General features: G+C 41.6%; 1 protein-coding gene across 2 annotated transcripts; it reads left to right on the forward strand.

Annotated features, from left to right (window-relative positions):
* The first annotated feature begins 11489 nt into the window (after nucleotides 1–11489).
* CDH11 (cadherin 11) lies at nucleotides 11490–101662 on the forward strand. 2 transcript variants are annotated; one of them, XM_055412622.2, is made up of 12 exons: nucleotides 11490–11617; nucleotides 51122–51521; nucleotides 55824–56118; nucleotides 59143–59262; nucleotides 61261–61428; nucleotides 64896–65083; nucleotides 73025–73278; nucleotides 80005–80141; nucleotides 81162–81295; nucleotides 81525–81642; nucleotides 97602–97853; nucleotides 100332–101662. In XM_055412622.2, exons 2-12 carry the CDS (start codon nucleotides 51294–51296, stop codon nucleotides 100826–100828), a joined length of 2391 nt encoding a protein of 796 aa, XP_055268597.1. In that variant the 5' UTR covers nucleotides 11490–11617; nucleotides 51122–51293; the 3' UTR covers nucleotides 100829–101662. The 2 variants fall into 2 exon arrangements, with proteins under 2 accessions (XP_055268597.1, XP_055268598.1); XM_055412623.2 differs by lacking the exon at nucleotides 11490–11617 and adding an exon at nucleotides 33043–33104.
* The last annotated feature ends 42517 nt before the right edge of the window (nucleotides 101663–144179 follow it).

Raw genomic sequence — 144179 nt, forward strand, 5'->3', positions numbered from 1 at the left:
TCAAAATTGGCGCACACAGCGGAGAATATTATTCTACCAATAAAGTGCAGCAAAGTATAGCTGAAACCTTTTAATGGCCCTCTTCCCCTGCCTACCCTGAATGAATCCAGCATACTTAGTGAGGTGTGGTAAGGATGCAGAGTGCCCACTAGACTCACTTGCTGACTCGCATAGCTTCTCTGTGGCCAAATTCATATTTATTCCTGAAGAAAAACTGCAGGTCACCACCCACAGTGGGCCTTCTTTGCACCTGTGGACAAGTGGGACTTTGGTGTTAAGGACTCACTTCTTTATTTATTTTTGATCGTTTGTTCAGAAGTTATTTGGGAGCATTAGTTTGTGCCTCTGTCCACCTGGTTTACAACAAAGAAGAAACCATTCATGCTTCCTGACCTTGTGGAGCTTGTAGACACTGAATTTGTACAGCATGTATCTTCAGAGTAAGTGTCTAAGAAGAGATAAATAACAAAATGGCATTTTCTTTTTTTAACTTAATTTTACATTGCAGAAGGACAGTCCTATTTACTTTTGAGAAACCTTCTTTTGTTAAAGAAACAAATGATCTCAAGAGAGAACCCTCTCCTACTATATCATGTATCAGTCAACTATATGGCCAGTGCAGTTTGCTTTTCTTCCTATGAGAAGTCTGAGACTGTGACTGCTTCTAGCACATAGCAAAAACTCTCAGAGAGTGTGTGTGGGCGTGCGTGTGTGTGTGTGTGTGTAAAGACTATCTTTGTAAATATAGACATTTGCAAACGAGTGGCTTTCTTGGCTGCATGGAGGCTGCTCAGATTTGATGAAACTTGATGAAACTACTGTTTCAGGCCTTGGGTCATGGGCAGAGGTCTTTGCTGTTCATCATTTCATTTGGGGGGTGGTGCTTCATCAATGTCTGTCCCCACCCCCCGCCTCTCTCTGGATACTTCAGTAGTAAGGTGGTGTAGTAGTCCTTGATCATTTTTTTTTAATCACTGCATTATTTCCCTAAATTAGTGCCCTAATTTATGTCTGAAGAAAATAGTTGAATGTCCTGGTTGGATGGATTGCCATAGGTTCAAACTGCTTGTGTCCAAATCATGGCTTTGTTGTTTCGTGACTTTTTGAATAAGGGGCAACTTTATTCAGCCTTTCTGTGCCTCGATTCCTGGTTATGAAATAAAATAGCACCTGTTATATAGGATGGTTAAGGGATTAAATTCTGCATGATAGGGAAGTGCTTAGCCCAGGACCTGGCACATTGTGAACTCTCAGTAAATGTTAGAAATCATCTTAGCTGTTTGGATTAAGGTATGTCTGTGTGCCACCCAGCTGCAGGGGGTGTGGGAGAGCTGAAAGAGTTAGCATCATGTGTTCGTGACTGTAACCATACCCTCGAGTCCTCAGAGACGATTAAATGCTTCACTTGGCATCTGAAGTATTTGGGAAGTATTGATCACACTTTTTCAAACTCAGTACTTGTACAAACACATGGATTTACTGTCAATCACTAAGGAAGTACCTACTGGTTACCCAGTCTTGTTAATAGCCAATTGCTTCCATTTTACTGATCTTAACTATTTTAGAAAACAAACTGAACAGCTCCACATAGCTTTTATCAAGGCTGAGTAATTTGGGCCAAGGGAGTATCTTATTACAGTCCTTAAAAAATTATGAACTTTACCTGTCATTTGATATCAAGTAGATTAAAAAGCAATAGGTTTTCAGTGGTCTAAAACTTAAAAAATACATTTTTATGGTGGTTCTCTATTTTCAGTTCAGTTCAGTTCAGTCGCTCAGTCGTGTCCGACTCTCCGCGACCCCATGAATCACAGCACGCCAGGCCTCCCTGTCCATCACCAACTCCCGGAGTACACTCAAACTCATGTCCACAGAGTCGGTGATGCCATCCAGCCATCTCATTCTCCGTCGTCCCCTTCTCCTCCCGCCCCCAACCTTTCCCAGCATCAGAGTCTTTTCCAATGAGTCAACTCGTCGCATGAGGTGGCCAAAGTATTGGAGTTTCAGCTTTAGCATCAGTCCCTCCAATGAACATCCAGGATTGATCTCCTTTAGAATGGACTGGTTGGATCTCCTTGCAGTATAAGGGACTCTCAAGAGTCTTCTCCAACACCACAGTTCAAAAGCATCGATTCTTCGGCGATCAGCTTTCTTCACAGTCCAACTCTCACATCCATACATGACCACGGGAAAAACCATTGCCTTGACTAGACGGACCTTGGTCGGCAAAGTAATGTCTCTGCTTTTTAATATACTATCAAGGTTGGTCATAACTTTCCTTCCAAGGAGCAAGCGTCTTTTAATTTCATGGCTGCAATCAGCATCTGCAGTGATTTTGGAGCCCAAAAAAACAAAGTCTGACACTGTTTCCACTGTTTTTCCATCTATTTCCCATGAAGTGATGGGACCAGATGCCATGATCTTTGTTTTCTGAAGGTTGAGCTTCAAGCCAACCTTTTCACTCTCCTCTTTCACTTTCATCAAGAGGCTTTTGAGTTCCTCTTCACTTTCTGCCATAAGGGTAGTGTCATCTGCATATCTGAGGTTATTGATATTTCTCCCAGCAATCTTGATTCCAGCTTGTGCTTCTTCCAGCCCAGCGTTCCTCATGATGTACTCTGCATATAAGTTAAATAAGCAAGGTGACAATATACAACCTTGACGTACACCTTTTCCTATTTGGAACCAGTCTGTTGTTCCATGACCGGTTCTAACTGTTGCTTCCTGACCTGCATACAGGTTTCTCAAGAGGCAGGTCAGGTGGTCTGGGATTCCCATCTCTTTCAGAATGTTCCACAGTTTATTGTGATCCACACAGTCAAAGGCTTTGGCATAGTCAATGAAGCAGAAATAGATGTTTTTCTGAAACTCTCTTGCTTTCTCCATGATCCAGCGGATGTTGGCAATTTGATCTCTGGTGCCTCTGCCTTTTCTAAAACCTGCTTGAACATCTGGGAGTTCACGGTTTACATACTGCTGAAGCCTGGCTTGGAGAATTTTGAGCATGACTTTTACCTCTACCATTTCTGCATTTCTCCCGTAGGCCAAACCCTTTAGTGGGTTAGCAGGCTGACCCAGACCAGATAGAAAATGAGCATAAGACTTGATTTCTGTCTTCTAGGATTTCAAAACTTTCTTGGATGCAATGTTGGAAGGGGCAGACAGCCATAATAACAAAGAACTCTACCCGTGGGAGAAATCAAGAGGTAATAGGGTATACTGAGGGAATCTGGACGCCCAAGTCCATGACAGGGAGCAGGGAAAGTTCCACCACAGTTATACCAGCAATGAATGGGAGGGGAATTCAGCTGAGGGAACAGTATGTGTGGGAGGAATGGAGGTGCACAGCCTGCCGGGAACAGCAGGCCTTACCTGGGCAGGAGGTGAAGCTGGAATAGACCAGGGAGAATTGTGTTAGCTGTGTTGAGCAGTGTGGATGTTTCTTTACCTAGTAGGGAACCATTTACAGTTTAAATATTCCCAAAATCATTATGTAAAGATTGCTGTTCAGGCTTCCCTAGTGGTTCAGTGGGTAAGAATCCACCTGCCAATGCAGGGGACACGGGTTCAATCCCCGGTCCGGGAAGATCCCCATGCCTTAACACAAGTAAACTTGTGCACCACAACTATTAAGGCCATGCTTAGAGCCTGCGAACCACAGTTAATGAAGCACACCTGCCCTAGAGCCTGCACTGCACGACGAGAAGCCTATGAACCACAACTAGAGAAAGCCCTTCAAGCAGCAATGAAGAACCAGTGCAACCAAAAATAAAATATTAAGATTGCTGTCCAAGGAAGTTTCTGTTTTGTCATGTGCATTGCTGTCAAATGTTGAGATATTTGTTCATTCACGACAAGGAGACAAGCTAAATAAACTTCAGAAGAAGGATCAAATATTGTTCTGGAACAGGCGTGATCATGTGTGCCCTGCTTGCTTTGTTTACCCCAGCAATTCTTTCTACAACTTTTCCAGTTGATCTGATGGACATCCCCAAAATTCTCCTGAAGCTGGATTACATTTGTTTTTATTTGCTTTCTATCTCTTCTTTACCATGGCCCCCAAAACTTAAAAAGTAAAATTGCTGCTATTTTAGGGCAAAATATACATGTATATACTCTCTTGGAGAAAGGCTTTTCATTTTCTTTCTCAGTGCTACCAGGTTCCATAACAATAGACTCATGTATGTATGTGACTTTTGTAGTGGATGTGTTAAGCTTTTCCTCTGTCTCTGATGTTGTATTCCTTTTTTATTCAGTAGAGAAATCATCATGGCGAAGTGGGAAGGCAGATACTTGGGAGCATGGGAAATGTGGATTTGAATTCTTATTCTACTGCTAATTAGCTTTGTCATCTTGAGCAAGTTATTTAACTTCTCTGAGGTTTGATTCCTTTCTCTTTTAGGAGGTAGGGGCAGAATAAAACAAACCCTGCCCAGTACTGTCAGGAAGATTAATTAAAAGAAAAATGCATATAGAGGCACCAAGGCTATATATATTGGGGCTATGTAGTGGGTGCAAGTAAAACTGGAGCATCCTATATTGCAATTGTTAATATGGTGAAGGGTAGAAAGAGAAACTCCATCATTTGGGCAAGAAATAGGGATAAAATGTAGAGTAGCAGGAGGTTTGCTCATATGCTAGGAGACTGTTTGTTTATTCATTTCCCAAAGATATTACAAAGGCTGTGAATATTTATTTAGTTCTGCTCCCAATAGCCCTTCTAATAGGGAATTATTTGGGTACAACGAAAGACATTTGTAAATGCGGCTGATAAGACTGACGCTGGACAAGGAGTGTTTTGTTGGACACAAGAATTCTATTGTCCCTGGCTTCAGTTGTCAAGTGCCCGGGGAACCCAGAATTTATGGTGACAGCACAATGGGCCTTTCAGGGCCCAGCGAAAGAGCTGTGAGATCCTGCTCCCCGGCTTTTCAGGGCTTCTAATCTTTTTATCGGGCCCGGACAATGCCGGATTCAGCTGCTGCCTGCGCCTCCTGACTGTCCATTGGCCGTCAGGTATTGTGCGGTAATTACCATGGTGACAATGGGCCCTCTCTACGCCAGTCCATCGGTGCTTTGGAAAACGGCAAAGGTTGTCACTTTGTATTAGGTGCCTCTAAAGGCATGGCTTACTTAGAAAAACTACCAAAGAGAAATCAAGATAATCGTGTTAAGAGTTTGATTTAAAGGGCCACTGTGTCAAATCCATTCGGAGCCCAGGAACTCTTTATGGATGTTTCCTTGTAATTACAGCCAGACAGTGGGCATCATCCTGCACAAGCAGCAAGTAGCCGGCCATGGCGAGCTTGCCCGGAGCCCTGAGCAGTGGGCAGCTGGCAGCCCTTAACGTCTTATGGGATCAGAGGTCTAAGCTGAGCCTTTGAACTCTGATAACTCAGTTTCCTCATTTGAAAAGGAATGGGGTGGAAAATGCTTATGGATTAATATTAATTATATATTCCATTAGTATGTATTAATATATGCAAATATAGTCCCATACAGATGTGAGAGTTGGACCATAAAGAAGGCTGAGTGCCGGAGAAGTGATGTGTTTGAATTATGGTGCTGGACAAGACTCTTTAGAGTCCCTTGGACAGCAAGATCAAACCAGTCAATCCTAAAGGAAATCAACCCTGGATATTCATTGGAAGGACTGATGCTTAAATCAAAGCTCCAAGACATTGGCCACCTGATTTGAAGAACAGACACAGTGGGGGAAAAACCCTGATGCTGGCAAAGTTTGAAGGCAGGAGGAAAAGGGGGCAACAGAGAATGAGATGGTTTGATGGCATCACCGACTCAATGGACTTAAGTTTGGGCATACTCCAGGAGATAGTGAAGGATAGGGAAGCCTGGTGTGCTACAGTCCATGGGGTTGCAAAGAGTCATACATAATTTAGCAACTGGACAGCAGCAACAAATATATGAAAGTTATCCACCTACCATAGAGCTCTGTAAATAGCAAATAAACAATAAAAGGTAAAGCGATTTAATCATACACAATTGAAAAAGCATAACCCATGTGTTCGTGTAATTGCAGCTAGTAATTATCAAGTGTCTATTCTAAGTGAGGTATTTAGTCTCACTATTCTTTACAATAATCAATAATCCCACAAAAGTTACTGATATCCCCATTTTATAATGAAGAAACTGAGGCTCACAGAGTTCTTGCCAAAGTCAAATTAGCTTGGAAGAGGCAAAGCCTGGATTTTAAGTCCTGTCCCTTCACATTTAATAACTTACTTCTTCCCTCATTGTTTTTTTTTTAAATCATAATCTGCAAACCTGTCTATCTTACAAAATACACTTCATCATGTGGCTTTGGAACTTGGGTGATAACAGGAAAGAAAAACACCCAGTGCTGAGTATTGCTTTGGTTTATTCATCCCTTCCACAATGTCAGGAACATGTGACCCCCGTACAAGGAAGTAGCCCCCATCTACAGACCCCCAGTCTCAGCTTCCTCTGCCCCTTCTCCTGCGTGAAGAGCAAGAACACACAGCAGCATCAGCAGCACAGCTTGGTATTCCTAGACCAACAGGAAAGGATATGGCTTTTGCTTGAATTCTTTGCCCAATAAAAGTTTCAAAAAGCTGATATTTTATTTATTCAATAATAATATATTTAATCATAGTTCGTATTACTCAGTTCCCAAAATATCTCAGATTCCCTGTTGTGTTGTTATACCAAACAGTAGAAATGAGCGATCACCTTTCAGAGGAACAGGCATCATTTACCCTGGCAAGTAGGTCTTCTCATGGATTCTTAAAGCCGGCGGGAAAGGAGTGGACTTTTTTTAGTGATTTGATCTGCTGTTTCATTGCACTATATGTTTGGGTGTTTACCACTCAGCCTCAGTTTTTCCACCTGTAAAATGGAGCTGCCACTTTCTCCTTGGGCAACCCTCCCCAACTTAGTGGCAGTTCTTTCCCGTTTACACCCATACTGCTGGGGCATACTTATACACACAGTAAGTGACGTGAGGATCCTGAAGCAGGCGCTGATGGAGTCTGTGGGGTGGAGACTGCTTTAATCTAACTCGCGTGTACTTTCAGCGCTTACCCTCCCCCAGCACTATATATTGGTGTGGGTGTTGGTGGGGTGCTGTTGACAATGATCCAGGCATACACCTGGCCTGGCTGAGCCCACATTCTAGAAGAAGACCCACACATGGAGAGCTAGGAGCCGGGGCATTTGATCTGGAGCAGAAACCCAAAGAGAGGGATGGCAGTTTGACTCAGGGGTCCGAGGGGAGGATGTAGCCCTGTGTGTACCAAGCCTTCCATACGGTCAGAGTGCAGTGAAAGAAATCTGCCGCTGAGTTTCCTCCTCTATTTTGATACCCTTGCCAAGTATGTTCTCCATCCCACTTTACACCCTTGGCTTCGTGGATTTCTTTTTCCTGTTTCTCAGTCTCTCTGAACTAGTAGATGGCATGGAGAGTCTGATTCTAAGAGGCTCAGTAGCGTGGGTGGCCAAGCACAGCAGTGGGAGGGGCTGGTAGCAGGCAGGGCAGTAGGTGAAGAGGGCCCATGATGGTACACAGGGCTTGGGGAGACTAAAGGACGGTGCCCCGAGAGTAGGTAGGAGTGGGTGCTGTAGCGCTGGGTTGTATTTCCCTGTCACAAAAAGGAACACATGAGTCCAGGTCTTGGGGAGTCATTAGATGTTGGGGGCAGGCAGGGAAATGAACATTCCAACCCAGGACACCAACACTGCAGAAAGAGAACGTCTGTAGTACACTGCCCAGCTCTCTCAGACCCGGTGAACTCTTTTTTTTTTCCCTATCAACTCTGTGAAAAAGCACAAAAACAACTTAGATTTTTTTTCTGTTTGTCTGTCTGTTTTTTCATTCTAAGAAACACGTGTAATTATATACCAACATTGTCCATAGAACCTAAAGCCCCTCTTTCTCAAAAGTTTGCAGTAATCAGAATTCATAGACAACTTACACATTTATTTTTACTTTCCTTCCAAAGCTCTTAATAATCAGTGCAGGCTTTTGGTGAGAGGAGTTTTATAAGAGATACTTTACAGGAACGAGCCCCTGGAGAAGGAAATGGCAACCCACTCCAATATTCTTGCCTGCAGAATCTCATAGAGGAGCCTGGTGGGCTACAGTCCATGGGGTCACAAAGAGTCAGACATGACTGAGCGACTAACTAGAGAATGTAAGGCAAAGTGGGAGTTCAATTCGTTTTTATAGATTTGACAACTAAAGTTTTAAAAACACACTGGCCACAGATATGTGTCATGAACTGATTGGAGACAGCAGAAGTAAAACAGAGGAAACACTGGCTCTGAGTCAGCCCTGCTGGATTCTGATCCCACCGTGGGTGTTATGGGCTGGATGCCCCGGGCAAAAGTTTGATCTTTTTAGGGGCTGGGGTGAGATACCCCAATGGGTTCATGCTACCCAGAGTGGATATACGCATTTAAAGAGAATACATTGGTAAGGACTGTACCAAATGCCTGTTTCATCTCTGTTCATGGTGTTCTATTTATCCATTTCTGGATAACATACCCTCCCCAAATTTAGTGTCTTATAACAACTTACCTCTTGCAACTGAGTGAACTCATCTGGGCAGTTGTTACTTGGGGTCTCATGGTGTAAAGTCAGATGGCTGGAGTCACGTGAAGGTCCAGGTGGGTTTGATGTCTAAGACAGCTTCTTCACTCACCACCTGACTCTTCAGCTTAGATGCCCGCAGCAGCTGGGGATGGCTGGGCATCTCTCTCACTATCTGGGTAGCTTCTCCACATGGCTAGCTAGAGCTTCCTGTCAGCATGGGAATCTAGAGCATTCAGACTCCAGACATGGCAGCTGACTCCTCCCAGAGCAACCTTTCTAAGAACATAAGACAGGTTACCAGGTTTTTAGGACTCAACTTCTGAAATCATATATTAATAGTATCTCTTTTGCTGTGTTTCATTGGCTCAGTTCAGTTCAGTCATGTCTGACTCTTTGCGACCCCATGGACTGCAGCACACAAGGCCTCCCTGTCCATCACCAACTGCCAGAGCTTACTCAAACTCATGTCTGTTGAGTCAGTGATGCCCTCCAACCATCTCATCCTCTGTCCAAGCCCTTCTCCTGCCTTCAATCTTTCCCAGCATCAGGTCTTTTCAAATGAGTCAGTTCTTCCCATCAGGTGGCCAGAGTATTGGAGTTTCAGCATCATCCCTCCAGTGAATATTCAGGACTTACTTCCTTTAGGATGGACTGGTTGGATCTCCTTGCTGTCCAAAGGACTCTCAAGAATCTTCTCCAACACCACAGTTCAAATGCATCAATTCTTCGGTGTTCAGCTTTCTTTATAGTCCAACTCTCACATCCATACATGACTACTGGAAAAACCATAGCCTTGACTAGATAGACCTTTGTTGGCAAAGTAATGTCTCTGCTTTTTAATATGCTGTCTAGGTTGGTCATAACTTTCCTTCCAAGGAGCAAGTGTCTTTTAATTTCATGACTGCAGTCACCATCTGCAGTGATTTTGGAGACCAAAAAAAAAAAAAAGTCTGTCACTGTTTCCCCATCTATTTGCCATGAAGTGATGGGACCAGATGCCATGATCTTAGTTTTCTGAATGTTGAGTTTTAAGCCAACTTTTTCACTCTCCTCTTTCACTTTCATCAAGAGACTCTAGTTTTTCTTCGCTTTCTGCCATAAGTGTGGTGTCATCTGCATATCTGAGGTTATTGATATTTCATTGATTACCCCAGGGCAATTCAGAGTCACATGGAAGGGGACCACAGAAGGATATGGTTCTTTGGGCATGTGATTCATCCAGGGAGGGCTGTTGAAGAGTGGCTATGACATGGCTGCGAGTTGGTTCCTTCCTCTGGGGTTATGAACAGATCCTTCCCCTGTGGCTTTTTCTCCATGACTCCATGTACATCTGAGAATAACCCCAGCCCTGCTCCATCCTTGACATCCTGGAAACAGCACACATGGCAGGAGCCACAGGAGATGCGGGTTCTATCCCTGGGTTGGGAACATCCCCTGGAGGAGGGCATGGCAACCCACTCTGGTATTCTTGCCTGGATAAGTCCATGAACAGAACCTGGTGGGCTCCAGTCCATGGGGTTGCAGAGCCTGACGGACTGAGCACGCATGCACAGGACAGTTTTACTGTTTGTGCTACAGTCACCAAATTAAGGTGCCGTAAAATGAAGACTTCAGTAGATGTACAGTCCATCCTCAGCCCTGTGCAGATGGGTTTTCCCATGTTGCTGTTGTCCCTGTTGTTTTGGAGAAGGCATTGTATGTTAAGAGTTGATAGGTGGAGCCAAGGTGAAACAAGGAAAAGTGGGTCTGGGAAAATGAAGGATAATAAAGTCAAAGTGGGCATCCCTGATGGCTCAGATAGTAAAGAAACCACCTGCAATGCAGGAGACCCCAGATTCGATCCCTGGGTCGGGAAGATTCCCTGGAGAAGGACATGGCAACCCACTCCAGTATTCTTGCCTGGAGAATCCCCATGGAAAGAGGAGCCTGGCGGTCTGCAGTTTATGGGGTTGCAAAAAAGTCAGACACGACTGTGGGACGAACACAAAGTCAAAGTAAGAAGCTGTTTAAGCCCTTAGGGCAGCCTGAGTTGATCCTCGAAAGTAGAAGTTCTAGAGAGGAAAGACATTCAAGAACTCCTTTCTGCTGTCGTGTTCGGGAAGTTATGCCAGCGGCACCTTCCTTGGTTCAGTGCCTTGGTTTTTTGAAGACGGCAGCTGTTCAGACACTCCATATTCCTCTCTTCATTCATTCAGCAAATATACATTGAACAGCTGCTCTGGGCTAGGAAAAGTGGTAGACACTTCGGGAGATATGAAGATGAATCAGACCAGCATCGAGGCAGAACACAGCCCCCACACACAGAAACTCCAGAATGTGATGTGGAGCAGGAGGGGGAACACAGAGGAATGTAGTCCTGATAAAGAATTGCAGCTCTGTCAGCCCAGTGCTCTGCTCTGCCAGCATGGGGATGACATCTCCTATCACGACCGCCACCACTGTCACTCTTTGCCCTTGAGTCTGTCACTCCACCAGGATTTGACAGCACCAGGATGGTGCTTCTCTCTTTAGAAGGTAGGAAACTGTAGGCCAGTAAAATGTGGATTCTATCAGCAATTGACTGTACGATTTCCTATCTCTCCCACAGGTTTGTTGTTAGTGCTAGAGCAAATATGTGTAAAATATGTAGCACAGTCCAAGACACTGGATGTATGACTGCTGTTTTCTTTGTTATCAGAGAACCAAATGCATATCATTCATCGAACCATCCTGTGGTACCTCTAAATTCATGACACGTTTTTTCCCACCTTGCACACTTTGTGATCATTTGTTTACATCTCTCATTTTATACAAGGACCCTTACTGTCAAAGAGAAAAGTGTGTCCTGTGCAGCTGTGTACCCCCAGTGTTTAGGGGTGTATCATTCTGTTGATTCATGTCACCTCCAGGTTACTAAGGATCCTTTCACTCTTTGCAGAAATCACTGAATATTCGGCTCAGAGGTCTCCTGACGATCCTTCCGGTTGCCATCTGTTGAATGACCAATCAGATGGGTGGAGTTTTGTGTTACAGAAACTGGCAGCAAGTGTCCAATGGGTGAAGAAGGTAAGATGGCCCAGCGTTACTGAGTGTATCAAATGTTACTCTATTTGCGGGGACAGAAATGATGGTTTCCAGGCCCATCCCACAAATGTGCCTACCCTCACAGATCCCAAGTAGAATTTGACAGGGCAGTAATCCTGAGCTTTGAGGAATGTGATTCTTCCTGTTACTATTGGGTTATCTTTATGGAGCACCTATTATGTGCTTGTACAAAGATGATAATAGTTTTTTGTTTTGGGTGGTTTTTTTTTTTTTCTTTTTGGACCATAGAAGATAGAAGATATCTCTATCATAGGAGATAGAAGGAACTAAAGGGGTTATATAATTCCATAGCAAAAACGTGGCTGGAGAGACTCACACGATTACCATGTTGTTCTTTATCCCCCTTTCTTCTTTTGAAAAGAATCCTTTAAATGTGTACAAGGTGGCTCACATCCCACAAGGAAAAGAGATTGCTAGGAGGCTGAATCTTTTAGATCTCAAAAGACAGAGCACTAGAGCCTAAGGTGGGAGACAGACTTCAGCTCCAAACCTGCCTCTGTGGTTCACTGTCTCTGTGCCCCTAGGTTAACCAACTCTTCTCTGGGCCACAAAGGCGGTTGGGTCCAGAGTAACTAATGGTCCATAAGTTTTAGGATTCTATGAATACATTTACCTCCTTTATCAGCTCACTAGTAACAGAAGCTATTTTTATAGGATGTTGAAATATTCAGATAAAACTTTATTAATTCTGGCAGCGTGGCTTTCCACACGGTGCCGTCTGAGACTCACCCTTGCATGTGTCACTGGCTCATCTCGCCGTGAGCGTCCACCAAGGGACTTAGATGCAGAGGCCAAATGCAAGTCATGATCTTCCCCCCTAAACCTTTACCTTGTCCTGTGTGCCACATCGCAGTGCCAGCATCAAAATGCACTGAATCTGAAACATGAGTGCCTCCTGTATACCTCCCAGCCTCTTATCTCCAAGAGTAATTGATTCCAGTTGGTTTACTCTCTGATTATCTCTGAAACACTTTATTCTCTCTACCCACACTGCCACCATCAAATGCAAGCCAGAATCCCTTTCTCCAAGATTTTGCTGCAGTTGCCACCTAACAGATCTTTATGCCTCCAGGGTTACTTTTCCCTCTGTCAACTCCAGCATGATCCATCTTTCATACATATCCTGAAGAGTGTCCCTAAATCCAGATATTATGTTACTTTGCTACTAATCCTTTCACTTTGAGGCATCTGAATTCCTTCTCAAGCTTTCAGGACCCTCTAGTAATGCGCCCACTGTTCTGCTGTTTAGACCCCCACGTCTCTGCACACCTAGCCTTCACTGTACTCATCCACTCCAGGTCTACTATAAGGCACCACCTTTATTGCACAGAGCCCAGTGATCTCCCTTTCCTCACAAGCCACCTTTTACTCATTTTATACCTTCGCTTGGACCTCACTGCCTCTCAAGATTTCTTTCTGATTGCTGAAGACTGAGCTATGGGTGTCTCCTGGGCTTTAGTCATCAAGATTATACCATTTACTGTGATCCCCACATGGGTTATAATTGTCTGTTTAGATGTCTGTCTTCCTAGCTAGACCTGGAGGTTCTTGAGGATTGGCTTTATTTTGGGACCACCAGGTTCCTGGTTGTAAGCACTATTCTGGCCCCAAGTAGGTTCTCAGTAAATATTTACTAAACATATGAATAGACACTTTAAGATAAGAAAGGGGGCCTGATGTTACCACAGAGAGAAAAGTCACAACACTGGCAGCTAACAGGTATTGAGTGCTTATGCTATGTCAGGAACATAAGGTCTTTAAAGGTATCACTTCCCTTAATCTTTGCAAAAACCTATTGTGATAGGTAGTATTAATATCTAAGATTTTATAAATGAGAACACTGAATTTTCAAAAAGATAAGTAACTTGCCTATGGCCATATTGCCATATTTTTATCTTTGGAAATTTGACTTTAGCCAGAGCTTTTATCATTGAGCACTCCTCTCTTTTGTTTTCCCCGTGAGTGAATCTGGTCCATTATGGACAAAAGACACGTCCTCTGTGGCAGGCTGAAGACTTTTTCTGCAGCCCATGCAAACTATTTTTACTTAGATGGTCAGCCCCTGTGACTGGGACACATAAATCTTTGGTGATTTTCCAGAAGTTTTTCACTCATGTTTTAATGTGGGTTTGTTTGGGGACAAAATTTCAATTTGGGGAGCCCTCCCCCATCTCCTTCTCTCATGCTCTGGTCAACATTTGTCATGGGAGTAAACCACTGAATGAAAACACTCTTAGTGGAAGCAGGGCCATACTTCCCTGCAAATGTACCGATATGATTTGGAAATTATGTGGCTGGCTCCTCTCACATTAGCATATTTTGCTCTGAAGCCTGGCTCAGCAGAGGAAACGCATCCCTCCTGTGGAAATGCCTGTGAATGACGATCATCTCATTTCTGCCAAGCCAAATAGGTCTCTTCATTTCAGTGGCCCTTCGAATTTCTCAACAGGACGTGCGACTGACATTTCCTATTTTTCTCGATAATACTGACAATTAGCATGCGGTATCAGTGAAACAGGGTCAGAAGATAAATAGAAAGTACTTCAATTTAATTTCTCTTCTAGGAAATTGTTCAGGTTTTTTCTCTTCCACTTTGAAATTAAGAACAGCCTGTGTTGAAGAGTTCTGCATCACTTTTTTTCCAAGGAGAGGAAGGTAAACTATTCTGATGTTTGCAGCATCCTTAAAAAACACAGCATAGTACAGATGGAACAGTCCTTAACAGTCCTTTGATCTTTCAGAACAATCTTCTTGTTTTAGACAGAGGATTTTTTTTTTCTCCTAGAGAGAGGAAAGGATTTATTCATGATCATACTATAAGGTTTTAGAAGAACAAAATGAAACTAACCTACAACTTTGGCTCAAGACTCAGATTCTTGATCCTCAATCTGTTCATGATGCCAGCATTTCTTAAACAGGTGCCTATGATGTACTGGGACGCAGGCAGGGATAAAGTAGCTTTCACTTTCTTCAAGGAGCTTACAGTCAAGGAGCTCTGTATAAAGTACCCAGAATCCTAATAGGAAGGGAAAAGAGGGATATGGGGGTTGCATAGACAGGGAGAAACACGTTTTACCAATGGTGGTGAAGTGGTTTGGACATGCAGGATCAGCTCTCCAGCTGACTTCTAGGGAAATCCACTTGAACTTCTATTCTTGGTATATCTGACTGACTTAGGCATCTTCCCAGAGCAGGGGAGGGGTGACCTAAGCAGCTACAGGACAGAGCTTCCCAGCCGTGCTACCTCCTGAACTTTTAGTAGGGCAGTGCGGTACAGATTGAATGTCTTAAAGGGGAAAATATTTGCTCTTAGACTCATGAAAAGTGTACACACATTGAGACCCTCCTGACTGATTACTCAGCAGGGGCTGCTCTGTCACAGGTCACTGATTATCTTTAATTTGCATAAAAATCAATCCTGAAAAGCTGCTTGGGGTGGGGGCGGGCGGCACAACTCACCTGTGCTGGAGCATCCCCCAGGCTCTGTACTGTTCCTGACAGTTTGAAATGTTGGCAGCCTGCCTCCTAACCCCCTCTGCCTGCTGGGTCTGTCTGTGAAGGCATTTCCTATTTTGGGATGTAGGCCACTGTGGAGAAAGAGGCCAAGTTTCTGTCTGTAGCTGGTGCCATGAGAATCATAAACAGACAGTCAGTTCACTTGCTGACTCCTTTGCAGATCTTCAGCGTGTACCGTGTGACTGTCACTAATGTGATCAACCAAGAGTTAGGAAGCTCCCCTGTGCCAGGCAGTGGAAATGTCCTACCTGTGCCAGAATCAGTACTAAAAGGACAAACTTCAACCGAAGTTGTGGTTCTCTGATCTTGCTTTATTTTAGGACTGGTGAACACAATGCAGAGACGCTCCTGATCAGAACAGTGAGAGCTGATTTAATGAGATGCCCGTGTGCAGACACTGGGCTATGTGGTTTGCGCTCATTGTCTTGTATGACATCACCAATGCTTTGGCATGTGCCATCGTCCTGCTTCTTTCATGATGAGGATGCTGAGGTTCGGAGAGGTTAGTGAACTTGTCGAGGGCCATACAGTGAACGTGTAGAGTTGGGGCCTCCACGCCCCAGTGCAGTACGTAGTGCCCCCAGAGTGTCTCTTCTGATTCTTTGGTCTCGTGCTTTCTGATCTTGACCACGTTGGACGGTGGGGTTATATTACAGTTCTTTTGGTGGTCACGTCCTAAGTCTCCATGTGGGCCAAGCACTTCCGGCTAATACAGCAGTGTGCTGCCGAATGTGTGTGCTAGGTGAGAGATACCCATGGGGAGAGGTAAAAAGAATCCCGAATGTGTTCATTCACAAATCCTCTCTTGGAAAGCATTCCTGTTTTAGGCCGTGGACTAGGTACAGCTACAACAAATGAACCTGATGCATGTGTATCTACACAACAGTTGTATCGAAGCCATGTCTTTAAAGAGCACCCCTTCTTCTGATGGAGACAGGCCAGCAGTCAATAACCATGATGTAGAGTCTTTTGGAGGTAGCTCCATGGGTTTGTAGGAGCACAGAGGGACTGACTCTGATAGAGGAAATCAGGAAAGTCTTCAGGGAAGAGGTGACTTGTGGATTGAGATATGAAGCATAAGTCAGAATTCACCTGGAGACAGTCACGAAGGATTTTTTAAACAAAGAGAACAGTGCAGAGGTTCTTGAGCCAAAATTTTCATGACTAGGTGGTTTGCTTATATATACAGTGAAAGTGGAAGTCGCTCAGTCATGTCCAGCTCTTTGCAACCCCCTGAGCTATGCAGTCCATGGGATTCTCCAGGCCAAAATACTGGAGTGGATAGCCTATCCCTTCTCCAGCAGATGTCCCGACCCAGGAATCAAACCCAGGGGTCTCCTGCATTGCAGGTGGATTCTTTACCAACTGAGCTATCAGGGAAGCCCAAATGTGTGTATATACACATGCCTATATATATATATATACACTCAAAGATACATATATACAAAGATATATAAATATATATATATATATAATAGACAAGACAGTTACAAGGTCTACAGAATATTAAGTATCCTTCAATCCTATCTTCTAGTCCCTCCCTCCTTTTGTGGAGGCAACTACTAGTTTCAGTTTTCTATGTGACCTTTCAGAGAGTTTCCAAGTCGTCATGAAGCTACAACCACGCACACCCATGCGCTTGTTTCCTGCTCGTCTGTCTGCACCGGCAGCGCCCAGCTGTAAGCACTAGTATGTACACTGTTCTGCACTTTATATTTTAATTAAAAAAGAGAACTTTCAATAGTCCCCCTTGTTTTTGTTGCTTGTTCTCTGATTTTAAACTTTCTTTAAGTTTTAAAACATTTCAAACCTATAGAAAAGCTGCAAACATATTGATAGTACTATTATTTCCTATAAGCCTTTCATCTAGAGTCATTAATTTTTTAAAAAAATCATATTACTCACGTTCCACACAACAACTGTATGAATTTAATGCCTGACCGAGATACAGCTTGGATATCAGTTGCCCAGACGCTTCCTATCTCCCCCCAGCACTTATTTAGTAAGATAAACAAGATGTACTTGAAACCAAGAACACGTTCCTGTCTGGGTCATTTTCCCTGAGATTCCAGAAACAGCAAATGCACCCTCAGGATGGAGACAGCAGGAAGGGCCCTTCTTTTGGCCATGGACTGCCCATCTGATGCTCATCTTTGGGAAAGGTTCCGTTCCCATCTCACTGAGCACTGGAGTCTTGGCCAGGTGATTGCACTCTCTACACACTTGCCTTCAGGACCCAGGGATCCAGGGTGGGAGCAGACAGTCCCATTGAAATCTAATCACTTCATTTCCGACAACCAGTCATTTAGGTAGTGTGCCTTTTCTTTTCTGCTTGTTGGAGTCAACACGGCATCTCAAAGGCTCGTGTAGGATTCCCTCCTTTTAAAGATCAAAGCGCTTGAGCTGCTCAGGTTTATCTGTGCATTTCCTCTGTGCATTTCATGGCAAGAAATAGTTTGTACTCCATGTGAGAGGGACTTTCAATACTGTGACAGACGGTAAGTAATCCAAGAAGACAGAGTGATATATGGTTTTGTCAAGTGCTCTGGGCCCAGGGGGATTGTTTTCAGGTATTCATTCATTCACTCATCAAATAATTCTTGAAAGACACCGTGACATTCTTTCATGCTTTGTGCCAAGACCCAGGCATGCTCTGTGCAGGCTGGGTGCTCATTCTCTATGGGGTGATAGATGAATCTGGCCTGAAGAAAACAGGTGAATCTGAGAGGGGTGGGGTGAAATCTCCAGGGAATGACTTCCTGGCCACTGAGCAACAGATTCATTCATACATCAGACACGTTTACTGACTGCTTGTTGCTCAGTCGCTCAGTCATGTCCAACTCTTTTGTGACCCCACGGACTGTAGCCTGCCAGGCTCCTCTGTCCATGGGATTTTCCAGGCAAGAATACTAGAGTGGGTAGCCATTTCCTCCTTCAGGAGATCTTCCTGACCCAGGGATTGAACCTGCGTCTCCTGCATTGCCAGGTGGAATCTTTACCGCTGAGCCACCTGGGAAGCCCTGTGCTAGATCTATATATGCATCTGTGACTCACTGCACTTCCTGTTCTCATGGAACCATGTGCCAGTGATGGGCTCCCCTGACCCCCTTCTGTGTCTACCTGTTTCCTTCAGTTGGGTCCATTAGGAAGGTTCAGCTGCTCCTAGAACGTTTCAGGACAAAAATCAGGCCACTGCCCGACAGCCCTCCCAGCTCCACGTGCTTTCTAAGCCAGAGACTCATCGTTTCCTCTGGAGGCTACTAACCCAAATTACCCTGTGCCCTGTGGGGGACTCAGAGCTCAAGGCAGTTTGAGATAGCAGAGAAGGAAGGGTAACAGGATAAAATCTGCCACCAACTAATTGTGTCTGCTGAGGATCTAGAAGGCTGCAACTGGACACCTGGCAGACACCTCTGTGTGGAAGCTTCAGAAAAACCATGGAGGGGCCAGTGAGTTCATCTTCTCAGGAGACTCTGAATTTTAGACTCTAAGCACCATTGGAAATGATGTTAGGTTGCCATAGCAACCATTTTCGTTGAACGAAAACGGATGTTTAAAAGTTTGACCACACAGTTGCAAGGACTAGTGAGAAGGAACCTCTCTAAAGGAATGTCTAGCAAGTTTCCTTAAGGATCACATTTCTGTCCATAACAGATGCTATTTTGGACCTCTTGACACTCCCAAACGCTCTTCAGAATTTCCACTTGAGAAATGGACTCAGGAGAATTGTTATTCATTGCCCCTAAACCATTTACATCATGCTTTGGGCAAAGAAAAGGCCTTGCATGCTTGCATGGCCGCACTCCTGTCCAGGGCTTGTGCTGGACCCCACAGTGGCAGGGAGCAGCCTGTGCTTACACGGGAAGGGCCAGGGTAGCTGTGACTGGCTTCATGGGAGCACATCCAGCTCCCTGACCTCTTCCCCAGTCCTTCTCTGCCGAGCTTCAGAAGGATGGGTTTTTCTAAAGTCTGAATTGTATTGAGTTCCTTTCAGTGAAAAGCCCCAAGCTTCAGAAGTTTGTGGCCCTTAGCAGGATAAACTGCAGGGTCCTCTGCCTGGCTCCTAAGACTGACTTGATCCAGTCCCCCACCCCCTCCCATCTCGTTCCCTCCTCCCAGTTAACTCTCCATCCGTACCATGTTACTGGGAGTCCCGCATATCGTGATGCTTAACCCTCCAATACTCTTGGGCTGGTTCCCCTTCTCAGGCTCCATTTGTCTGAAGAGGTTGAGAAAGACCTTATCTTCCAGGTGGGGTTCTAGACCGGAGTCCCTGGTTCCTTAGGGGTCTTGATATGTCTTCACGGGCCCGGGGCATCTTTGCCTTTATGAGCTCTTTTTTTTTCTGTAAAAAAACAAAAAAAACTTAAATACTATGTTTATGACTGCCTCGGTATGAAGATGAATATAATCTTTACCCTCAAAGATCAATTTTCCTTCTGACTTGAAAAGAAACTGAAACATTGCTGTGAGCCCCTAGAAACATCGTGGGCTCCAGGCGCTCCGTCTAATGGAGGAGCCTGGGGGGCTTGGCCCTTTCTCTTCCCTCAGTCTCTCCACATGCCTGATTCTTCCTTCTTTAGGGTCTTTCCTGACATCACCACCTGTAAAGCCACACCCACTGCGTTGTTCGTTATTTCATCGTGCTGTCTTATCCCTCCCAGCAGTCATCATAATGTGTGAATATCATGTCTATTTCCCTTCAAGGTTTACTTGTTTATTGTCTGTTTCCCCCGTGAGAGTCTAAGCCCCCTGAGGTTCAGAGATGTGGTCTGCCTTGCCCACCCCTATATCCTCAACATCAAGAGCAGTGTGGTCCAGGCTAATTGCAGCTCAGTAAATAGTTCCTGACTGAATGACTTCAGCCGATACCTAATTCTTGAACGTTCCTCTTTATGGGTCGGCAGGAAGATGGTGGTGGGTTGCCGGCCTTAGAAAATCGTGTGGGGCCGAGGGCTGGAGTGTGGGTCTCTCCATATCGCTGGCTTGTGCAGAATCTTCAAGCCTCTCTCCTCTATTCCTCATAATCTCTCTCTCTCCCGCTCTGGGTTCCTCCTGGGCCGTCATTCAGGTTTGAGTGACACCGGTTCCCAGAGCACTCCACTCTGAGGATGCCTACAGCTGCATAATGGCTTTCCCGCATGTGCACCTGTGCATTAACACAGGCCTTTCGGGCCTGCGCTGGCTTGCCCGACCCTTCTCCCGCCAGGAAAGAATGTGCATCTGTAATACTCTGGAAAATTGGGGCTGACATGTAGCTTGGTACCCAAAGTGGTTTCACTCAAGCAAACATAGAATAATAGCCATGCACTTAAATGCTTGAGCGGATATCAATTGGAAGAACGTTCCAATAATCCATGTTTATGAAGCCTGTAGTATGAATTTTTGAAATAGCACTTAAACCCCACTTTATTCTTGACAAATGATGTTTGTAGCTGTTGAGATATTTTTATTTCAATTATGTGCTGGTGTTGTGGGGAGAAGGTTTCTGACAATAGCAAAGACATAAGCCATTTTTATTGTGCCTCTATCACTATTCCCATTGCTAAACTTGACTGGACAGTTCATTAAGATGAAAAATTAACAGCACATGCTTTGGGGAGAATAAGCATGGAACATGACAGCTTGTGGAGGCATTGGCATTCAGAGAAGCAGACAGATGACAAACGTGCTGGTCTTCTGAAGAAGCGGCGATTGGTCAGTCGGTTGGGAGCCAGGCATTTACCGAACACCTACGTGTGTGTTCATCCCTGAGCTGAGGTGCTGGGGGAAAGAGAGTGCAGGCAACACGGCCTTTGCACTCCAAGAACATACCATCAATTTGGGTAGGCTGGGCAGATTTCAGCTGTCAACCTGGAAGCACCAGAGGTGTGTACATCAAATGCCTAACACCTTGGTGCTGACTGTAAGTTGAGGAGTAATTCATTGTGGACGTTGGTGGAGATTTTTTACACCTTGAGGAGGAATAGGATGTTAAATAGAAAACTTTATTCTAAATATAATAGCTGCTAGTGGCGATAATTTTGTTTTTGGGAATTGATGAAATGTTCTAGAAATAGATATGTTTGGATTGATGTACAACTTGGAAGATTTACTAAAAAACACTGAACTATATATTCTTTAAAAGGGTAGACTTTATGTGAATTATATCTCAGGAAAGCTATTATTTTTTAAGTGTTAAATTTCAGTAAATCTTGTATACGTTCAGAGAGAGTTGGACATAGTTTCGAAAGAAAGAAGGGATGAGACAGACTAGCATGGATAGGAAGGAAGCACATACCCATTTTTCAGATGAGCAAATGAAGAGTCAAATCAGTTTGTCCTTTGCCCATGAAGCCACAGTAAATAGTCAGGCCACGACTTCACTTCTAACCCTTCTTGGCTCCAGTGTTTAGATGCTTCCCCCACCACACTGCTGGTGCCCAGAAAATAAGCAGCTCCTGGAATGTAACAATAACACAAATGACAACAGTAACAGTGGCTTCCCTCTGCAGAGCACCCTCGCCTGTCTTTTCTCTCATCTTATGGCATCCCTATGAGAGTGATTGGTATGGGTGTGCCTGCATCTGTGGAGGTGGGGTGTGTCTAAGGAGAAGGAGATCACATTTGCTTTCCAGTCTGCATAAAGAACACTGGATTCTCTTCTCTAGGCATTCAGGGTGCTTCCACCTTCACTTAGGGCTCTGTCTCTCTCTGGACATGTATATGCAACCCGTTTCTCCAGTGCAAGCAGAATTTCTAAGTGAAACCATAGAGATGTGGGATCCACAGATATTTAGAAACAAGGCCGGAATTGGGTGTCCTGTGAGTGTAATATAGAAGTCAGTGCTGTTCTTTGGAAAGAGCGGATACACGTTTCTATTGTAAAGCACGTCTAGATTAAAGTCACTTACATCATTATCTCCCCTGCAGTTCATAAGAGAGCTTTTGATGTCATTCTCAGCTTACTAGTGTAAATAATGGCTTGCGTTCTCATCCTGTTGGACAGGATGGAAACCTGACTCGGGATTTGTAAATACTGCTGCACTGCATTTACTTTCATGGGGACATTTTCTCCCCCAGCAGACACTGGAATAAACAGCATCCCGGGAAACAGCTGGTGGGGGAATCACAACGCATTAACCTAAGCAGTGAGATCAAAACAAAAGCTCTGTTTGCGATCTCCCGCCAGAGCCCACATCTCGGCAGTCCCCACTGTTCAGCTGCGTTCAGGATGCGTAAATAAAATAAGATCTTTGCAGAATAGAAAGGAGCTGAGCTTTAGGAAACGGGTGTCTTTGTCAAGCAGCAGAATCCTCTTTCCCAATTTTATTAGTTTTCTTAGCTTTAAAAGAAGTTAAAAGAATTTTAAAAAAATAAAAGATTAATACTTCCTGAAATATACCCCTGTCTGTTTCAGAGGGTTTGCTTTTTTCCCCTCATTGAAGGGTCTGGACTGGTAGCCTGACTCAGGGCTGGGAATGCCCGGGTTCTAATCTTGGTTCATGCTGGAAGGTGACTGCTCTGGGTGCCTCTTTACTGATTTGTCCACTGTGGTCAACAGTGGGGTGATTATTGTAATCGCCAGATGATCAGCATCTACTCTGTAGGGATTTTGTGACAGTGGGTGGAGGTATTACCTCTAAAGCACTACAACAATGCCTGTCACATGAAGAGGGCTTCCTCAACAGGACTCAGGGTGGAGGTGATGGTAGTATCTGTGTCTATACAGTTCCAAATATCCAGGTATTTCCAGATCCGGGTCCATGTAGACAGATATCTTCAGTGGTTGATGGAATCCAGATCATAGTCAGGTTTGTATAGCATTTGCAAGCAGGCTTACCCTGGAGGACTGGCGCCCTCTCAAACTGGCCTGTTAGCCTGTGAAGGTTGCAATATTTTTTCCCATGGATGGGGTGCTCCTCTTTGCAGAAGGGTGGGCTGCAGTCCACGGGGTGGCGAAGAGTTGGACACGACTGGGCGACTTCACTTTCACTTTTCACTTTCATGCTTTGGAGAAGGAAATGGCAACCCACTCCAGTGTTCTTGCCTGGAGAATCCCAGGGACAGGGTAGCCTGGCGGGCTGCCGTCTATGGGGTCGCACAGAGTCGCTCACGACTCTGAAGTGACTTAGCAGCAGCAGCAGCAGCAGTGCCAATTAAAGTGTCCCAGAAAATACAGGACAGCAGTGCCTGGGTCAGGGGTGGGAGGGGCTGTGGGGGTAGGGGTGGTGTCACTAAAGTGACCTGGGTTGGAATTTCGGGTATTCCTCTAACTGTGACTTTGAACAGAACAGTGACTCTCCCCTGTGCTCATGATTCTTTGTTTCTGTTTTTAATGGAAACGAAACAGACTGTCTTCCAGGGTTGAAGAAGGACTTGCATGATTAAATTGTGAGACTGTACGTTCTTCCTCCTTCCCCAGCAAGATGCAGCTCAGTAAGAGGAGCAGGAGTGACGGCCTCCCCCTTCCCCCATCCATGCATCATCTCAGCTCCCTTGTGAACTGACTACTGTGACTTCTGTCAAGAGTTTTAACCCCACAAAGCATCCACTTTCTCATCTGTTAAAGGTGTAGATTCCTGTTGCTGCTATAACAAACTGCCACAAACCTAGTGGCTTAAAACAACCCAACTTCATTGTCTTACAGTTTTGGAGACCAGCAGCCCAGCATGGGTCCTGCGGGCTGGAATCGAATTGTCGACAGGACTGCATTCCTTCTGGAGATCCGAGGGGAGAATGTCGTTTCTTGTCTTTATCAGATTTGGGGAGGCCTCTTGCATACCTCGGCTCCTGGCCTCTTCTTCTGTCTTCAGAGTTCATCACCTCGTCCTCTGCTCCTCTAATCCATTCTCTGTCTCTGTCCTTTCTGCCTCTCTTTTATTAGACTCTTGATTACATTGAGTGACTAATCCAGGAGGCCATGCCCATCTCAAGACCTTTACTTTAACCACTTCTGCAGAGTCCTCTTTTCTATACAACTCAATGCATTCATGGGTTCTGAGAATTAGCACGTGGACATTTTTGTGAAACCGGAGCATTGTTTGTACTCAGAGGGCTACTGCAAGGATTGAATGAGGTAATGCGTGTAAATGAGCACGATCCCCAGCTCATAGTAATAACTCACTAAATGTGTCTTCTCCTGCTCAGAATCACTGATAATGACATTTGCTTGCATACCTCCCAGAGACAGCCAGGGACTGCCACAGTTGTAACTGCCCTGCTCTGCATGCTGGCAGGGACAGGGGCCTTGGTTGGCAGTGACTGGAGGCTTGCACTCATCTCAGCCCTGGAAGGAAGCCAGTCTGCAGAGACAGTTCTATCTGAACAATGTTCCCTCCCACAGTGTTAGCCTGGCCAAGTTTCACCTCTTTCTAAGTGTCCCCTTTCTTATTTGCAAACTGAGATTAGGAGGAGGGGCTTGGCTCAGGAGCTCTGGGGTTCAGCGGTCTTCTGCTGAAAATCTATAGACTATAAGAAATGGTCACATGTGAACCCCCAAAGATGCAGGTTGATGTTAAGGGATGTTCGCTGGCTTTTCAGGGGAAACAGCGCATTGCAAAACAACAGGAATAAAAACAGCTCTTGTCTTCTCCTGCCTTTTATGAGCCTTCAGGAGGGTTCCTAACTGAGGGTGCTCCAGGCTTAGGTTGGGCCACATGATGGGGTAGACCGGAGCTGGCACTGGGCACTTTCTGTAATGAGTGGATCCCAGACAAGTGAGGATCTGAGCTCAGGCTTCCACGCTTAAGGTTGGGGTGGTGGTGGTGGGGTGAATTCTTCTGTTTAGAAGATACATCAGTCATGGATACAGTGTTGAGGAGGAAAAAAGCAGAAAGAAGAAGATGCCTACTGGGTGTCAGACACGTAAGGGTGCTCTCTCTTTGTGTCACTGAATTCCCGTCACTTGGCCCTGGGTAGGGGGAGCATTTTGTCTTCATTTTTCAAATAAGGAAACAGAGTCTGAGAAAGACTGACTAATTTGCCTGAGGCCTCACAGCTGGCAAATGACTCGAGAAGAAGGAAACTGAATTAATACTTCAAATTCCAAAAACAGGGCTTCTTAGCTGTAGCAGGGAGCCTGCCTCAGCCCGGGTGGTCCACTTTCCCGGATACACATCGCACGCTGTGAAGTGACTCGGCCAGCCCCTGGTAGTCTCCACTCTTTGGTCAGAAAGCCAAGGCCATGGTATATTTCACGTCATCATTTCCTTTTATCCAAACTCCTTGAGAAAAACATCTCCGTCTGCCCTGTTGTCTCCTTTTCAGCCTTCTGTCTTCCTACCTCAGATCCCTTTTTTCCAAGTTATTTTAGGTGAAGTTGAGTGATGGGAGTTTGCAAACAAGTTGAGACTCCACATCCGAGTGACCCATGTAGCCTTCAAAACTCACTTCCCCGCACACATTGGAAGCTGTCTTGGGAGAGTACTGGAAGTTTGTCAGAGTCATCCAGAGATAATAGGAGTGCAAGCAGTGAGGAGGTCCTTCCACTTAATGGGGGTTGTGGTGAGCTGTGACTTGTGACTTTGATGAGGTGGGTCTGCGTGTCTTCTGTGACTCAGAAGCCATCTCCTTAAGGACATTTGGATGCATGCATTCAGGTGTTTGGGCTTCCCTGATATAGCACAGTTGGTAAATAATCTGCCAGCAATGCGGGATACCCCAGTTTGATTCCTGGGTCAGGAAGATCCCCTGGAGAAAGAAAAGGCTACCCATTCCAGTATTCTTGGGCTTCACTGGTGGCTCAAGAATGGTAAAGAATCCACCTGCAATGTGGGAGACCTGGGTTTGATCCCTGGGTTGGGAAGATCCCCTGGAGACAGGAAAGGCTACCCACTCCAGTATTCCAGCCTGGAGAATTCCATGGACTGTACAGTCCATGGGGTCACACAGCGTTGGACATGACTGAGCAACTTTCACTTTCATTCAGGTGTTTACACAGAATTAACGTCTTTAATTGAAAACCACAGCCTGTACAGAGGAGGAATGCAGCAGGCACCTTCCAAGTGGGTGCAGTATCAGACCCAGTGCCTCCAAGAGTCCTGAGCAGAATGAAGCCAACACTTGAATCAAACACAAATCTAGCCTTGAATCCGACTTGGTACAAAGTGCAGTGAAAGTCAGAAGGCTCTGGGGGTGGGTAAAAAAGAAAACAGATCCTATGTTTTGCTTTTCTTTTTTTTCTTCTCTACAAGAAAGGCTATACTAATTGAGCAATCCTTAAAGATGAATTGTTAAAAGCCAGGCCTCTAAGACCAGATGGTCAGGGTGGTATTAGTTATGTGATTTTTGGTGAGTCATTTTACCTTTCAGAGTACCATGCTTTCACCTATAAAATGGGGTTGTTTTGCTAACTTGTGTCTGACTCTTTGTGACCCCCGGACTGCAGCATGCCAGTCTTCCCTGTCCTTCATTATCTCTCAAAGTTTGCTCAACCTCATGTCCACTGAGTCGATGATGCCATCCAACAATCTCATCCTTTGCCACTCCCTTCTCCTCCTGTCCTTAATCTTTCCCGGCATCAGAGTCTTTTCCAATGAATTGGCTCTTCACATTAGGTAGGCAGAGTATTGGAGCTTCAGTGTCAGCATCAGTCTTTCCAATGAATATCCAGGGTTGATTTCCTTTAGGATTGACTGATTTGATCTTCTGGGAGTCCAAGGACTCTCAAGGGTCTTCTCCAGGTTCCTCTGTCCATGGAATGCTCCAGACAAGAATACTGGAAAGGGTAGCCATTCCCTTCTCCAAGGGGTATTCCCAACCCAGGGATCAAACGTGGGTCTATTGCATTGCAGGTGAATTCTTTACTGTCTGAGCCACCTGGGAAGACCCATAAAATGGGGAACAGTAGCATAAACCCACAGGGCTGTGTGCATGCACGCAGAGCGCTGGGCTCGATATTCAGCATGGAATAAGCACCCCGGGATTGTGAGCCCCTTCATCACCGGCTGCTGTTAATCAGCTCTGTCCTGGATGAGAAGAAGGCCAAATGGGAGCTGATTTTGGAAACTCTGTTCACCCTCAGGGAAATTCATTCATTTCTTCGAGCAGGATTCTCCGCCTGAGTCCTACTCACAGATAGCAGCCTTCACCTTCACTGGTATCTCTGCACATTAAAGAGTCTGACTTATCCTTTCACTCTCCATCAATAAAATGAGGATAATAATAACCCTTACTTTTGTTGGATGATGTGTAACACGAGCTAATGTGTGTGAAAGCCCTTTGTAAGTTACAAAGTGCTCTAAAGTATGAATTATTATTGTGATTGCTCTACTCCAGGCATCTCATAAACAATGCAGAAAATTAAGGAGGAGAACCGCTGCTATTCAGAAGGCATTTATGCCTCTTTAAGTGTGTGGCTATAAACTATGGGCAGATGGATTTGACACTGCAGTCTTCAGTACCGCTGAACCGTCAGTAACTGCTCAGTGCCAGCGACGTTCTAGCAGGGGCGACACTTCAGATGCCAGCAAGCAGTGGAGCACAATGTTTAGCGGGGGCAGCTCTGTGATTCCACTGGGTCTGAACACCAGCCACTGCTGTGCTTTGTGACTTTGCCCAGAATCACCAAGGCACTCTTGAACCTCACTTCCCTCATATGTAAAATATGGATAGTATTCTTACCTCATGAGTGGCTGTGAAGCGTAAATAAGATAATGATCGTAAAGCTCTGGACATTACCTAGTGCAGTAATGTGGGACTTAGTCCCTCAGGATGTCCCTGGTAGCTTAGCGGCTTGCAGCACAAGCTGGGTGGCTTAAACAACAGAAATTTATTGCCTCACAGTTTGGGAGCCCCAAAGTCCAAAATCAACGTGCTGGCAGAGTGCACTTCTTGAGGCCTGGCAGGGGGACTCTGTGCCCACCTTTCTTCTAGCTTCTGGTGGCCTCAGGCAGTTTTGGGCTTATTGATGGTGTTTCCCAGAGTCCGAATGCCCTCTTCTAATAAGGAAGATGGTCCTTCTGAGAGACTATCCTGATGACTTTATCATTGTCTTAACTTGATCATCTGCAAAGACCCTGTTTGCAATACGATCACCTTTCCTTCACAGGTCCTGGGAGTCGGGAGTCGGGAGTCAAGCCTTTGTTAGGGAAACACAGTTTGGGCTATAATACCTCCAAGCTTATTTCTAGGATTACCACTTAAGACACAAATGTGTCCACTGTAAGTCTTTTTCTCACAGACTCAGTCAACAAGTGTTCATTGACTGCTGCTTCCCATGTGCCCAATATCAAGCTACCCACTGGAGACAGGATGATGAACAAAACACATATGACGCTCACTGTCATGGAGCATTGATGATGCACTCTTAGAGAATTTCAGTCCTAGACACTCACAGTAATACAGCTAATCCCTTTTATCAATAATTCCAAATGGCTCATCTTAGAGGATAAGTGAATGTTAGTGGCAAAAATCTGCCTGCAACGCATGAGATGCAGGTTCGATCACTGGGTTGGGAGGATCCCCTGGAAAAGGAAATGACAACCCACTCCAGTATTCTTGCCTGGGAGATCCCATGGACAAATGAACCTGGTGGGCTGCAGTCCAGGGCGTCGCAAAGAGTTGGCCATGACTTACTGACTAAACAAGAAGACACCTCCATCACTGCAGCCCCCATGCCCTGGGGATAAGCTTCATTATTCTGAGAAAATCTAAAGAGAGAATAACCAGAGAAAAATATTAATATTTGATTAACTTCATTTGCACATGGACATCTCCAATTCATCCATTGCTTTGCAACGTGGCAAGTGATTTCTTAAAAGTCTCTGTGTGTTTTTCCCCTAGGTTACTGGTGGGGTGTCATCACAGGCCTCCCAGACCAAGCACTGCAAATAGGATGATTTTAACCACAGTGTACCGCTTATTAGATGGAAGAGCGATTAGCCTGTGCTCTGTTTAATTAAGCCTCACTTAATGGGCAAACGTTTTCTTTAACGGATTTGCTGTCACCTCATCAGTTATTTAAGGCAGTTCATTTCACAGCAGGGGGAAAAAAGAGAGAGAGAGAGAGGGAAAAAAAATTCTCATTTTCTCCAAGTCCTTTGGTCTGAGGAAAAGCTTGGCTGTCTAGAAGATGCCTAATTGCCGTTGTGATCGTCTGCTTAGTCTCTATTTAGTCTTGGGCTTCTTATTGAAACGCTAATCAGGGTTAGGTCTCACCTCTTGATGAATGATTTCGTAAAAACTTGATATTCCTCCGCTTAGCTCGGAATGTCTGTGTGCAAGTATAATGCCACTCTGACTGAATGGAAAGATAACTAAGGCCCTTAATTTTGCAAAGAGGGCTCTGATTTGGTACATACAGTGCAGATCAGGGAAAATCAGAATGAACTGAATCTCCTTCTTTGCACAAGCACCACCTCTGTTATATCATGAGCCGCTTTTCTTTGGCTGATTTTGTTGGGGATTGGTAGAATTCTCGACACATGTATTTGAGCTTATTTCCTGTAGTTGGGGTGAAATGGAGGTTATGCTGTTTTATCTGGTGACAGAACTTGGGAAACTGAAGTTCTCTGATTCTTCGTTTCATCTGTCAAGTAGGAATAGTTAGCCCTACATCACAAGACTGTAAGGAATCCAAGCATCATTCATGCTTCCAGCTCGAAGTTTAATATCTTCGTGGGCAAGGGATACAATATTATTCACCTTTTCCTTTGGTCTCCTTCCCTTCCCCCACCCACCAATCCTTGAAGGGTGGAGCAGAGTTGGTTGCTTTTTTGGTTTTCTTTTCTCCCCATGGCCATAACACACTCACCTTAAATCTGAGTGTTAGGCACTCTGCAGCTTCTGAGTTCTCAGGTCTTAATGCATCCAGATGGAAAATGAATAATTGAAGCAGACACCCATTTACTTTGACAGAGAAGAACCACAGCGTTGAACATTTGGCTATTTTTGCATAATCAACTGACTCGCTGCCGACTTTCCCTCTTTGCACTGCTGCAGTATGGGTATGAAGCCAAGCGTGTCCCTCACCTGCACTGGTCAGAGAGTAAATGCTATTAGTATTATAGTACTTATTGGTCTTTTTTGCTTGTGGTCTGCCTTGTGCCCACCTCTCCTGCCTCGCCCACTTCCTCCTCTTGAGCAGACACTGTGCTTTCACTGTTCCTGCTGTTACCCAAAGGCAGCATCTAATTTCATGCCATAGATGTTTATTCCTGTGGGTCCAACCCTGAACATCTGATTCATTCATATATTTCAAGACTTAATTCTGCTTTATCAAGGAAGTCTTCCCTGCCCAACCCCATCCTCATGCCCTCATTTATGTGAGTCTCCTATGAACTCTCTCCTCTCTCTCATTTCCCCAGCAAAGCACCTTCCACATCCTATTTCCCAATTCTCTAGGCTGCTACCCAGTCTGCCACCACCACCATTAGACACTTGGTGACTTGAGAACCATGACAACATCCTCTTGTTATTCCCTCCGCTTGACTCAACACTGGGTTCCCAGTTCATGCTGAGGGCATTTTTGGCTAATTCATTTTTACTAATGTGTGTGTGTGTTTGTGAAAGAATAGAGATCCATGAATGCTGCCTTCTGAAAATGACCTTGGAAGTTGCCTGCTAATCTGGCATGGTCCATGCTCCTACTATAAATGATCCTGACTCTCAGACTTAGGTATTGCTTGTTTCCTCAGAGCCAGTTGTCAAGTCAGAGGATGAAAGAGAACATTATTCCTAATTCCTCAATCAATTAGCGCTATAGATAATCCTTTCATCCTTAGGCTTTCTACATTGTAGGTCACCTGTCAATATCTGACGGCCTATTCTATCTTCTCTGGGGAAATCTAAATTCCTGCTTTGGATTTCTCTGACCTCAGTTACGCTGTTGTTAAAAGTTCCCAAACTGTCAACATTTCCCCAAATGCAGTCTTTTCTGCCCGGTCACTGATGTTGCTTCTGTGGGCAGGAGCTAATGAGTTCACGGAAAAGGTATTTGAAGACAAGATGATTTGGGGATTTAGGATACAAATATCTGGTATATATACAAAAAACTGGTATATATAATTTGACCAGAACCATAAGAAAATTAGTATTGTGTGAATTCTGAAGCACTTTCAACATGTTGTAGGAATAATGTGGACTTTCTTGAGTTTTACACATTCATAAGTGAATGGTCTGTATCTCGTGCCTTTGTTGGCTTTCTGTGAGCTGTGGTTTCTGGGAAGTGAGCAGCTTTCATTCCTGTAACTCTTGTAATCCAGTCATTCGTGTACCTCCTTCATGAGGATCCAGTGCGGCTGTGGTGCTGTTATCCCTCTGATAGGAACTCTAACTCAGTGTAAAGCCCCAAAGTTCTGTTACTTATTTTTATTTTATATTGTACTATATTTTATTTACAGTGTTGTGTTTGTTTCAGGTGTATAGCAAAGTGATACAGTCATATATATACATATATGAATTAACAAAAGCAGTTCCCGTCTTTTGATGGGGTGCTCATGGTTTATAATGTAAATGGCATTATTTTGAGAGAGGGATAACCTAGGTACGGCATTGGGATTTTTTTCTTTTTGCAGATTGAGGCAGTTGTAAAATAACTTAATGAAGCTTTTTACAACTGTGTATTCTATAGTATTTTTTCATTTGGTGAAATTTTAACTGCTAATGTTTTTTGCATTGTGCTTTGTATTTTAATAAAATTGAGAAAAAAAAAGGATACAAATAATTTGAAGCTTTAAGATTGGTTTACCGAGTCTGGTTCTTTATTTATATAAATGTTTCAGCTTTGTCAGACAAAATACTGGACTTCCAGTTAAACTTGAATTCCAGATAAACAACAAAGATATGTTTTAGTATAATTATATCCCCCAACATTGTGTAACACAAACTTGTACTGAAAATAATTGTTGTTCCTTTAAAACTCAAATTTATTTGGATGTCCTGTATTTTCATTTGCTAAGTCTAGCTCCTTTGTGTGTGTGTGTGTGTTAAGTTGCTTCAGTTGTGTCTGACTCTTTGCCACCCATGTATGGTAGCCCACCAGGCTCTTCTGTCCATGGGATTCTCCAGGCAAGAATACTGGAGTGGATTGCCATGCCCTCCTCCAGGGGACCTTTCTGACCCAGGGATCCAACCTGAATCCCTTATATCTTCTGCATTGGCAAGTGTGTGTTTTTGTTTTTGTTTTTTTAACTAGTAGCACCACCTGGGAAGCCCCGAGCTCCTCTACTTTTCATTAAATTTAATTACCTGTCCATTATGATTTGATAGGCCTCACATCAGCATGACAAAGTTGGAAATATGCAGGTTTTCTGAGTCCTAAACCAGTATTCATTCCTAAATCATATGATTGCAACTGGAAATTTTTCTACTCTGACACACATTTCTTTTTGCAAGTTTGTGATGATTATAACTAGAAATCTGCCCCGTTTTAGCAAAGAGTTGCTTCAACACACAATCCAACTCAGTAGAAGTGAGCCATATTAAAACAGTTTCCTCTAGGGTAATTGCAACATAGTTTTGTCATTTCAGCACACAAGCCTGACTGCACATGCCAGGTGTGTGCCCATTGAGGCTAGGTTCTCTCTTTTAAAAAATGCTGTTTTCTGTTATGCAAGATGTTGAGAAAGGAACTGTACTGAGGATAACCAGAGTCATACAATAGCATATTGGGAAACAATTTCCTCTGAAGCCATCCATTTAGCCAGTATACATGATGTCTCGTTGTCTCTAAAATAAACTCCAATTCTCCATGCTTACTAAGGAACTGATTTAAAATTCTTTAGCCAGTCATAAGTGAAATAACTGTCACTCTTCTGCTGTAATCTGAATTTCTCCTCTTTGTCACGCTTTCTTGTTCCAAGATGGTTTCACTGGGGGAAAAAAGAGAAATCACATCTTTGTATTAAGGTGTTCCTTACTCTTTGCAGGGGGAGAAATGTATCTGCTCAAAGTGCAAACTCAGCGCCAAGTCTGTGACTTCTAACAATTTGAAGGAGACGGCTTCTTTTAAGTATGTTCAACAAAATGTCTGCCTGCTTTTTCTTATGACCCCGGAAATATTTTTTTCCTGGCTTTTGGTTTAGATATCACTGATATTCCACTCTGGGTTTTCTCATAGTGAAACCTCCATCCGCTCCTCACCCTCAAGAAACCTATACTACTCTGCTCACTTTATGGTAAGAGTCACTTTTCAATCTGGATACAATCTGAAAAGCAGATTCCCTCTTTCTGTGGAAACATAGTTAAACCAGGATGTATCCAGTGTAACACTTAAACTTTTCCTCTTCAGTGGGAAGGTATTACCCAAGCACTGAAGATTGGCCATCTGTTGAAGAGGATGTGCAAGCTGGTGAAATACTGACAGAAGACAAAGATTTAAATTTCGTAGCAGCTGAAGGTTCAGTTCACCCCCTGGAGGGCGAAACAGCAGCAAGGTGCAAAAACTCTGTCACAGGGCCTGGTGGGTCATCTTAGCAGCAGGGTGGGGAAGGGTGGGAAGGTGACACACAGGTGTGTGTGTGTGTGTGTGTGTGTGTGTGTGTTTGGTGGGAGCCATTAGCTAGAACAACTTTAATGGAATAGAAAGTAATAAGACCCCAGGATCCCAGGGTCCTTTGTTGGTCTAAAGGGTATATATCTGGGAAAGAAGCATAGTCATTGGCAGAGATACACAGCAGCTACAGGCAGGAGGCAGCATAATTTGTTGTCTCCTCTGCGCAAATAGAAGGGAGACCCTAAGAAGTAAAATGTCAGAGGCAGGGGACAGACCTCAGAGAGAAAAACCTAGCATCGCCTAGGTAGAACCTCAGAGCTCTAGGCAGTCCAGCTGGGCATATCAGCAGAGCAGCAGTCCTGGGGAGGACTAGGCAGTGGGTTTCCCATCAGCTCCTGATGTGGAGAGCATGTCTTTGGAGGAGGAATAAGAAATAGGCTACAGTATCATCCTTCCATTTCTGCCTTTCAAAATTCTACCCATTTGTTTCCAGATCTAGATCCTATCTCCTTTCTTGGTGAAGTGGCTGTGCCATCCTGAGTGTATTTTGACCTCTCTGAATGTTTGTCTCCACTGTTCCTATTAATGAGCTGACTTGATCTGGTGTTGTTGGTGTTTTCTGAAGAGGTGTATTTGTCAAATCAACTAGCTTTCAAATTCTGAATCTCCATTCCCCACCCCCACCACACACACACACGCACCTTGTAAGTTCTGGGTGAGCTTTATTAGGTTGCTGGAATTTAGCTCTTAAAATATCCATGTGTAGAAGAGATGGAAGATGGGAACTTAGACACTGGGGATGCAGAGGGCCCCAGTCTGGGATACCCGGTGTCATGGTTGGATTCACATTCATAGGAACACCCTGAATGAGGAGATGAAGCCATGTTTCTGTGGCCCTGTGGGCAGCCATCCTTGAGAGGCAAGAGTGGGCATCTCTATTATGGATGTCTTTCCGGGAAGGCTTGATGGTAGAGTTCATGACTTATACAATAACTACTTTGTGGTTCTGTCTTCATCTACTCCTTGTGAGATTGGGGCAGATCTGGTCCAAAGGTGGGTCCCCTTACTGGGTGACGCTGAAGCGCCCTTTCTACGTTATCACAGATTGCAAGTTTGCCCTTCCAATAACAACTTTTTGGAAAGAGGAACTTGCTTAAAGGATGTAAGAGTCTTGAGAGCAAGGGCAGTGCCCATCCCCTGCCGCACATGCTTCCCCTGGGGAGCCGTCATGCATGTCTGGGGAAATGTCACCGTGGTGCTCTATACACTGATGAAAGTATTTACACTTTTATTTGTCATGCTTCCCCTGGGGAGCCGTCATGCATGTCTGGGGAAATGTCACCGTGGTGCTCTATACACTGATGAAAGTATTTACACTTTTATTTGTTTATGTAATTTTATTTTTCATAAAAGTTATTGTTACCCACCCCCACCCCCACCCCACCACGTTTCCATTTGCTGTTAAAAACTGGATTAAAGCTCCTTTGCTGTGTGGGTACTGTGGTGGTTTTCCTGTCTGAGAGGAAGGCATACTTCTGGGTCTCACCTTGAATGTCCTTGGGTGAACCATTGATGTGTGGGACTTGCCTCCATCAAAGCATAATCCCTCCTTCCAAGAGCGACATACCTAATCTTTTCAATGACGTTAGCACGTGAGATCTCCCAGAGCTGTCTCGCATTGTTGGGCTGGTTCCTTTTGCTGGAAGGTATTGATTGTCTGGCTGTCTTCCTACAGTTCCCTGTGCCGCTTGCATCTTATTACTCATTAGCACCTTCTTCGAGGCTGAGACAGTGAAGGGTGTAGAGCAAAATTCTGTTCTAAAGTGGAAAAGGTTGTGTATGAGAGAAAGAGGGGAGTTTGGAAATCATGATTCCTTCCTTTGAGGACTATTCAGAAGAGCGGATCAGGCTGGAGAACACTGAGGGAAGGGCTGGGGCAGTTGCTCTAAGGAAATGTTAACAGACGGTACTGTTCAAAGTGGAGAATTAATTGCAAGACTCTTAGAGGGAATGCACACTCTAAAAAGATAATAACCTGAGTTCCTTGAGAGCAAAGAATATGTTTCACCTAAGTTTGTAGCATTTAACTACTGTGGAAATCCTACAAATATTTATCAAATGGTTGCCATGTGGAATGAGATCTCACTGAACTCTGAACATCCCTGGAAGGAAAAATTAAGACCTGTAGAGGAGAAGTATAGAGAAGTTCATCATCAAAGGCAGAAAGATAAGAGCTTCCAAATGGGCCATAAACAGCTTCAAATTCCACTTCAGTTTTCAGAATGCTCTGACAGTGAAGTGCCCCTAGCCCTTGCTTCCATATCTAGACAGAGAAGGCAGTAATACAAAACTCTCAAAGGTGCTGGGGAGAGAGAGGCTGTAAGGAATCTACGTGTAGCACCCAGCAAAGCACCTACCCCATAGCAGGTTCTCAGAAACACAGCAGCTAGTTTGTGGATGACAACTTTGTAACAATAATGCCATGTGCCTCTTCTCCAGGGATAGGGCTGTTTCAAATGGAGGCTAAATGGTGAATAAGGGATCTGCTAAGGCGGCCTTCCAGAACTCATCAAGTCAAGAGAATCAGGCCTCTCCTGTGATGAGCATTTGGCATCTTTGTCCACATTCCCCATGATCACTCAATACTCATCCCATATCAAGGATAACTGAAAGACCCTTAGATTCTGCAGAGGGACTTCTGGTCTGTATCCCTGTTGAGTTTGGGGGCCCTAATACAGTCACAACTTTCCTTGGAATCAACCATCCCACTTTCCCCAACACACACACCCTCCCCTAGACAAGGAGGACAGTATTCTCACAAGTCACCACTATAGAATCCCATCGGTTCCGGGGGCAAACAGAAAGGATGCCCATGTCCATTGCAGCATCTGAAAGATTTTATATCCCTATCAGAGAAAAGGAGTGAAGTCACATCCTCCTGGTGGTAACAAAACTAGGTCATTTACATTCATCTACAATCCACGCCACTAAAGGTTAAAAGCCAAAACTTTAAAAAATTACTCAGATAAATAGGTTTTGCCACTGCTGTCAGCATTTCATCAGGCTTGTCTTCACCTGTGTAGCCCACATTATGCTTTTACAAAGAGTTTCCCAAATCATTATCTTATTCGACCCTCAGATTAACTTGGGAGCCAGGGAGGTCATGCATCATTCGTCCTCCTTTTCATAAGAGAAAACAGATTCAGAGAGGTGAAGTGAGTTGTCAGTTGTCAGTGGTCCCACAGTTTCCTGAGCCCGGACCTCCTTCCTGAACCGGGAGATTATGGGCGCTGAAGCAGGAATTTACTAACCATCCCTGGACTGAGACAGCAAGTTCTGTGAAGTATCAAGATCTCAGAAGTGGTTTCTTTTTTTTTTTTCCCCCTTTGCTTATTTGTAATGCAGCTGAACTGCTTTTCAAGGAAACATTTTGGCCAGTTTAGCTGGATGTTCTGTTTCCTGTGGAGTATGGGGCCAGTTCAGGCGGCTCAACAGTATAAAATCTACCTGCAACACAGGAGTCTCAGGAGTCAGGTTTGATCCCAGGGTCGGGAAGATCCCCTGGAGGAGGGCATGGCAACCCATTCCAGTATTCTTGCCTGGGCAATCCCATGGACAGAGGAGCCTGGTGCCTATAGTCCATGGGGTCGAAGAGTCGGCCGTGGGTAAAGCATGTACATACACAAGCGGCCAGTTGGCTCAGTGGCCCCACCCATTGTAGCCTTGTCCCTTGACTCTTTTCAGGCATTCTGCTAATGTCACGTAGAGATTCACCACCTTACCCAGCCCTTTGTTTCACAGAGAAGAAAACTGAGGTCTAGATGATAGGAATTAGGCAGTGAGTTCATGGCAGGTCTAAATGCAGTGTTCTTTGTCCACCTTCATTCAGGGAACAGACATTTCTGCTTCAGATGAGGATGTTTTAGTGCCCAAGACCAACACTGATGAATAACAGAGCTTTTATTTTATTTTTGATGACTGAAATCACCATTGAACACTTGAAATGGGACCAGGGCATGGAGGAAGTAAATTTTAACATTTATATAATTTGTGTGCTAAGGCGCTTCAGTCCTGTCTGACTTTGTGACCCCATGGAATATAGCCCACCAGATTCCTCTGTCCAAGATATTCTTCAGGTGAGAATACTGGAGTGGGTTGCATGCCCTCCTCCAGGGGATCTTCCTGACCCAGGGATCGAGCCTGTGTCTCCTAGGAGTCCTGCATTGCAGGCAGATTCTTTACTGCTGAGCCCCTGGGGATGCCCTTCACTTAATTTACATGAATTTAAATTTAAAAAGCTATGTGTGTCTAGATTGCTACCATATTGAATAGTATAACTCTTGACCAGTGGTTCTCATCTTGAATGTACAGTGGAACCACCCAGGGAACTTCAAAAAATATTGATTGCTAGTTTCTTTGCTTTTAATTGATTTAGAGTAAGGCCTTGACAATGGGATTTTTAAGACACCCCCCCTCTCCAATCTCAAGCTTCCCTGGTGGCTCAAATGGTAACAAATCCACCTGTAATGCGGGAGACCTGGGTTCAATCTCTGGGTTGGGAAGATCCCCTAGAGAAGGGAAACGCTACCCACTCCAGTATTCTGGCCTGGAGAATTCCATGGACTGTATAGTCCATGGGGTCACAAAGAGTCGGACATGACTGAGCGACTTTCACTTTCATTTCCCCCCCATTCTTGGTTAATTTTAATATGCAGTCAAGTTCTAGAGACACTAGTCTAAATTTTAAGTTCCATGAGAGACAGAAGGCCTCCTGGGCCCTCATGTCATTATATACATCACTGTAGTCAGGGGCAAGGTATTCAGTGAGAAGTTAACTGTTGTGTTCCCAACTCTTAGGGAACTTAATCCTAGGGAAAAGGAATACATAATTAAATTGCTTTAAAGGACATTATAATCCAAAGGAATGGGAAAAGGTTTCTTCTACCTGGTGGAGGGAGAAAATGAAGTAGGTCTCTGCAAAAATGACTCTGCTAATGAATTATAAGTAAGGTATATATTTTTTTCAGAAATGCATTTGTAGTAGTAGATGTTTCTGCCAGGCAAGTGAACTCATGTCTGTAATTCACAATAGGATTAACCTGGGATTATAGAAAATCTAATTAAGTGAACCACATTATCTGAGACCCACAAAAGACACTTAACGTTGCCTTTGAAAGTTCTGCCTGTCTGAGTGTTGGGTATATGCTTCGGAAAATGCTCCGTGCACAAGCCACTTGACTAGTTTGCTGTATCCCATTACTTTTCTTTTATGCTTAAGTTTTTTTTTAAAAAAATCCCCTTCCTTTTGATAAATGACATTAATGCACTTGAAAAGAAAGAAGTGGGCTTCAGAGATTGGATTTGTTGAAACCACAATGCAATCATTATGAGGCTATTGTTGGTGTCTGCTTTCTGAGAACGAGGAGCGGGACCCTCTATGGGGTACGTAAAGATACCAAAAAAAAAAAAAAAGCCATTTAAAAACATGGCAGAGTTTAGTCTTCTCTTAGCATGATAGCATAGTTTGAGGAGGTCCATTGGAAAGAGACCTCCAGAACAGCCCACCCACACTGGGATTTAAAAAAAAAAAAATCGTGCCTCTGATAATTGGAAGCAGCTTGAGTCTGTGCTTTCCTCACTTCGGTTTGGTGGCTGATTAAGCTGGACGGATGCACACGGACCGAGGTGGATTGGGGTCACAGGCTGGCCTTCTCAGAATTCTAAAGGCTCTCGGAGGTGCTGATTGGAGGCACTCCCTCTCCTCGCCTTAGTAATTATTTCAGAAAAACCACATCAGGCTCTTGTCAGTTATTAAGGCCACCCTGGGATAATTCCTCCTCTTATTGTTTGTGCTTTAAGAAACAGACTTTGTGGACAGAGGCTCTCTGCAGGATGTCACAGTCTAGGGAGAATATGTAGATTGTTTTCCCTCTTCCAGTTCTCCACTGATCATCTTTAAAGAGCTCCCAGGTCCTTATTTCTGACTGTCTGTTCCCTTATGGAACCTGGACTGGCTGTTTCCATAGAAATCTTTTGAAAAGGAGGTCTGCTTTTAAGCCGGGTTTTGTGAGGAAAGGGCACGGCAGATGCTATAAAAATGTCCTTTCACTGTTGATACTGGTTCCTCCCCCTGTATTTTCCCTCTGTAGAGTGAGGGCTTTTAGGTTTTGTTCCTGTTGTCTCCTCTTTTACAGGTTACTTCTCATTTCTGTATCTCAGTTTTCCCATTTGTCTGTGGAATAAGGATGAATTGTGGAACGTCTACCTAGGGTTTTCCCCAGTTCTGAGATTCTAGGATGGAGTAAGGCAACAAGGTGTCCAAACGTGAAACAGAAATGCTGACACTGACAGGACCTACTTTTGGAAGAACTTGGAAGCCGAACTTAGACTTAGCTCGCCACTTGAGCATCAATCCACTGGCTTTACAAGCTTAATATGTTTAAAATCAAACTCATGCTTTTTTCCCCCAAACCAATCTCTTCTTCTGTTGAGGCCAGGAACAGCACCGCTGTCTTCTCTCTCTGCTCAGACTGCAATCTCATCCTTTATGCTCAACCTGTCCAGGTCCCAGAGCCCTTCACACCTGCATGGTTTCTAGAAAGTTCCCTTTGCCTCCATGTGAGCCTCATTTTCTAGTTCAGAGCCATATTACCTCTCACCTGAACTACTGCAATGACTCCAGAAGTCTCCCTGGACACACGGAGTAGCATCAGTGCACTCAGCAATCCAGTTGGAAGTATTATTGTGTTTACATCCTTTTAATGGACAGTCCCCGGAGCCCTTTGTAAGGCTTGCACCGTATGGCATGCTGTATGTATGTTACGTGTCACATTCTTGCATCCAGGGCTTACAGTACATATTTATGTATTCTTGTTCAAGGGACAAAACTCCTCATTTATCCTCTTTATCGCTTTCTGTGTGCCAGCCACTGTCAAGTACTACACGGAGCTCTCTCTGGGAACCATCTCCTTTCATTTTAGATCTCCCCTGTTAAGAACTGTCCTCGTGTTTTTCACATTTTCAGTAAGGCAGCGTGGAGACTCACAGAGGCTGAGTCACACACCTAGTGAGAAGAAACTCTTGAGCTGTAATCCTCTAACCCCATCAAACTCCTGAGCCCATGCTCTCAACCATTTTGTCAGAAATGCCATTTCTCACGCTGGTGTATCCTGCATACCTCTGACAACTCGGGCTCCGTCAATCTCCTGACCAGAGTTTTTAATGATGCCCACTGTCCATCAGGTGAAGTCTGGATCCCTGAGGCTGGGTTTCCAGGCCTGTCACATTATCAGGGCTCTGCTGTGCCAGCACCATTCACATTCTATCTGATGTAAGTGGGACCTCCTGGAGTTGTGTGTGGAGCAGTCCTGCCAGCACAGTGGGATCCAGACCTTCTAAACCTTCTAAAGAGATCTTCACATCTCTCCACCCCAGGAAGGTTGCTCTGTCACAGCCCAGCACAGACTCACAGGCTCCTGTAGATGTGGAAGACCCTTCATAGGCTATTACCAGTCTTCTAGTTTATAGCAGGGGATACTTAGTCCCAAATGAAGAAGTGTCTTTTCTAAGATTACACAACTGTTCAGTGGCAGAACCTTTCCTACAACAAAACTGTCTTGACTTTTATTCTAGAGCTCTCCCTATTGCTCAGAGGGTAAAGCGTCCAATGCGGGAGACCTGGGTTCAATCCCTAGGTTGGAAAGATCCCTGGAGAAGGAAATGGCAACCTACTCAAGTACTCTTGCCTAGAAAATCCAATGGACAGAGAAGCCTGGTGGGCTACAGTCCACGGGGTTGCAAAAGAGTCGGACATGACTGAGCGACTTCACTTTCTCCCTATTGCTCAATATTCCTTGGGAATTCAGAGGAAAAAAAAAAAAAGGCATTTTCTACATCTGAACAAATGATCTCCAAAGCTGTGTTACTTCACCCTCAACCAGAGGAAGAACCACCTAACTTTTCCTCTCGATTATTATAGTTACTAGGTTTGCTGTTTGATGATAAAATAAGGCACCCAAGTTGGCTCATGTACAAGGGGCTTAATGTTACCCGTGCATAGGGAGGCAGTGCAAACAACCTCACAGAAATTCAGAAATGGACTATCATTAAGGCTGGGCCCCATGGAGACAGCAGCCAGAGGGCAGTCCTTGATTGCCAAAATCTTCAGAGCCCAGGAAGGGCCATGCATTCTGCCATTTACATGGCTGAGGGACAGAGGCCATGCTTGTTTCTGTTTGGTTTCTCATACCTTGTTCATACCTTGATTTTACCAAAACATTGGCCATCAGATGTCACTTTGTTGCTATTCAATCCCCTATATGCCTCATGACCTTTCTGTCTCAGCTCCCTTCCTTCTTTAGACACTAGATCGTGTCTGACTCTTTGCAACCCCATGGACTGTAGCCTCCCAGGCTCTTCTGTCCATGGGATTTCAGCTCCCTTACTAACTGGCAAATGGTTCTGTTTCTTTTCATTCAAGTTCCCCAGTGGTTCTAACTCACCCAGGTTATCATTTTGACCAGGTTACACAGTTTGAAACAATCTTTGGTTGGTTTATGGTCTGGTTGTGTCCCTGGACTACCTGTGGTTCAATCAGCTGTGGCTCAGGGTGAGAGCGGAAGTTCCAGATGTGGGAGATTGTTAATATGCATATTTATTAACACTTGGAAGAGCCTGGAGTAGGCAAGTTCCAAAAGGCAGGAGGGATGTGTTACAGATTCATCTGCAGAGATGTGGCCACTGATGCTTCTGTGTTCTGGCACCCAGTCCTGTCTGCACGTATCATGTCATACAATCATCTATCTGCTCAGACAACTGTCTCACCATCATCTGAGTCTACAGATCAGAGATGCATTGCAGCTATGTTTCTCCAGAGACCAACTCAGGTGTGATGCTGAGAAAAGTTACTGCTGAACGAAGGAACCAGCAAATAAAGAAAACTTTATAGATTTTCACAGCTCTGAGACAAAGAGGGATTTACACATAGGCCTTTGATACCACCAATGACATTACATTATGTTGAGCATCTGTTTATCATTACCATTTTTGCCCTGATCTTCCCTCTGGTACTTTCACTCAAGTAAAAGAAAAATGGAAAATAAGAGCTCTCTCTTTCCACACATTTATATGGGGTGTTTATTCATAGCCCAAGATGACACTGGTGACAATGTTATTTCCTGTATGGGTTGATGTATTTCATTCATCTTAATGATTAACATTGAAAAATATTACAGTGAGAAAAAGACTATCTTAAGGATTGAGTAGAGCAAAAATAATAAGTTCTTCACAGCACATATTGAGTTTAGTCATTTTATCATTTGGAGATGATTTAATTACTTGAAAAGATAAATAAATAATCAGCAAGTGATTCTGTGTGTTTGAGGTCTGGAAACTTAAGCTGGATTTCTGTGATACTCTGTGGCTTAAGAATATAAAAGCTGATTGTACATACTTAAATTAAATTCACCTCTAACAAAAATTCTTTTCAAAGTCAATTACTAATATGGAGTTTAAACCATCCTTGAAAATGGATCCTGCCCCTCCATGTGTTGAAGATCTTAGTGTTTGGGGGCCAGGTAAAGCCAAAGCATGGGTTTTGCCATCATATAAATTTGAATTTGAAGTGCAGCCTTGCCAGTGTTTCAGGGTGTACCCTTGAGTAATTTACTTAATTGTCCAGAGCCTTGGTTTCCTGGTAGATAATATCACGGGGGATATTTACATATAGTTGTAGTGGAAATACAATTAAATGCTGTATACCAAGCCCTGAGTATACAGCCCAGCAGTATAGACAAATCAAGTACCTCATTGAGGATAATTCCAGCTCTCATTACCTAATTTTATATCGCCCACAAGTGATGAGTGATTTGGACCCGGGCCTTCCCAACACCAGGCAGGGAGTGATCTTTTCACTCTCAAAGCTAACACTCCTGTGGTTCTCTATCTCTAGAAGCAGAGAATCACATTTACATTGGAGCGCTTTTAAACATTCCGCTTGCCCTTACATCATGGTCATTGCTCAGGGGCCCCATTTGCTTCCTATTTTAACATTTGAATTTGGAGAGTAGAGTAACATACACAGTACCTGTTCTGCATCTCTGCTGTGTATTTTGCACCTGAGCAGAACTGATTACTACTACAAGTTTATGCTTTGCTCCAAGTGTAGAAACGGGGAAGAAATGTGATTCAATAGTTCCTGTACTACTTCCTGTCCCCATTCTCTGTGATTTCCACAGACATGGCATAATTCCTGTGATTTGATTTGAAACTAGAGACCAGCTCAGTGCTGAGTGATGAGATCTGAACTGGGAATAAAATATGCTTGAATTAATTTGCATAATGGAATCCGATTGGTTACAAAGCTGTGTTTGTTGCAGTGGGGACCGGAGCCCCTGAGCTCCTGACAGGAGGACAGAGCACTTGCAGAATAAGGTTTTGAGCTCTGATGGGCTCAGTAATATTCTTAATGTAATGATAACCTGCCTTTAACTGTAAATTAACTCCCTGGAAATGAACAGGTCAGCCCTCTGATCCTTCCAGCTCTGTGGGGGAGGAGAACGCCAAAAAACCAAAGCCGCTTGCTTTGTGCTAAGCGCTTTCGTCTTTCTTTCTCTACCCGATAACAATTTCCAGCAGGAGTCCAAATATACTTAAACACCCGTCTATGTCATTTTCTTTAACGGAGACAAAAGCAAGCACAGCGAGAGAGTTTTATGCTCAGGGCGCGGTAGCTCATGACGGGCTATCTGCTCTCAAGATAGAGGGGCGAGCCTTCTACTTAGAGCTGGTGGTTTTGCAAATCCATTTTCCTGTCGTGTTATTACTTCTGTGACTTTCAACAACATTTAATTTTCCTTCCAAGCAATATGCTTCCATCATAAAGTCCTCCTATATGTTTTAGTAGAACCTCAATGCTTAGACATTTCTGACATACTGCTGTTGCTGCTGCTGCTAAGTCGCTTCGGTCGTGTCCAACTCTGTGCGACCCCATAGAAGGCAGCCCACCAGGCTCCCCCATCCCTGGGATTCTCTAGGCAAGAACACTGGGGTGGCTTGCCATTTCCTTCTCCAATGCATGAAAGTGTTTTAATGGAAGGACTGTTCAAGGGCTGCCTTGGGGTGGGGGTGGGGGGTCTTTATTAAAACCAATTAGAACGTTGATATATTTCCCTCAGTTCAGTTCAGTTGCTCAGTCGTGTTTTGCGACCCCATGAATCACAGCACGCCAGGCCTCCCTGTCCATCACCAACTCCCGGAGTTCATAGTTGTTGCCAATGTCAAGGTCATCTTAGGAGGGCGGTCTCCTGTTTTTACGCATGATTCCTGCAAACTCTGGACCACTGCATATATCAACCAGACCTCTAGACTTTAGAAGAATTTCTAAATAATACTAATAATTATCTTTCTGAACACATCTTTTTAACCTATATATTTGAAAATTCTGAAACTGTGTTTAAAAAATAAGAAGTCAAAGATTTACTTTTGTGTAGTGCTGCTGTTTAAGGATCTGGCTATACTATTCAAGGACTTGTTATAACCTGTATACCGGTTAACTGGTTATACTGTTAACTGGCCAACTGTTTATATAACCTGGTTATATTGGTATATACTGCTACAACAGAATCAGATAACAGATATAATTACCTCCTATTCATCTTCACTTTGATCACTGCTATAAAATGTTCTATCTTCCACTTTCTGGTTTGGTTTTAACATTTTAGTTACCATATTACCCCTTACCACCAAAACTGAAATTATTTTCATCGTGAGACTGTTGTCTTGTGATGTGTGTCTAGATGAGGCCTCTTGTCTTCTCTTAGAGAGGCAATATCACGTGCATTGTGGGGGATAACAATGCAGGTCTTGGAACTAACCATCCAGTATTCATATCTCAGCTCCTCCACTTGCTGTCTCTGTAACTTTGAGCAACTTACTTCACGTTGGTATGCCTCAGACTACCTATCTGTAAAATGGGGATTACAATAATACTGTGGTATAGAGCTATTATTGGAGAAGGCAATGGCACCCCACTCCAGTACTCTTGCCTGGAAAATCCCATGGATGGAGGAGCCTGGTAGGCTGCAGTCCTTGGGATCGCGAAGAATTGGACATGACTAAGCACCTTCACTTTCACTTTTCAATTTCATGCATTGGAGAAGGAAATGGCAACCCACTCCACTGTTCTTGCCAGGAGAATCCCAGGGATGGGGGAACCTGGTGGGCTGTCGTCTATGGGGTTGCACAGAGTTGGAGACGACTGAAGCAACTTAGCAGTAGCAGAGCTATTATGAAAATTTATGACACAACTCATTGAAAGCACTTGGAAGAATGATAGCCAAACAATGAAAGAGGTGAGAGTGAACGTGCTGGTCACTCAGTCGTGTCTGACTCTTTGCGACCCCATGGACTGTAGTCCTCCAAGCTCCTCTGTCCATGGGATTCTCCAGGCAGGAATACTGGAGTGGGTTGCCATTTCCTCCTCCAGGGGATCTTCCCAACCCAGGGATCGAATCCAGGTCTCCTGCCTTGCAGGCAGATTCTTTACCATCTGTGCCACCAGGGAAGCCCAGGCAAACAATAAGACTGGGCACATGTTAACTGTTATTGCCACTTTCATCATAATCATATTATGAGCATAAACCTAGTTCCCCTATTGGTTCACTGCATCTAGGTTACCGTTTCTATCAGTGACCATATCATTCCCTTATGAACCTCAGAAGCCAACAAGTGGTGACAGCGGGTATTGCTCACTGGTTAAAGACAGACTCCAGAGCTAACTGTCTTGGGCTCAGACTCAGTGCTATGATTTATCAGAAGCATGCTGCTGCTGCTAAGTCACTTCAGTCGTGTCCGACTCTGTGCAACCCCATAGATGGTAGCCCACCAGGCTCCGCCGTCTCTGGGATTCTCCAGGCAAGAACACTGGAGTGGGCTGCCATTTCCTTCTCCAATGCATGAAAGTGAAAGGTGAAAGTGAAGTCCCTCAGTCATGTCCGACTCTTCGCGACCCCATGGACTACAGCCTACCAATCTCCTCCACCCATGGGATTTTCCAGGCAAGAGTACTGGAGTGGGTTGCCATTGCCTTGCTGAATCTATCCAGATCTTAGTTTTCATCCTTTAAAATAAGAATATTCACAGTTCCCATTCATAAGTTTGTTATAAAAATTAATAGATGAGTTACTATTTATAAAGATTTTAGAGTAATGGCTAGAAAAAGATTTTGCTTAGTAAATTTTCATTCCAAAATTGAATTAAAAAACAATGTCTTAAAAATTCATCTTAATATACCTGAGATTTACCATTAAAATAACTTTATATAATACACACAGTCACATAAGCACTTATAAATAATGATTTCAAGGAATTACTTTTAAAAAGCAAGTTGATCTTGCTATTCTTTCCAACAGAAGAAAATAGATAATTTCACCTTTTTAACAAAGGGTGAAATGTATCACCTTTCTAACAAAGGGCGAAATTTATTGTTTATTGGTCATGTGGAAACTTAAATTTGTTAGTATCAATCTAGAAATTTTTTACAAAGAAAAAAAAGTTGTCATCTAGTTTCAACACATTTAGTGTCAGAAATAATTGCATTTTACAGCAAAATGGCAGCCAGAAGAAAGAGGTGCAGAAATATCAACTTTAATTAAACCCTTTCTTTCAAATACTCTTCACAGTATATGCAAGAATAATTTATCACTGTGTGAATGAACACTTAATACTTGGTGTGGTGTGAAATGGGCAGAGATCTTGTTGCACCATATGCTTTTACTTTTCTATTTCTTCCTCTTGAGATTCTATGGAGGCATTATCAAGTTTGCACTTGAAGTATGGGGTTCAAATCATATATTTAGCTTTTACTGGTGTCCTGCTCAGGCACTGGCCACCCAGTTGTGAATAAGGTATCATCCCAACCATTAAGAAGCAACCAGTCTAGTAAGGAGATGGTGTTATGAATCAGAAATGCCTCCAAAATCTTTCACCCAAACGAGAATGTGAACCTGGAAACCACCTGTAGAAAATGTCACGCAGTGGCTTCCCTTTACAGAGAATGAGGTACAGCTGCCATTCTCGGAGCTGAGGCATGCCCAACCACGAGCTGAGTGGCAGATTCTTAATTGCATCTTTGGCTTTCTGACTTAAATGCAGGCATCTTCCTATGACTTCGTATTACCTCACTATAGGATTTAACTCCTCCTGGCCCCTTCCATGCAGTCGGTTTGCCTTGCAAGAAGCAGCATTTGATGTGGTATTGATATGCCCAGGTCTCAGGTGAAGCTGTTAAGTGACCACACTGCCTCCTGAATCTTTCTCTCTTTTCTACACAGCCTTTAACATATCCTGGAGTCTGTCTACAACAAATACTGAAGTCCTTATTCCTTGAAAAGGGACTTACATAATACATCACAAAATAGTTTTGAGGGCAGTGATGGATACTTGGAATGACAGTACATGTGTGACCTCCCCAGATACCATTTTGCCATATTACAAAGCATCAGAAAGTCTGGGGTTGGTGAAATCAAAGAGCCTCAGAAGAAAACGGGTTGTTCACCAGCAAAGTAGAATTCCACCAGTTCCCTTATTTCTGAGACTTCTGAGGACAAATGGCTCTGGTATTTCCATGTAATTCTTATTCCTCAATTCGTCTCTTAGAGAAAGCACTTCACCCCTGTCTTCAGGGCATCTCCACCTGCAGATCAGAGCACTTCTTTCTGCTGAGTGAGGCCCATAGCCTTGTACTGTGGAGCTCTGGAAAGAGAGAAGGAGACCCAGTGTGTGCCCAGTTCCCTCTCTGTCTTTAGCCCTGCGTATGTGCACCAGTTCTTGTCATCCCTGTTGTTCAGATTAGACCTCGGAGCCTCAGAGTGCCTGGCCGATGTGCCCAAGGCCATCCAGATTGAAATACACAATGGTGTTTCAGTTTGGGTCAACCCAACCTCCAAATCTAGATATATTCCATTCTGCCAAGATGCATACAATCTCCTTTCTGTTCACCTTTCTCCCCATCCAACCACTTTGTCCAAATCAGATAGCAAAGCATTAGATGATGGATTTTATTCATACAACGTTCAAGAATCTTACCAATTTCACTGGTACAGCTACTATGGAGAACAGTATGGAAGTTCCTTAAAAAACAAAAAATAAGACTACCTGCAATCGTATTCCTGGGCCTATATCTGGAGAAAACCATCATCGAAAAGATCCCTGCACCCCAGTGTTCATTGTAGCACTCTTTACAATACCCAAGACATGGAAGCAACCTAAATAAATGTCCAGAGACGGAGAAATAAAAAAGATGTGGCATATAAATGGAATACTACTTGGCCATTAAAAAGAGTAAAATAAAGCCCTTTGCCGCAACATGGTTGGGCCTAGAGATTATCATACCAAGTGAAGTAAACCAGACAGAGAAAGACACATATCATAATACTGCTTATATGTGGAATCTAAAATAAATGATACAAATGAACTTATGTACCAAACAGAAATACACCCACAGACGCAGAAAACAAATTTATAGTTTCTTCCCCTGATAGGGGAAATAGAGTTCCCTTAAGGGAGAAATGGAATGAGGGAGATAAATTAGGAGTTTGGGATTAACATAGGCACAGTACTATATATAAAATAAATAAGTAACAAGGGCCTACTGTATAGCACAGAGGACTATATTCAGTGTTTTATAATAGCTTATGAGGGAAAATAATATGAAAAAGAACATTAATATGTATACACACACAGGTACATATAACTGAATTGCTTTGCTATGCACCTGAAACTGACACAATTGTAAATCAACTATACCTCTCAATTAAAAAAAATAAAGAAGAAGCTCACCAATTTCATTTAGACCTACAGGTGTTGAAATGTAGTTTCAGCCTCCATGCCCCGCAACTTTCTGAGAGCCCCTCGTGTTACAGGTAAGGGTGGAAGTGAGGACCATCTGGTTCTGGGAACTAGGGCTCTAACTTGTGTCTGAGAGGTGTTCCAAGAGGAGATGATGATTGTTCAGAAGAAGGTGTGGGATCCTAAGACAGGAGAATGAGCACTGGAAGTTCCTTGGGGAAGAACAAATTTCCAGCACCAGAAAGACAGTCCCATAAAGAAGCCGAGAAACCTGAGGCAGGAGTTAAAGATCAGAGAGAAGAACCAGAGTGCTGGAGACAGGACTAGAGTGACTGCAGGTGGGAAACCACAGAGGCATGGAAATGTGTTAGTGGCTCATCCTTACTGTCGATGAGTAGCTGAGTCATGGCTGAGAGCCAGGAACATGACCTTTGAACCAGTTGGCGCGGAATGCTGTTTTATTTTGTTTTTCCTTGTTGAAGGGAGCCTATAGAGTATGCTTAGAAAGACTGTCAGGTTAAGGTAGGATTTTCATCTTTTTAGGTGGACATTTGACAGGACAAAAGCAAGTCGTGCTTATTGAATTGACACCCAGCAGTGCAAATTTGACCCATTATTTCAATGACAAATGTTTTAGTGGCCATGACTGACCATCTCAGGGTCTTCCCTGACCTTTCATATCTTAGGAGTCATTGCTGGCTTCCTCCTTCTGTAATACCATCCAGTAAGCTGAACAGTTTTGGGAAGTACTGTGCTTGTGAACAGCTCTGGGCTTTGGGGCACGCCATTCCTTCTATCTGGACACGCTATCCATCCCACTCTTATCACAGTAACTTATCTGAGAGTTGAGCCCTTCCATCCCATCCTTCTGGAAGTCTTCCTTAGTAGTCCCCACTCTCTGCCATCTCCATTCTCAATCCCCATCGACTGTGTGTTCCTCTACGGAGTGCCCACGATGCCCTAGGTTTCCCTGCTACAGACACACAGCCAAGAACGGGTATGATCATTAATATAATGAAAAGAAAGTGAAGTTGCTCAGTCATGTCTGAGACTCTTTGCGACCCCATGGACTGTAAGCCCACCAGGCTCCTCCGTCCATGGGATTTTCCCATGCAAGATTTTCCAGGCAAGAGTACTGGAGTGGGTTGCCATTTCCTTCTCCAGGAGATCTTCCCGACCCAGGGTTTGAACCCGGGTCTCCCACGTTGCAGGCAGATGCTTTACCTTCTGAGCCACCAGGGGAAGTCCCATGATCATTAATATAATAATAACAGATAAATACGAAGTGCTGACCACATACCAGGTCTTGGCTAAGAGACTTAGGGCTATGACTCAGATCTGTACCTTCCACTGAGTAGGATTCCCCGGCCCATTTCATAAATGAGCAGGCTGAGCTCAGTGTTGGCTTACCCTAAACCCAGAGCTAAGTAAATGGTAAAACTGACTCTCGGACTTGGGCAGCTGGACTCCACAGCACACACGTTTTATCCTCATATAGACTTCCTGTGCGTTTATCTTATCCCGCGTGGTGAACTGGCTGGAGCGTGGAGACGCTTTCCCACTGGCACCTGCCTCCTCAGTACCCAGAGCAAAGCCCTCACGGGGTCCAGCGAGGGTCAGTGTTTACAGAATAGAATGGGAGTGGGGATGGAACCTGTGACGAATCTGACCTTTCCCGCTCCCTGCAGAGGCCGGCCGGGGACGCGGGCAGCCCTGACGTGATGCGCTCGGCGAGGAGAGCCCTTCCAGCCCGAGCGAGGTCTGCGTGACGCGTCTGGGAGGCCGCCAGCCGCCAGGCAGCCGCGCGGTCGGCGGACGGGGTGACAGCCGCCTTCTCCTGTGCCTACCACGTAACCAAAAATGAAGGAGAACTACTGTTTACAAGCCGCCCTGGTGTGCCTGGGCATGCTGTGCCACAGCCAGGCCTTCGCCACGGACCGGAGGAGCCACCTGCGACCCTCGTTCCACGGGCACCACGAGAAGGGCAAGGAGGGCCAGGTGCTGCAGCGCTCCAAGAGGGGCTGGGTCTGGAACCAGTTCTTCGTGATAGAGGAGTACACGGGGCCCGACCCCGTGCTCGTGGGCAGGGTAAGACTGCTCCAACTGCATGCTCACTTCTCACTCCCCGCCATCCCTGGACTGGGGTCCTGGCAAAACAAAAATCTAGGAGGGAAGGTAGCAATGGTCTGATCATCACTAAAATCCACGACATCCTATTCATTCATCCTTCCAGTTTTTTTTTTTTTTTAATTCCTAGACATCCATGTTAAGAATACTTCTATTTCCACTTGATATTATACCCTAAAAACTCTGTTTTTAATGGCTACCCAGTAGTCTCTTGAATAGGAATGATGTTTATTTATTTAACAATTCTCCAACTGGGAGCATGTCCCCCACCACGTCCAAACGCCAGCTGGGATGCCTTCCTTTGTGTCCTTATAATGCTCTGTACTACTTTCATCATAGCTTTTTTCCTGCTGCACACATGTCTGTGAATCCCTCTGTCTCCTTCACTGGACCCTGAGCTACTTTCATCAGGAACAGGTTCAGTTTTGTATCTCCAGGTTCTGACACCAAAGCCCAGTTTTGGGGACACATCTGTGAACATTTGACAAGATGAATGGATGGGTCATGGGAATGGGTGGGATTCTATCCAGTTTGGCTCAGGGATGGCAAAACCCATTTCAGAAGGCTTGAGAGTCCTAGTACTACTGAGAAATCCTGCATTCTCTGAGCATCCCCTCCAAAAGTGCAAGGGTAGAAAGAGTCCAAAATATGTGTGAGGGTGTGTTCCCTGGTGATCTAGTGGTTAGGATTTGGCACCTTCACTGAGGAACCCCTGATGGGGGATTTGGTTCAATCCCCAATAGGGGATCTGAGATCCTGCAAGCCATGCAGCCAAATTTCAAAACCAAAAATAAAAACAAACAAAATAACAAAATATGTTTGAAAAACTGACTGCCAGCTATCACTTGTGATAAAACATACAGCCATCTTTCAGATGCAAGTGACATTAATGGCAAGGAGATAGATGATCATACACGTAAGAGCAGAAAGCCTGCCATGTGAAGGTACAGAGGGAGGCAAATGGTACTGCAGTAGAATAGTCGCTGGCGTCAAAGAGTTCAGGGGCTAGTGGAAAAGGAGACACTTACCTAAGCAATTAAAACAAAACTAAAATAAGGATTAGAAAAATAAAGAAATTCACTGAAAGTGATTATGAATTTACGCGGCAAAGTTTAGGAAGCATGAAGGAAAGCTTCACGGAGACGATGGTAATAACTTGTGACCTGAAAGATGAGCAGGAGTTATCTAGTGAAGGGGAGAAGGACAAGACTAGATTTGTGGGGTTCTCATTTCTGAGCCTCATAGATTCCAACAAAGTTATCTTAGTTGCTGCTTAACATGAGACTACCTTTCCATATTTATGGAATTGACATCTTTGGAGGAGGTTCATATTAGAGTCCTGATAATACTGTTAAGAGTTGGAAAAGGGTCTTTCTGAAGAGATGGACCAGAGCAGTTTCATCATTTATACCCAAAATGGAAAGATCACATCCAAAGTAGAAGTGTCCTTGAGAAATGGAGCACAGGGAAATAACTGGCACATAGAATTCCTTCCATCAAGGAGGCAGTCTCTGTGCCCAGAGAGAAAGAAGAGACTTGAGCCATGGCAGGAGCTGTGTGGCTTGAACCATGTGGAGAGTGTGTGTGAATTGTTCTGAGAAAATAGAACTTCTGCCACAGGGGCTTTCTCCATAGGGAGCAGGGTGTGTGTTAGGGTGGGGAGGGCAAAAGACACAGGACCTAGAGGGCATCTCTGTGGAGCAAGCAGGTGTGTCTACTAAAAGGGAGCAGCAGACACAAGAGGAGGGAAAAATCTAGGCATGTGGGAATGAGCCAGATGTCAGATTGGATGGGGAAAGAAAGAAAAAGAAAAGCGGTTAGATCCTATGGAACTTCCTTTTGAGATAATGCTGATATCTAGTTCTCCATGAATAGGAGGTTTAGACTAGATGATTTGTTCCCTAAAAACCTTAATTTGGTGTCATTCGAGATTGAGTGGTTTAGGATGTTCTGAAAATGTGGAATTTGGCAAACCACGGACTTTTAGATCTTCAGGGAGCAGAGTCTGCATCATGCTGTGCTCTGCTGAGGGGATGGGCTCAGTCTTGGGAGTTAGGAATTGTCTGTGTCTGCCTCAGCAACTGATCCCTTGATAGGACTGAATGGGTTTCCAAACTGCTTTTTGTGTCAAAACTAGTAAATGTCATTGTTATTTGTGTGGTTCGTCGTTGTTGGAGAGGGGGCAAAAGGGAATTTATATCCAACTTTGAACTCTGAAAACAAGATAAAAAATAATGAGCACTATATTTAATTGTTTTCAGTTACTTGGTTGATCATGAAATTTAATTCCCAAGAGTCTTGCCAAATTTGCATGTAATATATAAAGGTCCCTAGAAACATTCCTTGTCTAGACTCCCATTAAAGGAAGTGTTGCACTGACTTCCTTGTTCCACGTTCCACAGTCATGGCTGAGCCCCTGACTTTTGCCAAGTCTGAGGCAGAGAAAACAAACAAATATAAACAATTATTGGGGGTTAGGAGGACAGCCAGAAGAATGTCTGCCCCCACTATGGAAACTTGTATGAAGACTCGGGCAATTTGAGTCATCCTTTGGAGCTTCCATATATTCAGATAGCTTTGTATATTACAAACTGCGTTATTCATAAGAAATGCGTAGCCATAATTTCATGTCAACACGTAGCTTGTTATTAATAACAAGTTCTGAAGGAAAGTATGTTTTTTTTTTCCACTAAGAAGCACTATAGACTAAAATCAAAATGTAATTTGTACCTACAGGTATCCCTCTGAGCTGAAATAATTGGTGTTTCACTGAGGCACTGCAAATCCATTTGATATTTTGGGGAAAATTGAAACAATACAAAAAAAAATTAAAAAGCTATGTATTCTATCCTGCTTTGTGATTCTGGGCAAGCTTTCTAGGTCTTGGTTTCATGATAATAATAATAATTAAAATCACATTAATAATAATATTAAAATGGCACTATAATAAACATTAAGATAATTTTAAGTAAAGTGTTATTATCATTATTACTTCCCTGAGAATAAAGCTTTTTCATTTACACTGGGTTTTTTTAGGTAGTAGGTAGAACCAAGGGCCTTTTATCCACCTGCCTATTCTTGAAGCCTATGAGAACAGTGAAAGTAATGCTTATCTTTTCCCATAAAGGATAAAATGAGGGCAGAGGAACTCAGATTAAGATGATAGCTGCAGAAATTTAGGTTGGGCAGCAAAGCACAATGAAGACTTTATTGCTATGGGGAAATTGGATGTGATCTTTAGGGGAGTTCCATGTTACAAAACACAGCAGAGTAAGGCAGAAGGCACAAGGGGGTAGTCGGGTGACCTGGATGACTTCCTGGCCCTGCCAAGTGTGGATTTAGGCGAGTTCCATCATTTTGCTGGGCTTTGTCAAAGGAGGGGAAAATCTCAAGGAGATGGTCTTTCTTTAGTTTAAGAAGCTGCATGTCTATCCGCCCTCTCCACGCACTCCTTGCTTATGAGGAGAATGGGGGGGTCCTCCAGGCAGAGTCCATCCCCAGAGCCTCATACGTCCTGTGCCACACAGCAGGTCATCCAGAAATCCTGATCAGTGAATTGTTTGCAGTAACAAAAGCCTGGTGTCCTTTGAAACCTTAGTGTCCTTTGGAAGAAGACTGAAATCGTAACCTCTATACAATGGATGAGATCAATATATATATACCAGTTTGGAAGGGTCCTTTGAATTTACTGTGATAGGAAAACAGAGTTGAGAGTGGTGTGTACACTGTGCACTGTATTGTGTAAAAATAAACCAGAGCACATGTATCTGTGTACATAGTCTGGCATATGCATAGAATGTGTCTCAGAGGATTCTTGAGACACTGATAACAAGACCTGTCTTTGCACAGGGAAAATGAAGGCATGGCAATCAGAACTTACAAGATTTACTTCTTGTTCAAATGTGTGTCTTTTACTTTCTATAATGTGCATATATTTCTTTCAAAATAGCTCTACTGATGTGTATTATGTGTTTCATATGTGTGCATGTGTCATAGGGAAGGGGGAGGGAAAGCATGAATCTTAAAATTGAAATCTTTTGGACTCTGGCTTCACTGCTCCCCAGCTATGTGCTCTTAGCCAAGACAATTATCTTCTCTAAGGTTACATTTCTTCACTTGTAAATGGGATGAGAGTGTCTCCCTCTCAGTGTGTGTGTGTATGTATGCGTGTAAACAGTGTATTGTAGCAAACAGCATGTGAGTGTGTCTCTACCTCCCCAGAGCATCCGATGGAATTACAAGTCTCCGTTTCTCTTTTCCTAGCTTCATTCCGATATTGACTCTGGTGATGGGAACATTAAATACATTCTCTCAGGTGAAGGAGCCGGAACCATTTTTGTGATTGATGACAAATCAGGGAACATTCATGCCACCAAGACCCTGGACAGAGAGGAGAGAGCCCAGTACACGCTGATGGCTCAGGCGGTGGACAGGGACACCAACCGGCCCCTGGAGCCACCGTCGGAATTCATTGTCAAGGTCCAGGACATTAATGACAACCCTCCTGAGTTCTTACACGAGACCTATCACGCCAATGTGCCCGAGAGGTCCAACGTGGGTACGTAAGGGAGGGGGAGGGCGGACCTGCTCCACCTGCAGGCGTGGTGTCTCTGCAGGTGGGTGGGCTGGTGCCCATTCTCCCCAGTCGGGATGTAGAATTTATGCTGTAGCTTCTATGTTCAAAATAACAAACAAAAAAAATGTCATGTATATAGTTGAAGTTTCAAATATTTTAAATTGCCCTGAGGTTTTAAACTGTAACCTTACAAAATATGAGGAGGCATAGAAGAATAGGAAAAATGTGATCGAACCCAGGCCATCCTGGCCCTGGTGCTTGTTAACCCTGTGACTTGGAATCAGTTCTATCTGTTCTCTTAGCCTGAGTTTCTCCTCTGTAAAATGGGACTAAAAGTTTCTAGTCATGTAGGATTATAAATAATATACATCTGGTCACTAGTGCATGTTGGTGTTCAGTAAGTAATAGCGGCAGAGTTCGTAGCATGTAGGCACAGTGCTCGTTAGTGATTTACATGCCCTGTTGCATTTAATCTTTGCAGTGACTCATCTTTGCAATGAGGTAGGTCCTATTTGACATATTTTGCAAATGGGAAACCAAAGCTAGAAACAAGTTAATTATAATTTATTCAAGGTCATCTGAGTTGTTGAGTGGATCCAGGGTATACACCTCACCATGACACTATGTCGCCATCCGTTAGAATAATTCAGAAGCAGCTATGCCTTTTATCATGCATGCAGACACCTAACATTGTTAGTGGACAATTCTCCTGGCAATAATTCTTGTTTGACTTTATAGAATGAAGGTAGTTGTGCTTGCTTTTGAGAAGCATGCCTCATATTAAGAAGGGTTTACTTTTCAGACAGTGACCAGGGCTGTTCTGATCAGGGAGTAAATATGGTTATGAAATCAGAGATTTAAAGTTCTGATGAGCTTAAGGATCATCAGGGCCAAACTGCCCATTTTACAGATGAGAAAACCAAGCAAAGAGACTGAGAATCAATTTGCCCAAGAAAGTTAGGTACAGAAGTAACTCTAAAACCCTACTTCTTGGGACTTCCCTGGTGGTCCAGTGGTTAAGAATCCGCCTTGCAATGCAGGGGATGTGGGTTCAGTCCATGGTCAGGGGACTCATATCCCACATGCCTTAGAGCAACTAAACCTATGAGCCACAATCAGAGAGTCTACACACCACAATGATAGATCCTGTGTGAAGCACCTAAGACCAGGGGCAGCCAAATAAAGATTTAAAAAACTCTACTCCTTCCACTTTGCATATAGAGCTTGTGGTGCAAAAAAAAAAAAAAAAAAAAAAAATAGCCCTCTTCTTCTCCTCCAACTAACGTGAAACCCTTCTCATACTTATAAAAACCGAGCTGGGCCTATTCTGTCTTTTCTTTGCCTTGCCCAGTTCTTTAGTTTCTCAGTAGTCACCTGGGGACTTTTAATGAGAAACAGCAGACATCAAAGAAATCATTAAATAGAGGACAACAGTATCAGCAGCTGAGCCAGGGGGAAAAGGCCAGTCATCAAAAAGAATGCTCCAGGGGAATTTTTATTGACCCCATGTCTTGGGGCAGCTTAGTGCTTAAGGATTAATATCAGACTCTGCATCGTGGCCTATGAGAGTTGGCTGCTGTCAGACAGTACTGGATTGGGATCATGGCTGTGCCTCTGACCAGCCAGGTCAACCCAGACAACATCTTACATCTTTCTCAGTTTTCATTCTGTCATCTATAAAATGAGGATAATGTAAACTCTGATGAGGGTTAAATAAACATAGATATAAAATGCAAAGAGTTGTAATGAACTTAGTGGATTTCTTGAAGCAAATTAAGCATAAAAAGTAATACTTTCACAAGCTCTACCATGAAAGTAGAGAATAGAACTTATTAATGCCATTACAAATCTCCATGATTTAGAATAGTGCCTAGTTTCGTGGGAAGAATCCTCCCCCAAAAGTTGTTTGTACGAAAAAATGAATTACGAAAAAAAAGAGTAAAATTTGTTCATACACTGTATGAAAATCTCCAGCAAACTTGTAGATCAGAGGGCTGACAGGGGCTGTGTAAATAGGCTGCCTTGCCTCTCATGTAGAACCTGGCTCCTCTATTGAAACTGTCACGGAAAGAGCTTAGGCTTGGTTGTTTGCTGGGGAGAGGTTAGAATCCTGACTGACAGTGACCAACTTTGCAAAACAGACTGCAGAACTTCCTACCTGTCATACTCAGTAACTCCCAAGCACAGTGAACGTAAAAAGCACCTAGAAGAGGGGTGGGATACTTGGAACATGCCCCAAACAGTGCTTGGCACAGAGGAATTCGATAATTACCAGCTCTCTCCCTTGACCATCTCCCCTGCCCCATTCTGAACCATCAAGGAACAAAGATTTTTCCTACGAAAAACAGAATCCCCTCTTCTTTCAATTTCCTGCTTTCTTTCCACTGTGACTCGCAATTGCTGGCCTTAGATCTCACCAGATGTCTACTGGTGATTTCTGTTGTGTGACTACCAGACCCATTGGAGGTGGGAAGATGCAATTTTCATGCCAGTGGGGAACAACATTCTGTACAATATTTATGGCCATAAATTAATTACAGTGTAGTATTAGCAGCCATTTTATTACATGCAAAGCAACAATAAAATGATGTATTTATTGCTCTGCTACAGATGGAAGACCGCACTCTGTCCTTTCATGAAAAGCAATTCATCATTAATTATCCTTTATTATACTCTTTGGGAAGATTTCTATTTAATTATTTGATACACTGAACATTCCAGTTGCATGGACCTTAGAATGTTTTTGCAATAATGTTCACATTATTATTTTAACTACGAAGCATAGCAGGATGCACTATGAATATAGAAAGTTCATTTTTAAGCTATGGGGATGAAAAAGGGAGGGAGGAGGGAGGGAAATTATTTTTGCATCTCAGTCTGGAAAATCAAAGCATATTGAATAATTTGGGGGCTCTCGTTAGTTTTTAATCTTAAGACAAAATTTGCAAACTAGAATATAATTCGAGAAGTGGAGCGATTGTCTCTAATGAATGTTTCATTTTTAAGGAACGTCAGTGATCCAGGTGACAGCTTCAGACGCAGATGACCCCACCTATGGAAACAGTGCCAAGTTAGTGTACAGCATCCTGGAAGGACAACCCTACTTTTCAGTAGAAGCACAGACAGGTACCATGGAGTGGCATTGTGATCTGTAACACATTGTAAATAAGGAGTCCAGGCCTGCTAGCTGAAACCTTTTCAAGTTTCAGTTTTCTAAAATATAAAATGGGCCACCTAACAAGACTGTTGTGCAGTGTAGACACTGCACATTGCCTGGCCTGTAGTTAGCATTCAATGAACTATACTTATGTCTGCTTTTATTTGTATTGCACCATGTCACAATACTGTGCATTGCCTGGCCTGTAGTTAGCATGCAATGAATTATACTTGTGACTGCTTTTGTTTGTATTGCACCATGTCACAGCAATAAATATAACCCTAGACTGCAACTTTCCTCGTGATATCAGTTCTTAAAATTCAACTTCAACTTAAAAATGTATCTTCAGCTATGTTTTATCATAAAATTCAACTGTGGATCCAATAAGAGACTTAACATAGGACTTGAGAACTGTGAAAAACTGGCAGCTCTCAAAGCTTGAAGACCGCTGGGCAGGGTTGGGGGTGGTGGGGATGGGAATTGATGAGGCTCAGGTATGTCTGGGAGGTGGCACATTCCCGCCTCCTCCGCTGAGCTTCGAGGTTCCCAACAGGCATTAACATCCAAAAAAGAGGTTCTGCAAATCCTTACAGAAAACAAATAGCAAACAAAAAGAGTGAACGAATATACCAGCCAAAACCCACACCAAAATGTTTCACTCCATGTGTACCAAATTTGATTCTAAGATCCTTTTATTAGAATAAGCACTAAAATCCTGTGCAACTGTCAGTCCACAGTATATACCTAAAACTCCCTTCTTTTTTTCCACAATATACCCCCATATGTTTGCAAGATACTTACAAAAAAATCCACTTATATTAATACGGTTGAAATTTATCAAATACATGTATATATATGTGTGTGTGTGTGTATAATATTATATTGCATAGCCTGCCAATCAGATATTTTGCCCACTTACTGAATATAATTTCCACTTAACTATGTGATCATTTATTTGTAGACACTATGCTTTGGATCACAATTTAGGGGGCTACTTACTATGATTTCATCAAAGGCACTTACCAATTAATTTTGCCAAGGATAAATGTGGAATTGCATCTAAGTTTTTGAGATACTAAAATTGCTGGAGGGACTCTAGTTTCAATATTTGTTATCTCAGGGACTCATGTTGGGAAGGACCAATTTGAACCTACCAAATTATTTAACAGACAGGAAAAATGAGGCTCAGTGTGTTGAAGAATATTGCTGAGAAACACACAAACATCGGGGTCAGAAAAGGATAAGGGCTTAAAACTTCCACGGCACTCTCTTAGATTTCTAGTGTAAATGTTGCTACATCTACAGACAGGAAAAGCTTGCACATTTTCCCAAAAGGTTTTAAGTGAGCATGGTTTCCACACCGGTAATGCACTAATATCCAGAGATCATGTAGAATTCAGTTATTAATGTATCCTTGTCAGTGATAGGTAATAGTAAACAACTAGAGTTGACATAAGCATTGTGTATATTTCTAACCCATTTGTTATACACTTAAAAAGCTAATATTAACATTTTAATGTATTGACATCTACTTTTCACTTAAAATAGACCAGAGCAATGTTTCTAAGAATTGTATGCAGCCATTGATAGTCAAAGGATTCTGCTGACAGTCCAAAAGCATGGTTTATGTTATGGATGCTTATGTAGTAGGTCCTCAAATGTATCAATCTTTAGCATCTTTAATTAAGTGTTATACCTGAGAAGGATGAGGTTATTACTTGCATTTATAGTACAACATATAAAACATAAAATTTTAATGCTGCAATAATGATGGCCATTTGCTGGAAAATATGTCTATGTGATGCTCCAAGTATGGCTACTTTTGATGATAAATATGTTGAAGTGACTCTTCTGTGCAGACAAGTGCACTCTTCTGTGCAGACTCATCTCTGCTTCCCCGTGCCTAGATCTTTTTTGTTACAATTTAATTAATGAATATCTGTGGTGTTTCCTGCTCACCTGTCTAGGTATCATCAGAACGGCCCTTCCCAACATGGATAGGGAAGCCAAGGAGGAGTACCATGTGGTGATCCAGGCCAAGGACATGGGTGGACACATGGGCGGACTCTCAGGGACAACCAAAGTGACGATCACACTGACCGACGTCAATGACAACCCACCAAAGTTTCCGCAGAGTAAGTCGGTGGGCTTGGTTTTCACTTTCCAATGACGCCACAGCCAACTCTCTTCTCTGACCCATCCCTGCTATACTCAACTTTCCAGAAGGAATCTAGAGTAATGGAGGCTCTTTATAACATTCTTGAAAAAAAATAAACACAACACACACAAGACAACAGTAATGACAACAGAAATCTTAAGTGGAGGAGAGGTAGTGGGAGAAAGTGGAGACATAGAATGTTTCACAACCCTGGGAGGAGAAAAATCCATTTTGCCAGGCACTCATGATGTGATGTAGTAATTAATTAACCTTTCTGTCTCAGTGTTCTTATTTCTAACCTGAATATGTAATAGTAGCTGGATCAGTTATCTATTGCTACCTAACAAACTACTTCAAATCTTGTGCTTTAAAGCAATAATAATTGTTTATTTTTGTCATGAGTCTGAAATCTGGGCAAAACCTGAAAGAGACAGCTTGTTTCTGTTTCACAGCATCAGTTGGCAGACATTGATTGAGGCTGGAAGATCCACTTCCAAGCTGGTCCAGTCACGTGGCTGGCAAGTTAATGTCAGCTGTTCCTTCCCATCCATGTCAGCATCTCCAAGGAGTGGCATGGATGGGTTCTGAAAGTGAGAAGAGCCCCAGGGATACCAAGTAGAAGCCGTATTGCCTGTTGTAACCGAGCTTCAGAAATCACATAGCATCATTTCCACCGTAGTCATAAGACTGCCCAAATTTAAGTGGAATTGTTATAGACCCCAACTTTCAAGGGAAGGACTGTTAAAGTCTCTTTGAAAGAGAAGCATGTGGACTGGGAGATACTGTTTGGACTATTTTTGAAAAATAAAATCTTCCACAAGACTCAGTTAATAGGATATTGGGACTCCCCTGGTGGTCCAGTGATTAAGAATTCGTCTTGCAATGCAGGAGACACAGGTTCAATCCCTGGTCGGGGCACTAGAATCCTACTTGCTCTGGGGGAACTGTGCCCACGTGCTGCAATTACTGAGCCTGAACCACAGCTGGAGAGTCCATGTGCCGGGGTTCTGCGTGCTGCAGCTAAGACCCATCACAGCGAAATAGACAAATAAATATTTTTTAAAAAACATTTAAATTAGTAGGATATTGTTAAAACTAAATGAGCCACTGTAGAATCTTACAATGCTATCTGGCATAAGCTGTTAACAAAGGTCAGCCATTATTATGATCTAGGTGACTGTGGTCATACAAAATTAATAGGATTGCAGCAGGAAATAAAAGAAAAAATGATTTGAAAGGTCATTAATAATCATAATTACAACAACTACAACCTTTCAATGAATAGTTACTACTATTGCAAATCTCTGTGAGAGCCTCTATTTCGCAGATAAAACCGGGTTCCATGGAAGGTGCTGTAAGTTGCCTGAAGGATTACAGCAAAGCCAGATTTTGAACACAAATCTGGTTATGTGTATAGTGTAGGTATACAGACGTACAACATAACCACAATGATGCTGGTGCTGATAGATCATGGGGAGTTCACCCTGAAATCATCCTTATTAGATTAGCTGGTAGAGCCTATGAGTTTATTGCCAGAGAGATGGCATGTTTTACAAATGAGAAAACAGGGAAGGCCACCAAGTATGGTCCCAGAAAGGACCATGGTCACTCAAAGGAGTTCAAAGAGACCAATCTCTGGAAGGGAGACATTAAGGTGGAGGATTACAGGGTGACAGTCAGTTCTCATAAAATCCACAAAGAGATGAAGATTACTTTGCTTGGTCAGGCACAAGGTTCAGCATCGCCAATAAGCTTAAGCCTCATAGAGCACTCTAAGAAACTGCATGCTCCATTATCCACACTCTAAAACTGTCTGGTATGCTGGATGGAAAGGACCATGCAGGACTATTAGCAGGCGGTGATTAATGTCCCTGCTCACCTGCAAGCATAGAGTGAAGTGACATCACTGCTGTGAAGGTAACCAGTTTTATAGCTGTGGACTTGAATGAGACTTGGAGACGATTACCTGAGAGCAGGTTTTTCTAAACCTTCATGTAAAATGGTAATTATCTACAGAGACTCCATCTCCTACTTGTCCTCTTCATGGAGGACATGGTGTGTTTCAGTTGAATATGGGTCTGAACTGAAAGCAGTCCCAGCCAAACAATATACATAAATGTACACAGAGTATTAAAATGGATAAAATCCACATAAGGAGAAACTAAAGCTTAAATTGCTTAAGTAGTTTGTCCCAAACCACTAGGTTTGGCAGTGATGAAGGCCAGATTTTCCAACCCTTGCTTCTCTACATTGTTTCACAGAGAATATTTTTTTAGTTCTGATGATACAATTAAGATGATCTCAAGTGTGTTTCTTTAATGGAACCTTTCAGTGACTTCCTACAGGTTTTTAAAGAAAATCTGACATCTTTTCCATCTCCTGCAATGCCCTTTGTGCACAGGTAGGCCCCAGCCTGTTTACACTTATTTCCTACCAGAAGGTTGCAGTCACACCTGTGGTCTTACTGTTCTGTATATATTCACTGTTTTCACTTTAGGGTTTTCATGACTTGCTGTTTGCTTTGTTTGTACTTTTATCCCCAGATATTCACATGATTTGTCTGGCCCAGTCCTTTCGGGAGATATTCACACACACTCACATGAACACACTCACAACAACATACACTTATACACAGTCACACTTATACTCTTTTACTATCCTTTGTCCCTTACTGTATTTTTCTCCTTCTTAGCAATGATATCAGAGTATACATCTGATTTTTTCTTTCTCTGTAGAATGAGGGAAGAATCTTGACTCTTTCATTTACTACTGAGTTTCCAAAGGCTAGGCCAGTGCTCAGCATATAGTAGGTTCCCAATATGTATTGAACAAATCTATGTGGAAATGTCACACGGTGAGAAACCTTTCCACATAAGATATCCATTCATCAAATGGTGAAGGAAGTAAAGTAAGAAGAGAGTCAAATATAGAGCTGGAAGGGTCATGACCTTGAAGGACAAAATTTGCATTTGACTTTAAAATAAATATGGAGCTACAGAAGGCTTTTAAACAGAGAAGACATCTCTTTCTGGGCACCTGGGAGTGCCATATGTGAGCCTTAGAATTAACTCTGGGCCATTCCAAAGACGTGAAAAGAGGTTTTGATTTTTTTTTTTTTTTAATGTGTGAAGATATACATGGCCCTCCATCAGTTCCTGATGGGAAATGTAACAGGCCATTGTTTCCCTTTCTCACATGTGGCAGGTGCCCCCACCCTACCACCCTGGACCCTGATATTATTTCATCATTCTTTACAGAAAACATTTCTTTGACAAGCAAGCTGTGTGGGATCTTCCTCACATCCATTCACTTCTTTTCATGTTTTCAATCAATAGGAAGCTCAATGTCAAAACCTTTGAGAAATTTATTGGGATTCAATGAAATCTAAAGTCTTACAGCTGCCAAATAAAAGGGGAAATAAAAATAGATATCTTCTTCTTCTAGGCGTATACCAGATGTCTGTGTCAGAAGCAGCTGTCCCAGGGGAGGAAGTGGGAAGAGTGAAGGCTAAAGATCCAGACATTGGAGAAAATGGCTTAGTCACGTACAATATTGTTGATGGAGATGGGATGGAATTGTTTGAAATCACAACGGACTATGAAACACAGGAGGGCGTGGTGAAACTGAAAAAGGTGAGTTAGGGTGAGGAATCAGATGTGGCAGCAGTGTGGCCTGCTTTGCCGGGACAACACTGCAGGAAACAAAGAGTTGAAGGCTCAAAACTGAGAATATGGACAACTGAGGGCTGGACCTCAGACTTTGCAGTTGAGCTTTGAGCTTTTGGGAGATAACAGAACTATATTCCTGAGGGAGCTGGCAGAAGGGACTGATGATGCCTATCTGAGATTGTTAGTTTTTATACAACTTAGGGACTATAGTCAATAATAATGTAATATCTTGCTATTGTGACAGATGAAAATCAGACTTACCATTTTGAAATGTATAGAAATATCAAATTACTATTTTGTGTACCAGGAACTAGCATGGTTCAATTCAGTTCAGTTCAGTTCAGTCGCTCAGTCGTGTCCAACTCTTTGCGACCCCAACAAACCAAAAAACAGACTCATGGACAAAGAGATCAGATGTATGGTTATCAGAGGTGGAGGATGGGGAAAGGGGAAGTTGGATGAAGGCAGTCAAAAGGGAAAATCTTCTGTTTATAAGATGAATAAGTATTAGGGTTATAATTAATACTGCTGTATGTTATATATGAAAGTTGTTCAGTGAGTAAATCCTTATGAGTTTTCATCAAAAAGAAATTTTTGCTTTTTCTTTTGTATCTATATGAGATGATGAATGTTCACTAAACTTACTGTGGTAATGATTTTGTGATGTATGACAGTCAGATTTTATACTGTATATCTTAAGCTTATACAGTGCTGTATGTCAATTATATCTCAGTAAAACTGGAAGAAAGAGAGGAGGTGATAATACTTGCCCTGAGATTACTGATTAGATCTTGTATGACTTGGCACAGTTTCCTCAGGGAAAGAAAGATGTTTAGATAAATCTAGATTTTGGAGAAGCAGCCCTCAGCATGCGTCACGTTTCCTCGTTGGATCTGCCAAGTTGAGTGTATTAATATAGGTTCTCCAGAACCTATGGTCTGTTACATTATTGGGCCTTCTATGAAACGTGAACCAAATCCTCTGCTCAATATTCTCTCAGAACTGAGCCTGAGAAACAAAAATAATGGATCTTCCCTCATAGTCAGCTAAACTGTTGCTGAAAGTGTGTTCCTGGGATTAATTCACTACAAAGATGAGCTTATTGTTTATTCTTGTTTTGTTTTGTTCTAAATCTAACATTTACTCAATTCTAAATATTGGGCAAAGACAGTCTGTGACTCATACTAACCTTTGTTTGTTTTATATGATGAAAATCATATAAAGTAGATGGTAGTATCCCTGTGGGCCATGACACCTTAGTTTAATTAGGAGGAGGCTGGGGCTCAGACAGGTTAAATAATTTAATCCTGTTGTAATCACACAGCTAGCAATTTAAAGACATGGAATCCAAAATTAGTGTATTCTAGAACATCTTCCCACTTAAGGCATTTTGGAAATAGCTGGACCAAAAAGGTTTTATAAAAGAGAGCCAGATTTGATTCGCTTTCAGTGAATATTCTAATAAAACGATTACCGCCCCCCCCAGATTTACCACTTGAGAAATCAATACCTCTCCATCATTAAAGTATAAGGAGTATCAAATCTGAATTGAATGATGGAATTACCTTGGTTTTAATCAAACATTCATTTTCAACTTGGTTTTGTAGCCTGAATATTAAGCTCCTTGGTATGATGGGAAAGATTGGACTGGAACACTGATGAAAAAATTAATTTCAAGAATCAATAAAGAGTTCAGCTGCTGGAGAGGAGGCAAGGGTGGGATGGGAGGAAGATTCCCGGGAGCAATCTTTTAGTAAAGGGAGCAGGGAGAGATGTGTTCTCGGAAGCCCACTTCACAACTTACGAAAGCAATGTTGCTGGGTTTGGGAGAAATATGAGGGGACCCAAAGAAAAAGAAAGTAGGGATGACTATCATAAAAGAGTATGGAAGTTGGGGTAAACTTTGGATATATGGAAAAATCAACATTAGTGATGATGAATGGTATAATCACCGAAGCCTAATCACCAGCCATAAGGGGCTGCGATAATCACTCCCTCTGGTTTCTCCTCTGGAAAAGTAGCTGTTTGAATTGGCCTGTAGCATCGAGCTGTCAACTTGCTTTGTTAATTAATATGACTCTCCCTCCTGCCTGACACTGACATACGAGCAGTGACATCAACGATTCCTGCCCTGATCCTTGGCTGTTCAAGTAATCGGGTAGTTGGCTATGCTAAGGTTGTCACCTGTTTTCAGTGTATTCAGGGTATAAACACACACTGTGTCTCTAAAATCTGAAACATTTAAATCACCCCATGGGACTAACACATCGCAAATGAGCTCTCTGCATATGATTAATTTGCACATTTCCCCCCAATTCAGTGTGTTTATTTCAGTCAAAGGAATAATCTTCCATAAAGCACTGATGTTTTAGGTTGAAAACCGAGTAGGATGTTCTTTCATTTGTAAAAGAACATTTCCTTAAACTTATAGCATGAAGTTCTAACTGTCCAGGAGGAAAATATATATTGAGAGGTGAATTTAATAGAATAAAATGATGGATCCTTATAGGAAACATTATATATTATTTAATAATATAAAAAGATGTAGAGAGACCCATGAAACTATTTTTACCTTTTAAAAATATTCTCTAGTATAGTTTTGTTTTTCACTTGTTTTTCTACCAAGAGTGATTGAGTTTTTATTATTTGTCAGGCAGGCCCTTTGTGAGAGGCTGGACATCTAAAATTGAAGAAACAGAGTTCTGGTCACAGGGAGATCAGAATTTAACAGGATAGTTAAGAAACAAGACAATTAAAATAGAGGGGGTGTTTCTGACCCTTGAGATTGTTAACATTTCAGGGCAGAGACTTTGTTGTAGGGGGCAGTTCTGTGCATTGTATGGTGTTTAGCAACATTCCTGACCTCTCCTTACTTGATGTCAGAAAGCACACACCCAGCCCCACCAGCTGTGATGATAAAATATAGCTCCAGACAAAGCCTAATATTCCCTGGGGTGAGGTACAGCAAAATCACTTCCTGATTGAGAAGCAACTGTGATAATGCCTGATAGTATCTGTGAATATGGGTCATGGATGACCGCTTACAGGGAGCAGTTCTAGAGCTAAGTGTTCATAGGTGAGTAGGAATTTATCAAATGGATAAGGAGAGAAGGGTCAGAGAAAACAAGTGCATGAAGAACTGGTCTTGGTGAAAACAGGACACATTTAAGAAACTTGAGTGAGTTTAGTCTTGAGGGTTTTGAGATGGATCCAGTGGGACCAGTTGAAAAAATCTTGCTGGAATTCAAGAGAGAAATTACAAAGACTGGAAGAAGGCAGAAGAGATAAATGTAAAAAATTCAAGAGTTACTTAGGAGTTATTCATGTATTGAATGGGCTTCCCTGCTGGCTTAGATGGTAAAGAATCTGCCTGCAATTGCAGGAGACCCAGGTTCAATGCCTAGGTTGGGAAGGTCCACTAGAGAAGGGAAAGGCTACCCACTCCAGTATTCTTGCCTGGAGAATTTCATGGACAGAAAAGAAACCTGAAGGACTCCAGCCTATGGGGTCGCAAAGAGTTGGACATGACTGAGTGACTAACACTTTCACTTTCTTGTACTGAATAGCTTAGAAAGTAATAAATATTTCTCGCCTACCCTGTGTCAGACAGAGTAAGTGTCAGGCGTGTGAGAGGGGGAGAGATGGAGGAGCTGCCCTCAGGACATTGAGATGATCTCTGTGTGACTAACTGAAGAAGAACCAGTGCAAAGTAAAAATGAGGCCTGTAGGTGGCTTGGTGGACTTCGGAAAATCCGATGCTGCAACAGCTTTGACTGAGTGGGATTCCCAGTTATCACTGAGAAATCTCTTCATGGTCTCTGAGGTATTCACTTTCAAACAAATAAACTCCTTGTAAAGCAGGGAGAGAGCAGCATTGGAAGGCATTTTAAATATTTTTTAAGTAACAATTTTAATAAAGCCACTTTTATGCCTGATTATGGCTTCCCCAGTGGCTCAGTGGTTCAAAAAAACAGACTGCCTACAATGCAGGAGCCTCAGGAGACGTGGGTTCGATCCTGGGTTTGGAAGATCCCCTGGAGGAAGAATGGAAACCCCCTCCAGTATTCTTTCCTGGAGAATCCCCTGGACAGAGGAATCTGGTGGGTTCCAGTCCATGGGGTCACAGAGTCAGACACAACTTAAGTGACTCAGCACACATGCACACACCTGATTATTTCTTTATGTTCTGTCCACATGTATATATAGATGTGGATGTGTAACATTTAACACAGTTGCAGTCATAGAGCAATCAGATGTATTAACTTAATAGCACATCATAAACATTTCACATGCTGTTATATAATATACATAATCATTTTTAATGACTACATAACATCCCATCCTATTGATGGACCATTATTTCCTTAATAAAATCTCACAGTTTGATTTGGTGTTTTGTGTGCATGTTTCGCAGGATTAGATATAACCCCTCAATGGTGTCTAAACAACATCATGCATTTTTAAATACTGTTTGTTTTGGTTTTCTGTTGAATTAATCCCTCAGGCAGGATTTTTAGAGGTGGGATTAGTAAACTCGAGAGTTGAGATTTTTATGGCTTATGTAGTATGTTGCTTCATATAGCTTTATTTCAACTACTCATAACATGGATAGGGAAACTACCTTAAATCTTTTTTGGAAGGAGGCAGGGAATAAATTAGAGGCAGATGCTTAAATGTTGTCCATTCATCAGCTCTGTTTTCATTTCAGCCACAGTGATTGGTGCATGCCGTCACTTGGGCTGGGTGCTGGGAAGGCAGAGGTCAGCAAAGATCAACACAACTCTGTATTGTTCTTTGGGATGCTCCTCACCCAGCAGGGGTGGGGGACAAGGGACTGCAGATGGGCAATTAAGGGGCCAGACCAATCTGTCTGGGGGAGATGGGGAGGATTTCATAAGTCTGGGATGACCACCAGAAGACAATAAAGTCTCAGGGAATGCCAAAGAATGCTCAAACTACCGCACAAGTGCACTCATCTCACACGCTAGTAAAGTCATGCTCAAAATTCTCCAAGCCAGGCTTCAGCAATATGTGAACCATGAACTTCCAGATGTTCAAGCAGGTTTTAGAAAAGGCAGAGGAACCAGAGATCAAATTGCCAACATCCGCTGGATCATGGAGAAAGCAAGAGAATTCCAGAAAAACATCTATTTCTGCTTCATTGACTATGCCAAAGCCTTTGACTGTATGGATCACAATAAACTGTGGAAAATTCTGAAAGGGATGGGAATACCAGACCACCTGACCCGCCTCTTGAGAAACCTGTATGCAGGTTAGGAAGCAACAGTTAGAACTGGACATGGAACAACAGACTGGTTCCAAATAGGAAAAGGAGTACGTCAAGGTTGTATATTGTCACCTTGCTTATTTAACTTATATGCAGAGTACATCATGAGGAATGCTGGGCTGGAAGAAGCACAAGCTGGAATCAAGATTGCCGGGAGAAATATCAATAACCTCAGATATGCAGATGACACCACACTCAAAGGCCTCTTGATGAAAGTGAAAGAGGAGAGTGAAAAGGTTGGCTTGAAGCTCAACATTCAGGAAACAAAGATCATGGCATCTGGTCCCATCACTTCATGGGAAATAGATGGGGAAACAGTGGAAGCAGTGTCAGACTTTGTTTTTTGGGGCTCCAAAATCACTGCAGATGCTGATTGCAGCCAGGAAGTTAAAAGACCCTTACTCCTTGGAAGGAAAGTTATGACCAACCTAGATAGCATATTAAAAAGCAGAGACATTACTTTGCCAACCAAGGTCCATCTAGTTAAGGCTATGGTTTTTCCCGTGGTCATGTATGGATGTGAGAGTTGGACTGTGAAGAAAGCTGATCACCGAAGAATTGATGCTTTTGAACTGTGGTGCTGGAGAAGACTCTTGAGAGTCCCTTGGACTGCAAGGAGATCCAACCAGTCCATTCTAAAGGAGATCAATCCTGGGTGTTCATTGGAAGGACTGATGCTAAAGCTGAAACTGCAATACTTTGGCCACCTCATGCGACGAGTTGACTCACTGGAAAAGACTCTGATGCTGGGAGGGATTGGGGGTGGGAGGAGACAGGGACGACAGAGAATGAGATGGCTGGATGGCATCACCGACTCGATGGACATGAGTTTGAGTGAATTCCGGGAGTTGGTGATGGACAGGGAGGCCTGGCGTGCTGTGATTCATGGGGTCGCAAAGAGTCGGACACGACTGAGTGACTGAACTGAACTGAATCTAGAAGGGTGTTCCAGACAAGCATTTGCAAAGACCTGGGGAGCTTTGCTCTAGATTCAGCAAGTACCAGTCAAACTATACTATACCAACCTTAACGTTAACAAGGTTTTCCAGTGGAAACAGTGCTCTGGGTCCGTAGGCATGTACCTAAGTCAAGTTCAGAACATTCTTTTACCAGGTGAATCAACAAATTATCTGAGAGAAGAAAATTTCTTCTTGCCTGGTCTCAGAACTATCATATTCTTGTTTTTGATTTTATCTAATAATCAGAGACTTTTGAAGGATTGCAGCAGTCTCACACCTTCAGCCTATAAATACCATTCCTTTCTGCTGTTCAGTGACCCAGGGAAGGACAAAGAGACTGCTGGAGAACCTGGAACAGCTGGGGACAGATTTTGCTTCAAGAAAAGGGAGTGTTCTCTGAATCTGCCGAGAAAAGTGTCAAGGGTGTTGAATGCTTTTAACCTTCCTGAAACTGGAACCATGCTCAGTTATGCCCATTCAAAATAATACTAGGCAGATGACAGCAACATGGCAGGCAGATGCTAGCCTTAAAAGACCCAACTCTTTGCAAACATTTGGGAGTTCAGCATCATTCAGAGTGCTAATTAGAAAGTTCTGTTTCCAGGCAGGAAGGCTTGTTTCCCCTCTGTGATTTTACTTTTCACCCATTGCTGACTGACTCACAGAACCACCCCTCCTTCAAAATGTGGGAGTGCTTACCATCAGTTTCTTAATAATGACAGCCATTCAAATGTTACTGCATTTTTTTTCACATCTGTGTAAAATCTATATTATTTATAATTGTTTTTCTTTCAATGGACTTTTGTACAAATATACATTCTTTTAACTGGGAAGTACTCACACTGTCCTATATCACTTGCCATAAATAGGAAGTAACCTAAAAATGAATTCAGTCCAAACAAAGTGATGTCATTCCATTCTAGCTAGAGAGTTCTATCATAGTCTTTCAAAAGGGAGATTAGGAAGCATAACAGGTATGTTAAAAATTAGTACTGAGATGTCCTTGATGTGTTTGGGAATGGAAGAATTGGAAAAGGGATAATAGTATCAGTAATTAGGATAATGTCATTCAAAAAACCCACCCACTCAAATTACCCATAAACCATGTTAAGTCAGATTATGGACCACTGCTGGTAAGGTTTCTAGACTTTGAGAAAGGCTCTGTGGTCAGAAAGTTTAAAAATGAGACAGTTAATATGATTAAGCCAGAGTGTATATGGGTAGAGGGGAGAGTCATCTAACAAGACACTGCTTTTTACTCAGACTAAAATTCATTGAGTATTTTTATTACTGAGATTCTTAGTACTTTTCAGAATGGGCTACAATATTTATTTTTGTAATGTTTTAATTCCTTTCCTTAAGTGATTTTAGTGACTGAATAGGGAGCCTTAGTGTGTTCAGAGAATGTGGTTCATTTTAGATGATGGGGTCCTTCTGAGTCTGCCATGCTCCTAGAATTACCCACTGAACACATTCCAAGTTTTAACAATTGATTTGTCTGATTTTCTGACCAAATGGCTCAGGTAATTGGATGTTGAATAGACACTGATTTTCTCTCTTTGAACAACTATTCACGCTGCCCTATAAAAACAATCAGGTCTTTCTTTTCCATTATTCTTTCAAGGAATTGGTTGTCAATCTTCTCTTCTTTTTTGCCAGCCTGTAGATTTTGAAACCAAAAGAGCATACAGCTTGAAGGTAGAGGCAGCCAACGTGCACATTGACCCGAAGTTCATCAGCAATGGGCCTTTCAAGGACACCGTGACGGTCAAGATTGCAGTAGAAGATGCTGACGAGCCTCCTATGTTCTTGGCTCCAAGTTATATCCACGAAGTCCAAGAAAATGCAGCCCCTGGCACTGTGGTGGGGAGAGTGCATGCCAAAGACCCTGATGCTGCCAATAGCCCTATAAGGTACAGATAAACTTATTTTTAAAGTGTGGATGGGGAATTCTAGAGGCAAGAGGTTTTAGGAAAGCCCTACAGAAGCCACATCCTTCAGTCTCAAGACGTGTCCAAGATATCATTCAATGTAAACAAGATGAAAACTTAAGAGACATGAAAATTCTAGTCCAGTTATTTGGATAGACTCATTCAGGCCCCATAATTTCTGGAGCAGATTTCCTGGTTATACTAGGTAATATAATCCTTATCTTCACCCATCTGTCTCAGAGAATTGTGGTGAAGTATAAATAATGGTTGTAAAATAGTAATTGTAATTCTAATTTATTAAATACCTTTCTATGCTCCCGTTACTTCACTAAGGGGAATCAGATACATAAACTAATTTATCCTCTCAACACTATTTTATAGGAATTATTATCCCTTAAGCTGAGACAAAACCAGGGTTCTGCAAGACAAAGTGACTTAACCGAAGAACCCAGACAGTGAGCAGGGTGCTCAGAAAGCAAGCCCTGTCTATCTAACCGCTGAACACTTTGAAGAGAAAATAAAGTGACCCTCAAATTTAGAGTGCTTTTCTTATCATGAATACATTTTTGTGACTTAGAAAAGAAAACTAGAAAACAGAACCCTGCCTCCCCTGTCTCCCCAACCTGAGCTGATAACCAATGAGATTGATGATGAAGATGAGACGGTGATGAGAAAGAAGCTGACCAGAAGGAAGCTTGAGTCATCCAGTCAAGGCATGTCTATATAGGGCAGGAATGGAAAGTTGTCTGAAACCAGCCCTGGATTCTAGCAGGTGTTTATCCTTCCGTGGCCACTCCCCTAATTCTGTTCTTGCTTAGATTCCTTCCTCTGCCTCCTCATGGTCTCCCTACCCCCAGACTACCACCTGTCTTTCCATCATCCTGTAGCAAGATCCAAGCATCATATCGTGCTTCAGTTAAACAACATCAAAAGTCAATGATCAAATTGTTTCTCATTGTCTCATAGTCCAAAATAATCTCAAGTCTCTCACTCGGCTTAAGCTCTTCTTCAAGCCCCTCCCCACTCCCACCCCTCAGTTACTGCTAGTCTCTCTGCTTTCTTCCTCTCCCTTCTCATCAGACTCTCAATTGCAGCTGGACTAGGCTATTTCCTGTCCTTTTCTAGTTCCTGGCCTTTGTATGTTCTTCCTTCTGGTTGTAGCTCTCTCCCTCGTCCTTTCCAGCTTGCAACATGGTACTCATTTTTCCCACCTCCACTTAGGTGTCATGTCCTCCAGGAGTTCTCCCAGGTACCCTAAGATAGATCGGATGCAGCTTCTACGTCACAGCTCTTACCATGCTGCATCACAGTGACAGCTTACACTGTGTTGCCGTTGGCATACTCAAAGAGGGCCAGGGATATGTGTGTCTAGGTCATGGGTTGATAAGTTACAGACCACAAAACAAGCCGCCATATGCATTTTGAGGAACCTCTATACTGCTTTCCTTAACAGCTGTATCTTGAACAGATATCTGAACTCCCATGTTCATTGCAGTGTTATTCACGATAGACAAGCTGTGGAAGTAATCTAAATTTCCATTGACAGATGAATGGACAAAGCAATCATGATGTATCTATATAATAGAATATTATTTAGCCTGAAGAAAGAAAATTCTGCCAATGGTGATAACATATGTGTATTTGGAGGATACTATGCTAAATGATGAATACTATGCTAAATGACAAAGGTATATATAGTCAAAGCTATGGTTTTTCCAGTAGTCCTGTATGGATGTGAGAGCAGGACCATAAAGAAGGCTGAATGCTGAAGAATTGATGCTTTTGAATTGTGGTGCCGGAGAAGTCTTGAGAGTCCCTTGGACAGCAGGGAGATCAAACCAGTCGATCCTAAAGGAAATCTACCCTGAATATTCATTGGAAGGACTGATGCTGAAGCTGAAGCTCCAATACTTTGGCCATCTGATGTGAATAAATGACTCACTGGAAAAGACTCTGATGTTGGGAAAGATTGAAGGCAAAAGGAGGAGGCGGCAGAGGATGAGATGGTTAGATAGCATCACTAACTCAATGGACATGAGTTTGAGCAAACTCCAAGAGATAGTGAAGGATAGGGAAGCCTGGCATGCTGCAGTCCATGGGGTAGCAAAGAGTTGAACACAATTTAGCAACTAAACAACAAGAACTGATAAATGAAATAAGCTGGACTCAGAAAGACATAATATATAGCATGTTACTCCTGTGTGGTATCTAAAAGAGTCTAATTGATAGAAACAGAGAGGAAAACAGTGGTTGCCAGGATCTAGAGAGTAGGGAAAATTGGGGGAGGGGGTATTGACCAGTGTGGTAACTATAGTTAATAATAATGTATTGTGGACTTGACATTTACAAAGAGAGTAGATCTTAAGTGTTCTTGCCCCCCCACACACACAAACACACACACGAATGGTAACTATGCGAAGAGGCAATGAATATGTTAATTAGTTTGATCATGCTAATCATTACACAAGGTATACTTATTTTGAAACATCATGTTGTTAGGCATTAAATACGGATTTTTTTTATTATTAATCATACCTCAATAAAGTTGGGAAGAAAAGTAAGTATATCTGAATATGAAAAAAAATATCACAGACAATGGAGTTTTTCTATTTATACCAAGAAAAATTCTGACAGGGCAGAAGGAAGTCCCAAATGTAAATGTTGTTCAGTTGCCTTTAAGTCTTTGAACATTGCCCCTCTGGGGAGAAAGGAAGACCGTTTTCTTGTCTCCAGACAACCCTGCTCTAAGTTATATATTTTAATACTCAGACAACCTTGAGACAGTGATCACTTTAGGATCCAATAGATGGAAATACTGGAACTCAAAGTGCTGACGTGAATTACTCAAAGTTACATGACCAGTCGGTATTGGAGACTGGATTTTAATCCGAATCTGCCTTGGGTGGTTTACTCTGGCTGAGCAGGCACTAATGGAAAGATTTCCCAGGCAAGTTTGAGTACTGTGCTCTGTATGCAAGAAGATACATTACACAGTGACTGAGGAGCTTGATACCACCTTTAAACTACTCAAAAATTTTCATGGTGTTAATTTTAAACGAATTAGCTTTGCCCTAGAATATTGAGGTACATTAGCAGCATTTAAAAAGTGGTGACGTAAAAACACATGGAACAACCACTCATTTCCTTGGCACCGCATTATTTCCAGGGATCCACATCTGTGATTGGTTATTTGGGTCATATTTTCAATGGAAGCAGTTCTGTGTGTGAAGACATTTTTCATGTCTATAATTATCCAAAGATGCTCATTACTGCCCTTGAACCAACTTCCCTCACCCACTCAGGTCCTAGTTGTTAGAACTACCAAACAATTCATAGAAAAACATTTAAAGTTTTTTATTCAGTAAGCTTTCTAGCCAGACTACCTACTTTCCTGAGTGCTTATCTTCACCTTTAAGGGAATTGTGTCCTTGGACATACAGATAGGGCCTTATAGTGTCACCCAAACTCTTAGCTGCTTAGAAATTTTTGCAAATCTTTCTTCTCAGACTCTGTAGCTTTAGAGACCCTTTCTTCACCATTGCCTTCCTGAAAGATTCTTTCCTCTTAGCTTCATTGCCATAACCTCTTCATGTCTCAGACATACATGGTGTCTTTGCTAGTTTTCCATCCCAGCCCAGGCACTGGGGACACCCTGAGACTCAGCCTTTGACCTCAGATTTTCTTTCTCCCTGTGTCCACTTATTTATAGTTTCATTCCATTCTGCTGTTTAGATTGAGTTAATGCTCCAGATTTTCTGCCTCTAGACTGATCTTTCTCCCTGACTCTAATTCTGTACTTCTTCTGCTATCTGCTATGCATTTTTACCCACTTTCTTTTTCCTTCCCTCACTCATTCATCAGAAAGATATTTTTGAGCCTACACTTCTTGTGACATACTTTAAAAAGAAGAAGAAGAAGAAGATCAGCTCTACTCCTGACTTTGTGAAGCCTATGGTAGACTCGAATCTTTCCTCTCCTGGCATGGCAGCATAGCCCTAGTAGAATTTCAGTCTCTCCTTCCTGCTAAGTTGACTTTGTTTTGTATTTCCCAATGCCTCCCTCTCTGTGACATTCATGCTGAAAATTCTCTAGGACTCTCCCAGCTTCCCGCCGATCTCCAAATATCAGCGGAATCCTACTGGTTCTGTCTTGATCACATGGTTTTTCATTCCCTCTGTCACTCCTACATCTAACTCTCTTATCACCTCACAGTCCTTAAAAACGACATCAACTCCTTCCCCCACTCTCACTAGCTCAGACCACCGTGCCCACCCTATCGTATTCATCATCCTGATGGTCTGATTCAGTCTATTTTTCCTCTGATCGAAAGCCCTTCATGATTTTTTCACCGGCTATAGGATGAAAGTCATACTCTGTAGACTGACAGTTGAGAGATTCCATGATCTATCCACTGTGTAATAGTGGTGACAACAGCAAAAATCATAGCAGCTATATTTGTTGTTCTGTTTAGTATATGTGAGGCACTAGGTTATACATCTTCAACATCTATTATTTCATGTCATTCTCACTGAAGACCTTAAAGTTGGGTAATATTAATATTCTAGTTTAAGTGATAAGTAAGCTGCGATTTAAAGAACTTAAGTGGCTTCTCCAGCATCACTTGATGTATATACAATGGGACATGAACTTGTACCTAGGACTTTACAAAACCAAAATCCATGTGCTCCACTTGTATAGAATAACACTTTGTTAATTATCTTTCTTCCCATGAGCTTGTCTTGTCATGTCAAGTAGATAGTAAACAGCCTGGTGTCAGGGAAAATATATTCTATTATTTCTTTTCTCTTTTTTTCACATAGAGCTCTGCTTAGGGTTCAGTCAGCTCAATCACTGAGCCTCTACTGACATTTATGAGGTGTGTGATAGTTTATCTTCCGTTTTACCACTGGGGAAGGGGACTCATCATTCCATTCCCATAGGGAGCTGTGAAGTCAATGGTATCATAGATGAGCTCATGTTTTATATTTTATGAAGTGCTGCTCCATACTTATTTCCTCTTTCTTGGAAATAACATGATCTAGAACTGGAAGATCCAGGTTCTAATATTGGCTCCCCAGAAACCAGGAGATAGATCATTTGCAAATCCCATCATTTATAAATTGAAGAGATTAAATTCTGTGACACCCAGGGTCTTTGCTATCTCTTTGTTTGTAATATTATTTGGTTGTATGGCTCTCAGTGAATGCCTTTAGACATATATACTGCTGGCCATCTTTAGCCATGGATTCTACACTGATGGGTTCCATATTGATGGATTCAACCAACGGCAGATCCAAAATATTTTGGGGGAAAAAAGTCCAGAAAGTTCCAAAAAACATAACTTGAATTTGTGGAACACAAGCAACTATTTACATAGCATTTATATTATATTAAGTATTTTAGTAATCTAGAGATAATTTGGAGAAGTCAATGGCAACCTACTCCAGTACTCTTGCCTGGAAGCTCCCATGGACGGAGGAGCCTGGTAGGCTGCAGTCCATGGGGTCGCGAAGAGTCAGACACGACTGAGTGACTTCACTTTCACTTTTCACTTTCATGCATTGGAGAAGGAAATGGCAACCCACTCCAGTGTTCTTGCCAGGAGAATACCAGGGATGGGGGAGCCTGGTGGGCTGCTGTCTATGGGGTCGCACAGAGTCAGACACAACTGAAGCAACTTAGCAGCAGCAGCAGAGATAATTTAAAGTGTACAGGAGGATATGTGTTGGTTATATGCAAATATTACACCATTTTATATAAGAGACTTGAGCATCCATGGGTTTTGGTATCCTCAGGGATCCTGGATCCAGTCCCTCATGGAAGCCAATGGACAACTGTCAACACTTTAATAAGTGTCTCTAATACATTATCCTGGGCAAGTTATTTTACCTTACTACACCTCAGTAAAGATCATTCCTCTTGACCCATATTCTACCTCACCTTGCCCTGTAATATTCTAGAAATTACTCTTTTTTTAGAAAAAAGCAAATTTTCTAGTGGACAGGAGTAGCTGAAACCTTCCAACTATGGTGTTAGGCTTAGCAGGGGGTCATTAAAGTGTGGGGAGGATACTCTACAAATGAATGGCCAAGCCTGCATATTTCACAATGGAATTCAGAACCAAGCCACCTGAGAACTGCTAAAACCAAATATACTGAATAAATTCACTCAAACTGTACTACTTATCATTTTCCTTTAAGTATGGAGAAAACTGATTTTTTTCTAGACTCTGAATGATCTTTGATGATAACTTTAGGTAAACTTAAGGGTATTTAATATTTCATATGCAAAAATCTGGCAAAAGTTCCATACACTTGTGACTATCTGAGTAGTTTGGGAGGAAGGTAAACCCGTTTCCCAAATGCAGGTTCATAAATATTCAGATGGTGGATGATTGTAGTAAATATGAAGAAATATGCAGCCTGTTATTCCATTTCTCAATCAAATATGCAGCATGTTATTCTGTTTCTCAATCAAATATGCTAAACAGCTCTTTCATTCATTGTCCTGAATAAAGAATTCCAATGTGGCAAAATGATTTCTATAAAAGATTCATGTACGGAGTTTGAAAAGTAAATTTGATTAAAAAGAAAATCTAGCTCAAGCAAGTCATTGAAAAAGTTGCTTTAAATATAGCATGGAGAAAATATTCCAGTATTAAGCTGCTTGGATGTCTCAGTCTAATTGCCTTATTTGCATTCTACTTAGGTATTCAATCGATCGTCATACTGACCTGGACAGGTTTTTCACTATTAATCCAGAGGATGGTTTTATTAAAACTACGAAACCTTTGGATAGAGAAGAAACTGCCTGGCTCAACATATCAGTTTTTGCAGCAGAAATCCGTAAGTATTATCCTAAGGGTTTTGATTCTACTTTGCCAAATATTATTCCTTCACACTCTATATTTTGGAAAATAACAGATAGCTGAGATAGAACAAGCTTTTTCTTTTTTTAGTCTTAAACATATTTTTCAATCTTTAAAATTTATTTTTGGTCATCTATCTAGAAAGACATATAAGCAAATAGAGTTGTTTTCATTTTCTTTGGCAGAACTGGGTACAGGCCTGGCACGTGAGCTGATAGCCTGTAGCAGCTTGAAACTCTTTACCACCCCTGAAAGATTCTCCACTTTATCCTCAGTTTTGTTTAAACCCAGAGCAGCAGAATCCTTAGAGCCAAGATTTATGGGTTTTTGTTTACCTATGGGGACTTCTCTGGTGGTTTAGATTGTAAAGAATCTGTCTGCAGTGCAGGAGACCCAGGATCAACCCCTGGTTCGGGAAGATTCCCTGGAAAAGGGAATGGCAACCCACTCCAGTTTTCTTTCCTGAGAATTCCATGAACAAGGAGCCTGGCAGGTACAGTCCATGGGGTCACAAAGAGTTGAGGACCAGAGATTCTCAAACTTGATCGTGTAGTGGATTATCACGAGGGCTTGTGTAACAAAGATTTCTGGATCCCACTCTCAGAGCCTCTAACTCGGGTCTTGGTTTGGGTTTGAAAATTTTCATTTCTAACAAATTCACAAATCGTTTGATGCTGTCTTGGGAACCCTCCTTTGAGAACTGCTGTTGTGGACTACACTCTGGGGAGCCAGGCTACACTAGAAGTGTTTGGAATTAAACCTCAGCAGAAAGGGAAAAGTGGTTTATTTCTTACCGGTCTAATGTTAGCCTTTATTCTAGGACATCATTCTCACACTGGACTTGGCATGCTTCGGGTTTTAGGTGACTTTTGTGCCAACAGTGCATTTACCTGCAGGGCCTGAGTGAAGCTGGAGCTCACTCTCTCCCAGGAGTAACCTTGGACCAACATGGATTCTTCCCTTGCACATGTTTACCATCTGAATTCTCTCCTTTCAGACAACCGGCATCAGGAAGCCAAAGTCCCTGTGGCCATTAGGGTCCTTGACGTTAATGACAATGCTCCCAAGTTTGCTGCCCCTTATGAAGGCTTCATCTGTGAGAGTGACCAGACCAAGCCACATTCCAACCAGGTAATGCTGCCCTGCCCTGGCTAGGAGCAATCATTTAGAACAAGAGTTTGCTTTCGAGATCATCCCTTGCAGAAACTTCCCAACTGCCCAAGAAGGCTTCAGAGCCCTGGTTTAGCTCAGGAGCTAAGTTCCCTAATTAAAATCAGGCTTCTTAGCCAGCCAGGAATTTTTGAATAAATGATGTGTCAATGTTAGCATGATTTATTTATGGGCCACCTTTCTCTTTCAGCCAATTGTTACAATTAGTGCAGATGACAAGGATGACACAGCCAATGGACCAAGATTTATCTTCAGTCTACCCCCTGAAATCATTCACAATCCAAATTTCACAGTCAGAGACAACAGAGGTTCGTACCAAGGTTCCTGTGCATTCAGAGAAGTAGAAATGGAAAACAAATGGCTTTTATATTGCAGAGCACAAGTATTTCCCCCTAATCTTAATAATGCCTTTCTGTTGAAGAACAAACAAGAAATAATAATGCCACCTTTATTTTGAGACCTGGGCTCATTTGGTGCATAGGAATAAGTGAGTCTATTTTTATTTTACTCTTTTTGTTGTTGTTGTTGGCTTTGATATTCATGAAGTGCTGGGGAAACCAAGTAGGGACATTTCCAGGGTCAATATGCAAACAACTTCATTTATTTCTTTTTAAGAGGTTGATAAACCTTTTGGGGACAGTATGGCTTTATGAATATTGATATCAAGAAAAGCATTAAAAGAGATTAGTTTAACTTTGTAAGGCAACATAATCTTTCAGCTGTCTTTCCCTTTCCAGCACAGTTATATTGTAGTATGGTTGGGTACAGAGCTTGATACCTAAAGGTGGTTGTAGAGTTATTGCCTGAAGGGCATTAGTCTCTATGCTGTAAACATGGCAAAATTTGATGTGATTTCTACTTCTTATTTCATTAGTCAAGGAGATTCTAGACTTGCAAATTATTTGCCGTAGTTGTTTTTCGTTGTTGTTGTATAGGCCCAAACAGTTCAGTCCCTAGACAAAGCTGGCAGCAGAGCCAAGATCAAAAAATAAGTTTCTTGACTCCTGGCCAGGCTGTTTTGGTTTGCACCTGCTCCTATAAGCCTGTGACAATGCAAGTCTGTAAAAACAGGAAGACAAATGCCATGATTCAATATAGGAATAAAAGATGGTCCTTCTTCACACGTTTTCATTAGATACATGCTAGCTATGTGGGAGGTTATATATTGATTTCTTGGTGACTGAGATCAGGCTTATAGCTTCTTAAATTAAACTAATTATTATTACTTTTCCCATCACCATTATCAGTGTTATATCAGTGTTATAATTATTATAAATACCAGTTAGTATGTTCTAGGGGCTTCCCCAGTGACTCAGTGATAAAGAATCTGTCTGTAATGCAGGAAATGTAGGCTCGTTCCCTGGGTCGAGAAGATCCTCTAGATGGGGAGGTGGCAATCCACTCCAGTATTCTTGCCTGGGAAATCCCATGGACAAAGGGGCCTGGTGGGCTATAGTCCGTGGGGTTGCAAAGAGTCAAACATGACTTACTGACTACACAACCACAACAGCAAACTATGTTCTAAACACCGTGCCAAGATCCTTCCTGTACTCTAGTAAATTTTCTCAACAGTAAGAGTTATTATCATTCTCATTTTGAAGATGAGGAAAATGAGGGACAGGCCATTAAGTAAGTCAGCCATGTGGGAGCAAGACCTAGATTTTAAACCTGGACTTTCAGAAGGCTAGAGGTGACAGCCTGAACCACTGTGCCCTCCTGGGTAAATTATTAAAGCGGAGAAGTGTTTCCTGTGCTCCTTGGATTTGAAGGGATCTGGTCTAACATACTTTATTATTACGTCTTGGGCTGATTAGAGCATTTCATCATGATCGTTATATCTGTGTATCCATGTAATCCCCAGTGTACATCTGAGGTCTCACTCCTGGATGTATTACTGGCAACATCCCTATTTGTCACTGGACACCTCCTGAAACAGCTGGTATTTCTGGGCTTTTCTTGTTCTATTCTCACCTCCATCACCTACCTTGTCTTCACTTTACATGTTCTTTAATATTTAGTTGCTGTTAACCCTCTGAAAGCATTATACCAAGACCTATTGTTCTCTAGGGAGTTATAAATAGTTCACTTTGTCACAATACTTTGGGGATGCCATCTATGTTTTCACGGAGATTATATTACCATGGAGAAGCCAACCTACTGTTTCCCCTGCCCTTTCCTATAAGAAACTAATTCTATGTGGAGACACCACTTTTGCACGGAATTGCTACTTTTTAAGAAAAATGCCTTTATTAACTATGGCAAACAGTTAATGAAAACTCCCATGTTTAGAGCTATTACAAAACCTTAAAGCAAATACAGTCCTATAATTATCATTTAATAGAGTTTCTTTCTACCAGCTCCTAAAAGTAATTACATATTGAAGTAATCCAAAAAGAGTAATCACATTCCACATCCTATTAATAGCCTACTGAGTTACCAAATTTCCCGGCTGAGACTGTTTTCCATAGAAAACATGAGATAATGGTTTATAGCATGCTGAGTAAAAGCATCAGCTTTCTCTCTCCTTGAGTGTTTACTTCCATTATGCCATGTAAATAATCAGGATTGTGTTTGCCTAAACTCTGTGGAAGCATTCGGCCTTTTTAAAAATATAAGAGGGGAAGCCATCTTAATACACACAAGCCTTTTATTTCATATTTTATCTTACTCCGTTCTACAGCACGGGAGCTTCAAAGACAACTCAGCAGGGAGCCGGGAAGTAGAACACTGGTAACTCTTTGACATCTGAGTCCATCTTTGGCTATTAATATCAAGAGTGGTGCTGTTTGGGGAGATGAAGAGCTGATCCACCCAGGCTTTGAGATGCATTTAGTTTGAAAATACTAGACTTATGGCATCTTTTAAAAACATGAGGAACATGTAATGAATAAGAAAAGCACAAAGAAAAAAAAATACCGAGAATAGCACCTCTCGTATATGTAGCTCTTCATTGGTTTATAAAGCTTTCTAATCGCCATTAAAAGCTTTCTAATCGCTTTTAATTCCTAAACAGCCCCAGAAAGTAGGCATTGTGGATATTTTTGTCCCCATTTCCTAGATGAAGAAGGAATATGAAAAGTCAGAAGATTCAGAGACTTTCCTAAGGTCACCCTGCCAATAAATAAATTGACCTAGAATGCTTGTGTGTTTACTGAGTTCTGTCAGGTGTAGTAACACTGTATATTATGAATATAGAGCTTGTGTGTTTTCTAATTTCTGATTTTGGAATTATTGTTTAAAAAATCTTTGTTTACCCCATAATCAAATAACAACAGTATTTAGAAGAGAAAAAGATCTAAAATTCAATTCATCAATCTAGGATTCCAGGGAAAGTATGAAGAGAAAAGGACAAACTGTAATTTTAATCAGCCATGGAAATTATAGTAAAATATATTTGTGAAGGATAAATTTTATAATTTTTTTTTATGTAATTAATTTATTTTTTATTGGAGGCAAATTATTTTACAATATTATATTGATTGGTTTTGCCATACATTGATATGAATTTGCCCCGGGTTTACATAAGTTCCCCCTCCTGAACCTCCCTCCCACCTCCCTCCTCCCTTTATCCTCCCTCTGGGTCATCCCCGCATGCCAGCCCCGAGCATCCTATAACAGAATTTTATAATTTTATACTACTGCATAATTAATACATATTCCTTTTAGGAAAATTAGAAAATACAAACAAGCAGAAATAAACTTAGAAATGATAAAATAACTTGGTAATATACAATCTAAAAATAATCACTGATAATTTTTATAGTCTTCTAGCTGTTTTCTTGGCATATATTTTGATCTTTAAAAAAAGGCAACCCTAAAATAATGTTCTCTTTTTTCCCTACATAATAATACATGATGTGCATTTTTTAGCTCAACCTTTTTCCTCTAAATAACCTCCTGACCTCATTATAAGGGTATATGATATCAGTTGACTATCTATTGTTGGGTAAGCACGTTCTTTTCACACACTTTTGTTGTTCAGTCACTCAGTCCTGACTGACTCTTTGTGACCCCATGGACTGCAGCACGCCAGACCTCACTGTTCTTCATCATCTCCTGGAGTTAGCTCAGACTCATGTCCATTGAGATGCCATCCAACCATCTCACCCTCTGTCAAAGTGATGTTTTTGGTTTATAATATGCTCTCTAGGTTTGTCATTTGTCATAGCTTTCCTTCCCAGGAGCAAGCGTCTTGCCATTTCATGACTGCAGTCATCCTCCACAGTGATTTTGGAGCCCAGGAAAAGAAAACCTGTCACTGTTTCCACTTTTTCCACTTCTGTTTGCCATGAAGTGTTGGGATCAGATGCTGTGCCAGCTTTTTCACTGTCCTCTTTCACCCTCATCAAGAGGTTCTTTAGTTCCTCTTCACTTTCTGGCCTTAGAGTGATATCATCTGAGGCTGTTGATATTTCTCCCAGCAATCTTGATTCCAGCTTGTGCTTGGCCCAGCCTGGCATTTCACATGATGTACTCTTCATATAAATTGAGTGAGTAGGGTGACAGTTTACAGGCTCACCTCACTCCTTTCCCAATTTTGGACCAATCTGTTGTTCCATGTCCAGTTCTAACTGTTGCTTCTTGATCTGCATACAGGTTTCAGAGGAGGCAGGTAAGGTGGTCTGATATTCCCATCTCTTTAAGAATTTTCCACAGTTTGTTGTGATCCACATAGTCAAAGACTTCCACGTAGTCACTGAAACAGAAGTAGATGTTTTTCTGGAATTCCCTTGCTTTCTCTATGATCCAAGGAATATTGGCAATTGCATCTCTGGTTCCTTTGCCTTTTCTAAACCCAGCTTGTACATCTGGAAGTTCGTGGTTCACGTACTGCTGAAGTTCTGCATAAAGAATTTTGAGCATAACCTTGATAGCATGGCTTATCATACCTACTGCATGATTTCCCCACTGTTTCAATGTCCTTTCAGTCCTGTTTATGCTGTGTTTTAAAGTAAAGATTTTTTTTTTTTCATTTTAATTTTTTCTTTAAGACCAAAAACATTTTGCATTGGGGTATAGCCAATTAACAATGTTGTGACAGTTTCAAGTGAAAGATGAAGAGATTCAGCCTCACATATACATGTATCCATTCTCCCCCAAATCCCGTTCCCATCCAGGCTGGCACATAACATTGAGCAGAGTTCCGTGTGATACACAATAGGTTTTTGTTGGCTATCCATTTTAAATATAGCAGTGTGTACATGACCTTTCAGTTTTTCTGTGTAATATTATTCTTAGCAAGATTTTCCTCAATATTCACTTATCTTCTTTCTTATATATCACATTTCCCATTCCAACCTTTTATCCATATGAGATAAATACAAAGTCTCCCTTTGTTGGCCATTTTAAAAATATCATTTAAGAAATAGTCATTTCTAGTTTCTTTGTAACACCATCCTTATTTTCACATGCATTACATACTACTTGATTTTAAGGACTATCAACATTTCCTATTCTATTTACTTTCATGAGAGCATCATATTTTTCATTAATGGTTTCACACATTTTATGTTAAAATCTGACAGGTATTTTGTCCACATTGTTTTCCTTTTATTTCTCTTTCTTAAATTTTGGTTTCTTTGTTCCTCCAGATATAATTTAGAATTTTTTTAGGTGCTTGATAAGTATCTTTGTGAATTTTATTGTGTTTAACTTAAATTTGCAGATTAATTTAAAAACTAAGAATTTTAAAATATTCTTCCTACCCAGAAGCGTGATCTGAGTTTCCATTGAATCTGTTCTCTTTTTAATTACCATCAGGGATATTTTATAGTTTTCTTCATTTTTGTTTTTAATATTTCTTATTATGATAATGACTAGCTACTTTATATTTTGGATGCTGTCCTAGGATAGAGTTTTTTAATTATGTATATTTTCTGTGACAATTTTTAGTATAAACTATAGCTATTTTACTTAGTTCATTTATTATTGGCACTGAGAAGTTATTGCTATAACTTCTCAGCTATTTTCCTAGGTTTTCTAGGGAAATAACTACATAAAAATTAAATAATGACAATTTGCTTCATCTTTTTTAAAAAAAAAATTGGGTTTTTTTGACAAACTGCATAGATTTGTGCTTTATGTGTTAAATAATCGCAGTAATAATGGCTTTACTTGTTAATTTAATGGGGATATTATTTCTAGAGTTTTATTGTTAAGCATAATATTGATTGTTAGATTAAAATTAAGATTTGTGTTGTGTGTGTGTATTTTCAGAAGTTTCCTTTCCATTTTAATTTTATTTTAAAAAACATATGTTCATTTTTAATACAATTTTTGGATACTAAGATAGTATGATTTTGACCACTGACCTAATCGATACATTAAATTGAAATATCCTGATTTTGAACTTCATATTTCTAATTTCCAAACCTCTATACCACATAATGATAAAATGCAGAGGAAAGAGCAAGGGTTAAGGATTAAATGTTGGCTGTAGCAGTGAGTGAGACATAGTCCCATATGTCAGGAAATTCCTAAAAGCTCATACAGTTAGCTATTTTGTGAAAGCACAGGTGATTTTGATAGGGACTGTTCATGACCTACCTGCAGAGGAGCTGTAACTACCACAGTGGCCTCCGAACAGGCTGTCTGACTCTAGTCTTGCCCCCACTTAACTTAACTTGCCTGCACTTAACTTGCCCCCACTGATAACGTCTTTCTTTTTAAAATTCTTCTATGGCTCTCCATTTCCTATGGCTTTAACTGAAACTTCATAGTCTGGTGAGCAAGAAATGATATGACCTACTTCCCAAACTTTGGGTCTATCATCTCCTTTCTCTTGTTACCATAAACCAAGCTCCAGAAACTTCAAACCATCTTTATTTTCCCAAATATGCTGTGTTCTCACACGCCTATGCTTTTGTTCTGTGGAAAATGTACCCTCGTACCCTGGGTGTATGAGGTACCCCCATACCTCCTCTTTTAAGTCGCACTGTAAATGAAGTCTCTTAGGTGAAGCTTTGCTGTGCATCCCAGCCCATCCCTGGATGCTCCCTCCTCTGTGCTCCAGGAACACTGCACTAACCTCTAGTGTTTTTTTAATCACTCTGCATTCTAAGCATACGTTTCTCTCTCTGTCTCCCATTAGAATATGAGGTCTGGTATCCCAAAACTTAAAAAAGTGGGTTGACCAAATGCATGAATTAAAGTGGAAAAAGTAGATAGAAAGACAGGTAATATGCTTCAGTCATTTTGGGGGTTAGTTATTATTGTGAAAAAATGATTATGTTGTGAGATAAGCTTCAGGCTAGAAGAGACAGCCCTTCTTTCTTTGTTGGGATGTTCTGAAGGAGTCAGTATCAGGTCACCCACCCCTTCCATCCATTTATCCTTCCATCATATATTATTGCATAAAGTTATACTGGATATCCAAGGTCTGGATCCAGGAAGAGATGACTTTCAAACGTATTAAATTTGTCAGTATATTATCTAATATGCAACCAAGTTGCAGATCAAATGAGATCTGATACATGATACATTCAGAGTTAAGTATGAACTGCTAAAAAAATTAAATAAAATTTCTAAAAAAATAGAACTAGGAATAAAACCACCATATGACCCAGCAATCCCACTCCTAGGCATATACCCTGAGGAAACCAAAATGGAAAGAGACACATGCATCCCATTGTTCATTGCAGCACTATTTACAATAGCTAGAACATGGAAGTAACCTAGATGTCCATCGACAGATGAATGGATAAAGAATTTGTGGTATGTATACACAATGGAATATTACTCAGCCATAAAAAGGAATGCATTTGAGTCAGTTCTAATAAGTTGGATGAACCTAGAACCTATTCTACAGAGTGAAGTGAGTCAGAAAAAGAAAGATAAATACTGTATTCTAACACATATATACGGACTCTAGAAAAATGATACTGAAGAATTTATTTACAGGGCAGCAGTGGAGAAACAGACATAGAGAAAAGACTTATGGACATGGAGAGAGGGGAGGAGAGGGTGAGATGTGTGGAAAGAGTAACATGGAAACTTACACTACCATATGTAAAAGAGATAGCCAAGGGGAATTTGCTCTATGGCTCAGGAAACTGAAACAGGAGCTCTGTATCAACCTAGAGGGTTGGGATGGGGAGGAAGATGGGAGGGAGCTTCAAAACAGAGGGGATATATATATACCTATGGCTGATTCATGTTGAGGTTTGACAAAAAACAGCAAAATTCTGTAAAGCAATTATCCTTCAATAAAAAATAAATTAATTAAAAATATTTTAAAAAATAGAACAAAAAAAGTTTGTGTGGAAAGCAGGGTAAGGAAAGATAGCCAAGACAGATTCATCCTGATTAGACCAATTGGCAAACATCTTTCTTTCTTTCTTCTTCTTTTTTTTTTTTTTTTTGGTCTAAACTAATGACAATTCTTTTTCTGATGAGTAGCACCAAAAAGCATCCAAATATGCTTCTAGCTTTTCACTTTTATAATTTAAAGATAATCAAACAGATTTCTGTGGGACTTTTCCCCCCTTAATTGCTTCAATATGGAAGATTCTCTGTTGGCAGATCAAAATGGCAGATGGCTTTTAATGCCCTGCCATTTTCACTGTATAAATAATTATGTTCCTTTTCTGCCTGAAATTCACTGCCATGGTTTATCCAACACAGAACACAATTTATCTGGAAACCCACCCCTTCCTCAACCTAACAGAAGGAGAAATAGGTCTTTTTGGTGAATTAGATTATTCTTTCAAGGTTCACTCTGGTCACTGACTTAACCCTTGGGATTTCTCAACTTGAATTCCTTGGTAGTTTTCCTTTTCTAAAACCAGGAAATACATTTCTTTCTCCCTCCCTATCACCAAGAGAAAATTATCCTCTAACAAATGTGGAAGGAAAGTTGACTCTAAGGAATGGGATAAACTACAACCTGAAAAGTCTGTTGGTACCAACAAAGAGTGCACACGTAGATGCCTTGTATACACATCAGTTCAGTTCAGTCGTATCTGACGCTTTGTGACCCCCTGGACTGCAGCATGCCAAGCTTCCCTGTCCATCACCAACTCCTTGCCCAAACTTGTGTCCATCGAGTCAGTGATGCCATCCAACCATCTCATCCTCTGTCATCCTCTTCTCCTCCTGTCTTCAGTCTTTCCCAGCATCAGCGTCTTTTCAAATGAGTCAGCTCTTTGCATCAGGTGGCCAAAAAATTGGAGCTTCGGCTTCAGCATCAGTCCTTCCAATGAATATTCAGGATCGCTTTCCTTTAGGATGGACTGGTCTGGTCTCCTTGCAGTCCAAGGGACACTCAGGAGTCTCCCACACCACAGCTCAGAAGCATCCGTTCTGTGTGCATAGACACATGCACATAGGCAGTTGTTCCCATGTTATTTGCTGTGTTTTGAATTTTGAATCTCAATATCAGAGATATAATTAAAAATCATAATCCCCCTTCCTCTGTACGATGTGGGCCTTCATTTACAGGGGAGACATTATAGCCATCTGAGTCTTGGATCAAACAATTTTCTGCATTAATATTTTAAGGCTAGTCTCATAGAATTTACCTCACTGTAGCATTTCCATCATTCCAAAATGTTATGAAAATAATAGATTTCTTTTTATGTCTTGCATACTTGTTTGTTTTTGAAGGCGTGTGTGTTTCTGGAAATGCTATGGGAAGAGACGTGCTGAATAAGTGCCCTAAATCCTTTGTAGGTCTCTCTGACATAAAATTCTTAGGGTTCTAAGAGCAGCTCTTTCATCTGGGACTTGAGTCTGTGAGGATTTAGCTAAAGGTTGTGATGGGGGTCCATATAATTAACTAACCACATTGGGGAAATCTGGTATTAAAAAAAAAGGAACAAATGTGGCATGCAATAATATCAGAATTCTAGGATCTGCTGTGCACTGGTAAAAATACATTGAAACCTAGAGAAGTTTGAATCCTAGTTTTGTTTATATTTTCCATGTTACTGTGATCAGTTGCTTCCCTCTTTGATTATGAATTTCTTTTCATGTAAAATAAAGGTAATTATACTTTCTGCACATAGTTTAAAAATTCTTTGGAGTTAAGTAGGTGGAAGTAACAAAGAATAAGCTTTGCATATATTGCTGCTGCTGCATCACTTCAGTCATGTCTGACTCTTTGTGACCCCATAGACAGAAGCCCACAAGGGTTCCCCGTCCCTGGGATTCTCCAGGCAAGAACACTGGAGTGGGTTGCCATTTCCTTCTCCTTGCACATATTAGCAGCTCAATAAATGTTACTTAATTAAATCTGACTCACCCAAAATAATAAGAAAAAATAATGAGATAAAGGGATGATATTTTCCAGGAACAAAATCTATAATATAGATAGAGGGTTGGGTTCAAAAGTACAAAGTGGGAGAAGATAGGCAGTCTGGAAATTGATGGCAAGCTATTAAGTCAGTAAAATTTGACTGTGTGGAAAAGCCAGATGGATGCTGAATGTAATGAAAGAAACCTCCTTCAACTGTTTATTTTTCTAGTTCACAAAACACTGCTGACCAAACAAAGATGAGTAAGCAAGGTTCTTGCCTTCAAGGATGTTACTTTCCATTGGAGAAGACACACATTCAAACAGTTCCCATAGATTGTGAAATATTCAATATGAGCAATGACTACAGGTAGATACGTGGCTCATACGGTGTTTAGAAAGACAATAAAATATATATACAGAAGCTATTAAGTTTACCTTTAAGCATTAGTCATCTCAGAAAGTTAATGCTACAAACTTTAAAAACATTATTTGAAATTTCTATTATTTCAGTCCCTCCCTCAGACTCAAGGTGTCACAAATACTGCCATCAAAAATTAAAATTATTTTTTCAAAAATCACAAATGTAAATGAGTACCAAAAATCTAAATAACTAGACTTTTCAATGATGTCTTTTGTACAATAATTCTGTAGCATGTGTCCTTCTGAAATTTTAAAAGTTTGAAACTTCACTAGTACTTTTGGGACATACTTTATATGTATATATATATTTTTTTTTTCATTATCCTGATAGAGCTATTGTCACATATCTAAGGAAAATAGAGAAGACCCAGAGGAACATAATCACATAATGATTATTCTGCTAGGGACTGCATATGTTTCTTCAAGTGTGTGGAAGCTTTTAATGGGGTGGATGGATTTAGTTTGTTGCTAAGGTTTGAGCAGAAAGGGTAAATTAGGTAGATTTAGGTCAGAAGTGAATTAAATAAGAGCAAGGCATGGCCTAGATCTTTTACACTCTCAAGAGATGGGCTCCAGTAGGATGCAGACAGTGTCTGCCTTCATAGGCTAAAGTATTAATATCTCTGATCAAGTTGATCAGTAGGGGGATCTTTAGCTTTGGAGCAGAGAGGGACAGAGGAAAAGAAGTGGTAAGGAAGAGTGTCTTAAGATGCTCTTTAGGGCACTATTCTCTCACTTCAGGCCAAGCCTCTCTTCTGACATCATGATGAGAGCAGAAAGTACTAATCATTTGCTGCAGTGATTCCTCTTTTCAGGTTGCTGTGCCCATATATGGCTTCCCTGGTGGCTCAGATGGTAAAGCATCTGCCTGCAGTGCGGGAGACCCAGGTTCGATCCCTGAGTCGGGAAGATCCCCTGGAGAAGGAAATGGCAACCCACTCAGTATTCTTGCCTGGAAAATCCCATGGACAGAGGAGTCTGAAAGGCTGTAGTCCATGGGGTCACAGAGTCAGACACGACTGAGTTTGCCCATTTTGCCCTGGTTGTTTTTCTTTTTGCTAATACAAGATTGGCACCCAGTGCAGTTGACGTATCAAAGGCTGCTTCCCTATCATAATTTTCGCTTTTAATATCCTTTGTATATATCCCTCCCTTGGGTGATATCATCATCATGGCCCTTACATTTGCATCTCCAAACTGATACCATGGAGACCATCATTATGAAGAACTTTTACATTTTGTTAATGTAATCACAAAGTATGCAGATAAAAATAGCATCCAGTTAGGAGTCTAGGTTGTAGACATAAAAATTTGAAACCTGAATTTATCTACCATTAATAGAAATACTACAGTTTGTACAAGACATATACTAGTAATTAATGACCTCATTTGCAAGTTTTTGCCTAAGTAGGGGGAAGAAAGGAAAGGCTTCCGTGTTTGTGGACAGGGAAGAGAATATAAGGTGTCAGGATGAAACACCAAGGTGATTGAAAAATGTTTTCTTGCCGTGGGAAATACCTTACCCAGAACTGAAGAGCATGAACTATCTTCCTACCTCTGAAGGATGCGCCCTTCTCTGTAGGCAACCACATTCAAGGCTGCAAAGACATTTCTAAGAATTCACTTTCCTCTCTTTGCCAATGTGTTCCTCTTCCTCATTAGTCCACTGCACAAAGAGGAGAGCTTCCAGAAAAGAATTGATGTGTACCAGTCATCTGCAACAGCCTGGCACTGTGCTAAGTGCCTTTATGAATGGAATCAAATTTAACCCTAAAAACTATTAATTTCCTGGATGAGAATATAGCAACTCAAGACATTTACCTAATAGGTCTAAATGTCAGGCGATTAATATATAGAAGAGTCATGATTCAAACCCAGATCTGTTTGACCCAAAATACTGAGATTTGCTCTTTGGAAGCTTTATAAAGCTGAATACTTTGGCCACCTGATGTGAAGAGCTGACTCATTAGAAAAGACTGAAGGCAAAAGAAGAGGGTGGCAGAGGAGGGGTTGTTCAGATAGCATCACTGACTCAATGGACATGAATATGAGCAAACTCCAGGAGACAGAGCAGGACAGAGGAGCCTGCAGTCCATGGGGTGGCAAAGAGTTGGACAGGACTTAGTGACTTAACAGCAACAGTAGAAGAGAAGGGTTTGAGAAATCTCTTGATGAAAACTTAAAAATCGATAGGACATTTGTCATTTTCTGCCTCATCTTATTAACCATGGAATCAGTTTGACACTTCCCTGAAAACATGTCCTACAGAAGCTCTTATTTTTTTTCTCTTGTGTTACCCATACATCTTAGAAATGTGTATGTCCAAATTGAGGGGACCCTCTCAAAGATGGATATAGAGTAGCTGGCTAACTAAAATAATGAGAGAATTTGTAGCCAAACCTAGGATATAAAAATGATTTCCTACAGAGGTTTTATTATTGTTGTCAGTTTGTTTAATTTTCCATTTATTTTTTTGGAGTTGTTTTTCATGGAGTCCCCGCCTGTAGTGGTTCTTTTTGTTAGTAAAGTATCAGTGACCAGAGTGGACAACAAGAAAGACCATCATAGGACATGGTGCTGTCTCCTCTGATATGGCCCTCCCTGCAAAAAACTCATCCTACCATTGGTGCTGAGGTCTAGATCTAAAGGGGGGATATTGTATGCATTCAAGCAACAACAGCCACCTAAGTGCCAAGCTAGTCTGGTTAGATATGCTTCCCGTCTAACTATACCTACCCCTCACTAGTTCACGAGCTCTGGAAGACCTGAATTCTGGTGCTGAGTTTTCCAGTAGGAGGATTCCTGAGCTTCCTGGAAGCACAGCCCAGAGGACAACCAATGGTTTTTATTATTTGGTCCTAATTGCAACCCCATGAGGCACGCTTGCTATCAACTTGTGTCCTCATTTTAAAGATGAACAAGTAAGGCTCTGGCAGGACAAATGACTCATTCTAAAGCATGTGTTTGGAATATGCCCAGGAACAGACCTTCAGCCCATTTATTTTCCACCTCTCAAACTAATCTTAAAATCCATATGTGAAACATTTTTTAAAAGTTCTTGAGATTCTCCTGATGAATCACTCAGAGACAATAAATGGTTCAGTCAGCCGGGTACTTTGATGAGCTTTCATTTCATAGTTTCAGTGTGTCTGAGAGGACTCAGCTGTTCAGAATATGAAACATCTTGAATTCACAGGCTGGTGTCCTGCTCAGATACATGTTTTCCATAGTGTTTGATTTTCAATTACCTTCATTTGTAAGCCAGCCTGCTGTCATCTGGAGGTACAGTTTTGCATGGATTGCACACTGAAAACTAGATTTTTAAGCCACAGGTTTAAAAAAAATAAAAACACCCAGGTCACGTTCCCACCAAACTGCACCATGGGTAATAGGGTGGGACTAAATAGATGACATCTCTTCGGGATGTCATTCATATCAGAGAGGTATATTTGACCAAACAATTTAATTAATTTCTTTTCTTCATAAATTTTTTCATATTTATTTTTATTCATGATGGCATGGCATTTGTGATATTTCAGATCATTAAAATACAGGAAATATTTTAACATTTAATTTGTGAAAGCCTTACTTGATTCAAATAAAATTATGAGAAGGAAAAAATAACATTTGAAGTAATTTATGTAGATATATCAAATTTTTTTGTGTTTGTTAAGCATAGAACAATGGTATAGCCTACAATAGGAAAGAGCAGTCAGCAAATGGAATGTTAAGTTTATATTTTATTTGACCAGCTTTTAAAAAAAATCATGATTTTTCATAGTACAGATAATTTTTCTCCAGTGATAAGAGCAATATAAGTTTTCATAGTACAGATAATTTTTCTCCAGTGATAAGAGCAATATAAGAGCTAATCAATATAAGAGCTAATCACACAAACTTCAGAAAATATAGAGATGAGGGCTGGCAGTTCTGCCCCATTTTGATTGAGAGATTGGCAGCAAAGGGCAGAGGATCTGTCACTAATAAGTTTTGCCAAAAACTAGCTAGCACACACACCTTAGCTTCTGCAATACTCAGAGTATCTATTAGTCCTAAATGAGACTGAACCTATATAGATATTTTTTTTAAATCTCACACAGAATATGCTACATTTTCTTTAACCTAAAAATATGAATTCAGCTTTTAGATTCTAGGATAATTTTTCCTAGCACAAGAGCTAATTCATGGTACTATCCATTCAAAGCAATGGGCCATCATCTTGGTCATAACCTTGCTATAAATTACTGATTCCTACCTCACAAAATGAGGCATGCCATATTGAGAGTGTGTGTGTGTCTGTGTAATTCGATGGAGCATATTCAAAACTTCCACTGTTTTATAATAGCAGTGTTTTCCAAGCGCAGAGCATATGGTCTAGAAAAAATCTTTTTGGCGGGTAGAGATACACAGAAAACATGATGAGGAAGCATTTGGGAATAGGTTACAAAAGATTGAGAAATACATGAAAACCAACATCTGGAACTTGGGTGAAACCTTTCCCAAAACATGGTTACAACATTTGTTCAACAAATATTTGTTGAATGTCTGCGATGTGTCCAGCACTGGAGGCACTGAGATGAAGCAGATAAAAGCCCCTGTTTTCCAGAAGTCCACAGTCTAGGAGAGAACCAAGTATTTTATGCCAACAAACAATAACAGAAGAATGGGAGACTGATTTTTATAGGAATGTACAGTGTGCTGGGTCCCAATGGAGATGGGGGGAGAGGTCTAGAAAGGTGACTTTGGATTCAGTTTTGAGGCTTGAGAAACTCACTTGTCATGATTAAAGGAACTTTGGGTGGGTCGGAGGGCATTTTAAAGCAAAGGGTCAAAGTCAAGGCGTACAAAGAATACGGTGTGCTGGGGAACAATCTTTTCATTCTGCACAGCAGGCTGAACTGGGGTGTATGGGAAATAGCAGGCAAGAGCCTGGAAGGCAAGGTAAATCTAGATCAGAGAACTATCTGATGATCCACTGTGTAGATGTGGGCAACAGAGAAAACATCATTGTTTTTAAGCAGGAATGATATTTTCAACTGGGTGGCTGACGATTGAATTTCGGAGAAACTGTAAACCTGCTGCTAGGTTTATAAAATATTTTCATTTTAAGACAACATTTCCCTTTAGGACTTACGAGTGGGTTCGTAGTTTGGGCAAGATTTGAGAGTGGATTAGAAATCTCTCAAAAAACTAACAAAAGGCTTGTCATGAAGTTGGGAAAGTGCACATCCGCCTATCTATTTAATCATATTCTTCACTAACAGAGGATGTGGTTGAAACCCATACGTCCTTGTATTTGAGGAAAAGGACGGACACTCAAACAGAAAATGGTGTCCTTACCCAGCCACTGAAAGCATTCATACTGACAAAATTAAAAAGAGCCGATTTCTGAATTTTGTTTCCAGATGGGACAAAACTCAGGGATCTTTGTCATGCCAAATGGCAGCGGCTGCTATAGATGTGTAGATTAAAGAACAAGTGGGGCGGTTCTGGTTGTCAGCCTTGGTGGTGAGAAGAGCACGCTCAGATCAGCCAAACTGAACGGAGCAGCGTGAAGGCTGTGACTCCCTGGCCTTGCTCTCCAAGTGAGCCTTGTCTCCCCTCTTCCCACAGATAACACCGCGGGGGTGTATGCCCGGCGCGGAGGGTTCAGTCGGCAGAAGCAGGATTTGTACCTCCTGCCCATCGTGATCAGTGACGGCGGGATCCCTCCCATGAGCAGCACCAATACCCTCACCATCAAAGTCTGCGGGTGTGACGTGAACGGGGCGCTGCTGTCCTGCAACGCGGAGGCCTACATCCTGAACGCCGGTCTGAGCACCGGGGCGCTGATTGCCATCCTCGCCTGCATCGTCATTCTCCTGGGTAAGGGATCTCCCCGGCCACCCGTGGGGAGGGCCTTTCAACCAGATGCCCATCCTTGACACACGTATATTCCTCAAGGTATATGTGCTATAGACTGTGGATGGTGACTGCCTGCTCATCTATTTCAGGATGTGGTGGGGGGAGCAGGTGACTTAACAAGCATTAGAGCAGAGTTGGGGGAACTTTGTAATGAGCAAATTGCTGGCATCACCAGACTGCTAGCAGAATACATCTGGGGGCATCAACAGGGGACCGGGTAGAACATCAGAATATTTTGCAGGAGAGGAATTTAGGCAGAGACATAGTATATGAACAACCTTTTGCCTTATAAGAAGAGAGAGAAGAGTTAGAGGTAGACAGAATAATTGTGATGTCAAAGACAGTCTATGGAGGACTCAAGGAACTGGATGAAGATTGGCCTGGCTGAAGCTGGATCTTGGCTCCACGCCCCCTGCCCAGTTGTCATATGTAATATCTGGGTATACGCCTCAGCTCGGAGGGACCTGGGAGACGCTTTTCCTGCATTTGCCTGCTGAGTTTGGTGCCCTTCTTCCTCACATCATCCCATCTATAGTTTACTCTGTAAGAGCAGGAAAGCCTCAGGAAGATTGCGTCAGTAGTCCCAAAGTCTCAGAACTCATGCATGACAAAAAAGTCAGGATTCAAACCTAAGTATGTCAGACATCAATTTATACTTGTTCCATGATGGTTAGTTGTCTACTGAATGAATTAATGGATCCTCGATGCATAGGGAAGAGCCAACGAGTTGAATTCAACAAACACTTAATGAGTATTTTCAGGATACCAGGCCCTGTGTTCAGCCCCGAGGGATAAAGAGAAGAATTATATAAGATCTCAGAGATCAAAAAGTTCGCCATCTATTGAGGAAAATAGGCATGAGCAGATAAATACAGAGGCACATGGTGAGCACCATGATGGGGATATGAACATAACAGGCAGTGGGGGCATAGGAGCAGAAAGTGCCTGACATTGAGTGGGAAGGTCAGAGACATCTTCCTGGAGGATGTAACACACCTATCAGATGCTGAGTGTTCTGTCTGATGGATGGGTAGTCCAAGCAGAGGGGGCAGAAAACAGGAATGTTCTGAGAAGTTCATAATTGAGTGGGGGAGGCAGATGTGTGAACAGTGTAACACATGTCATGGTGATGGCCAGGTGGATACATAGAATGGATACCAGTAGTCCTGTCTGGTGTCAGAATGGGATATCAGGAGGATTTTTGTGATGAAAGATTAAGAGTTATCCAAGCAAAGAAAGTGAAAAGGAGTGATCCTGGTGAAGGTGTTGTTAGGAACTAGGCACAGGGGAAAAACACTGCCTAGTGAGCGCTGGAAGCCGTTCAGAGTCTAGGCAAGTGCACACCCTCATCCTGCATCCTACAGTGGATCCAGAGAGGCTCTAAGGTCACTTGCCACGTTCAGTCACGAACATTTTCTGCAGTCTTGCTGAGTATGTGGTTGCTGTTGTTTGGTTGCTAAGTGGTGTCTGACTCTTTTATGACCCCATGGACACCATGTGACCCCATTCCAAGCTTCTTTGTCTATGGGGTTTTCCAGGCAAGAATACTGGAGTGAGTTGCCATTTCTTTTTCCAAGGGATCTTCCCGACCCGTGTCTCCTGTACTGGCAGGTGGATTCTGTACCACTGAGCCACCAGGGGAGCCCATGTGTTCCAATGAAAGACTGTAGAAGCCTCTTACGGGGAAGTGAGGGGATTGTCAGAGGAATGAAGCAGTGGCTGAGCTTTCTTTGTAAGCAACTCTGCTCACTTACCTAGTTGGCCTGAGTTTAGTGGAATCCCTCTCTCAGAGAAGAGACAATAACAGTGGTTTCGTCTGGAGTTTCAGCTGACACTGTTTTCTGTTCAAACAAATAGAGATTTGTTATTTTTCTGTTGGGGGTCTTTATAAGCTGCCTCTCTTCTATATGGTGGTCTGAAGAGAGTCTAGCCATGCTTACGATACAGTTTCTTATAAAGGTGTAGTGGGTTCAGTGCTGGCCTCACCTCAGAGCTCTTGCAACCTCTTTTAGACAGGACCTCAAGTCTCCTGTGTCCTCATTTGTAAACTTTGGAGAGGCAGCTACCTTCCTTTGCAAAAAGAGACAGGCATAAACCACATTTAAGAGGCTGCAGACAGACAGACATATTTAGAATCTTCCTAATTCTTTGGAAGATGACTTCCAAATAGTATCAGATTGGTTTGTAAAAAGCTCACAATAGTTCCAACTTGCCGGTTTGTTTGGATGATATTTTCTTGGCAGCCTTTTTGCAGAGGAAGAGACAGGTGGAGGGCAGCTTTTGCACATCTTTGAGCATTCCAGGTAAAGCACTCATTCCATAGACTGGTCCCTGTTCTGAAGCATGTGTACTCCATGCTTTAAGGTAAGCAGAGTTCCCCTGGGAAAAGAACCCCAGAAGACTGGACTTAACCTTTGCTTCCTTTGTCTTTCGCTTTAGTCATTGTAGTGTTATTCGTGACCCTGAGAAGGCAAAAGAAAGAACCACTCATCGTCTTCGAGGAGGAGGATGTCCGTGAGAACATCATCACCTATGATGACGAGGGCGGCGGGGAAGAAGACACAGAAGCCTTTGATATCGCCACCCTCCAGAACCCCGATGGTATCAATGGGTTTATCCCTCGCAAAGACATCAAACCTGAGTATCAGTACATGCCTAGACCTGGGCTCCGGCCAGCACCCAACAGTGTGGATGTGGATGACTTCATCAACACGAGAATACAGGAGGCGGATAATGACCCGACTGCCCCTCCTTATGACTCCATCCAAATCTATGGTTATGAAGGCAGGGGCTCCGTGGCTGGGTCCCTGAGCTCCTTAGAGTCAGCTACCACAGATTCAGACTTGGACTATGACTACCTACAGAACTGGGGCCCTCGGTTTAAGAAACTAGCGGACTTGTATGGTTCCAAAGACACTTTTGATGACGACTCTTAACAATAACGATACAAATTTGGCCTTAAGAACTGTGTCTGGCGTTCTGAGGAATCTAGAAGATATGTAAACAGGTATTTTTTTAAATCAAGGAAAGGCTCATTTAAAACAAGCAAAGTTTTACAGAGAGGATACATTTAATAAAACTGCAAGGACATCAAAGTGGTAAATACTGTGAAGTACCTTTTCTCACAAAAAGGCAAATATTGAAGTTGTTTATCAACTTGGCTAGAGAAAAACCACTTGGCATACAAAATATTTAAGAGAAGGGGAAGTCTTAACAGTGAACTCACAATGAAGGGAAATTGTTTATGTGTCATGAACATTGAACTCTTTTTTTTTTTTCTTCTTTTTGTTTTTAATTTGTCAAAGATGCTTCCACAAAATTAGAAAGGACAACAGTTCTGAGCTGTAATTTCGCCTTAAACTATGGACACTCTATATGTAGTGCATTTTTAAACTTGAAATATATAATATTCAGCCAGCTTAAACCCATACAATGTATGTACAATACAATGTACAATTATGTCTCTTGAGCATCAATCTTGTTACTGCTGATTCTTGTAAATCTTTTTGCTTCTACTTTCATCTTAAACTAATATGTGCCAGATATAACTGTCTTGTTTCAGTGAGAGGCGCCCTATTTCTATGTCATTTTTAATGTATCTATTTGTACAATTTTAAAGTTCTTATTTTAGTATACATACGAATATCAGTATTCTGACATGTAAGAAATGTTACGGCATCACACTTATATTTTATGAACATTGTACTGTTGCTTTAATATGAGCTTCAATATAAGAAGCAACCTTTGAAATAAAAAAGATTCTTTTTTAATTCTGGGTTTGATTCTTAACATTGAAAATAAGTATTTCTAATTACCCATTTATAATTCTAATTTAAGATATTTGTGATATTTTCATAACCCTATTTATGATCTGTTATAGTCTGCTGATTTTGTTGTTTATTTAAAATTGGATATGTTTTACAAATATTTTTTTCAGACAAGATTCTGTAACTGTGTAAAGCTTTTTTGTACATTCTTGGTGTTAGCTTCTTAGCTTTTCTTCACACACATCTGTCAAAGAAGGATGCTAAAGATCTAGGTCAGTCTATGATTTTGCAATACTTGTTATATAATATGCACTTATCTTGTATATCAGTAATTTGATGGTTATGAGAAATGAATCCATGTAGGAATGAATCTATTAGAACTCTAAAGTTCAGGATGTGGATATTATTGCCCCATACCGAGCATTTGGGGGTTGGCGGGGGTGAAGAGTAAAAAATATACATTTGCCACATGTAGTTATCAGATCAGACCTCCAATGTTATTCTAGTTTTCCTTACTTTGATCTTGCCAGGCTATCATAATGACTCTGACAGTTGAAACTGTTTCTTTTTCCTTTTATAATTGTAACCCCTTTTAAAACAATGTGGCATTTCAAAGCTTGATCAAAGAAAGAGCAATTCATTTCTGAACCTTTGTTTTAAAATATGCTTTGGGCCATAAGCTCAGAATGAGGGCAGGGACCATGGTGGGATTCTGAGGTCAATGCTATTTGTGAGTATGCCTGCAGTCTCCTGCAGTCCCATCTTGCTGCCTAGGGGTTGGGACTTCTGTGAAGGATGCTTCACCTGCTCTGTAGGGCCAAAGGTCAAAACATAGCAATACTTGGGGAAAGAACACACAGGTCATTCTGTGCTGCAAGTGCTTTTTCTCTTTCCCCTAGACATAGGGCTCATGCTTCCTCTTGGATTGCAGATAATTTTTAGATTATCTTCTCTTTTTTTAAACTTTATTGTGGGAGTTTGTTTCAAGCAGTTTCTTGATATCCTGCTACAGACTATTTTTATGATTCAGTCAAAATGCATACAAACAGAAATGTTTTGATGAAGTGCTCACTTCCACATTCCTTTGCGTTTGAATCAAATTGTCTGAACACTTCAATGGAATAAATTCTGTGGACGATGTCACTTTGGAATCTTTCATTTCAGTGAAGGATTGCACACTCTCAATACTTCCATAATGACAAGTTTTGTTCATTTTTTATACAGTTTTTGTAATCCAAAGAATATTTTGCTAGGTTTGCACAGATCTCCAATTGAATTTGAAGTGAAGAAATAATTCAAAAGGAAAATGAATAGCACTTAAACAAGTATACAGCTGTAAGTAACCCCGTCACCGTGGATGATCCTTTTTTCTAGGAATGTATTTGGATTAGATTTGACAACTACATTTTCACATTTTTGTGTTTAAATTTTTTTTAAAAGGCTGTTTACTTTTTCAATAGTTAAAATACTTCTTTTTCATTTTTTCCCTTTATCTTCTTTTTTACTTTAAGCCTCTATTGTTTGTAGAACCCTCTTAGAAGCTCTCAAATAAAGTGTCTTTCCTGACTAGTGGAGTCCTTTTTCATTTGGAACATATTCCCTTAAAAGCGAGCTTTAGTTTAAGTGGTGCTTCCTTATTTCAGTATAAAGTAATCACTGCATTATGACATGGATTCAGCTCAGGAAAGGGCACTGCTTTATTCTTCTTGTCCTTGGTAAGTACTGTTTCATCTGTCATTCATTCACTCATCAAAATGTATTTTGTAGACCCTGTAGTAGTTTCTCAAGGATACAGAACGAAGAACTTTCCTTGATATGTTCTAGTCTTTCCAAACTTGTTCCAAAATACCTATCCTGTTAATCACCTATTTGCCTCTGTACCCACCCACCTCTCCAGGTAGGTGCATCTGGCTATTTCCTATCCTTAAGGGTTGAGGGAAGGAAACAAATCAAAGGCATATCAGAAGATGGTGAGATGCTGACCGTGAATGGAGGACCTTTCTGGATAGATCTTGTCTTTGCCAAGTTGCATTTTATAAACCAGTTTTCCCAGCATGATGGGGAAAGTAAGAGAGCAGATGAGCTACATTTCTTGGAGACCTTATTAAAAATTACACACTCAGGTTGCCCAGAGAGGATAGCCTTGTGAATCAGATGGGACCTGGTCAACAGTATTTGAAATTGCTCCTGGGTGATTATGCAACGTCCTTCATCTCTTTGAGAGCCTCTGGAGGACAGCAAGGGGTGAGTTGGGATCTCTGAGAAGAGTATTGAAATCTATCTGGCAGGCAGTGTGGACACATTAGGATCATAGAAACCTAGAGGCATGTCAGGAGGCTTTTTATGAATGTCAAACTGTGACATAAGTATTCTAAAGTAATTCAGTAAATTGGTGATGGAAAAGAGTCAAGGCTTTGCTGCTTCTGCACTGCTGTCAACTTGGCCTAGCCTATCATCTTCTCTGACCTGGAAGATGGAAATAGCCTCTTAAATTGATCTCCTGCTCCCAGCTTCTCCACAAAGAAGCCAGAGGGATACAAGCACCTAACTCAGACCACCTGACTTCATACCTTAAACCTCTTCACTGGCTTTCCAAAGTCTTAAATATTGCTTTACATGGCTGCTACTGCTGCTGCTAAGTCGCTTCAGTCGTGTCCGACTGTGTGACCCCATAGACGGCAGCCCACCAGGCTCCCCCGTCCCTGGGATTCTCCAGGCAAGAACAGTGGAGCGGGTTGCCATTTCCATCTGTAATGCATGAAAGTGAAAATTGAAAGTGAAGTCGCTCAGTCGTGTACGACTCTTAGCGACCCCATAGACTGCAGCCCACCAGGCTCCTCCTTCCATGGGATTTTCCAGGCAAGAGTACTGGAGTGGGGTGCCATTGCCTTCTCCAAATTTACATGACTGGTGCCTTGCAAATCTCACCAACTTCTTCACCTTCCTCCATTCTCCTATCAGTGCGCTGTGATCCAACCACCCTGGCCGTCTATTACCTCCTCATACATGCCCCTCTTTCCATCTAAAGTGGTTCATCCTCTGTTGGTTTCCTTTGTATCGATTACAACTCTGTAAACTTGTTTTGCTTATTGGCTTTTCTTTTGTCTGTGAGTCTGAATGCCCCACCAGAATGGAAGCCTCAAGGGAGTAGAGGTTTTATCTTCCTATTGTATGCCCAATCCTTTGCATTGTGCCTGAAACACAGCAATCAATACTTGAATGGATGATGGTACCCAATAAGGCAGACTGATTGGGATTTGATGACAGATTAGAGAATGCCTGTGTGATACTAAGCTTTCTTTACCTGAGAAATTGAGTGGATTGTGATCTTGGTATGTGAGATTGTGAATCTAAGAGGAGAAGTGGTGTGGGGGCAAAGAAGTTGAATTAAGTTTGGGTTGGACTTGTAAATCGCAGGTGCTTCTGTGGCAGCTATGTGGAACTAGGTAATGAGAAATATGGATTTGCCTTTTAGCTCACTAGAGAAGTAGGGCTGGGCATGTGGAGTAAGCCTTATCGGGGGTGAAGTCTCAGGAGTGACTGTATGTCTAATTGGGTTTCACTGCTCTCTCCCAACTTAAAAGGAGTGTTTTGATGGTAATGTAAGTCCCTCTGGTGTCGAAGAGTAATGCTGGCTTTAGTTTTATTAATAAGGATAATTAGTAGGCATAAACCTTATTCATGTATGTCAAATGCTTTGAAAAATAAGAAGGGGATATTAATTAATGCATTAATTTTTTCTTCAATTAATGAGGCTTTTTTTTGAGCCTGTACTGTGTGGGAGAATGTGTACTAAATACACAACACTGATTCCTATGAGAAGATAAAGGATATGCTATGATCCTCACCTTACTAGACCAGAGAGGCTAACCATCTCCTTAACACACACACAGGAAGTGACTGTCAAAGCTGGATAGGAATAGATTCTGTTTCTCCCACCTGGTATCAAGCACTTATCCTTTAAAGAGCTAACCATGGTAGCTATTCCTCATCATTGGTGACTTAAGCTCAGGCCTGGCAGTAAGAACTTGGGATGGATAAGTACTTTGAGCTGCCATTCACCACAGAGTTGGACAACGGGATCCAGCCACAGCTCTGAATGCCTAGCCTGCCTTCCAAGTCCAAAGTGATTCATGAGACAGGATTGTGAATTCTTTCTGCTGGGGTTTGAAGTCTTTTTACAAGATGGCTGTTGAAAATCAAATATAAAAGAAACAGATAAGGCATGTCATAGCTGTTTGTAATATGTTTCAGAGAGAAGTTTGATATTTCATCCTCTTCATTGCAATAAAACTGTGCTGGCGGGAAAAGGTCAATGTCTAGAGCCTTTGTCAGGCCCCAGTAGACTGGGAGGAAGAATTGAATTTTCATCTTGTAGACTAACTTGGCTGATCATTTTTAGGATCACAGGGCATTCTTCATTCCAGGTGTCATGATACATCTTTACATGTGATTTTACAGTTATTTGCCGCTTGAATCAGCTGAGGGATGGCATATGGTCATCTCTCACAGGCTCACAGAGGCAACACAAGTCTAAGGCTCAAACCTCACAAACCTCAAATCTTCAGCTCAAGAGTAAAAGCTGCATACTACCCATCTTTGTTCAGTGGGCATTCATTGCACCACTGGGTGTAAAGCCTGGCTCCAACACTTACTAGCTGTATGACTTTGGCTAGATACACTGACTTCTCTGAATATCTTTTTCTACAAATGTGCAATGCAAATAACATGGCCTGTGGTGGTAATGAATAAATGAGCTCATGTTTCTAGAGCCACTCATATTCTAGAACAGGGCAAATATTTAAAATAAGGTAGCAATTATATTATTAGGATGAGTATCCTTTTCCCAGTCCCAGGTTGCTGAATAATGTAAGGGAAGAATTTCCTTTCTTTATACCTCCTTTTTCCTCTTCAAAATCAATTCACTCTCATCATTCTAGCCTGAGCCAACAGTAGAACATAGCTTGGCATACCATAGCTTAGATAGGCAGAGTTTACTACCACCAAATATATATATATATATAGTTGTTGTTGTTCAGTTGCTTAGTTGTGTCTGACTCTTTGTGACCCCATGGACTGCAGCATGCCAGGCTAATTATAATATATACAGTGCATGTATATATTATGTATTTACATATATATATAAGGCTAATTACTTGGTCGATGAATTCATCTGTTTGACTACAATGTATCGCATATTGGCAAAGCACCAGGTAAAATAGGTTTTAAATGTTTCATTCAGTTCAGTTCAGTACAGTCGCTCAGTCGTGTCCGACTCTTTGCGACCCCATGAATCACAGCACGCCAGGCCTCCCTGTCCATCACCAACTCCTGGAGTTCACTCAAACTCATGTCCATCGAGTCGGTGATGCCATCCAGCCATCTCATTCTCTGTCGTCCCCTTCTCCTCCCGCCCCCAATTCCTCCCAGTATAAGAGTCTTTTCCAGTGAGTCAACTCGTCGCATGAGATAGCCAAAGTATTGGAGTTTCAGCTTTAGCATCAGTCCTTCCAATGAACACCCAGGATTGATCTCCTTTAGAATGGACTGGTTGGATCTTGCAGTCCAAGGGACTCTCAAGAGTCTTCTCCATCCCTGCAGTTCAAAAGCATCAATTCTTCAGCGATCAGCTTTCTTCACAGTCCAATTCTCACATCCATACATGACCACTGGAAAAACCATAGCCTTGACTGAGCGACTGAACTGAACTGAACTGAACTGAGTAGACGGACCTTTGTTGGCAAAGTAATGTCTCTGCTTTTTAATATACTATCTAGGTTGGTCATAACTTTCCTTCCAAGGAGTAAGCGTCTTTTAACTTCATGGCTGCAATCAGCATCTGCAGTGATTTTGGAGCCCCTCAAAATAAAGTCTGACACTGTTTCCACTGTTTCCCCATCTATTTCCCATGAAGTGATGGGACCAGATGCCATGATCTTTGTTTTCTGAATGTTGAGCTTCAAGCCAACTTTTTCACTCTCCTCTTTCATCAAGAGGCTTTTTAGTTCCTCTTCACTTTCTGCCATAAGGATTAGAAGACAATAAATAAATTTACATGATTATGAATTGTGTTTAATTGGGTAGAAACTATGTATCAAGTGATACATGAAATTTGGATGAGGTTTCAAGAACTGCACAAACTTTGACATTTTTAATACAGTGAATTTCATATTTGATATATCTTTGCTCATTTGTTCAAATAATGGGAATCCTTTTTAATAGACATAACTCTGAAAATATTTAGATTTGAAGACATATAATTTTATTAGAATACTTTTTTTAAAAAATAGCAATCCTGATGAGTTTAATTTAACCACAATTTTTACTTCATTTGGCACTCAGGAAATTGGAAATTATTTCATTCTATGGTAATTTTCTTCCTTTTTTTCTCCAAACACTAACTGGGATGTGAATGAAATAATAGTGCTTGGAAATATAATTTTCAAAATGCTTTTTCTGATAAATTAGTAAAGAGGTGGTTAGTTTGAAAATGGTGACCAAACTAGATCAGTGGGGGACCCACCTTTCTCTCTCTCTCTCTCTTTGGATCCCTAGCCCAGAATAGGTGCTGAGTAAATGTTTGGGGTAGGAATATAAGGATGAATGGGCAAAGGAAAATAAGTCCTTCATTTTATGATCTAGGTACTATAGCATTTTAAACTACTAGAAATATGTACTCGGGGATTTCTCTGGGTACCTTGCCTCCACTCCGCCTCCATCAAAATGGTACTATTTTTTACAGTACCATTAATAATGCTTTGTATTTAGATGTGACATGACTGGATATTTATCCAGCACACAGTCAGATCAAATTGGGCCCGGATGCACAGAGCAGATCACTGAAGTGTCCTCTGATAATCTATGTGACTTCCTAGCCCTGGAACTCTACTTAACGTCTGTGGGTCTCATTTTTTTTAATACAGTGGGGATATGTAGTCTCTGGCAATCCTCCAAGAACTCTAGGAATGACTGGCCTAGAATAGGAAAATAACTAAATGTATGACTTGCTGCACAAATGAGAGATTTTATTGTTGTTTCTGCTGTTATTTGGGCTGTTTTCTACCATAAATTGATCTTTCTAGCATCTGCAAGAGGTAACCTCAGATCCAAAGTGAAGTCAAGAGAGATTTGGTTTCTCTTTTGAAGACTTTGATCCGGTAGCCTTAGGGTAGGCTTTAAACTGCCTCTAAGAAATGGATACTGCATTTTGCTGTGTAAGGACTGTGGTCCCACGGGTTCTCCCAGATTCGCCTCTCAGTTTTGCTGCAGATACTCAAGTCCTTTATATAAAATGGCAGAGTATTTGCTCATAACCCATGCACATCCTCCCATCTACTTTACCTCATCTCTATATCATTTATAACACCTAATTCAATGTCAATGTTATGTAAACAGCTGTAAATACAATGTAAATACTATGTGAATAGTTGCTGACCTGCAGCAAATTAAATTTTACATTTTAGAGTTTTCTGGAATTAAAAAAAAAATCCCCAAAAATTGAATCTGCGGATGCAGAACCCACCAATGCAGAGTGTCAACTGGACTCATTTTCAAGTGGAGGCTATGAGAAATAGTCCACGGGCTTTCCTGGTGGCTCAGAGGTTAAAGCGTCTGCCTCCAATGCGGGAGACCCTGGTTCGATCCCTGGGTCGGGAAGATCCCCTGGAGAAGGAAACGGTAACCCACTCCAGTATTCTTGCCTGGAGAATCTCATGGACGGAGAAGCCTGGTAGGCTACAGTCCATGGGGTCGCATAGAGTCGGACACGACTGAGCGACAGAACGGAACGGTCCATTGTTTTCCAAGTTTGAATGTGTATTTCTACATTTCTCTGGTGGTTGGAAGAAGAGATTTATTTACATGTCATTAGCAATACTAAAGAGAGAATAGCGTCTTCTTTTAAAATAGTAAACTGATAAAATACACACAGTTCTCCCTCTGATTGGAATCCACTTCCCCTTTGAGGTAGTGCAGTGTTAATTGCTCAGTCGTGTCTGACTCTTTTTTGACTCCAGGGACTGTAGTCCACCAGGCACCTCTGTCCATGAGATTGCCCAGGCAAGAATACTGGAGTGGGTTGCCATTTCCTCTTCCAGGACATCTTCCCCATCCAGGGATAAAACTGGTGTCTCCTTCATTGCAGATGGATTCTTTTATCTGAGTCACCAAGGAATCCTAAAACCATTAGAACACCCTTAGTGTAGAGAGATAGACGTGTCTTTTGTAGTGTTAACTAGGTGACTTTTTGAACACACCTAAGGTTCCAGGCAGAGAAGGCAATGGCAAGCCACTCCAGTACTATTGCCTAGAAAATCCCATGGATGGAGGACCCTGGTAGGCTGCAGTCCGTGGGGTCGCTAAGGGTCGGACATGGCTGAGTGACTTCACTTTCACTTTTCACTTTCACACATTGGAGAAGGAAATGGCAACCCACTCCAGTGTTCTTGCCTGGAGAATCCCAGGGACGGGGGAGCCTGGTGGGCTCCGTCTATGGGGTTACACAGAGTCGGACACGACTGAAGTGACTTAGCAGCAGTAGCAAGGTTCCAGGGGCTGATTGCTGACCATCCAGGGAGGGGAGAGAGGTCAACCACAACAGATTTAATTGCCAATGACTTAATCAGCCATATTTATGTGATGAAGTCTCTGTAAACTTAAAAGCGGAGGGTTCTGTGAGCTTCCAGGTTGGTGAACACGCGAGATTTCAGGAGAGTGGTGCTGGAGAACATGGAAGCTTCATGCCTCTTCCCTTTACATTGGCCTCTGCAACTCTTCCATCTGATTGTTCCTGAGTTATATCCTTTTATAATAAACCAGTTATCTGGTAACTAAAATGTTTCTCTGAGTTCTGTGAGCTTCTCTAGCAAATTAATCAAACCCAAGGAAGGGGTGGTTAGAACCACCAGCCTATCATTCAGTGGTAAGCACAAGTGACAATTTAGACTTGTGACTGGCATCTTAAATAGGGCAGGGGAGGGGCGATAGTCTCACAGGCCTGAATGCTCAGCCACGCGTTCCGGGAAACAAACTCACTCAGAAGGACAATGCAGATAGTAGAGTGCAGTTTCTTATACCGGCGGGCACAAGGCAGAGTCTCCTCTTAGCCAAGGACCCCAACCGACTTTTGTGAAAACCTTATATACCTTAAGTGTACTGCTCAAGCCCACATCCCCAAATTCCTTAAACCTAGCTTGTAAAGTGTTAAAGGGAGATACAATCAGTTTACAGCCATGATTCATAATCAGAAGTGTCATCTGGTTATACATTATAGCCTATACCAATGGGTGCCATAAAGATTACAAAGGTGATTGACTACATAGGGGATTATCACATTCTTTTTGGCGACAGGAAATCTTGGTATGGAATCTGGTATTTATCAGTCTGGGAGGCCAGTTCGGCCGTAGGTATCTTATCCCCATGGCTACCAGGCACATGGTCCAAAGCTCACTGAAAGTGCAAGATGGAGTTTCCTTCTTTTTCAAGATGGAGTCAGCTCAGCCTGTTCCTTTCCTCTCTCAGTCCCATGGTTTTGTAACAACACCATCTCCATAATAGTGTCAAAACCGAGCTGATTTATAGTTTACCTGGGCTTCCCTGGTGTCTCAGACAGTAAAGAATCTGCCTGCAATGTGGGTGATCCGGGTTCAATCCCTGGGTTGAGAATGTCCCTTGGAGAAGGAAATGGCTACCTACTCCAGTATTCTTGTCTAGAGAATCCCATGGCCAAAGGAGCCTGGCGGACTATGGTCCACAGGTCAAAAAAGAGTCAGATATGACTGATCAACTAACACTAACACTATAGGATATCCAGTTTGTATCCAGTAATTACTTGCTGGTGGGGAAATTCCAACCTCCTCCTCCCTGGATCTGGGTGCATAAACCTTTAAAAATACATCTGTTTAGATAAACAATGAGTTATTTAAAGATAAATGCATATTATGTAAATAGTACATATTACTCAAATATGTTGACTGGGCAGAGGGTGGGAAAGAGGGGATATTTCAGTGATCTCCTGAGAGTTTGGACAACATTGGCTATTTATGGATGAAAGAACTGAGGTCTTCGGAGAAGGTGATGGCACCCACTCCAGTACTCTTGCCTGAAAAATCCCATGGACGGAGGAGCCTGGTAGGCTGCAGTCCATGAGATTGCTAGGAGTCAGACATGACTGAGCGACTTCACTTTAACTTTTCACTTTCATGCATTGGAGAAGGAAATGGCAACCCACTCCAGTATTCTTGCCTGGAGAATCCCAGGGATGGGGGAGGCTGGTGGGTAGCCGTCTATGGGGTCGCACAGAGTCAGACACGACTGAAGTGACTTAACAGCAGCAGAACTGAGGTCCTAGAAGATAAGTTATCTTGATTCAAGTGTCAGAGGATTGGTGGTTCAGTGGTTCCACCTTCCAATGCAGGGGATGTGGGTTTGATCCCTGGTAAGGGAAATAAGATCTCACATGCCATGGGGCAACTAAGCCCATGCACTCAACTACTGAGCCTACGCACTCTAGAGCCCATGTGCCACTACAAGAGAAAGCCCACATGCTGCAGTGTAGACCCCAGCAGGCTAAAAAAATAAAGAATCGGAGGACCAGGAAGAGGATCTGGAAAGAAAATATGGGTCTTCTGTTCATGACCTTTCTTTCAGTTCTAGGGAAACCGAACTTCAGATTTACCAAACACTGAGTCAGTTTTTTCCTGGCAGGTGTTTTTTCCCTGCCCAGATACACTGATTTCTCCTTATAGTCATCATTGATCTACTCAAATGACACCTCAGAAAGGCCTCCGTTGACCACCTTATATAAAATATCCCTTCTCTCTGCATTTCCTTTCCAAGCCTGTTATCTCATTTTTTTCTTTCACTGAAATTAGCACTAACTGACGTTATAAAGGATACCTATGTACTGTTTATCATTTGCATCCCATGCCCTACTGTGATGAAAATTTCATGAAAACAGTAGTTTTGTCATGTTCATCTCTATATGTGCAGAATCTAGAGCAGTGTCTGACATATACAAAAGCTCAATAAGTAATTGTTGAACTAATCAATAACAATAAGCATTATCAACCCTAGGTTTTTAGCATACAGTTTTAACCCAGTGAGACTTCATGCAACTATTTCTTTCAGTTCCAATTATTAATAGCAATGATGCTGTCAACAAAATGAGGGTCAGAGAAGATACAGTGTCCCTGCATTCACTCCTTCAATACAGGCATTTCAGATGCTCAGAGCAGTGATTGATCAGCAATTGTTAACTCCTTATCAGAGGTTTTCCCTCTAGCTTTTCCATCATCTAGAAACAGCACCAAAAGATAGGCATCCCCAGTGCTAAAGAATAGACTCTACAGGAAGTGAATACAGCCCTCTGTGAGTGCACAAAGAGTCTTCTGACAACGTTTTCTGGGGTACCCAATGTTTCAGTGAAAGAAAGCTTCAAAATCCCATCCTAATTACCCACAAGAATGTGAAGAGCTTTGCCATGAAGTGAGTTTCTAGTTAATGGGATAGATTTTTTGTTTAAACTATGATGCATTATTAAACCCAGGTGGGGTGGTAGAGAAAGAACCAAGGTAGTTGCTAGTCATTCTGCTAAATGTTAAACACCTGCTCTTACCTGTAATGTATGCAAAATGCACATAATTCCAACCCTCAAAAATCAAATGGCCAATTTATGGGCAGCCTGCTTTGTTCCAGAAATTAGACCCATATAAAATTCAGAACCTTTCCCTTTCAGTTCAGCATAATGGATAGAACTCCAAATGGAATAAAATATTCTAGATACCACTCACCTTGTGGATTTTTTTTTTAACTTTCCAGCAAGATACCTGAAGTCCAGAAGATCCAAATATCCCATAGTCATACTTCTTGTTTGTTTATCAGAAACAAGTGGGGGCAGGGTACTTCTTATGGGCGTGTTAGTTCTCCCTGAGACAGTCTCAGTTTTTGTTTGTGGTTCTAGAGCAAATTTTTTAAATGGCCTTTTATGGATAATAATTAATATGGTTATCCTGACAATGATTTTATCCCACAGTATGTTGACAGTGTAGCAGGTTTTCAGTGGCCCATAGAGGCTTCTCCCACCACTCCGGAAAGGTGATTCATCTACTATAGGAAGAAAAGAAAAAGAAAGAAACTTGAGACTCAATCTCATTAATGTTGAAGAAATACTCTTATGTATCCTCTTCTTCCCTCTTTGCAGGCTTAATTTTTAAAAGTGATTTTTTAAAAGTAACCTTAACCCTCTTTCCCAGGATATATAAATACTGAAGAAAAAAAAAGAGGAATATTGGGTTTATATTGTTTATACAGTTTGATGTTTCACTTAACATATGGGATGTATCCAACATCAAAAGGTCTTTTTAACACTTGCTTAAATTACATTAAATTTCTTACATAATATTATATTGTACGGATGAATCCTCTCTTATATGTTCTTAAATTAGCAGATATTTATTAAACACCTTAATATAAGCTGGATACTCATCACTGTCCAGGGAAAACAACAACAGAAAAATAGACCAAGTGCCTCCCTTCATGTGGAGTAAGTTCTACTGGTGATGTTCAGATGGTAATGAAGTATTGACACAGGTATATAACTTGATAGGAAAATTGTTAGGACAAATGGCTGAATTTCTCCAGCTATTAAATTTTAACGAGAAATAATGGAGGAGGAACCTAGAAATTAAATAAGATGTGGGGTATAAAGCAACCTAATAAAACATGTTGGATCCTTATTCAATCTTACTTGGATCTTTATTCAAGTAAACAAAATGTTCAATAAACACGCATACACACATACACACACAAAGTCAGTTGGATCCTGGCTATTTGATATCATTTAATATTTGATAATAATTTGGCATTATTCATTATGTTATTGCTAGTATGATTCAAATTTTAAAGTTTTTCTTTTTGCTATATATACATACATATATTATGATGTCTAAAATTTCCCACATACAAATTGGGGCTGGGATGTAGTAGGGAACGGTAAGGTATATGGATGAAATAAGATTGTTCACATGTGGGAAGTTGCTGAAGTTATCTGATAGATACATGTGGGCTCACTATACTCTTCTTTCTACTTTTGTTTTATATTTTCCCTAAAGAAAATGTTCATCTGGCTTTACTGTTGTTGCTTGTTGCTATTCTTGATAAGGTTGGGGGGCAAAATCTGCCATCCCAAAATGTGTCACTTTGGCATAAGAATCAATTTAGACTGATTACTTTTAAGGCCCCAAACACTCAGGAAGAACCTTGGCCTTCTCCCTGACCACCTAAAGGAAAGTTCCAGGAAGGAAGGTATATAGATAACTGAACTATGAACAAGGTGTGTGGACAGGAGGAACCTGGCAGACTGCTTGTTAAAATTCTTCTCTGTGTCCCACTGCCTCCACAGAGCTCAGCAAGCCTTTTTTTACCAAACACTTGCTATTTCACCTCCAGGTGAATTGCGTTCTTCCCCTTTGAAGGACCCGGATATCCTCTTTTGTTTTTAGCTAAAGACAGTATTTAAGGATGAGGGTTTCAGCCATTTTGACACATTTCTCCATTTTCCTGGGTCTCTTCCACATATACATGTTATTAACTTTTGTTTTATCTTCTCCTGTTAATATGTCTTACATCAGTTTGACTCTTAGACCAGCCAGAAGAATCTAGAAGGGTAGAGGAACATTTCTCCCCTGTCTACTAATATCTTGCCCTCATACAAGACCAATTGTTTTAGAATAGGATGGCATTTACACATCTGTACTTTTTAAAGCAGTGCCTTAATCTAGCAATATTGGAGCCAGAAGGAAAAAGAAAAATTAGTAATACCAATTCTGCCTTTATTTAGAGAGTTGATATTTTCATCTTGTATTTTTTGGACTAATTTTGACTTTCCAAAAAAAAAAGTTTGCCTTAAGTTTTGTTTATCTTGAGAATTGAATTTTCAGAGCTCTCTTACATTCTCCACCCAAGGCCAGTGCCTCAGGGGAAATCCTTCACCCCTGAACTCTAATGCATGTGCAGAGAGGACTGAGAAGCCTTCTCTACGAATTGGATGTGCATGTGAACTAACTTGGGATCCTGTTGGAAACTGACTCAGCAGGTCTGGAATGGAGCCTGTAGACTGTGACCGAAAATGACAAAACCATCTGAGGTGAGTCATTTCATAACCCACAGGACTCCCCATTAAGTAAACAGAGATTGGAAAAACAAGAGGTCTGAGACTCCTCTTGCCATTAGTACTGACCAGGGCATGACAGCAATCCTGCCCAAAGGAAGCCCCAAACCCAGTTTCTTGAAAATCACCATCTAATTCCTGTCTTACTCTCTATCCTGTTAATATATTTCCTTCAGGTCCCCACAAGCCTGCCACAGTTGGTTGAAATAGTCCCTCTCAGGTCAATGGGCAAAACATCCTACCTGGAGTACGTATATTCTATTGCATTGCTTTGAGGCATGCAGCTCAAAGTGAGTTGAGCTGCAACCAGCTCTGACTGGGAAACTGTATAGGTTTTTTATCTCAGACTGCAACCTTAATACTGCAAAGAATACCACTGTCCATTTTTTTTTTCTTTCAAGTCTATTTAATCTATGGGGGCATGTCCCATCTGCCAAACTTGATGAATCCCACCCCAGCCTTTATTGCCTCTCAACTTTCTGTTTGGGGTTGCACTCGACTCTGGAAACCTTCTGAAAAATGGAGGTATAGTCTGTAATGTCCACTTCAGCGTAGTTTCAGCAGATACCTGTGGGTCTTGTGGGTCAGTCCCATCAGATGAGTATCATACCTTTTTGTCTTAGTTGAGACCAGAGGTGGAAGCTTAAATGTCTCCCCTCTCCCTGTTATTATTTCCTCATTGGGTTTAATCTTTCATAAAACAGTTTGAAAAGCTATTTGACTTCAGGCTATGTCTGCTTTCTCCAGGGCAAATATCCTTGAGGCTAGAAGTACAAAACATTCTGGCAACTTGTTTTCTTTTTAATGGGCTTCCCTGGTAGCTCAGCTGGTAAAGAATCTGCCTGAAATGCAGGATACCCCAGTTCAATTCCTGGGTTGGGAAAATCCCCTGGAGAAGGGATAGGCTACCCACTCCAGTATGCTTGGCACAAAACATTTTGGCAGCTTTCTTTTCTTTTTAATAGAGTGGGATGGAGAATATAAGGAGAATCAGGTTTGATTAATATTTAGCAAAAGTATACTACTATTTCATTTTGGCGATGGGAGAGGGCAGGCAGTAAGCATGACAAATCAGTAACACATAATACTATATATATATTTATAGCTATAATTAAAGTTATATATAGCTGCATAGTAAAAAGTGGTAAGGAGGAAAAAGTAAGCCAGTGAAAGTGGAAAAGAATTGTCAAATGGAAGAGAAGCTATTCAAATTTTAAATGGTCTGACCAGAGAAGTTCTCAGTGAGAAGCTGTTATTTGAGTACAGCCGTGAAGGGGAGGCATAGCTAATCACACAGACGTGTGGTGTAAGAGCATTTCAAGCAGTGGGAACAGCTAGAGCAAACATAACTGAACTAGAATGGCAAAGAGAGAGAAGGGAAAATATTTCCATGAAATACAGCAGGTAAAGGGATCCCATCTTTAACATACAGATGACTCAAATAATCAGTAAAGTTCAGTTCAGTTCAGCTCACTTCAGTTGCTCAGTCGTGTCTGACTCTCCGCGACCCCATGAATCACAGCACGCCAGGCCTCCCTGTCCATCACCAACTCCCGGAGTTCACTCAAATTCATGTCCACAGAGTCGATGATGCCATCCAGCCTTTTAATTCTCGGTCGTTCCCTTCTCCTCCCGCCCCCAACCCTTCCCAACATCAGAGTCTTTTCCAGTGAGTGAACTCGTCGCATGAGGTAGCCAAAGTACTAACAGATAAATAAGTAAAGATTATGAGCAAACCACAAAAGAGTAACTGCACCAACTAGCAATAAACCAAAAAAATCATGTATATAGCATCATTGACAAGGAATCAAGCAAACAAACTAAACTAAAGTAGCATTTAAACCACTGTATTTCAATGAAACCAACGTAAAAACAAATAAAAACAACTAAAATTATAGTGCTTGTCCTGGCAAGAATTCATAGAAACACACACACTGGTGTTTTAATGACAGAAGTGTAAATCAGTACACTACTTTGGAAAATCAGCTTGGCAATCTGTACCCTAACCCAAATTGGGAAAGGAGTATGTCAAGGCTGTATATCGTCACCCTGCTTATTTAACTTATATGCAGAGTACATTATGCAAAATGCCAGGATGGATGAATCACAAGCTGGAATCAAGATTACAAGGAGAAATAGCAATAACCTCAGATATGCAGATGACACCAACCTTATGGCAGAAAGCAAAGAGGAACTAAAGAGCCTCTTGATATAAGTGAAAGAGGAGAGTGAAAAATCTGGTTTAAAACTCAGCATTCAAAAAATAAAGATCATGGCATCTGGTCCCATCACCTCATGGCAAATAGATGGGGAAACAATGGAAACAGTAACAGACTTTACTTTCTTGGGCTCCAAAATCACTGCAGATGGTGACTGTAGCCATGAAATTAAAAGACACTTGCTCCTTGGAAGAAAAGCTATGACAAACCTAGACAGCATATTAAAAAGCAGAAACATTACTTTACTGACAAAGGTTCATATAGTCAAAGCTATGTTTTTTCCATTAGTCATGTATGGATTTGAGAGCTGGACCATAAACGAAACTGAGTGCCCATGAATTGATGCTTTTGAACTATGGAGTTGGAGAAGACTCTTGCAAGTCCCTTGGACTGCAAGGAGATCAAACTAGTCAATCCTAAAAGAAATTAGTCCTTAATATTCATTGGAAGGACATGCTGAAGTTGAAGCTCCGATACTTTGGCCACCTGATGCAAATAACTGACTCATTGGAAAAGACCCTGATGCTGTGAAAGATTGAAGGCAGAAGGAGAAGGTGACATCAGAGATGAGAAGGTTGGATGGCATCATGACCAACTCGATGGCCTTGAGCTTGTGCAAGCTCTGGGATTTGGTGATAGGGAAGCCTGGCATGCTGCAGTCCATGGGGTCGTAAAGAGTCAGACACAATGGAGCAACTGAACTGACCCTTACCCAAAATATCATAGGAGCAGTCATTCTACCTCTGAGAATCTACCCAGGAATGTCACCCAAATACGGAAAAAAATGCACGCATGTGTGTATTCACAAGAGTCATCAGTGGTATTAGAGGCAAATTAAAGGTCTAGCATGTGATATGAGCTAAGGAATTATGGCACAGCCTCTCAATGGATTAATATACAGCTATCAAAAATGGTTAAAATTTCTAGGTAACATGGTGACACAGTAGATGCTATGACATATTAAACAAGAGTGGGAATGGAAAAAAAGGCCGCCTTCATTGTACCATATGGAGTAGATTTCTTGGAGAAAAGTGATACAAGAAGAAGGAGGACAGTCGGTGTGACGAGAGTTACTGCAGGTATGATCCTAGCCAGCCCACTCAGAGCTTTCAGTATGGCATTAATATCTTCTCTGGGGACCTCCCTGGTGGTACAGTGGATAAGAATCTGCCTGCCAATGCAGGGGACACTAGTTCAATCCCCAGTCTGGGAACTAGGACCCCACATGCCACGGGACAGCTAAGCCCGTGTGCCACAACTACTCAGCGTGCAGTCTAGAGGCCATGCTCTGCAACAAGAGACCACACCACAAAAAGTAGCCCACGCACCACAACTAGAGAGGAGCTCCCACTCACCACAACTAGATAAAGCCCACACACAATAACAAAGAGCCTGTGGATGGCAATGAAGAACCAGCAGAGCGAAAAAAAAATTAATAATCACTTTATATTCCAAGTACAGTCCTTTATTTGTTCAGCAGAATAAAAGGGAGAATGATAGATATTTGTCTGCCCCTGTCACATCACAACTATAGAACTTTTTCTAGATATGAAAATCCCAGTTGTCATAAAGCACTAACAAACTGATATCTAAGTGAGGAAGGATCTTAAAACCATTTCACAAGGATGAAGGCCAAAGGTATAGTCCTGTTAGTCTACAAAACAGACCTGTCTGGCTATGTTTAGGACTGACAATAATCCCAAGGATTATCCTATGGGATAGGGTTAGGCTTCCTTCAGGTGGGACAGTGGGTGGGAGTAATAATAATAAAAACATTATTCTCAGTGTAAAGAAGAACTATGGAATGTATGTCTTTGGAAAATAAGCTTTCCATTACTGGTGGTATTTATGGGGATACTATAGAGTTACAGGTTAGGGTTATTGCTTATACATTGTCAGAGATTTAGACTAAAATCTAAAGGTCCTTCATTTTATTTATTTATTTTTTTCATTTCTAAATACTCTTACCAAATCCAGGAATATTAGGATTGGGTGTGGGTATTATAGGCCTCCGTCCGTCTGTCTGTTCCGTCACTCAGTCGTGTCCGACTCTTTGCGACCCCGTGGACTGTAGCCTACCAGGCTTCTCTGTCTATGGGATTCTCCAGGCAAGAATACTGGAGTGGGTTACCGTTTCCTTCTCCAGGGGATCTTCCCTAGACACCTATAATTCTGAATGTTACAATGAATATTTTGATATAGCCCCATTTAAAGAAAACCTAGCTTTTCTTTTAAACTAAGGGAAATGTGTGGATGGCCAATAAATACATGAAAAGGTGCTTAATATATTAGTCACTAAAGAAATAAAAATTGAACCCACAAGGAAAACCACCACTAGACACCTCTCAGAACTGGTTAACATAAAACCAACAAAAACAACAAAAATACCAAGTGTTGGTAAGAACATGGACCAACTAGAATTCTCACACCTTGTTGGTGTGCAATATATCACAACCAATTAGAAAACCTTTCAGCAATTTTTCATAAAGTGAGGCACACCTACTCTTCAGTATTTAACCATGTAAAATAAAAGTGACTGGGAATGGATAAACTGCGGTACATCAAACAAAAATAATGAACTATTGATAGGGTTAAATACATGGTTGGATTTCAAAAGCATCTGTGCTCAGTGAAAGGAGCCAGCTTCAAAGGTCACGTATTACATGCTCCCATTTCTGAGACCTTTTTTCAAAGACAAAACTGTAGGAACAGTATGTAGACCAGTGTTTGCCAAGAGTTGGGGGTGGGGGAGAAGTCAACTAGAAAGAAAAATGGAGGAATTTTCTTCTATATCTAAATTATGGTGGTAGTTATGTGACTGTCTGTATTTGTCAAGACTAGCAGAACTCTGCACTTTAAAGTATGAATTTTACTGCATATAACTTACATCTAAATAATATAAATGAAAAAAATAATTGTATTAGGATACAAAATGTTGGGGTTTTAATAAACAAGAGCATCTTCATCCTGTGCCATCCTGCCAGCAGGCTTCCTGGTCCAGATCCGAAATCCCAGAAGGTGGGGATCTTGCCACTTGGCATACCTATGTGTACTTAACACAGGGTGGGCTTAATGCCAAAACCAGGCAGCTTCTCAAGCTGCCAGGATGAATTCATCAATTCCCATTAATCCCATTAAGAACAAGCCACCGGCTTTAATTTGGATTCCTGATTGAACTATAAACTACACTCCATCTGCTTAGTAGTCTAAGCAACAGATAGCCAACACTTCTTGGAGAAGAATTCACTCAAATGCTCAAAGAGGGGAACTGGACGGCTGGAGGTGTTGGTGCCAAACCTCTGGTGGTTAGAGAGATCTTCCTCAGTTCGAATATGAGAAGGGCTATTTCCCTGGTATATCCCTATTAGTCACTCCTAGGCCCATCTGGCATTTGTGGGGGTGCTAGAAGCCAACTGTGTCTATTCATACAGCTGTTTAAATGTATTTCCATCATCTGTTTGTGCAGTTCCACTCCAGGCTAGCAGACTTGCCCCAAACAGTCTTGTTCTTTCCTGATGTGGGCAGAAAGGAGAGGTTTCCAACCAGTGCCTGTGCTATCACACCTTATTTGCTACTTCACTTAAATTTAAGAAAATACATTTTTTTTTTTTTCTGGTGGGGTTGGGGACTTTGCTTTGTGACCAGAGCAGAACTTTTAGATCCTTAACAACACTGAATAATTCCAGAGGAGACAGCTGAACTCAGAAAGTTGTGTGATGAAACAAATTATTCAAGTGAGTTCCGGTCCATTCTGTCGCTCAGTCGTGTCCGACTCTTTGCGACCCCATGGACTGTAGCCTACCAGGCTTCTCCGTCCATGGGATTTTCTAGGCAAGAGTACTGGAGTGGCGTGCCATTGTCTTCTCCGACAATAGAGCTACTCTCCACCAAGATCTCATTTGTTCTCGACAACATCTACTGTCTTAGTCCTTTTGGGTAGCTATAATGAAACCAACAGAGAAGGCAATGGCACCCCACTCCAGTACTCTTGCCTGTAAAATCCCATGAATGGAGGAGCCTGGTGGGCTGCAGTCCATGGGGTTGCTAAGAGTCGGACATGACTGAGCGACTTCACTTTAACTTTTCCCTTTCATGCATTGGAGAAGGAAATGGCAACCCACTCCAGTGTTCTTGCCTGGAGAATCCCAGGGATGGGAGAGCCTGGTGGGCTACCATCTATGGGGTCGCACAGAGTCGGACACGACTGAAGCGAATTAGCAACAGCAGCAGCAGCAATGAAACCAAATGGGTGTTTTATCAACACCACCATTTACTTCTTACAGTTCTGGAAGCTGAAAGTCTAAGATCTCGGTGCCAGCATGGTTGGGTAAAGACCATCTTCCTGGTTCGTAGCCAGCGTCTTCTAACTGTGTTCTCATATGGTGGAAGGTGTCTCTCTGGAGCCTCTTTTATACCCTTGTGACTTAAGTACCTCCCAAAGGCCCCACCCAGTAAAACCATCATCTTTGAGGTTCAGGACTATAACTGTGAGTTTGGGAGAAACACACACATTCAGACCACAGCACTCATAGGTGGGGAAGCAGAGTGTAGAGCCTTTGTCCTGTGGCCTGCTTTTCTCCAGGTCACAGGGGAAATGTGGATGGAACTGGGGATGGAACCCACTCTTCCATGAGTGATATCAAAGCTTCATTATTGGACACTATGTGGAAGCAGAATTTCACAGTCTTCTCAGTTGTCCCTTCAGCATAGACGCTCCTCCCTATTAATGAGCTGGGGCAGAGGTGATGGGGAGGAATTGATGGAGGGCTGAGGCTAAAAGCATTCTTTCCCCTTAGGAATGAGGGATAATTGAAATAGAGAATAGAGCCCCTGTGACATAGGGGTGTGGGATATAAACCACAGGTAGCCTGCCATCCTGGGTAGACCAGTAGCCCCACATCATGAACTGGGGAAGAAAGAAACTCTCTCTTATTGTCTATAGAGTAGAGTGCCCAAGGCAGAGTTTTTGTGACATCGGTCGGTCTAGGCGGGAAGGGAGCAGGTCCTAACTCAAATGCTATGGACTCTTGTTTTTCATATTGAAACTCAGTAAATTTTCTTAAATACGTATTTCTTCATTTGAAGAAATATGTCCTTGGGGCCATTTCCAGATACCTTAAGCAATCTGTTTTTATTTTTTATAATTTCCACTAGTTAAATTCTTCTTTTGCTAGGGAAACTATCCACCAGCTTCCTTACTCCACCATTTTAGAAGTCCTAGAATTATTTTTCTCCCGTAACAAGTGTGTAATATATCAAATGAGGGAATGAGTGAATATTCGTCCACATGCCATTTCTATTTGCTTATTTTATCACTTTAATTTTATCTATAAAAACTTCTATCTCTTAAGCTTGGATTTTTGAAACTCTGCTACAAATTCATCCCTCCCTCCACACACTGAGTGTGCATTTATCTTTCTGCTCTTTCTATGAAGATAAATACAGTTGTGAATATTTACGGAGTTCTTTCAAATCTTTGGCTGTATTTCTCTGTAGCGGATTTTTACTGGCTTAGCATATGAAAGGGCCTTAATAAACATTAGTTTCCTTCCTTCTTTCTTTCCTTCCTTCTGTATCCCTTACCTGTTATGCCTTAGGTTTACATGCTAACCAAACCTATCTTATCTCCCTCACTAGACAACTCAGTCTCTGAAGGTAGGTATACCCGTTTTTCTTTCTCTGACTTTCCCAAGGAGCTGGCACTATACTTTTCATATGGCAGGCACTCAATGCATGTCTGATTATTGATTAATTGCACACAGGAAAATTGCCCATGCTGTAGTTCTTCTGGAAGGAGGGAAGAAAAAGAAAGGTAGAGAGAAAGAGACAAGAAAGTGACCAGCATCAGATAATGTATGTTTTAGCAGCAGACCAAACTGTGGAGGAGGTTACTGAGCAGTCTCACTTCCTTACTTGCACTAAATCTCAGGCTGGATGATCAGGGGTAGATGAGAGCTGTGGGCAGCGGAAGACGTGGGACAATGAACATGTCATTACAAAATGTGGGAAAGAGTCCATCGGATGTGGGAAGAATGCACTGGCTTTGCTAAACATGAATTTCAGGTGTTTATGGAAATAAACACCTATGCACCTTTACTAAGATAACTGAAGACTTGGTAGTGTCAGGTGCAGAGACCTTCCAAAAAGAGCTGATATTGATATATTTTTTTTTTTCCAAAAAGCATGTAACTTTTTAATTCAAAGTCATAATAAATGGATGGGGTATCCTGTCTACCGGGCCTCTTGAGAAGCACACAGACTGCCTGTACTTCCTTGTCAGACCCCAGCTGACTGTGCCGTGTGGGTCTGTCTCTGGGCTCACTGCTCTGTTCCACGCGGGAACCAGAAACACACCGCTAAGTGACAGGGGACAGTCTGAGGAGGCGACACACGGTGGTTTCAGCCGTAGGACATCCTGGAAAAGGCAGAGCTCTGGAGACATGAAGGACCCTGGCCTCCAGGGGTTGTGGGGAGGACAAGCTGGGGGTGTGGAGAGGTGCAGGGATTTTCAGGGCAGTGATGCTATGCTGGTGTCCACCAAACTCATGACAATGGAGAGAGACAGATAGGACTAAGAGCTTAATCAAGACCAAAGTTTGTATCAAACAAGTTGGAATTTTCTCTTTAGTTCAACGCAGGGGTCAGGAACATTAGACAAGTTACAGAAATATGTATGTTTATTGTATATTAAAGTAGCCAGACTCTCTGTGCTCTGTGGGTGGGCTGGGTGGAAATGACCCCTACCACGGAGGGAGCGAGTTGGCTACAGTGACTGATGTTGCGTGTGTGGGCTGAGAAGCCTCAAACGTGAAATTTATGAGCACTCAAACCTGATAATGAAGGGAGGCAAGTGGAGACATCTGGGCTGTGTGCCTGTGTACAAAACATAACATAGCAAGAACAAGAGAAACTTTCTGATGAAGAGGTGCATTTTAAAAATCGACTGCAGATATTATATATTAAAAAAAAAAAAAGATGCCTGTCCATTCGAGAGTACTGAGAATATTCAGTAAAGTAGAAAGAAAAGTTGAGAACAATCCATACAGAATCCAGCTGTGAACATTTTTGTGCTTTTCCTTTTTCCGGCTCTACTTATTTGCTTCTAGCCTGTTTCAGATGCAAGTTTTGCATGATCATGATCATATTCCATGCACATTTCTGCACCTTACATCTTTCTCCTAAGGTATATCACATGTATTTTTTATGTTACCAATTTTTCATTAGCGCTATTTTAATGGCTGTGTAACAGTCCATCATATAGATGGGTTATCATTTAATAATTTCTTTTAGTATCTATTTAGGTTTTTTATTATATCCACAGGATGGGAAACTATAGTGTGATAAATATATTTCTGCAAATATATTTAGGCATGTTTGTTTTCCCCTATGTCTTAGGTTATTTCATTTGGATGGATTTCTGGAAGTGGAATTGCTGGCTCATAATAACCCTCTGTGAACATTTTTAAGACTCTCGATCCATTAATGCCAAATTGCTTTGCGAGACTTCCGCATCAATTTACATTTCCATGCAGTGTATGGGATTTTAGAAAGATAAATATTAAGACACAGAGAAAGTATGTCAGAGTCTCTAGGTAAGAACTGATGGAAAGAGCTTCTGGGTATCAGGCTTGTAGTGTCAGGTGAGAGGAAACATCACCATATCAATGATATACAAATAGAGACTGTTCCTGGCATCTGCCTGGATAACAAGTGGGTGCTTGTTCTTGGACAATCACCTTTATTCCAGAGCCAACTCTTACGCTACTACCTCCAGGACATCCCCCCACAGTTCAGTTCAGTTCAGTCACTCAGTCGTGTCTGACTCTCTGGGACCCCATGAATCACAGCACGCCAGGCCTCCCTGTCCATCACCAACTCCCGGAGTTCACTCAAACTCATGTCCATTGAGTCGGTGATGCCATCCAGCCATCTCATTCTCGGTCGTCCCCTTCTTCTCCTGCCCCCAACCTTTCCCAGCATCAGAGTCTTTTCCAGTGAGTCAACTCGTCTCATGAGGTGGCCAAAGTATTGCAGTTTCAGCTTTAGCATCAGTCCTTCCAATGAACACCCAGGATTGATCTCCTTTAGAATGGACTGGTTGGATCTCCTTGCAGTCCAAGGGACTCTCAAGAGTCTTCTCCAGCACCACAGTTCAAAAGCATCAATTCTTCAGTGATCAGCTTTCTTCACAGTTCAACTCTCACATCCATACATGACCACGGGAAAAACCATAGCCTTGAGTAGACGGACCTTTGTTGGCAAAGTAATGTCTCTGCTTTTTAATATGCTATCTAGATTGGTCATAACGTTCCTTCCAAGGAGTAAGCGTCTTTTAATTTCCTGGCTGCAATCAGCATCTGCAGTGATTTTGGAGCCCCCCAAAATAAAGTCTGACACTGTTTCCACTGTTTCCCCATCTATTTCCCATGAAGTGATGGGACCAGATGCCATGATCTTCGTTTCCTGAATGTTGAGCTTCAAGCCAAACTTTTCACTCTCCTCTAGTCAAAACAGGCTACTCTTCTCCTCGCAGATATTCAGAACCTTTCCTCTGACTTCTCTTCTTAAAATTAGTCCTAACTACAGTGTTCACTGAAGCTCAGGTTCATCACAGGTACTCACACAATGTTTGCTGAATTTAATCTCTATCTCCAAAGTCCATGATGATATGAAAAGAATGGAATCGAGAAGAAAGATGAGCTGCAGATTGCTGAGACAGGATGAACTGAGCGAACTGGTTTATTGTGCAAGGACTGTGCTTTCTTTGGTCATGATGAGGAAACTATTGGCATCAAGATTTTCTAAAGCCTTTAGGAAGGAGAGACTAAAGAGAGTTGGCATACACTGAGGGCATCTCACACACGGGGCTGTGAGAGATTGAGCAACTCATATCCTGAGAAATAAGTGTCTGTGTCCTGAGATGGGGTCTCATGGGGGTCTCCTATAGCAGGTGCTGGGTATATGGGGTGGGGAGAGTGTTTCTTAAAGAGAGTGGGGACTCTAGCTATCAATCACCCTTGGAAGAAGTCATCTTGACTAGGAAAAGGACCAGGATGAGAAAGTCTGATTTCTGTAGAGGCATTCAGTGTGGTCTGTGTTCCAAGGAGGGGCAGAATAGTCTGTCCTTCTCTCTGCTAGAAGCAGATCTTCAGCAAAACCTTCATGCACCTTGCTGGCCATGTCTCTGCAGCCTTAGGTAAGTCTCAGGGAAGGGGTTTCCTCTAGAACCAGAGGACGTGAAGGTAGAGGAACACAGAGTAGAGGCATGCACAGAGTCACCATCAATGCACAGCTTTTCCTAGACAAATGGGGACTTCTTCAGGGTCACTGCTAGAGAGTGAGTTTAGGTAGCTAGATGAGGAGAAAAGGCCAGAGGACCTGCTCATAGGCACACCTGAAGCATCACCTTGAGGACCAGTCAAGATGAGCTCATTATTGCATTCTGCACAGCCAGTTTCCAAACACAAAGGGTAGAAGGATCTGTGGCCATTGTAACTCATGTCACACAACACCACTGGGATAGTATGACTTACCCCACTCGGGCTTTTCTCCTGTTACAGAACTTTCACATATGTAGACTTAGTAATATCTCAATTACCCTATATAGTCAATGGTTATTCATACTTTTTTTAAAAGAGATGGCATATATATATTTTATATTAAACATAGGCATTAAATTCTGGTTCAGAAAAGTCAGAATTTGAACATCTCTAAAGAAAAGTTCAAAAAAGAAGATAGTAAAGAGGGAGAAATTGATCCTTCTCTTTACCAAAAAAATAAAATAAAATATAAAATCTATGAAATCAATTAGCCAAGTGCTAGAGATGTAAAGATGCTGGAGATGTGGGCACACTTACAAAATAAAGGGCAGGCATTTTATCTGAAGGTTTATAAGTAGCCTTTGGGTAGAGGGGTATGATTATCAGTGACTGAATAATTTTCTTTAGTGTTGATTTGATATATTCACTGCTAACTGAATGTGCTTGAAATTAAAGCCAGTTAATTGGGAATGGAAAGACAGAGGCAAACTTGGAGAACAAAGAATTTCCAAGGTTCTAGAAAACCTGAATCTTTTAAGTGTGTGTGTGGGGGGGGGGGGCGGGGCAGGGGGAGAGGGGGAGTGGGGATGAACCACTCAGAGGGAAAATTTCATCTTAAGGAGGTTAGAAGGAGAAAACCTGAAAAAAAGCTCCCAAATACAGGGTCCATAAAAATAATTGATAAGCAACATCTATCATATAGCTTACAATATTGAGAGAAGAAGCTTACAAGTGTAATATAAATACAGATTTTTAAAATAAAAGCATTACAGGATGCAACTAAACACCATAGAAGTACACAAAAAAGTATAAAATTAAAGAAGTTGCTATGAGTATTTATATCATTCAGGTAAGCTACTACTATTTCTTCCAGCAGGAGAGTATCCTTCATCTCTGCATGTACAAATGCCACCAGTCTCTGTTATATTCCAAATCACCAACTGCCTCTTCCCTGTTCAAAAGTGCTTTATATTTCTATGTCACCTAATTATGAGAGCTTCTTTTAGACAGATTCAGTTGTCTCCTCTGAGATCCCTGCTTTGGAGTTTTTTATGTTTAGTGGATATTTGCTAAACATAGATCAAATGCTTGCTAGAAAAACCCTTGCCATTTAAAAGTGTTCTTCATGAATTTTAGTTTAAGTAATGTAACAGTTGTGAAAGTAAAGCCCCATTTGCACATTTATACCAAAGCAGAATTACCTCAGTCCCCTTCAACTTCGATATTTGATAGCCCTGTGAATCAAAGAGAAAATAAATAGCCCCACTGGTAAGCCTTGATTGACACAGCCCATCTATTCCGGGCAAAGTTCTGTGCTCAGCATGGGGATGGCTAAATCAATAGAACACTAAAGCCTCAAACACATCTTGGAGATGTTTGAATGCCCAAATGGAAATGTTGACCTTTTCTTGTTGGAAATTCACTCCTCCATTTAATGAAGTTGCAGCAGCAAAGAAAAGTGCATGGTCAGCTGGAGCCAGAAAATAATTTCATACTGATTGGACGTTGATCATTCCTGACATCAAATCCCCTACCCTGATGCTGTCACTCCAGGCCTTCATGAGAGGGCATAACCTGAAATGGCCTAGTCTCCATATCTTCTCTGAGTCATTCCCAGAGCAGAGAAAAATGAGATTTCAGGAAGACCGGACAAGGGACAAGTCACCCACACATTCTCTGAGGGACTCCAGGGTGAATCAAACAAGACATTGAAAAGCTATCATCTGAGAGGTTCCAAAGGAGAAAGAGCAATAGTGTAAAATTCTGATTTCCCTCCACTTTTTAGGAAGAGGAAAGGTTGCACGTTTCCTAGAACACAGAGATCTCAGAAATGGATGTTGAGGACACATTTATTTTTTCCTCCCTGGGCTCAAGGTGAGGTCCAGGGGTTTTTGGTGAGTCTTGACATTTGTGGGGAAACCAGGTGTTCTTGATATCCCCAGGATGAAGGAGGTGGTCTTTCGAAAAGGAGACAGGGCGCTTTGAGTTCCTAACAGACATCAGAACAGCGCCAGTTTCTCCATCTCACAAATGCTGAGTTTGTCACTTAGTGGGAATGACTTGGCCCCTGAGTTGCCTCTGAGTCACATGTGAATAGTGAGAGAAGAATTTTATTTCTCGACTATAGTAGACACAAATAAAGTCTCAGGTCAGAATGGGTCAGGGAATTAGTTGCGGTTTGGTATCAAGAGTGTTGTTCTGTTTGTTTTTAAACAGTCAGACCAGAATGGACTGAGCTCCCTTTGGAGGAAGAGGCTAATATCCTCAGAGGTGTACAGACATGTGTATTCAACAAGGCTTCTCGGCAATGTTAGCAAGATATTGACAATGCCCATGAGCAAGGAATGGCTGGGGCAGTGACTTGGGTGTCCTTTGAGACTCACTTCAATTTCCAACGTCTGAAACTTAATTTCATCATCTGTAAAATGGGAATTTAAAAACATCCCACTCTCATGAGAACTGAACAGGCCTAACACTGCCTATGGCAGGACCTTAATTAAATTTCATTATCTCCTAGACAATTCTGCGCCAATCCAAGCTTCACTGTTCCTGGAGTTGTGATTAACATTTTAAACACATATCATGTTCCAAGGTGTCCACCTGAAATGGCTCAGGAAGAAGTTTTAATAAGTACACATGCTTATAATCGTGATACGCTGACATTTAAAAGCAGTAATATTTGAATTGAGCAGGAAAAAGGCTGGCACCCCAACGTGACTGCCCTGTGTAATTGCCTCGACCCTTTTCTTTTATGAGGCAAGATTACACATCCAAGCTCAGCATGGCACTGCATGCTTTGTTTGCAAAGTCTAAATCCAGTGCCAGTCATAGATTTGTTATTGCCCTGTTCGTTTAGTGTCTCTGTCAGAAAGCAGAAATGAAAATCTGTGATTTTTCTCCATAACACTCAGACCTCTGAGAGGTAAGAAACTCAGTTCCAAGGGAGCAGTATCAAAATTAAGTCCCCAGCAGAGACACAAAGTGCCTGGCCAGCTATAGTCCATAGAGTTGCAAAGAGCTGGACGTGACTGAAGTGACTTAGCATGCACGCATGCAGACAAACAAGGTAATCATCTTTTTCTTTGATTCCCAATGGCGGCTGTGAGTATTAGAAAATTTCACTGAACGTTCAAAAAAGCCATTTGCTTAACATTTCTTTAGTCTGTAAGTTAATGCATATATTTAATTTAATCCTAAATAAAACATCGAAAGGAAATGCCAGCAGCAAAATACAATTATTATAAAATATATCAGGGTATATACATGTCAAATAATGGCTTAATGAAATGGCATATACTAGATCTTTTAGGTATAAAACTATATTATACAGCAGCAAAAACATAATACATCATGGTGCTTGTACAAAATCAGATGAACTGATGAGACAGAAGGGAAAACCTGTATGTTTATGACTTCACATATGACTTCAACATGGCATTATGTAACTAGAGAGCAGGGACCATTTTATAAATGATATTTGTAAAATTAGTTAATTTTTGAGGGGATAAAAGTTTCAACAAATCCTTTACATCTATATGCTAATATAAATTCTTAATGGATAAAGGACTTACAGATAATCTGAGCACAAAATATGAAAATTGACACTTTATGAGAAAATATGCATACATTTTGAAGTGATATAATCTTAAAGGAAAAATCCACAGTTTTATCTCCCATAAAATGAAAATGTTCTCTACTATGAAGTAAAAGAAACAAAATATTAAGTCAGATTCAGAAAAAAAAGGCTTTAAATCATCAATAAAGTTGATGATATCTGAAACACCTATAGAATGTACACATATTGGTAATGAAATCAATCCCAGATCATAATATATGTTGGTACAGAAAAATTCTCAAGTATGGGAGGACAATCTATGGTCAAAAATAACAACACAGATGGAATGTTTTCATTTGCTATAAAATCAAAAACTGAAAAATGGAGTAATTTGGCATTTACTTGTGATGAACTAGCAAACTCATGCTATGGGAGGGCATGGAAGTTGATAGAAACCTTTTTGGACTTTAATATACAATATATCCAGAGTCATGAAAATATTCAAGCTTGTTAAAATAACTAACCAAAGAATTAATATGAGGTAAGCTGCATGATGGAGAAGGAAATGGCAACCCACTCCAGTATTCTTGCCTGGAAAATCCCATGGATGGAAGAGACTGGAGGGCTACAGTCCATGGGGTCACAAAGAGTCAGACATGACTGAGTGACTTCACTTTCAAGCTGCATGAGCTCAGTCACTCAGTCACGTCCAACTCTTTGCAACCCCATGGATTATAGCCCAGCAGACTCCTCTGTTCACGGGATTTTCCAGGCAAGAATACTGGGGTGGGTTGCCATTTCCTCCTCCAGGGGATTAGGGAAGTTATTCAATGGCAAACAATGTGCTTGATAAATGGTTAATATCCAAAATATATAAAGAACTCATACAATTAAATATTGAAAAACAATCTGATTTAAAAAATGAGCACAGAACCTGAATGGACGTTTTTCTAAAGGAGCCGTATAAATGGCCAACAGGAACATGAAAAGATGCTCAACATCATTAATGATCAAAAAAAATGCATGTCAAAACCCCAATGAGCTATAACCTCACACCTGTCAGAATGGCTGTTATCAAGAAGACATGAAATAATAAGTAGTGTTGCCAAGGATATGAAGAGAAACAAATCCTTGTGCTCTGTTGGTGGGAATGTGAAAGTGAAAGTCTCTCAGTTGTGTCCTACTCTTTGCGATCCCATGGACTGTACAGTTCATGGAATTCTCCAGGCCAGAATACAGGAGTGGGTAACCTTTCCCTTCTACAAGAGATATTCCCAACCCAAGGATCGAATCCAAGTCTCCCATATTGCAGGTGGATTCTTTACCAACTGAGATATGTAGGCACTATGAAATTCAGACCCCATGAAATACAGTGTAGGGGTTTCCCAAAAAAGGAAAAGTAGATTACCATGTAGTCCAGTAATCTCAAATGTAATGAAAACAGTATCAAAAAGACATTTTCACCCCATGTTGATTATAGCATTATTCACAATAGCTATAGAAACTACCTAAATGAATGGAAGAACAAAGAAGATGTGAATGGGCTATTATTCAACCATGAGAAAGATGGAAATCTTGCTACTTACGTCAACATGGGTAGATGCTGAAGAGATTATACTAAGTGAGATAAACCAAACAGATACTACACAAGCAGAATCTGAAGAACCTAAACTTGCAGAAACAGAGAAAGGCAGTTTCCAGGGGCTGCGGGGTGGGGGGCTGGGGAAATGTTGACCAAACAGTATACAAATATAATCAGAAGATGAGTAAGTTCTATAGATCTAAAGCAGAGCATCGTGATTATGGTCGACAATACTGTCTTATATACTTCAAAGTTGCTAAGAGACTAGATGTTAAATGTTCTCACCACAAAATGCAGTGATAATTATGTGACATGATGGAAGTGTTAGCTAGTAGCTAAGGCTCCAGTGACAATATACAGCCTTGATGTACTCCTTTCCTGATTTGGAACCAGTCTGTTTTTCCACGTGCAGTTCTAACTGTTGCTTCTTGATCTGCATACAAATTTCTCAGGAGGCAGGTCAGGTCTGGTATTCCCATCTTTTTCAAAATTTTCCACAGTTTGTTGTAATCTACATAGTGAAAGGCTTTGGCATAGTCAAGAAAGCAGATGTTTTTCTGGAAGTCTGTTGCTTTTTTTGATGATCCAGTAGATGTTGGCAATTTGATCTCTGCTTCCTCTGCCTTTTCTAAATCCAGCTTGAACATCTTGAAGTTCATGTACTGTTGAAGCCTGGTTTGGAGAATTTTGAGCATTACTTTACTAGCATGTGAGATGAGCGCAATTGTGTGCTGGTTTGAAAATTCTTTGGCATTGCCTTTCTTTGGGACTGGAATGAAAATTGAGTTTTCCAGTCCTATGGCCACTGCTCAGTTTTCCAAACTTGCTGGCATATTGAGTACAGCACTTTCACAGCATCATCTTTTAGGATTTGAAATAGCTCAGGGGAATTCCATCACTTCCATTAGCTTTATTCGTCATCATGCTTCCTAAGGCCCACTTGACTTCGCATTCCAGGATGTTTGGCTCTAGGTGAGTGATCACACAATTGTGGTTATCTGGGTCATGAAGATCTCTTTTGTATAGTTCTGTGTATTCTTGCCACCTCTTCTTAATATCTTCTGCTTCTGTTAGATCCATACTGTTTCTGTCCTTAATTGTGCCCATCTTTGCATGAAATGTTTCCTTGGTATCTCTAATTTTCTTGAAGATCTCCAGTCTCTCCCATTCTATTGTTTTTCTCTATTTCTTTTCATGAATCACTGAGGAAGGTTTTCTTATCTCTTTACTATTCTTTGGAACAATGTCTTCAAATGATTATATCTTTCCTCTTCTCCTTTCACTTTAGCATCTGTTCTTTTCTCAGCTATTTTTAAGGCCTCCTCAGACAACCATTTTGCCTTTTTGCATTTCTTTTTCTTGGGGATGGTCTTGATCACTGCTTCTTGTACAATGTCACGAACCTCAGTCCGTAGTTTTTCAGGCACTCTATCCGATCTAAACCCTTGAATCTATTTCTCACTTCCACTGCATAATCATAAAGGATTTGATTTAGGTCATATCTGAATGGGCTAGTGGTTTTCCCTACTTTCTTCAATTTAAGTCTGAATTTGGCAATAAGGAATTGATGATCGGAGCCACAGTCAGCTCCTGGTCTTGTTTTTACTGACTGTATAGAGATTCTTCATCTTTAGCTGCAAAGAATATAATCAGTCTATTTCAGTATTGACCATCTGGTGATATCCATGTTTAGAGACTTCACTTGTGTTGTTGGAAGAGGGTGTTTGCTATGACCACTGCGTTCTCTTAGCAAAACTCTGTTAGCCTTTGACCTGCTTCGTTTTGTACTCCAAGGCCAAAGTTGCCTGTTACTCCAGGTATCTCTTGACTTCCTTCTTTTGCATTCTAGTCCCCTATGATGAAAAGGACTTTTTTTGGTGTTAGTTCAAAAAGGTCTTGTAGGTCTTCATAGAACCGTTCAACTTCAGCTTCTTCACCATTACTGATTTGGATTACTGTGATATTGAATGGTATGCCTTTGAATTGCCAGGCTGGATGAAGTACAAGCTGGAATCAAGATTGCGGGAGAAATATCAATAACCTCAGATATGCAGATGACACCACCCTTATGGCAGAAAGTGAAGAAGAACTAAAGTGCCTCTTGATGCAAGTGAAAGAGGAGAGTGAAACAGTTGACTTAAAACTCAACATTCAGAAAACTAAGATCATGGCATCCAGTTCCATCACTTCATGGCAAATAGATGGGGAAAAAATGGAAACAGTGAGAGACTTCATTTTTGGGGCTCCAAAATCACTGCAGATGGTGATTGCAGTCATGAAATTAAAAGACATTTGCTCCTTGGAATAAAAGTTATAACCAACCTAGACAGCATATTGAAAAGCAGAAACATTACTTTGCCAGCAAAGGCCGTTTTAGTCAAGGCTATGGTTTTTCCAGTCACGTATGGATGTGAGAGTTGGACTATAAAGAAAGCTGAGAGCCAAGGAATTGATGCTTTTGAGCTTTGGTGTTGGAGAAGACTCTTGAGAGTTCCTTGGACTGCAAGGAGATCCAACCAGTCAATCCTAACAAAATTCCGTCCTGAATATTCATTGGAAGGACTGATGCAAAGCTGAAACTCCAATACTTTGGCCACCTGATGTGAGGAACTGATTCATTTGAAAAGACCCTGATGCTGGGAAAGACTGAAGGCGGGAGGAGAGGGGGACGACAAAGGATGAGATGGCTGGATGGCATCACCGACTTGATAGACATGAGTTTGAATAAGCTCCGGTAGTTGGTGATGGACAGGGAAACCTGATGTGCTGCTGTCTCTGGGGTCGCAAAGAGCCAGACACAACTGAGCAACTGCAGTGAACTGAAGGCTACTGTGCTAATCATATTACAATATATGAATGTATCAAATCTAAACATTGCACAACTTCAAGTTAGACACCATGTCAATTATATATCAAAAAAATAAAAGACTATGTTGTAAAGGATTAAAAAATAACTAAAATCTTAAGATACCCTTTGGAGCATTGTCTGAAACTTGAAAAGGAAATTGGAAGAGAAGATAGAAGAAAATTTACAATAGTATCTGGTTCAGAAATAGGCTTAGGTCAAGCCATTGACTGTATGTGTATGGAGGGAGGCTAGGGGCAATTTTCCAACACCTACACTCTGAAATTCTTGTCACAGGCTTTGGAAACAGCCTTTGGAATTTAAAGGATAAAACCTAATGATTTTCAGCCATGGATATACATCAGTCCCTCCAAGGGATCTTCCCAACCCAGGGATTGAACCCAGGTCTGCCACATTTCAGACAGATTCTTTACTGTCTGAGACACCAGGGAAGCCCAAAATACTGGAGTGGGTAGCCTATCCCTTCTCCTGGGGATCTTCCTGACCCAGGAATTGAACCAGGTATACTGCATTGAAGGTGGATTCTTTACCATCTGAGCTACCAGAGAAGCTCCGGGAGCAATTAGGAAAATTAAAAAAAAAAAACAAAAACACAGATTTCTGGGTACCATACACCACCAATTAAATCAGAATTACCTGGTGTTGAAGATCGGGCTTCTGTAACCTTTAAAGTTCACCAAGTGATTATAACATGGAGATAAGATTAAGATCCTATGTCAAAAAGGTGTTTTAACATCAGTCCTCTTATAGCATTCCAGGAATACATTATTTTATATTTCCTTCCTTTTCTTTTTCATTTTCTATCCTAAATAGGAATAGAAGCAAGACCAGACTATTTCAGGACTCAGTAAAACTGAGTAAAAGAAAATGTGTACTATTGTATTTACTTACATATTTAATGTATTTATTAAAATACTTACGCTTATACTCTTTTAAAATTAGTATTTTATCTGAGCATATGACCTATGGTTATAAAATTTTATTATAAAATCAATTCAGGTTCATGTTGAAATTTTAAAGGAAGAACATAAAACTCAGTATCATCATAATTCACAGCTCAAAGAAACAACTACAAATTTTTTGCTGCATTCTTTTCACCAATCTCCTTAAGCAAAAGTTTGCATGAACTTTTTACAGTTAAGATTATACTATGTATAAAATTTTAATGCTATGTTTTCCTATCAAATTCTGTATTTTTGGCTTTTCCTATATTAATAAAAAAAATCCCAAGACATCATTTAAAATGTTTCTAATTGTTTCTCGCTAAATTTTTTAATTAAAAATATTAATTGTGTGAGAAAGGATAATGAAGTTGCCTGACTTGTATACAGTTCCATATGAATTATAATAATAATATTTAATCATATCTGCCCTTGGAGAAGTTGCAAGGCTCAAATGAGATGAAGCATGTAAATTCCTTAGAATAATCTGTCATTTAGTTAGTAGGTAAATAAGTGATTAGAGTGAAAGGGTATCTTTTGTTCTATGATTTGGTTTTATTTGTGGGTTCCTGAAATAACTTCAGATCCAGAAAGATGGAATGGGTGTTTTCTGTTATTCACAACAATCCCCTTTCAATGACACCTGAATTTATCTTAATGAGGTGATTCTTGGAACAACGCTAGATAACTACAGGATGGGGGCTGTTGCCAAAAGAACCAGGAGATTAAAGGGCTGGAAGTTTTAGTCCAGTCCAGACCTTCTGAGAGGGGAAAGAGGCTGGAGACGGATTCAATCAATCACCAATAGCCAATGGTACTCACATTATATGTACACAATAAAACCTTCAGATAAGTCCCTTATGTCCAAGTTCAGAGAGCTTTAAAGCTGGCGAACACATGAAGATGCTTGGAATATGACATATCGAGGGATAGCATGGATGCTCTGTATCCCTTCCTACATACCTTGCCCTAGACATTTCTTCCTCTGGTTGTTCTTGAGTTGTATCCTTTCATAATAACCCATAATTTAGTAAATAAACTGTTTTATTGAATGCCGTGTGTTACACTAGCAACTTATCAAACTCAAAAAGGGGTTGTGGGGAACTCTGAATAATAGCACAGCTGACAACCTAGACTAGTGACTAGAAGAGGGAGCAGTCTTGTGGGACCGAGTCCTTGACCTGTGGGTTCTCGTACTATCTCCAGGTAGATAGTATCCGATTTGAATAAAACTGCAACACCCCTGCTGATGTCTGAGCTTTATTTGGTATGGAATTACCCTATCCACCGCTATGTATTTGGTGACCAGCAGTGTCAAAAACATTCTTGAAGTAGAATGTGAGTAAAGAAGAAACATAATTATTTCTTCTTCAGTATATTTATCCAATGATTCATTTAGTATAAATTTCTAGGGTTAATGGGCACATGCACACATGAGTGCTCGATAGCTTCAGTTGTGTCCAGTGGACTGTAGCCTGCCAGGCTCCTCTGTTCATGGGATTACTCAAGGCAAGAATACTGGAGTGGTTTGCCATGCCCTCCTCCAGGGGATCGTCCTGACCCAGGGATCAAACCCGCAACTGACTATGTCTCCTGCATTGCAGATGGATTCTTTACCCACTGAGCCACCTGGGAAGCCCAATGCACAGAGCACGTTTAAAATTTTGTCAAGCTTGTCATTAACAAGTAAGGTGGTGCTGGTTTTGTTCCTATACAGTGCATTAAGGTTCTAGTTTCCAAAATACTTTCCAGTACTGGGTATTATGTCTCTATTCATTCATTCGTTCAATTTGCCAAACTAATAATCAAATTATGTCTTTTAAATTTTCAGGCACTTGATTACACTAAACTTAAGACTAATTTATAGGCTTATTGTCCAATGTGTTTTTTCCTTTCATGTTCAGAGTATTTGTGCTTCTCCCAACCATACCCTGTTGCTTTTCAGAATCTCAATTTCAATTGCTGTACTGCCCCAGATTCTTGAGACTCTTTGTTCATAACAATAACAGCAGAAGGCTCTCAGTTGTACTTTTGGAAAGAGTGACAGGTGTCCAAGAATACTGCAAGGCAGTGAGGATGCCTGAGGCAGCCAAGTGTCTGATTTGAGGCTTTGCATTTCCTGCTTGGAATCCCTTTTGCTAGTGAGCCTTGGTCTCCTGGGAAGAGAAAGCTTGTGTGCTGTGCTTCCTGTCTGATAATTGACTGGGTATTGGCTCAGCTTCCCTCAGAACTCCCCATGGATCAGGGCTCTTCCATTCTTGGCTGGTTTCCACATTTAGGGAAGGAGAGGCTGGGATGGAAAGAACTGGGGTATCTTCTGCTTCAGTCAGACAATGTGCGTCAGAAGAAAGGAGTCTGGGCCTTCAGGACTCATCGAAGATGAATGCGGGGGAATGGCATCAAGATCACTCAAGACAGACAGGGTAAGAGCATGCTCACAGAGAAAGTGCTGGGCTACCAGTTATCAGGGTTTAATTCTTTGCAGTAAGTAGGGGATACTGGGCTTTATAAATGTCATCATTTCACCTTTGCACCTGGTTGGCAAGAGGCATGTATTATTGTCACCATTTATAGATGACGAAACTAAACCTTCAGTTTCAGCTATTTCTTCTTATCATGATTCTGATTTCATCTGGCTCTTGAACACCTTTTTCCAATCTAAGCAGATTAAGAGTTCCATGAGGGATTCACTGGTGTCTTCCTCTTCTGTGCAAATAGCACCTGCCTCTCATTCCATGTTTTCATGCCTCGGGGGTGGGAGCCAGTGGTTCTTCTCCAGCCAGAAGCAGCAGGATCTCAGGATAACGTGGCTGTGGTCTGTGCTGCTTATCCCATAGGATGTATCAGACATTCTCTCACTACCTTCCCATGGGCTCCATGGGACAGTAAAACATTATACACTTGTTCCCTTAAGCTTTTATATTACCCTTTGTGCCTTCTTACTGTCTCTTGGTCTTTGATCAGGGAGCTCAAAACACTCAAAATGTAGCTGACTTTGCTACCTTCACAGGACTGTCTAGCACTGAGGGATGCTCAGCTGAGACGTGACAACTTGGTCAAAAAAATAAATTATTCAAAAGCAAGTTCAAGAAATATTTAGATGTTTGGTTTGAACTATCTGTTGCTATAATTTTGTAAGTGCGTTTTTTTTTTGGTTTGAGCAAAACCACATCCTAATATCAGTTTCTGATTTCCATATCTTATTTGGCATATACAAGAAGATATGTTCTGTTTGAGGAGGTGGATAAAAAGTATTCTGAGCACCGCTCTGCTACCAAAATTATCAGTGTATTGAAATCTACCCTTCTATTTGCCTATCTCTTCCAATAAACTTTGAGCCTCTTGGGCAGACACTAAATTCTCCTGATCATTTTAACTCCAGAATATCATACAGTGCCTAGTCTGTACCTCAATAATTACTGAATGATGAATGAATGAATGGATTCTTCAACATTGCTTCAAGTTATAGTCCTTATAGTCCTTATAGGACAATAAAGTTCAGGGTCAACATTTTTTCCCTCTGACAAGTAACATAATTTCAGACAAATGAAAGAGAAATATATAGCCAGGAGGGACCTTTAAGAAATCCTATAATGGGGACATTTTTTCCCACTAGATGTCTAAGAATTATGGCATAAAGGGTCTATGTCATAGTCACAGGTGCATTCAAGTGATAGTTAGGCAGCCAGATAGATACTATTCTCTATATGTCTATCAGTTCAGTTCAGTTCCTTTGCTCAGTCATGTTGAACTCTTTGTGACCCCATGGACTGCAGCACACCTTCTTGTTCATCACCACCTCCGGAAGCTTACTCAAACTCACACCCATTGAGTTGGTGATGTCATCCAACCATCTCATTGTCTATCATCCCCTTCTCCTCGTGCCTTCAATCTTTCCCAGCATCAGGGTCTTTTCCAACGAGTCAGTTCTTTGTATCAGGTGGCCAAAATATTGGAGTTTCAGCTTCAGCATCAGTCCTTCCAATGAATATTTAGGACTGATTTCTTTAGGATGGACTGGTTGGATCTCCTTGGTATATGTCTATATCAACACATATTTATTTATTTATATAAATAGATAAGGAAATAAGTAAATATACACATGTTCATACACAGTTATGTGTTCATATGCATGAAAATTCTTAAAGACATGGGAATACCAGACCACCTTACCTACCTCCTGTGAAACCTGTATGCAGGTCAAGAAGCAACAGTTAGAACCAGATATAGAACAATGGATTGGTTCAAAATAGGGAAAGGAGTACGTCAAGGCTGTATATTGTCACCCTGTTTATTTTACTTATATTTAGAGTATATGATGAGAAATGCTGGGCTAGATGAAGCACAAGCTGGAATCAAGATTGAGAAATACCAATAACCTCAGATATGCAGATGACACCACGCTTATGGCAGAAAGTGAAGAAGAACTACAGAGTCTCTTGATGAAGGTAAAACAGGAGAGTGAAAAAGCTGGCTTAAAATTCAACATGCAAAAAACTAAGATCATGGCATCCAGTCCCATCTCTTCATGGCAAATAGTTGGGAAAACAATGGAAAGAGTGACAGAATTTATTTTCTGGAGCTCCAAAATCACTGCAGATGGTGATGAGGCCATGAAATTAAAAGACACTTGCTCCTTGGAAGAAAAGCTATGACAGACCTAGACAGCATATTAAAAAACAAAGACATTACTCTAACGCTAGAAGTCCATATAGTCAAATCTATGGTTTTTCCAGTAGTCATGTATGAATGTGAGAGTTGGACCATAAAGACAGCTGAGCACCCAAGAATTGATGCTTTTGAACTATGGAGTTGGAGAAGACTCTTGAGAGTCCCTTGGACTGCAAGGAGATCAAACTAGTCGATCCTAAAGGAAATTAGTCCTGAATATTCATTGGAAGGACTGATGCTGAAGTTGAAGCTCTGATACTTTGGTCACCTGATGTGAAGAACTGACTAATTGGAAAAGACCCTGATGCTGGGAAAGACTGAAGGCAGGAGGAGAAGGTGACATCAGAGGATGAGATGGTTGGATGGCATCACTGACTCGATGGGCATGAGTTTGAGCAAGCTCCAGGATTTGTTGAAGGACAAGGAGGCCTGGAATGCTGCAGTCCATGGGGTTGCAAAGAGCCGGACACAACTGAGCGACTGACAACAACAATACACACACACATACATATGTTTAAACTGGTTCACTCTGAAAGAATACTCACTGGATGCTAACCTCTCTCTCCTTCTCTCCAAACATCCCACTTCCCACCACACACACACTGTTCTAATTGCTGTGAGTCACTGATATTAGAGACTAACTTGAGGATACTAGGACACATGCCATGGAGCCAACCAGAGGCCTCCTGTGATGATCCAAGCTGAGAGGGACAAAGCCCTAGGCTCAAGTAGCACGGGGAGAAGGAGTGGGATGGGGTGCAGCCAGTGGAAGTTAAACATTTAGGGGATAAACCCGCAGAGACAAAACTCTTATTCCTCCTTTTCTGGGAGTGGATCACGTGTTGTTTGTCTGTGATAGCAACTGTTCCTGGCCTGAGATGTTCTCTTGAAGCGAGAGACCAGAGCCACCTTCCTTGGTTAAGGACACATGCCAGGGAGCATATTGTTTCCAGCTCTTAAAAACTTAGAGCTGCAATTTTAAAAAAAGTCCTATACTTTGAGATATTTCTGCATTGAGCAGATGAACTCCTCCCTCCCACCCCCAAGTGAGCAGACCCAAAGACTGGTGACACAAAACAGTCCTTCCTGTGGAGTTTTCCTCTTGTCTCTGCTCTCTCCTTTAACTCCATCTGTCTTATCTCCCGCTTGCCTCTGAGTACCATAATGTGATCTTTTGCTCTCTTCCTGGCCTTGCAGGCAAACACTGCTGCCCCAGAGGAAACTTCGGCCTTGGATTTGTGGTGGACTTGCTGATGTCTTTGACCTTGACCTCACTCCTCTGAAGCAGGGCTTTCTGGCAATCTTGTCTGGGCTCTTATCTCCCCTATCCCTGCAGGAGTGTCAGAATGTCCCAGGGAATCATTCATCAAGGGCCCCATCCTGACACCAGCTCTTTAGAAGCTCTCGCTGCCTTGAGTGCATCGGGAGGTCCAGGCAGACCTCACCCAGTGGCTTTTATCCACAGACCCTTCCCAAAGCAGTGAACTGATTGATGGCAAGAAGGAGAATTAAACATTTATGTGTGGAAGACCAGAAAGGCAGGCACAGGAAGAAAAGAGTTTAAATGCATGTGCTTGTTGGAGGAACAGTATTCCATATAAGCACAGTGATTCCTATGAACAACGCCTGTTTCCTCTCATTATTACATGCCTGTAAGGAAAATCACCCTGATGCAATATCAGTCCTGGGTTTGACAAATCATATTAGGAACTAGAGCTGCTTTCGCATCCAAAAAGCCACAAAAGACTTGGGATGTATTTATCTTCCTTCAAGATGTGATAAAATACTATTCTTTTCAGTTTGTTTCCTGACAGCTTCTCCCACCTTAACTCTGCAATGAATCTCTTCTCCCAGAAATAGCTGAGACCCAGCCTCTTCACTTCAGAGAATACTTAGGGGGTTAGGGGAGTGAGGGTGACTCCCCCTTGTCTTATTTAATGTGTATCATGATTGAGAGGGACAACACTCATTCTGGGTGTGGTTGGAACTGGAGAGACAAAATTCATCTAAATAGGGGCAAGAGTTTCTAGCAATGTTAGAAACAAACTACATGCACTATCTTGGCAGGTAATGGAATTTCCTGTATCTGGAGGTTTTAAGAAAGTGTTGGGTAATTGCCTTAAAAGCAATGGAGGATTCAAGGTTATGGTGTAGAGCAGTGTGATTTTCAAGGGCCCTTCAAAATCTAAGATGCTAGGGGTTTCTTCTCCTTTTGCCATTTCCCACCTTTCTCCCCATGATATTTTAGAATCAATGTTCTATATTTTAGTCTCAAATCTGTTACAATGATGGTAGTTATCTTCATACAGGCTTGACCAAGGGCACCATTAGGGAATATGATTCTTCTATAGAGTGGAACACTGTTTTTTCTTTCATTTCTCTGAGGAAGTTCAAAAGTAGGTCTATGGGGTTGGATACCTAATTCTTCATGTTTTTTAAGTGGTTTAGAAAAGTTTCCTGCAGACTTAAGTGGCTGTATTATTCTAAGTAGAAAGGTACATTGCCTCCTTTTTATGATCAGTGAGTTTTTAACTGTGAGAGGAACTTTGCTAGTGAAATGCCAGCATTCTCAACATACTAGTAAAGAGTGAGGACACCTTCAGATCTGTGGGTGCCCCTACCCTCCACTTCTTTTTCGCACTGTCTGTTTCTGTCAGTCTGTCTCTCTTCCTCTCTCTGGTAAATTGTATCACCCTCCTGAATAAGTGATACAAGAGCAGTTGTCGTGAGTATCTCACACAGGTCCAGGATGCTATGGGGAGGAGACAACCAGAGAACATGCAAGTTCTTGGGGAAGCATTTGGGATTAAGAGCCACACAATGCTTGAGTACAGGCTTTGAAGTGTGTTAGATAAATGCTAACAGATCCTGTCTCAAGGATCTAGTTAAATTATTGTAGGATCTGTTGGCATCTATCAGTATTGACCTGCTGGAAGCAACAGTTATTAGTAATATTAATTCCATTTTATTAATGAGGTA

The sequence above is a fragment of the Moschus berezovskii genome, chromosome 22 (genome assembly GCF_049115385.1).
Source record: "Moschus berezovskii isolate FMDL1 chromosome 22, NW_MosBer_1.0, whole genome shotgun sequence".
Taxonomy (NCBI): Eukaryota; Metazoa; Chordata; class Mammalia; order Artiodactyla; family Moschidae; genus Moschus; species Moschus berezovskii.

What these genes read in the sequence shown, in the direction of transcription:
- CDH11 (XM_055412622.2), top strand. Translation starts at nt 51,294, where the DNA reads ATGAAGGAGAACTACTGTTTACAAGCCGCCCTGGTGTGCCTGGGCATG. An exon ending in ACCCCGTGCTCGTGGGCAGG is followed by an intron (nt 51,522 to 55,823) that starts GTAAGACTGCTC and finishes CTCTTTTCCTAG; the next exon opens with CTTCATTCCGATATTGACTC. An exon ending in TTCAGTAGAAGCACAGACAG is followed by an intron (nt 59,263 to 61,260) that starts GTACCATGGAGT and finishes TCACCTGTCTAG; the next exon opens with GTATCATCAGAACGGCCCTT.